The sequence below is a fragment of the Eumetopias jubatus genome, unplaced genomic scaffold (assembly GCF_037043125.1).
Source record: "Eumetopias jubatus isolate StellerSeaLion01/CBP00866 unplaced genomic scaffold, mEumJub1_p1.0 scaffold_10, whole genome shotgun sequence".
Taxonomy (NCBI): domain Eukaryota; kingdom Metazoa; phylum Chordata; class Mammalia; order Carnivora; family Otariidae; genus Eumetopias; species Eumetopias jubatus.
The window spans coordinates 91811823-91945394 of NW_028274816.1; the positions used below are offsets into that span (position 1 = coordinate 91811823).

At 37.5% G+C, this 133572-nt stretch overlaps 1 protein-coding gene across 1 annotated transcript; it reads left to right on the top strand.

Annotated features, from left to right (window-relative positions):
* The first annotated feature begins 36988 nt into the window (after positions 1–36988).
* ABCA5 (ATP binding cassette subfamily A member 5) lies at positions 36989–119536 on the top strand. The gene is made up of 39 exons (XM_028112866.2): positions 36989–37118; positions 57988–58104; positions 59898–60102; positions 62194–62355; positions 63452–63540; positions 65250–65479; positions 67096–67237; positions 68364–68552; positions 70000–70147; positions 73267–73435; positions 74536–74594; positions 81236–81346; positions 82784–82959; positions 83594–83713; positions 84607–84745; positions 85717–85807; positions 85992–86131; positions 87024–87143; positions 90751–90952; positions 93485–93654; positions 95952–96079; positions 96491–96628; positions 97945–98058; positions 101218–101388; positions 102378–102491; positions 102884–103018; positions 104771–104845; positions 105340–105431; positions 107510–107636; positions 107941–108058; positions 108155–108246; positions 113033–113208; positions 113577–113652; positions 113770–113864; positions 115012–115131; positions 116210–116359; positions 116741–116820; positions 117848–117903; positions 118617–119536. Exons 2-39 carry the CDS (start codon positions 58003–58005, stop codon positions 118722–118724), a joined length of 4929 nt encoding a protein of 1642 aa, XP_027968667.1. The 5' UTR covers positions 36989–37118; positions 57988–58002; the 3' UTR covers positions 118725–119536.
* Positions 119537–133572: the final 14036 nt, after the last annotated feature.

Genomic DNA, 133572 nt, shown 5'->3' on the forward strand with positions numbered 1-133572 from the left:
TGAAGTAGCCCTGTAGCTTTGCTCATCTGATTTTCCCTTCACTGTTGACACACAGGGTTTTGTTTGTTCTCTAAGTGTACCAAGGGTGCTTTGCCAGGGAACTATTTCCCTCACAGCATAGGTAGGAATAGCGTCCATGTGATTAAAATGTTCATAGCTCTCTGACAAAAAAATCCAAAGTGGAAATCCATGGATTGCAAGAAGCCCGGATACTTTATAGCTTTCCTCCCTGTTCATGAACCCTAACCTAAACGAACAGATGTGAAGATGGGTTGAAGACTCTCTCCCCACACTCCCCCTGAAGTTCCCCCATCTTTGGGGGCACAGTCCTGCTTAAACTTGTTTCTTCACATTCCACACAGAGGGCAGAGTTATGAATGTGTACACACTCTACCCTTACCCAGTTTCACGTTATGTAATAGCTGTGAATGCCTCTTGTGCCTGGGGAGAGTACAAAACTAAGTCTCGATAGAATGTCTACCAAAAGAAAACCTTTGGGCACCCTCTCAGTACTTAGGCACAGACAGAAAAGTAATTTTGGCCATTTTGTTAAAGCCTGGGACCCCATTATAAGATCATAGGAGAAAATCAAGACAGGAAAGGGTTTGAGTTCATAAACCTCTCTTAGACCTGAGTGTGAAAAATTAGGGCTGGTTCGAAAGTTTTAATTTGCTTTATTACCTTAAAAGTTGGAACATTCACTCTCAGAGTCTAGCTGCTCAGAAACCAACAGGCTCATTCAGATATATCCACCTAGAGGAGTCCTAGGACTCCTCCTCATTCAATGACTAAACTGTAAGAACCTTAATTGGGACTACAAAAATGCTTTTAGGTCAGCTAGTAGGAGGCTTAGTTATAACTTCACAAATGGCCCACACAGACAAAGGGGGAAAAGCATGAGCACAGAGATCTGGCAGTCGACCCCTTGCATTCTGAGTCCTTTTAATGGTGTTTTCATTCATTCATTCATTCACTCATTCTGCTTTGGAGAGAGGATGGAGTGGGGAGAAGAATGAGTTTCGGCATCTCACTTGATATTCTTGCTTTTCCTGAGAGGTTCTGTCTGTTTTGAATAGGAAGAACATTGCTGGTAAAATCACATAGAGCTATAACCGTATTTAGATGGGTGGCGATCACTTTCTTAAAATTACATCACTTTCTTAAAATTGCATTCGAACTTCCTTTTCTTATATATATTTTGGAAATCCGAGAAGCCATCAGCCCCGACGATGTTGTAACTGAACTGAGCCTTTGGTCAAAGGAATAGCTGAGGAGTGGATGGGTGAGGGTCCCAGTAAACCCCAGGTCATAAGGCTAATTAGGTCTGTAGGTTCTTTCAATTGTATAATTTCTTATTTTCCTTTGTGTTCAAGGGCATATGCTTTTTTGGGTAAGTGGCTGCATAGAAATGATAAACTAATGAAGAAGTAAGCATCCTCATGACGCACCTCTTTGACAGCATTGATCTTTATCTCTGTATGTCAGCAAACCTGGCCTTCTCATCCTGTTTCCTATCTCTAGGACAGGATTTCTCAATCTTAGCACTGTTGACATTTTGGACCAGATCATTCTTTCTCTAGAGGTGCTGTCATTTGCATCCCTGGCCTCTATCTACCTGGTACTCACGGTAGCCCCCTAGTTGTCACAACCAAAAATGTCTTCAGACATGGCCTTGGGGGCAAAATCACCCCTGATTGAGAGCCACGACTCTGGGGTCAACAGATTTTCCAAGACAGTCGCTACATTTTCCCAACTATAGGCCATGTCCTTTCACTCTCAAAAGCATCGTAATTTGGCCAGGGAGTTACGTGGTCCCCCCATTTACTGTGGTCTCAGGAAATCACAACTCCGCATTTCCAGTTGTTCATGCCAAAACTGAAGACGTTCTTAACCCCTCTCATTCCCTGATACCCCGACCAACCACTAGCAGGTCCAGCTGAAGAAAACCACCTTCGAACTGTGTGCCGTATCTTGCGCCTCTCTCCGTATCCACTGGTACCACACGGGTCCAGGCCACCTCTTCTCTTCTCTTGCCCAGCAGAACATGTGCGCCTCTTCGGACTGTTCTCAGCACAGCTGCCAAAGCTGTCATGTCTGATCACAAGTCGGATTGTGCCACTCCCGTTGTGCTCAGAATCCTTCAGTGGCGTCCCATTCCATGCGTAGTAAAAGCCCAAATCCAGCTGTGCTGGCCTCTGCTAGTCCTTGGACACCTGGCAGGTCCTGTTTCAGGGCTTTTCTCTGTCAGTTCCTTCTGCCTGCCCCACCCCCGCCCGATCCCCCCACTCCAGATATCCACGTAGCTGCTCCCTTGTTTTTCAAGGTTTTCTTTTAAAGATTGTATTTATTTATCTGAGAGAGACAGAGATAGCGAGAGAGAGCACGAGCAAGGAGGGAAGTGAGAAGCAAGCGCCCTGCTGAGCAGGGAGCCTGATGCGGGACTCGATCCCAGGACCCTAGGACCATGACCTGAGCCGAAGGCAGACGCTTACCTGACTGAGCCACCCAGGTGCCCCTGTTTTTCAAGTTTGTATTCTACTATCAGCTCCACCATGAAGCCTTCTCTGACCACTCTACTTACAATCGCCCCCTCAATTCCTCTCCCATGATTTATTTTTTTTCCATAACTCATCCATATCTGACATACTAAAATTTTACCCTTTTATTTATTTACTTACTCCCTTGTTTATTGTGTGGCTCTTGGGTTGAGGATGCAGACTCCATGAAGGCAGGGATTTTTCTGTTTTATTTGCTGTGCTGTGCTCAGTGCCTTTAGCAGTTTTCCTGGGAAACACGTAGTAGGCACTCATTAAATACCGAAGGAGTGTGATAATGAATGTATTGAATGCTTTCTTCTAGGTGTTGGGCTCAATACTTCATATCCAAAAGGGAGTGTGGTCCTGTGCCTGCCTTCAAGAAGCTTACAGTCTAGTAGAGGACGTGCACATGGGAACACGCAAGCATGGCTGAGCAAGATGCTTGCAATAAAGAGAAAAATGCAGGGAGGCAGGCTAGAGGAATAGAAGGGGTTGGTGGAGCACAAGGGGACTGCAGTGTATTAAGGAGGAAATGGTTGGGGGGGGTGGCAGGATAAGACTTAAGGTGCTCTTTCTCGCCGCCCTGTCTCAGTCCATCATCCACCTCACTGCTGCAGTGCCAATATAGTGGGAATGGCAACAGTAAGCCGCTGAGTGTGCCATTGGCTCCTCATTGTGGACACTACACCTGCAACGTGGAATTCTGACTCTTTAGCATGTTATGGGAGGCTCATCACAAGTTGGCTCCCTGCCCAGATTTATCTATTGCCACTCTCCTCCAAACTGCCTCCCTCACTAACTAGACTGGTGGGAACAGGATGTGTTCTCGCCCCGCGAAGGCTGCTCCTTGCTCCTGGGATGCCCTCCCCCACTGCCTGGTCTACCTGACAGGTTTCAAGATGTGGCTGACATGGAATAACCTCTACAAAGGCTTCCTTGATGTCACCTTCTATCTGGATGAATTATCACACAAAAGGCCAGAGACACCTGCATCAGACAGCTTGGGAGAGCACATTTCTAAACAGAAGGAACCTATTAAGAAGGTTCGAAGAACAGTGCAAAAATAAATGCCATCCATCAAGACTGTGTTAGGAACTTTGATGAATTACAATCTGAGATGAATGTTCCCAGAACAAGAAAAGACAAACCTGTCATAGATCTGTATAAACAAGGAGATGGCATAGGCCCAGGGCCCAGACAATGAGAGAAGGGGAAGATCAGGGATCTTTTCCAAGCATTTCCCTCATCTGCCTAAAGTTTAATCTGGGAAGGGTTAGAATTAAATTCTGGACCACACTAATGACTACATATAATTGTATTGAAATGTATATGAAAGTGAAATGGGTAATAAACTAGGTAAGTTTATCTTAGGTTTTGAGTTTTATGTTTTATAACTACTAATTCCTATCATCCTGATAAAGTTGTGAGTTGAAAGTACCGATTCGAGTATTTTTAAAAGCAAATGCCACAACCAGGTAGACCAGAGTGTGGTTACAATCAAAATTCAACCAGAGTCTGATCAATTGGGTCAGCAGCGTGCTTTGCAGAACAGTATCTCTGTAGGACCTGTTACTCTTTGAATATTTATTCAACAATTGAATAATTCAGTATTAAATTCAACATCCAATTGGACAATTCTATAGCCAAAGATCTAAGCATCAGGCATTATTTTGATCTTATGACATTCTCAAGAACCTAGGAATTAAGTGTATTTTCTCCATTTCTGGATAATGAAGCTGAAGCTTGAGGAGAGTTAAGACCTTTAACAGCCAGCAAGACAAGAACTCAAGATCCAAACCCAGTTCATTTCAGAGTCAAAGCTCATTCTTTTTTTTTTTAAGATTATTTATTTATTTATTCGAGAGAGAGAGAGAGAGAGCATGGAGAGGAGCAGAGGGAGAGAGACAAACAGACTCCGAGCTGAGCATGCAGCCCGACACAGGGCTCCATCCCAGGATCCTGAGATCATGACCTGAGCCGAAACAAAGAATTGGACGCTTAACCGACTGAGCCTCCCAGGCACCCCAAAGCTCATTCTTAACTACTATGCACGTCTGCCTCTGTGCTACATCAATGAATGATTTCATTTTGGGCATTTGTGTCTGAATTGAGGATAATCTTTTGCATCCAATTTATACAGATTTTGATGATAATCGGTGTATCATGAATCCTGGTTAGTCACAGAAATTATTTCTTCAGCTTGTAATTGTTATTCCGTCAACTCATTGAGATTAATGAAATAGCTGATAATAATGTTTGAGGCCTAATTGTTAGCTTGGGCAGGTATACTGCATGCTAGGTATCTAATCACATAATGGGTCTTTGTGAAAACAGAACAGTTATAAGACTTGTATCAGCAACTCCTAAAGGAAGATTAAAGCAGCTGACAGGGTCTTGAAAATTCCCATGGCTATTATGGATTTCATTTTAAGTGAAAAATGCAAAGCAATTAAATTTCTGGTAACAGAATTCCTTAATTACACACAATTTATACTGATCATTTTTATTTAAAAATTAGCAACCTTGGTAAATGTAAATATGTAAAAAATATTGGTGCATATGGAAAAAATGAAGAGGATATGCAAAAAAAAAATTTTTGACCCAAGGATAGTTGGAGAACTGGAAGATTTTTTTCCTTTAAAAATTTTTCAATATTATTGTTTTAGTGGTTTCTCACTTTTAAGAGAAACAAGTAAGTGAAACTCAGTTACTATTTAATGCATAGAAGACTGTAGTGGGTTGGATTCTATTTTACTATTTATGTGATGTGACACAAGTCACTTCATTCTACACATTTAGAATATATTTACTATAGGGGCGCCTGGGTGGCTCAGTCAGTTAAGCGTCTGCCTTCGGCTCAGGTCATGATCCCAGGGTCCTGGGATGGAGCCCTGCATCGGGCTCCCTGCTCAGTGGGGAGCCTGCTTCTCTCTCCCTCTGCCTGCCTCTCTGCCTACTTGTGCTCTCTCTGTATCTCTCTGCCAAATACATAAACAAAATCTTTAAAAATATATATATATAAAAAGCAAATTGGCATAATGGAAACTTAAAAAAAAGAATATGTTTACTATAAAAACAATTAGATTACAAATTATCCCCGTTTTCTACTTGCCCTATGATCCCTTGGGGGCAAATCACCTGTTGTAGGTTGGACTGTATTCCCCAGAAGATATGTTCCAGTCCTAACGCCTGTGAATTTGACCTTATTTGGAAATAGGTCTTTGCAGATGCAGTCAAATTAAGACTAAGTAATACTGGATTAATATGGGTCTTAATCCAATGACTGGTATCCTTATCAAGCAAGGGACATTTGGGCACATGGAAGACAAACAGGGAGAAGGCTATGGGGCAACAGAAGCAGTAACCGGAGTGATGCATCTACAAACCAAGCAACACTAAGGATTGTGGGCAATCACCAGAAGGAAGAAGCAAGGAAGCCTCAGAAGGAGCGTGGCCCTGCCAACATCTTGATTTCAGACTTCTGGCTGCCAGAACAGGGAGACGATGAATTTCTGTTGTTTGAAGCCACTCCGTTTATGATCATTTGTTACATCGGCCCTACTTCGTGTGTTGCATCCCCCAAACCTGCAAGGTCCACATGGAATCACCCTCTGCATGGGATGAAGCCAAGGAAGGAGTGTGGCATCTGAGGACCCCCAAATCATCCACAGGCACTTGCTGAGAGCAGCAACCCAAACTAGGATTCTAGGAAGGACTCTGCTGGATTCAATTCATAAATATATGCAAGAGGCTAGGATGGCATAAGGTCTAATCATTTCTACTGATACTTGAGAAATCCAATCTCCATAAGCTCAGGAAACTAGCACATCAAAGATCCTTTCCAGGGAAGTTCTGCTTTGAATGTGATGGAGTTACAGCCTATCCGGCCTGCCTTCAGGTAAACTCTGAGCCAAACACCAAAAACAACAATCAACAGCAGAAAGATTTTGGAAGGCTTAAGCTCGGATGGAAAGCTCCCCCTCTTTCTGGGCGGGCAAACCAGGAAAGGGGCTCGGGGCAATCAGAGCTTCCACAGACTGAGGAGGGAACCCCAGAAAGGGTCTCATCTCGTGAGAGATAGAGGACCCCAAAGTCAGTGTGAAAATCTGCCATGTTTCTGGTTCACCCTCAGAACACATGCGCAAAACAGAGTGAAGTCAGGCTGAACTGAGAGCCAAGACACCACGGAACACAGGTGTTGACAGTTTGAAGTTAACTGCCTACGAAAACGAAAATATCAACAATCTGGAGGAAAATAACAGAATCCACAATGTCCAGGTTACAATGCAAAATTACTCTAAGTACAAAGAGCCAGAAAAGATGTGATCCATTTTAAAGGGAGAAGACAATCAATTGATGTCAACTCCAGGATGACCAACGCATTAGAATTAATCAGACTAGATTTAAAAGCAACTATTGCCAAATGAGGCAAAAGGGAACATGTTCACAGGGAATCAAAATAGAGGAAATTTATAGAAATGTAAAAGAGAAACATAGATTTTTTTTAAACATAAATCCAATATAAAAATATATTCCTGGGGCACCTGGGTGGCTCAGTCGTTAAGCATCTGCCTTCGGCTCAGGTCATGGTCCCAGGGTCCTGGGATGGGGCCCCACATCGGGCTCCCTGCTCCGCGGGAAGCCTGCCTCTCCCTCTCCCACTCCCCCTGCTTGTGTTCCCTCTCTCGCTGTGTCTCTCTCTGTCAAATAAGTAAAATCTTTAAAAAAATTTTTTAAAAAATACAGTAAGTATTGTCAGTTTTGGGGCACCTGAGTGGTTCAGTCAGTTAAGTTGTCTGTCTTCGGCTCAGGTCACAATCTTGGGGTCCTGGGATTGAGCCCCACATGGGGTTCTCTGCTCAGCAGGGAGTCTGCTTCTTCCTCTCCCTCCGCCCCTCTCCCCTGCTCATGCTCTCTCTCCCAAATAAACAAAATCTTTTAAGAAAAAAAGGTATTGTCGGTTTTTTGTTTACTTTTCAGGTTGGTACTACAAAGTTTATTTTTTTTAAAGATTTATTTATTTATTTCGGAGAGAGCACGGCGGGGGAGGCGGGCAGGAGGAGAGAAAGAGAGAATCTCCAGCAGACTCCCCACTGAGGTTGCAGTCCGTTGTGGAGCTCTATCCCAGGACCCTGAGATCATTACCTGAGCCAAAATCAAGAGCCAGCCACTTAATCTACTGAGCCATCCAGGCACCCACAAGATTTAATAATAAAAACAGTTTTTTGGAAAAAAGTAATTATAAGTGAAAGAAAGTTAGAGTTCAGTTCCTCAATCACACTAGGCACATTCTAAGTGCTTAATAGCCATATGCAGGTAGTGGCTGCTATTTTGGACAAGGTAGATATTAAACATTTCCATCATTACAAAAACTTTTATTGGGCATTCTATTATAGATGATATATATAACTTGAAAACCCAAAATAAGCAATAGAAAAAATACTACAAACAATTAAAACATTAGGAAAGTACTGAGTTTTAAAATTAACACACCAATCAATAGCTTGCATTTATAGGCTATTTTTACAATAGCAATAAATATAAATAAATATAAATATTCATGTTCTTGGATAGGAATACTCAACATCATATAAATTTTAGTTTTCCCTTCATTCATCTACAAACATAATGCAATCCCCACAGAAATATTATGATGTTTTTTTCTGTAACTAGACACATGGGTTATAAAATGCTTGGGGAGAATTAAACAAGCAAGAAGACCCTGACTAAGGAGAGAATGTGGTGTGGGGGGGGGGACACACTGGCCCCCTACAGGGAGGGCCAGGAGAGACAGAGGCAGGCCACTCCAGAAGGACAGGTGGCGGTTTTAGGAAGGGGACTCACGGCTTGCCGTGAGTGCCACCAAGAGAGTAGATCTCTGAATGGGGGAAAATTTAAACATTTATACAGAGGCCTTGAAGGGGTTCTGTCATGTATACCATCCAGAGAGTCTCAATAACACATTGCTCTCTCAGGGCTACGTCCTTGAAAATGTCCCTGGCTGTCCGCATGGCAGGCAAAATATACCTTGTACATTCCAAGGACAAGGGAGGGGGTGAGGAGCCTCTGAGTACCTGGGTCCAGTGTGGGGGTCAACCGGCAGTCATAGCCTCTCCATGACCTCCTCCAATAGTAGTAGTGCCAGATGTTAAAATATACTCTAAAGCAGAGATTCTCAACTTGTGTTTCCCCTCCAGGGAACACTCAGCAATGTTTGGAGACATTTTTGATCATCACAGCTAGGGTTTGGGGTAGGAATCCGGGTTGCTATCCACTCCTAGAGAGTAGAAGTGAAGGATTATGCTACACATCCTACAATGCACAGAATAGCCCCCTACAAGAAAGAATGACCTGGTCCAAAATGACAGTACTGCAGAGGCTGAGAATCTTGGCTCTAAAGTTTCTTTAATTAAGCCATGCACTCCATATTGGTGCATGAATAGACAAGCTACTGGAAAAAAAATAGAAAATTCGGAAATAGATCCAGTTGCATGTTTAATTTAGTATACAATAAAGACACACGGCAAATTTGTGAGGGAGAGATTGATTTTTAAATAAGGAAGACTGTGATATCTGGATGGCCATATGAAAAAATCTAAAGTTGGATCCCATCCTTAGATATACTTTAGGATAAGTTAAAAGCAGATCATATATTCAAGCAGAAAAAATGGAACATAATATACATAGAGTAGCTCTTATTCAACTTTATATAGACACCTTGATAAATTCTTATAAATAAGATAACTACCATCCACATCAAGAAATAGAACATTACCGTCAGTACAGAAGGTATTTTCCTGATGACAGTCTTTCCTCCTTCCAGAATTAATCACTGTTCTGATATTATGACTTTTATGGAAATCAGTTCCTTGATTTTTCTTTATATCTCTAAGAGTCTAAATAGAGCTATTGCATTCTGCCCTTTATTATATTTTGTATAAATGGAAGCATACTATATCTCTTCTTACGTATCTTGCTTTTTTTTTCTCAAGATATTTATGTAACTTAACCACATTGGCCTCTCTGACTATATAGTTCATTTTGATTGTCTTATAATATTCCTTTTATGGGTTTACCCCCATTTATCCATTCTGTTGTTGATAGGTAGTTGGATGGTTTCCACATCTTGGCTCTTATGAATAATGCTGCTATAAACATTCTTTTTTTTATTTTTTTTTTTATTTTGCTATAAACATTCTTATATGTGTGTATGATGCACATATCCATGCATTGTTCCAGAATATATAGGAGTATCTGGGGGAAAGTGTATGTTATATTCTTGAAAAGAATATACAATCCATGGTTGTGACAAGCAATGCTCTATAAATGTCTATTCAAGTTTTGCTAATCATGGTTTTCAAATCTTTTATATCTATTTGTCGTGACTTTTTATTTATCGCATCAATTACTTAAAGGGTTTCTTTTTTCACAGTACGATTTATGGATATTTTTCTTTCTTCTATGGTTCTTTCTTCTTTATATACTTTTAGACTGTGTTATTGAGTGTACATAAAATGTAGAATGGTTTCCTTCCTTTTAAATTAAATGTTTTATCCCTATGAAGTGGTACACTTTATCCCTAGTTTCGCTTTGGATTTCCAAGTTTACTTTCTTTCATGTCTATTTGGCTACCCCAGCTACCCCGCTGGGCGTGGAGCCTGCTTAAGATTCTCTCTCCCCGCTCCCTCTGCCCCTCCCTCCTCCCTCGCACTCTGTCTCTTTCGAAAATAAATAAATAAAATACTACATTTTCTTGAATGTAGTGTAAGAAAAATAAAAGAAAGTGAAATTGGAATTGTTGAACTTCACGTCTCTTTACCACAGGAAAACTCGTTTCCTAAAATATGTCTCTAAGGTTAATAAAAAAAAAAAGTACAGGTATAAACATTAAAAACATGAAGCTATCGGAGTCATGCTTTTTTAAAACACTACGTGCTTCATATTTAGGAAGTATTTATAGACTGTCCGCTGTGAGCCACAGGGACACTCTTCCCCGCATCTTCCCTGTGGTGAGTTACATCACTCTTACACCATCGGGCTTACCTCGTTCGCATTCCCTTCACTGTAATCCTCGTGGTTGTTTTGCCCTCTGATCAAACGGATTCAAAGTTAACACTGTGCTTTCACTTCTTGCTTCTCTGTTCCTGAATTCTTTGAGACATCTGAATTATGTTATTAAGGCTTCAGAAAGGCTCATGGTGCGATTGCACTGAGTAAGTCATTTCATGTTTGAACATCTGACCTTATAAATAGAACGGCAAACTAATTGAAGGAGAATATGCCTGCCGACACCTTCTTTCCGTGAAAGCGTTGTAGATTCCTAACTCACACTTTCACATGTGTCGACATTACCTGGGGGACTTGTTAAAAATGCACATTCAGGAAGCCTGGCATCGGGTCTGAGATTCTGCGTTTCTAACACAGGTCCAGGTAGCGCCCACGCTACGGACCTGTGAATCCCACTCTGAGTAGCACTCTTAAGGACTTTGCTTCATTGTCTTTGGACCCTGAATGTGGCAACAGAGAGGCTGAATGCCAGTTTTATTTTTCCCCTCTGGAAATTGATTTGCATTTTCTGCCTGGACATCTAAAGAATTCTTCTGTCCTTGAGATTCAGTCATCACGTGGGATTTGAGCATTCTTTCTCAGACTTTCCTGGAAAAAAGAAAAAAGAGCGTGTCCTTTTTAATTTGGAAATGCAGCCTTTTTCTTTATTTATGGGATATTCTTCCTGAATTATGTTTTTGTGCACATCTGCACCGTCTGATAGGTCCCTATTTCGTGGAAAGAAATTTATGATTGAATTATCTTGGTCTGTGTTCTGGATCTCGTCGCTTCATTTATTGCTTTATTTTCTGTATTATCTTTATATGCATTTACTCTGATTATCCAAAGCTTCTCTATGCCAGTAATTCACTTCTCACTAGTGTCTATTCTATTAATTATTCTTTCTTTTTTTCTTTTCACTTTGTTCTGTAGTCACGTAGTTTTGGACTTTGTGATAATTTTCCTTAGGTCAGTATTACCCTTCCTTATTCCGTTCTTGAACTATGTTTTCCAGTAAGGTAGCCCTGTGCCTCTTGCATGCTATAGTCACTCTACCCTCCACAGGATACTTGAAGTTACCAAGCTATTGCCTTTTGCTAAGACTTGAGTGCCTCTCTCTCACTTGATATAATATGATGACTTCTTGATTCTTTTTCCACAGTGCATGACACCTGTTTATTCAACCTTTGGACCAGTTCCCTCAATTCAGAGGCTAGCCCATCGAGAGAGTGAAGCTCACTGTTCATCTCTCTATCTCCCTCGCCCCCAACAAGAGTGAGATATTGCGATTTATGGGAAATATATGTATTTGGTCATCTGGATGACCAAAATATATTTCTCATATACTTTTGTTTTTTATCCACTGTTCCTGACTCAGAGCTCACAAAACCCTTAGAATTTGATGAGTGATAAGAGCAAGGGAAGCCTCCTTTTTATAATATTTGGTCTCTTGCCCTTATCTCCTGCAAATGCTTCAAAGTCATCAAGGTGCAGTGGGTGTCTCCATATTCATAACCAGCCCCTTCCCACCACAATTGTGTTTATGTTAATGAGGTGACTTTTGGAAAGCACCTAAGAATGAGGACTGGTTGCCAGGGGAACTAACCAAGAATAGAGGGTGGAACTTTCAGTTCCACCTCTGATTTCCGGGGAGGAGGGAAGTGTTGAAGGAATCAGTCACCAATGACCAATGAGTTAATCAATCATGCCTGGGTAATGAAGCCTCCACTAAAAACCCAAAGGAGGGGGGCTTCAGAGAGGTTCCACGCTGGGGAACCAGAAGCTTCCATGTGCCAATATGTCAGGCCCCAAACTCCAGGAAGATAGAAGCTCTTTTGTTTGGGACCTCACCCTGTGTATCTCTTCATCTGGCTATTGATTTGTATCTTTTAATATCCTTTGTCAGAAACTGGTAATCTAGTGTGTAAATGGGTTTCCTGAGTTCTGTGAGCCACTCTAGCCAATTAATTGAACCCAAGGCGAAGGTGGAGGGAACCTCTGATTTATGACCAGTTGGTCAGAAGCACAAGTAACAATCTGGGCTTGCAAGTAGTGTGTGAAGAGCAGGGCAGTCTTGTGGCACCAAACACTTACCTGTGGAATCTGGTGCTGTCTCCAGATAGCGAGCATTCAAATTTGGTTGACTTATAGGACATCCAGCTAGTGTCCCAAGAAATGTGGCGGGGCGGGGGGGAATCTCCCCCTTCACATATGGGAATTGGGTGCAGAACCAAAAATAAACCGTGTTCCTCATCCTCGCTTCAAAGGGAAAAAAAAGTGAATAAACCAACTCAAGAGGAAAGATGAGAGCCAAGCACTTCCCATTGTTTCCTCTATAGATTCTTTTATTTCTTGTTGATTCTTTCATTATTTGATTACAGTCCTTGCTTTTTCCCTCTGGCAATTCTCTCTTTTTTTTTTAAGATTTTATTTATTTGTTAAAGAGAGAGAGAGAGAGGCAGAGGGAGAAGCGGGCTCCCCCCTGAGCAAGGCACCCGATGCAGGACTCGATCCCAGGACCCTGGGATCATGACCCTAGTCAAAGGCAGACGCTTAACCAGCTGAGCCACCCAGGCATCCCATCTGGCAATTCTTTTAAGATTTACATCAGGTCATACCACTCCATTATTTAAAATTCTCCAGTGGCTCCCCATCTCTGAGAGGAAAGCCAGAGCTTACACTGGTTCCCTGGGCCCATAAGGATCTGCCTCCATCCCCACCTGTTACCTCCCTGACCTCATCCAATTCTCTCCTCCTTGCTCATGCTGCTGAGGCCAGCTGGCCTCCCTGTTATTCCTCAGACACACCAGGCATTTACCTGTCTCAGGGACTTCTACCTGGAACATTCTCCCCTCATCCCATCCGACCCCATATCTTCAGGGCTGGCTGCTTCTCTTTAAGTCTTTGTTCAAATGTCCTCTCAAAGTGACCTTCTCTGACCAGGCTATTTAAAACTATAGCCCTCAGCCCTTCCCTTCACTGTTCACATTTTTCTCCATAGCGCCTATGACTCTAACATACCATATTATTTATTTCTTCATTTTTCCTACTGACTGTCTCTATCACAGTGCTCCCTACCCCCTGCCAAGGGAGCTTCACCAGGGTAGAGATTTTTCTGGCTAAAAAAGTACTTGGCACATAGGCAGTATTTAATAAATGTTTGTTGAATTTATTTATTTGTTTGGTGGTGGTAGTTGTGTATTTTGCTCATCATGGTATCGAGGGAAAGAAATTTGGGGGGGGGGATGTTTCTCCTTCCACGTCAACCCATCTCACTTAATCTTCTCAACAATCTACTTTATGTACCTTGATGAAAGCCAGTCCTGTTCCCAGAAAACCTGCTCTAGTGTGTAATAAGCTTGTAATCGGGATGCCTTCCTATTCAAACTGTATCTTTTAACTGTAGCCAGCTCAGATTTCTTTGTTCCCTGGGGTAACCGAGAAATACATACCTAAATAAAATGTCCTTCATTTCTCTGCAATGCAAGATTTATTTTGGTGGTAAGATAAGCTAAAATAGGGCAGTTGGAAGCTTATTTTGACTCCCTTATTTCGACTCTTTTATTTGCAAATCCTTCTTGTATCTTCCCCCTTGGTGACAAAAACCATATTATTAATGAATCTTCAGCAAGTGGATGCCTTTGATTAGTGGGAGAACTGTGAGCTGTGAGAGTTGGTTCCTTTCAAACTCTGTATGTTTTTTCAGGTGGTTTTCTTGAGCCCCTGTATCTATAGGCACTTCAGGTGGTAACTTAATCTCCACTAGTCCCTTCACAGATTTTGAAAGTATTTAATGTGAATCAAAACATGACTTTAAGTGAGATTGATATTTGAATACTTATAACCAAAATAGATGGAGTTTATGGATACATAAGTCCTGCTCTCAAGTAACCGTAGCTTTTATTATCTTCAAACCATCTGAGCCAAAGCCTTTGTTATTTTGAATTCTTACCAGCTCGCTGTGAGGAAGACACTTGTTAACTGGAACCAAAGCTCACTTGGTCGGTAGACTAAACATGAATAATCATCATCATTAGGTCTCGGGCACTGTGCCTAGTACTTAACACGCACGCATCATCTTACTTAATCCTTACAGTAATCTAATTATGTAGGATAATTTTTTAAAGGTGAAAATAAAAATAGGTAAATCATGACCCTAATACAAATATGAGATGAACACGTCCAAGATTTTATTTAACTTATTATTTAATGAGGAAACCAATACATGTTATAACTGATTCAAAGGAGAATTCAAAGAATTACAGAGCAATTAGGAATGCTGAAATGAATTTGCAAATGAACCTAAAACATGTTCATATCCAAAGGCAATGGTCAATTGCATTTCAGTGGACCCAATCTGCACATCTTTAGGCAAGAATCTGTTTGAATCACTACCAGTGTTTTGCATCTTACAAAGTTACAAAATAGCTCATAGACAATGAAAGGTAGCAATAACCCAGCCGGATATTCTGAAGAGGACACTTAGTACTCTCTCCATTTGCCAGTCTTTCACAGCCACCGTGTTTTCCTGACAGCATTATTCCAACTTTGAGATTTTAGAACTCAATACATGGGAATAAAAGATCAGCTTAATACATGTAAGATCTTCAATTTTTGGAAAACAAAAGGTGATGTTTAAATAAAGCAAATAATCGCTGAATAATAGATCTGGAATCCAACATTGAAGATCAAACTTGACATTTTATACATGAAAGAATCTGTAGTTAAATAATTTGCCAAAATCATAAAGCTGGTTGGGTTGACAGGCTAGGAGAACAGAGAAACTGGGACTTACCTAGAGTATTACTAAAATAAACAAAAACAAAAATGAAACACCTTGTGTGTTAAAAGTGCCTTTAAATATATTATGTTTAATGAATTACCCCTCTATGATAAAAATAAATTGAAGCAAACATCAGTCAGGAGAATTGCCTAAGATTATATCGTTGAGGATAAGATCAGAGTCTATGTTACATGTTTAAGAAAACCTATTTTCTCCCATCAGAGCAAATGTGATGGACTCACATTCCCTAATTACATAAATGGTATATTCATTTAAAAATTACAAATATGTTCTCTAACTGTAAGGTTTCACTGAGCTGATGATTATTTCTTTGATTCAATATATCTGCAAAGAGACATTCTCTAAAAAGACTCATCAACTGACATTCTCTTTTTAATTAAGTCAAAGTATTCCCTTGCCTTAAGGATACATTATCAAAGAGATTACTTCAATTACAGATTTGAACACTAATTTAGTAAATTAAGGATGTGCGTGACATTTAATCCAACAGATAGCTAAACTGAGCACTACAATATTTAAATTAAAAATCAAGTCCTGTTCAGATTTGATTCATGTATATAAAAACAAAACAATTTACCAGAATTTTTCTTAGGTCCTTAGGCTTCTGAAATGCAAATACAGGTTTTGACAGTTTAGCAAGTGGGAAAGTCCTGGAAACCCACTGATCTGTTTATTCTGATTGGCATGATCAATATAACAAAAAGTAAACAGATATCATAACTTACTGTTTTGGGAAATAAGCAAAGGCTCCTGAGGATGGACTGCATACACAAAGCTCTCTTCTTTGGACTTATCCAATCTATGTCTCTTCCTCTATTCTAAAACCATTCACTTTGACTTTGACAAAGCATTTCTTTTTTGTTCGAAGTAGCAACTGATCAGTCAACATTACTACTGGAGAGAGATTAACCATGAAATGATCTAAAGGCTGGACTACATCTGGTGAACAAGGAGGAGTATTGCCATCTCCCTTGGGAGCAGAGATTGTCATCCTGCACTAATACATGCTTGGCTTAAAACTCACTTGTACTGGCAAGGGCATAGGCTTTTTGAGGTACATCTTGCTTTTGAAAAAATAAAAAAAAAAATGTAGGAGGGACCACTATGAAATCTTTTCACCGTACTTGTAGTTTTGATTGACCTTCCTTCCATTGCCGTGTTGAATTTTAGATACTACAATTTGAAGATTTCATGGAAACTTTTGTGTCTGTAAAAAACTATCAGGGAGGAAGACTTTCCTCTGCCCTATGGTCCTTCTATCGACTTAGAATCAAACCGACATGAAGCCCACTAGCAGGAGAAAATCAAATGTAATGGGCGTATCTGTGGGGAATCCACACAGACTGGAAATTCCAAAGAATGAGGCAACATGAAGATTATCTAAGCTAAGGAGAGGGGTAGGGTCAAGGAAACAAAGGGGAGGTAGGCCATTAACAGGAAGGAGAAAGGCAACTGTAAAAAACAGAGTTGCCCTATTATGCCGATAAGTTTCTTAGGTAAAGGGGAGTCTCTGTTCTCTTCCTGGGACAGGCTCTCCTTTCCGACGCAAACTTGAGCAGAGAGCTTTTCCTGCATCTGCTGGGTTTTGATTACTTTTAACTCAAAATAATCTTTATACCAAAGTGACCCATCTTGGGGCAGCCTGCTCTTGGCCACTATCATTAAAATTGGAAACAGGGATTTGAGAATATAGAATGCCAAGGTTAAATGAAACTGGGATTTAATCTTGAGAAGAGAAAAATGACTTTTAAGTCTTGAGTTAGTGATTCTGTAAACACAGAGGCCTCCCGGTGTGTGGTTGCTAAGGATCACACAACTCCTGTTGTCCCAAAGCTTTTCTACATCATTGTTGCAGTAACCGAAGAGAAGGTGCCTCCTGGTAGATCCAAATTTGTCTTTTAATAGCTGTGAGAACGTGGACCAGCCACTAAACTGCCCTGTTTCCTAGTTTCCTCTTTTGTAAAATGGGGATAATAATGCTCACTACTTCCTGCAATGATTATAAAGTTTAAAGATGTTAATATTCGTAACATGTTTAGGACAGAGTCTAGAACTTACAGGCATCATATAAATATTTGTAAATTAAATACATAACACAAACAAACCCCATAATCCTAGATAAGGTTGGAATCCATCGGAGGCTAGCACCTAGTAAGGGAGTTGGGAAGAGCTGTGGGTCAGAAGTTATAAGTCATGCCCAGGTGACCTGAATCTTGTGTAAACTCCTGGCCCCTACTCGTGAATTCACAAGCTGGACACCCATCGTTGTGAAAAATCAGGCCTTCTAGGTCATGGCATTGAAAATTCAGGATCTCTACACTTTTCTATTTAAAAATTTTTTTTCGGCTTTATTAGTAAAGTGACAAGAGATAACAGGTGGAGAAAAGGAACCCTTGCGCACTATTGGTGAGAACGTAAGTTGGTGCAGCCACTGTGGAAAACAGTATGGAGGTTCCTCAAAAAGGTAAAAATAGAATTATGCTATGATTCAGCCATCCCACTTCTGGGACATCCATGTGAGAACACGGATGGACCTTTCCTCTTTTCTATTTACACTCTCCCTTGGTGATCCCATCCAGTCTTGTGGCTATCAGAATTTGCTAAGTTCTGAATTTATATCATGTCTGAATCTATGTCCTGAGTTCCAGATACCTACTTAACACCTGCAATGTGATTATTTAATAATAAACATTAGTAATGTGAGTGAAGATATTAACAGCTTATTATTTTGCTCATTATAATTTATATTATGCAATTTTATTTTATTCATAAAATTTGCATACTTAAGATATTTTTATTTTCTAAAGCACCTGATTACATATATAAGTATGCTTATTATATTATTTATATTATACATTTTTATTTATTTGTGTTAATGTTATTTTATTTATTATTAATAAAGGCAGGGAGTGGACAAATGAGAACTGTATCATACACAAGCCTTTTTTAACAGAGTAGCAACACTGTTGAATACATATGCCCTAACAGTGCAACTGCATTATGGACCAAAAGGCTGTGTCCCCTTCAATTCGTACATTGAAATCCTAACCTCCAATGTGGTGATATTAGGAGGTGGGGCCTTCAGGGGGTGATTAGGTCATGAAGGTGGAGGTCTCATGAATGGGATCAGTGCCCTTATAAAAGAGACAGCAGGGAGCTCCCTCACCTCATCAGCCAAGTGAGAAACAGAGAAAATGGCCCTCTGTGAACCAGGATGCAGGCTCTCACCAGACACTGAATCTGCTGGTGCTTTGATCTCAGACGTCCCAGACTCAGAAACTGTCAGAAATGTGTGTTGCTTGACCAACCTAGTCTATGGTATTTTTGTTATAGCAGCCTGAACAGGCTAAAACACACATACATCTCTTACGTGTTCCTAAAGTGACGAAAAAAATGAATATATTGATTAGTGCGACCTCAAACTATAGCCTTGCTGTAGAACAAAAAAATTAAAAAGCAAAAGTAATTAACTCAGTTTAGTATCGGTCCAAGGCTGGGTAGGAAATGTGAGCTGGAAGAGGATGGTGAGTAAGACACGAGACTCAAAGGTAGCTTTGAGGCTCCTCATGGGTGGGGATGCTGTGGAGATAAAGATCACAGAGTGGTAGGCACATTTCCCAGGAAGTGATGATTTCTGCTTGAGAGGTCAGAACAATCAGAGGAAGACAGCCAGCAAGCATCTGGCCATGCATTACTGTATTTGGAAGACGTGTCCCCCTTTATCCAAGGAGGACACGTTCCAAAACCCCCAGCAGGTGCCTGAAACGGTGGATAGGCATGAACCCTATATATACTATGTTGTTTGCTATACACACTTACCTATGATAAAGTTTAATTTATAATTTAGGCACAGTAAGAGATTAACAATAATAACTAATAACAAAACAGAACAATTATAACCCTCTACAGTAACAAAAGTTATGTGAATATGGTCTCTCTCTCAAAATATCTTTTTGTACTTTACTTACTCCTCTTGTGATGTTGTGAAATGATAAAATGCTAGCACTGTGATGGCATGAAGTGATCTGCATGACGTGGGTACGGACACGGTTAGGTTGCTATTGACCTGACAGTGTGTCAAAGCGAGGATCATCCGCTTCTGGACCATGGTTGACTGTGGGTAACTGAAACCACAGATAGGATGCCCCTATTTGGGCTGGGTCTTAAAGTTAAGAGATTTGTTGGGTGCCTGGGTGGCTCAATCAGTTGAGCGCCCACCTCTTGGTTTTGGCTCAGGTCATGATCTCATGGTCCTGGGATCGAGCCCCATGTCAGGCTCTGCCCTTAGTGGGGAGTCTGCTTGAGGATTCTCTCTCTCTCTCTCTCTCTCTCTCTGAATAAATAAAACTTTTTTTAAAAAAAAGGGAACAGATTTGTGATTTGTCTTTATTGAGGTGATACTAAGGCCATGCAAATAGATGAAATAGCCAAAGAGAATGTTAAGAAAAACAGTTTTTTTTCAGAATGTAATTGTTATTCTGTGCGTAGGTATAACTTCATTCATTTCTGAAATAGTGTTGCTTATAACTGTTTTTGAAAGCGCAAAAGCCAAGGGGTGCCTGGATATGGCTCTGTCGGTTGAGAGCCTGACTCTTAATTTCAGCTCAGGTCATGATCTCAGGGTCGTGAGATTGAGCCCTGTGTCGGGCTCCATGCTGGGTGCTTGAGATACTTTCTCCCTCTCCCTTTGTCCCTCCCCCTGCCCCGCCATCCCCTACTTGCACGCATGCTCTCTCTCTCAAAAAAAAAAAAAAAAAGTGCAAAAGCCAAAAAAGGTTATCACCATGGCATGTTCAGGCTTGAGGTCACCGACACAATTTAAAAACAGCAACAACAACAACAAAACACATTTTGGTGGATACTTTAACCAGGCTCTGACAATTATGCCAGTTTCACCTTCCTTCTCTCTACTTGGAGCTTCTTTTGCATTGGTTCCCCTTTAGTTTGTGACTTGCTTGATTTTTTAGCTCATGAATTTCTTCTTGTACCTGCCTTGGATTTCTAACACTGTTCTAGTTTACCTGGATGCCAACCTGGAAGTCAAGTGGGATTTTGCTTTTGTAACTCACTTCACGGTTTTACTTAGATGATGATATGCCCTCCTTGCTGGTGTGTGTTTTCCTAGCCTAAAATGGTAAATAATATAATGACTATTTTTAAGCATCCATTTAGAGCCACATTCCAGTTACCTCTCCCCACTCCAAACCCCTACCTCAATACCACAACAAAGGATGGGTTCCTGGATGTTGAATTTCTGGGTCAAGGGTTATATACATTGCTATGGACTGAGTTGTGTCCCCCTAAAATTCATAAACTGAAGCTCTTACCCCCCATGTCATGGTATCTGGAGATAAGACTTTTAGGAAGTAATTAAAGTTATATGATGTCATAAGAGTGGGGGTCTAATCTCATAGGACTATGGCCTTTTAAGAAAAGGAGGTGATAGCAATCCCTCTCTCATTATCTCTCTGTGGGGAGAGCACACAGAGGGATGACAGCCCTCTACAAGCCGGGAAGAGAGCTCTCCCCAGAAACTCAACCATGCTAACGCTTTGGCCTCGGACCACCAGCCTCCAGGACTGTGAGAAATAAATTTCCCTTCTTTAAGTCCCCCAGTCTGTGGTATTTTGTTATGGCAGCCTGAGCTAATATAAACATTTTAGAAGTTTTTGATACAGGGGCACCTGGGTGGCTCAGTCGTTAAGCATCTGCCTTCGGCTCAGGTCATCCCAGGGTCCTGGGATCGAGCCCCGCATCGGGCTCTCCGCTCGGCGGGAAGCCTGCTTCTCCTTCTCCCACTCCCCCAGCTTGTGTTCCCCTTCTCGCCGTGTCTCTCTCTGTCAAATAAATAAATAAAATTTTTTAAAAAAAGAAGTTATTGATACATACTGATAAATTACTTTTTAGAAAGGTGTTACCAAAATACCCCTTATTACCCTTGTACCCTCAGCAGTACATTCAAATTTTTTACACCTAACTTAATTCTTTTAATATAGAGAGATATCCTTTCAAAGTGTTTTGAAGCTCATTCTTTTAAAGGGTTATTTCATCCAAATAGACTTAGCTTCCATGGCATTGCCTCGTGGATATTTTGAAGTTCTCAGTGTTAGTAATATTTCACAGAGATAAAAACATCTGCTCAGGAATCCCAAAACAAAGCAAACAAACACATAAGAAAAAAATTTTAAATTTTCCATCATTTTATCATCTCCATTTTTATATTTATGGAAAGGAAAAGCTAAGAACTAAGAACTTGACATGGTTTCAAGGCCATGTATTAATAGAATTGACAAAGACCTATCATATAGGCTCTCTTCATTTTAAAGCCCTCACCTATTTTGCAAAAAAAAAAAAAATGCCATTTTTGTAAGAAAAGAATAATACAGAAAGATTGCTATAGAAACAGAAAAAATATACTCTCCTTCAGTAAATTTTTATCATGCTTTGAAATAAAGTGCTTACTAGCAGAACACCCTCTCTTCCCCATTTGGCACCCTAAACTGTTATGTTTCACGTACAATAATTTTCTCTCCTTCAGCTTGCAATAGAAATCGGTGATTTAAGAGGTAGAATGGAATTAAGAACTAAATTCCACTTTCCCATCTACTTTCATGCTGAGAACATTTTGCTGCACTGTCCACAGAATGCGAATATTTATAGCCCAAAATAATGTACCATTAAATAGTAGCCGACATTTGCCCAGGACTGCCACTAGTGATTCTCTTGAGGATAAATTCATGATGTTGTGACTTCATGTCTGACTCTGACTCACTTTTCCATTCTTACTCCATTCTTAACTCACCTGTTCCATTCAGGATTACTTTACAGCACACAGTGCACTCTTCTCCTAACTTTGTCCTGAGTTGGCACCAAGTGAGTGGAGATGAAAATATCTTTCACGTCAGTCTGTCTTGCCTCATAACATTCTCAAGCTGTTTTCCCCATTTTAGCATTTCAAGGGCAGTTCTGTCCTCCTGGGTCCTCTTGAGGTTGAATGGATTTCCACGGAAGAGGGGCCTGCAGAATTGATAATCAAAGCAGAGAGAAAATTAAATTCACCTATACTGACCAAGTGGCAAAAGAGGGCAATTCAATGTCAAATCAAGGATGTTTCCAAAGTCCATTTTCTCGGACTTTTGTTTTATGGAAAACCCGGCCAGAAATGCCCTCAACCCAGAAAGGTTTTCTTATGGGCTTTCAGTGTGCATCTTAATGTTATTTTTATAGCATCTGTGTTGGTTTTCCTCTACCATAAATAGAAAACAAAACCAAACCAAACCAACAAACCACTGAGTTGAGGAATTGGAAAGATAATTTGAGCAGAGTGATGAGTAGGTAGGGTATGGAATAAAAATGCCAGTTCTTCATATAGAAAAATGTTCTATTTCAGAAAAGAAAAAAAAAAACTGGTTCTAAAAAGAAGTCATTTCAGGGATTCTTGTTTTGTTCAATTCAGAAGTGCAGGTATAGCAATTCTAATTTCTTAAATGCCTAATGCTCTTTAAGTTGAATGGAAAAGATGTAATTTAGTGTGTATAATTTACTTCAAATGAAATCAGGTTCAAATTTAATTCTTCCTCTGTGCTCATTGTAGTGTGGAAAATGCCAGATTTTTAATAATCTTTCTAAAAAAATGATGTTTCCTTATATTAGGATCTAATACAATTGGAAAATAATATTCGTGCAGCTTCAGTGGAGACTTTAAGAAAAGGGTTGTGTCTAATTCCAAGAATATTTTGATTCCTATAGAAAATCAGGTGGTGTTTTCTCGTCTTTCTGTTGACACGTATACCTCTGATGGATGAGGTAGCCCAGAGGAGCTACCGTAATTCCATGTCACGACACTGCAGCCAGGATCTAGAGAATGAAGTTTATCAGTTTCCCCCACAGAAAAGTGAACTTGCTTTGGTCACATGCTAACATGCCATAAACTAGTAACTCGCAGCTTTATCAAGCCTGCCTAAAATGATAGCTCATACAAATTTCAGACCTATTAGATGGTAACAAGCCCTCAGCTAAAAGAAAAATAATAACCATATTGTGGGATTACTCTGTGCCAAGCTATATTTAGGTGGGTCATTGTTCACATCATTTAATTCTTATACCAGCCCTATGAAATCGTCACTATTAATATTTCCATTTAACAGATGAAGAAACTGAGACTGAGAGATGTTAATTTATTTCGCCAAGATCACACAGCCAGTATGTGTTGGATCTGTGATGTACATTGTGTGTGTGTGTGTGTGTGTGTGTGGGTAGGTGTGTGTGTGTTTGTGTGTGAGAGATCTACCTCTTGAAAGATACTTAACTCTTGCCTCTGGTCCTGCACAAAGTCCTCTAGGCAACACACAGTATTCTCATGATAGAGGAGTTGGAATATAAGGTTTCTGTGATTACCATATTACTAAGTGGTATAGTGTCTTATAAACAAACAGGACAGAAATAAATTTTTAGCATTCCCTATAAAGCCGCACAAGGTATAAATTTGGTATTTTGAAACCAGGACATTCTTTTTAAGATTTTATTTATTTATTTATTTGAGAGAGAGAATACGAGCAGGGTAGGGAGGGGCAGAAAGAGAGGGAGAAGCAGGCTCCATGCTGAGTGGGGAACCTCATTTGGGGCTCGATCCCAGGACCCTGGGGTCATGACCTGAGCCCAAGGCAGACATTTAACCAATTGAGCCACCTAGGTGCCCCCAAACCAGGACATTCTTAAGATTTCATCATGCTTGATTTTTTTTTTAAGATTTACTTTTTTTTTTTAGAGAGAGAGCATGAGCGGGAGGGTCAGAGGGAGAGGGAGAAGCAGACTCTGCACTGGGCGCAGAGCCTCATGTGGGCTTGAGATCAGGACCTGAGCCAAGAGTCAGATGCTTAACCAGACTGCACCATTCAGGTGCTCCTCATCATGCTTGATTTTTTAACTGGCACATGGTCTTGGTTTCCCTAATGTTGCTGTGAATATAGAGTCCTGGGCTTCTTACTGTCTTTGAACTGTTTTGCAGCTCTGTAAGTTGCAGAAATGTTAGAGTAATGCAGATGATTCTTGTCTCTAGAAGTGCAAATGAATTTTGTCTAGAGGAATGCAAATGATAATCACCCTGTGGATATAGACCAATTTTGCATCCATGAGTAAATTTATTTCAGCATTCCTGATTTTGCGCGCGCGCGCGTGTGTGTGTGTGTGTGTGTGTTTGCTTAATTCCCCTTTGAATCAGCCGGAGCATGTGACAGATTCCCCCATTATATAATGAGTTAAATAAAATCTTTGACATGTGCTCATTTTGTATTTGTATATGACTCATGATTTTACCATTAAAAAAATGTTTCCCCTTTAACTTTTCCTTTTTATTCTTTCCTTCCATTTTAGCATCTATTGCAGGGACCAAATCTAGCCCAGATCCTGTTTTTGTATGGCCCACTAGCTAAGAGTGATGTTTACATTTTTAGTGACTTCCTTAAAAAAAGAAAAAGAATATTTTGCGGCGTGTGAAAATTGTACAAAATTCAGACGTCAGTGCGATAAGTAAAGTTTGAGATGCAGTCATGCTCCTTAGTTTTCATCTTGTTTATGGCTTCTTTCCTGCTACGACAGCAGTGCTGAGTAGCTGCTACGGACACCAGGTCTGGTCTCTCTGCCCTTTACCTCCTTCCTTCTCTTCTACATATGTTAACTCCTTCCTAGATCCCCCCTCACTGGACTCCCACTGACTGAAAGCATTCTGAAATCCCTTTAGTTCTCTGAGTATAACGGAATGCCGGTGAACCCCCTTGGGACTGGAGGGGTCCTGGGGTTGCCACCAGCAAGTGCTCTCTTGTCCCCTTGTAGCTCTCTTCCAAAGAGCTACCTCTGCTTCACCAATCTTCTGTTGGCCAAACCCTTGCTGCCTACCCTCTGCCTCCCCACCCATCTAACCTGTATATTAACAAACACTGTGTTCAATTATCATTATTGTATTTTGAATTCTATCAATTAAAAATTGTGGAAATTGGTTTTCTCTCGTTATGCGTATATATTTATTTATATTTATATACATATGCACACATATGTACATATATATATGATCTTAAATTTTGCCTCTTGACCTGCAAAGCCTAAAATGCATATCTTTAGCCCTTTCTAGAAAAGTCTGTCTGCCTTGTTCTATAAATGACAGGTGCTATTCTAGCCCCTGCGATATAACAGGGACCAACAAAGAAGTAGTTCCTGTCCCAGTGGAGTGTGTATTCTTACAAGGAAGAGTGAAACTAAGCAAATTAATAATTATACAGTTGACCCTCGAACAATACAAGGGTTAGGGTGCTGAATCCCTGTGCAGTCAAAAATCCACATATAACTTTTGACTCACCCAACATTTAATAGCCTACTGTTGACCTAAAGCCTTACCGATAACATGAACAGTCAATTAACACATAGTTTGTATGTTGTATTTGTTACACACTGTATTGTTATATGAAGAAAGCTAGAGAAATAAATAATAAAGTAAGTTAGAGAAGAGAAAATATTATTAAGAAAGTCATAAGGAACAGAAACCACACTTATGGTACTGTGTTTTTTTTATCGAAAAAAACAGCGTATATGCAGACCTCTGCAGTTCAAACCCATGTTGTTCAACTGAGTATGCTTAGGAGAGTATTTTGTTCTTAGATAATAGACAGCATAGTGTTTAGGGGGAAAGGGCTATAATGTATGCTACTTACTCTCAAATGGTTCAGACAATAAAAACAATGTGTGTGTCCACAAAGTTTTGAGGGGAAAGGGTGTTAATGCAAGAATTCTGTGTCCAGCTAAATTATGATTCATGCATCAAGGCAACAATATTGGATTATAAACATCCAACTTGTTAAGAGACTAGATCTTAATTATTTCCACCACAAAAAATAAATGATCATTATGTGAAGAGATAAAGGTGCTCACTAACACTACAATGGCACCCATTCTGCGATGTTTCAGTGTATCAAATCAACATACTATACACCTTATTACTTATGCAATGTTCTATGCCAAATGTATTTCAATTTTTTTAAAAAGTTTCTCAGATGATCCTGATGCCCATCTAGATTTAGGATCTACTGACATCATACTCTGTTTTACAGTTGTATACATGGATTTCTCCTTCACTGCAGTTCAAGTTTCTTAAGCACAGGAACTATGTTTTTCAATATTGCTTCCTCTTGTAGAGTGCATTGCACATATCACAGTAAGAACTCAGTGGCCATTTGTAGAATTCAATTGCATAATGCCTGGAAGTTCTTGCCAATTAGAAGCATATCATTATACGTTCTTTTCTGTGTAGTAGTTAAACTTTATGATTTTGATGCAATTGTGGATATTGTAAATAGTCTTATTTGAGCTTATAGTATACAAATTAACTTTTCTCTTAGTAAAATGATTAAGCGTAAGAGCGCCCATTGGAGAAAAGCTCTAAAAGAAAATAAAATCAAGTTCTTGAAACCTCTGGGAATTGGTAGTGATTTTTAAAGCTTAGAAAACCTGGATCAAGGAAGGCAAATACATGCCTCATATTCTTTTTTCTCATTTCCAGTGCCTCTTAGGAGACCTTGCTATAAATGAGAGCACTCTTTTTTCACTTAAGTGAGGCTTGGCTTATAATTCTTCTTTTCTTTTTCTCTTTTTTTTTTAAATTTTTAAAAGTAATTTCTATGCCCAGCGTGGGGCTTGAACTCATGACCCCGAAATCATGTGCTGCATGGTCTACCAACTGAGCCAGCCAGATGCCCCTAGAACCCTTCTTAACCTGCATTCCACACAGCCACTAACAAATTATGTGGAGAGGCATGTGAATAAAAAATTGGCTAGCCATTCTTGAAATAAAGGAAAAGGTAGTCAATTTTTTTAAATGTAACTTCTTAAGTTATTTAGTACTTTCCTCCTTCCACTTGAGTGATTATTTTTCTTCCTCTTTCTCCCCCTTCTTTGCTTATGAGTTATATGTTTATCTCTACTTTTGAGTGGTATGTCAGCGGGAAATTACCCTGGTGCAATGGTAGCCTCCAAGTCCACTACCAAGGGGCTGACCAGAAAGGCTGACAAACCAAATTAAGATGCTGCAATCACACTGTTTGTTGAATCTGTTTAAAGCATCGGGCAAGAAGCAAGGGGGAGGAGATGCAGGAGATTAACAGTGTAGTTTGGAAAGGATGTGACTGAGAGGGAAGGACCAAATTACCTGAATCTTGTGTTATGAAATGTTCATATGTCCCACCTCCCATTTTTCCACATCAGCTTTCCCCATTAACGTTGTGGCTATGAGGACCAGAGTTGAGAGTGAGGTAAGAAGACTTGGCAAGCGAAGATACCTAGAGCCAATTCATATTTTCTCTACCAGACCCAAGGACTGGTATGCCGGGCTACTGTTGTAACTCAGCATCCATGACTTGCTGAGCTCTCATGGATTTTATCTGACTGTTATGAACAGAGGACACATGGGGCCAAAGGGGCTTCCTCATGAATATCTGGTGCCTCATGGGTCTCATGAATATTTAGTGCTTATGTGGCGGCATTGGTAATAACTGTAGCCTCCTCTCAAAAAAACTTCCAGAATTTAAAAACACAAAATGTTTCAAACCTGACTACTTCTTTCATGTGAGTGTTTTCATTTTCTTGGTTAGAATGTGTTATTATTATAGTCAATGCTTATCTAGTTTCCCCCAACCTTTGAGACATTTTCTTTATTCAGTCCTTCTTCTTGCCCATCGCTTTGTCCTTTTGGATTCAGGCTTTGTCCTTTTGTTTGTTTATGAGTTTATTTATTTATTTGACAGAGAGAGAGCACAAGTAGGGGCAGCAGGAGAGGGAGAAGCAGGCTCCCCGCTGAGCAGGGAGCCTGATGTGGGGCCTGAGCCAAAGGCAGCCGCTTAACTAACTGAGCCACCCAGGTGCCCCAACACTTCATCCTCTTGGATTCAACTTTTTTCTCACTGAAGTACATCTGTTAGTAGCCTACGTCTGTAAATGGTAAACTCTATTGATTTTTTTTCTGAAACTGTCTTTTCTCATCCTAACTTTGAATGACAGTTTAGCTGAGAATAGAATTTCCTAAGCACTTTAAAATTTTTATTTCAATCTTATTTTACAATGAGTTGTTGGATTTTTTTTTTTTTTGGTCATTCCAGACACTTTGTAGATGTTCTTTCTATGTTTGTTTCTTTTCTTTTCTTTCTTTCTTTTTTTTTTTTCCTGTTATGGTTTTCCTCTTGTTTTTGGTGATCTTCAATTTTAAATAGAAGTTTCTGGATACAGTATTGACTTCTTGAAAATTTATCCTGTTGAGGACTCACTGTATTATTCCATGGGTCATGCCTTCTTTCTTTCTGAGAAATTCTTTGCCATTTTCTCTTTGAATAGTGCCTCTTCTCCATTATCTCTTTTCTCTCTTTTTGGAACTTCTATTAGATGTGCATTGGACCTTCTTATTCTATTCTCCACCTCTCTCTCTCTCTCTCTCTCTGTCTTTCTCTCTCTCTCTTTTTTAAGATTTATTTATTTGAGAGAGAGAGAGAGCACAAGCTCTCTCTTTATTTTAGAGAGAAGGAGAGAGAATCTCAAGCCAACTCTACGCTGAGTGCAGAGCCCAACACCGGGCCCCATCTTATAATCACGAGACTAGAACCACGAGATCTTGACCTGAGCTGAAACCAAGAGTCAGATGCTCAAATGACTGAGCCACCCAGGCATCTCTATTCTCTATATCTCTTAACTTCACTTTCATATTCGCCATTTCCTTCTAATCCTCTGTGCTGTACTATAGGTAATTTCCTCAGGTTTATTTTCCAGTTGAATAATCATCTCTTCTGCTCTTTCTAGCCCATCTGTTAAACCCCTCTGTTGAGTGTTTTATTTTCAATAGAATATAAGCTCTATGATAGTAGGGAATTTGTATATCTCATTCACCATTTTATCAAAGAATGCTGGAACTTTGTGGATGTTCAGTAAATATTTATTGAAAGAGCTAATGAATTAATGAAGTCCAATTTTTTTCAAATTTTTTTTAAATATTTCTATTTTTTAAGTCTTATCTTGTTATTTCACTTTATTTTTATTTTACATTCTTTCTTTTATGTTTTTAATCATTTTATTCTTTTATAGTCATGTTAAGGTTGTTTTATTAACAGAAGATTTTTTGGGCACAGATTTTTTTTTATCAGCAGATACACCAAATTGAAAAAAGGGTAAAAGGGTACAAAGGATTGTTCCCTTTTGTACAAGATGTGCTCATTTTATTGAGAAGTCATCTTCAGTGAAGATAGTTTATTCTGTGGGATTCTTTTGTGTCCTGAGTTGTGCGAGTGTCCTTACTACACATTTTTATATTTGCTTCTCTAAGGGTTTGGCAGTTTCTCTGTTTCTAAGCTTGGGCTTCTACTTTCAAATACCAATGTGAAACTGGATTTCCATAGACTAGTACTTTCCATTTTCATGGGAACTGTGACTCCCCCTCCCACCCCTATCCAACCTAGGCTACTGGATAGAAGATAAGCTTCTTGGCAATTTCCTTAGGCTTCAAAAAGTGACAACCTCTTTAGGGTCCCAATTTATGCAGGAATTTTAGTTCCAGCCACATTAAGTGGCTCTAGGGCCTCACCTCTTGGTCCTGCAGGAGGTTAAAACCTTAACTCCTGGTTCTGATTACTATGACTTTGAATTTCTTCTTTATTTTTGGTATCCGAAGTTTTCACTCTCTCAGTTTTGAACTCAGCTTTATAGTTTAAAATCGTTATAATCTATCCATTATTTCTATAAATTTAGAGGTGGCGTGAGTCTCATGCCATGGCTGTGATTTCTAGTTGGAAAGATGATTTGGTTCCCCCGATCTTGCTATTGAATTTCATCCAAATTATCCAAGAGACTATCACTAAGACTCATCATCTCATTTTTGATTCTTAGAGATTTTGGCAACAATCTTATAGAGACTACCATTCAAATCAACTCAATAAATAATGTGGTGCTAAGTGCTGCGGGACATATAAAGATGACCAAGGTGGTTCTCTGCACTCAAAAGGCAAACATTATATAGCAGGGAGATCATGAAAGTTTCACAAATAGCCGTGAAGCAGAACGTCTTTAAGTGCCACAGAGATGCATATAGCTTTAGAATAATGCATGCTACATTTATTATTAAACAAAATACAAAGCTTGTTAAGAGAATGAAAAGAGAACTGGAAAAAGGCATTTTCTAGTGGTAGTAACAGAAAAAACGTCACGGTAGAAGGGGTCGTTGAAAGGTGTCTTGAAGAATGAGTGGGATTTCTAAAGGTAATAATAATGGAGGGGGAGATATTTGAAGAGAGAGAGCGGCCCTTCAAAATTGGGGGAAATCATAAGCGTGGATTAGGAGATGGGACAGTGGAAGGCATATATAGGGAATAAGTCATCCAATTTGACAAGTTAGGATGCTGGAATAACAGTATTATTAGAAAGTAAAAACTAAAAAAATATTTTAAAAATAAAAAAATTTTAAAAGAAACGCAAATAAAGCATGGGTGGGGATGGGGATGAATGTACAGGTAATTAAATTTTAAATTTCTTAGCGTCCCATTTATCCAAAAGGGAAGGAAGATGTTGGGTTTATTTTTTAAGGATACATTTAAGAACCAGGATCACTTAAAATTCAGTTTGGGCAGTTTCTTCGTCCCCACGTCCCAATCTTCTGATTGGTTGGTTTCTCGAGTTCCCAGGAGAGAAACTGAATCAGCATGATCGTTTCTCAGGCATGCGTGCGTCATCTAGTGGCCACAGTAGGTAGTTACAGGTAACCACAATTCTCTATATAAACACTTATTTTTCACTTGTTATTTATACTATGATTAGCTACTAAAAGTAGGCCAAGTTCTGATTGGATAAGGAAATAAAGTGGTCTAAAATAGTGTTGCTTGGCCATTGGATTAAGATAATATGGAATCAGATACAAATGGATTAGACACCGAGGGCTCATTCAGTACGAAATGTGAAAATTTCGCATCGGAGACTTGACATCCAATTGTATTTTGGAATGAAACTTAAAGCAGAATCTATCTGAGTTTGTAGAGAGAGCTGGGAATAAGAAAGTCAATGTACGTGAGAAAGGGGCAGGTTACAGTACTCTCCCAGAGTTTTCTGTCCTCCTTTGCCTAAACCCTATTCAGCCTTCGGAACCTAATATGACTTTCTGTGAACAATGTTCCTTCACCTCTCAGGTCTGTATTAGACGAATCACTTACCTCCTCCTACTGACGACTATGCCCAGGATGCTACTGACCATACTGTACTGTCACCCCCGTTTTTATCGATAGCCCTCCTTACGATTTAAACTCCTTAACAGCTTGTACTCTGTCCATTTCATTTTCTCTTCTCTCCCTGATGCTGAGGAGAGTACCTGACATATAATAGGCATTCCAACAGATATGACTTACAGAATCAATGGACAGATGAATGAAGAGAATAATTCTGGTGGGAATCCGTAAGGGACAAATATTGAGAGTTAATCTTGGTAAAATTTAATTGAAAAAAAATTTTTAGGACTATTACTAGTAAAAAAAAAAAAACACCTTTTTTTTTTCATTTTATGTCATTTCCCTCCATGATGTCCATTTATTTGTAATCTCTGGTGCTTTATAACTTTTGCTTCTCTCTGCCTTGGTGGGGGAAACCTAGTAGTCCATAGCTCACATTGTCATTACAGAGATTAAATAAAGGATAACAAATGAGGCAGATACAGCAGTGTGGAGCACATATTATGTGCTTAATCATTGGCTTTTATGATTTCACTCACCTTCTCTCAAAAACTCTTTGAAGCAACCCAGAGACTCAAAGATGGTAGATATTTTCTATCCTATTCTCCAAGTTGGAAAACTAGTGATCATACAGACTAACGATGCATCTCTGATTATGGAGTCACATGAGTTACTAAGTTTATGAATCCACAATATCTAAGTAATAATGCATTGCCCTTCCTATTGCAGTACGTTGCTTACTTAGACGGAGAGAAGAGAAGAAAGGACATTTGGATGCTACATAATACAAGGGCCATAAGGCAGAGAATGAAACCAAGTTAGTTATAAGAGGTGTATTATTTTTCTATTGCTGCTGTAACAAGTAACCACAACCTTAGTGACTTAAACAACACGCACTTATTATCTGACAGTTCTGTGGGTTAGAACACATGATTCGCTCTGCGATAAAAATCAAGGCGTTGGAAGGGCTGCATTTCTTTCTGAAGGTTCTCAGGAAGAGTGTTGCCTTGCTTTTTCTAGCTTCTAGAGGCCACCTGCATTCTTTCATCCAGCCTCAAAGCCAGTGGTGGTGGGTTGAGTCCTCACTTTGCATCACTCTGATCTATTCCTCTGTTCCCCTCTTCTACTTTTAAAGACCCTTGTGATTACACTGGGTCCACCTGGATAATCCAGGATAATCTTCCTATTTTTAAGTTCAGCTGATTAGCAAACCTAATCTTCTTTTTCCACGTAAAGTAACATATGCCCAGGTTCCAGGGATCAGGATGTGGACATCTTTGGGCGGATTGCAGGCCATATTCTGCCTATTCCAAAGGAATAGTTAATTCTAAGGGGAATAGTGAGAAAGGGATCGCCCAAGGACGAAAGGAAGGGGCGGGTGCTTGTGGGCACAGTGTTTTCAAATGGAAATGGTAGAGGTATCGCTGCAAGCTATCTGCATACATTATTAACTTACATTGATTTTGGCAGACAAGAAAACCTCTTGATGATTTTCACATGGCTAAACCAAGAGCCTCTTTCGTACTTCCTTTGTGCTTTTATTTTTCAATTTAAACCAATGTAGGGACTTTCATATATTCCTGTTAAATTTTATCTTTATATTTTAGTGCAGAGTTCAAGTTGTTAATATAACTTTGTTTCCTGGTCCTGTCTTCGGAATGCAACTTTGGCAACAATATCCAACTTACTTCTAGTTTACCTAATTATAATTATATCAAGCCATTATTTTGCAGTCTCATCCACAAGTATCATGAAAGACTGGATTAAATGCTTTGCTGAAATTAATTTCTGTCATGACTATACAATTCTCATTTTAACTCAAAGATCAAGTAAAAAAAGTACAGCATGACTTATCTTTAGTTAGTCTGGTTCTTAGTGACCATCCTCTTCTAAATGTTTGCAAAGAATATTTAAGTATGAATTCTGGAATTTTACTTTTCTGTTCTAAAGCTTTTAGTGTCTATCTTTAAACCAGTTTTCGAAAGCAGGGGATCTGTCGTCTTGTTTTCATTTTTTACAGTTTCTCTGCACTTACCAGTCATGGGTCTTGGGTTACCTGTAAATAGCTGTGGGATGTAATTTGTGCCTGGAAACATGAACTTATTTGAAACAGATAGGTGCCTGATCATTATCCCCTCACCTCTCTTGAGTTTCACTTCTTTCTGTACTTAGTTTCACCTTTACCCCCTTAAATTCCATTTTCCTTACTGAAGAAAAAACACACAGATTGAGTCAACTTTCCTTTTTAGCCTTTACGTTATTCTCTTCGGTAAATTGATAATTTTGTGTTTATAAAAACCTAGGCAGGCATAATTATTTCTCTGTGCCCTCGATCATACTCCATGCTGGTTAAGCCCATCTTCCCAGCTTTTCCTCTGGAAGGTACCAGGTAACTCCAGCCCTCAATGTTTTCTCTACGGCACTTTATACCACATCGTTTAACGGTGGAACAGGTATCACCTTCCATTTGATGCTCCTTAATTATTTATTTTGTTGTCTTTCAGAATAATTGTAGATTTCTTTGCAAAGTTGAGGTTCTTGCTAAGCAAGAATATCAGGTGCTCGATAGATACTGTGGGTTAGTTGGAGTTTTTTTAAATATTAAATTTGGCTAGATATTCTTCACATATTAATCTCCTTGACTAATTTTCCTGTAATAAAAGTCAAACAAACTAAAATTACCTTTAGAAGTCGTTCTCATCTCCAACCTTCCACCGATTATTAATTAATCATTTCTCTAAGCTATTCAATAATAATCTCAGCCACATTTGAGATGGCAGTTTGGAATTCTATTGCTGAAGATGCAAGATTCTCTTTCTACTTTGTCAGTCAAGTCTGTGTTTCTTTATTTGTCCGGCCTTATTCTAGAAAAAGATTCTAATTTGAAACTCTTCTAAATTATACCTAATTTAAACCCTGAATTTAGAAACCACATCCTTTCTCTTGGCACTTTTTTTAGCTTGGAGAAATGGTAAATGTTTAAAAACAAGGAATTATAAGGAGTGCTTAATAGTAATAATTTAAAAATGGTGTATGTAATTTTCAATGCATTGATAATCATGCAGAATAAGGTACTGATGTGACACCGGGAAAAGGGTAGCAAGCTTACCTCTCTTTTCTGCATTAAATACTGTCAAAATTCTGGTTCACCATTTATTTTGTTCAGCTAGGCAACTTGTTAAATCTCAGTCTATGACTTCTATGATCTATGTATTCCCATGTGATTTATTTGTCTAAAAATCTATTAATGAGATATGGGGATTTGGGTTGCCGTCATGACAACCACACAGTATTGCTTGATTGCTATTTCCTAGATACAGAAGCTCGGAAAGGAACATCTTTCCTGCAGATGCTTATTTAGTACTGGGACCTGGTAACTATGGAAATTTAGATCGAGATTATGTGGCTAAATTGTTTACAAGGTACACAAAAACTGATAACTAGCTGGCTCAAAGAGACAGTAAAATATGTTATGGTCAATATATTTTTTGTGAGGAGAGTTTCAGAGAGCTGGGTTTTGGTCTTGAAACGAGTAGAAGCACCAGCAGACAGAATGAATGACCGAGAACCTTATAAAAACAAGAAGCTCAGGAAACAAATGTCTCCTTTAGTGATAGAAAAGATGAGGCTTCTGAAGTTAGAGCAGGTTGAGACTACTAGTGAGAAGTACAATTGCAGAGTTGAGATGAATATGTGTTTCAGTAACACATTTTTACTAAGTTTATTTATCTTTGACCTCCATCCACATACTTGACCATTAGAAATTCATTCTTCCGAATTTGTAACTAACATGTCTTAGATATTTCAAAAGAGAAAAAATACATGGTTGAATAGTTTTTATTACCTGCCTTCTTCAGTTTTCCTGCATAGTTTCTAGGACATTCTATTTGCACTCCACTGCCAGATTTAAAAAAATTTTTTTTTAAGATTTTTATTTATTTATTTGACAGAGAGAGACACAGTGAGAGGAGGAACACAAGCGGGGGGAGTAGGAGAGGGAGAAGCAGGCTTCCAGCCGAGCAGGGAGCCCGATGCGGGGGCTCGATCCCAGCACCCTGGGATCATGACCTGAGCCGAAGGCAGACGCTTAACGACTGAGCCACCCAGGTGCCCCTCCACTGCCAGATTTTTAATCATCATGGACTCTGCTAAACCTCTTTGAATTTCTCATTTAATCCATATTGGGTAGGAGAAATAAAACCCGATTCCTTGATATATATATATGTATTTGTTGTTGTTGTTTTGTTTTGTTTTGTTTTTCCCTTGGTAGAATTTAGCTGTGATGGTTGGAGAGATTTGGTTTAAATCTGAAAAGCAGAAAAACAAAGATATGTAAAAATACATGGTGTACACAGGATTAACAGAATTTAAATAAAGTCTTTAAATAGTTAAATTCCCCAAAGTAAAGAACTGTGCAAGAAATACGACCGTACAGAAATCTGGAGAGGAAAATCTAACGCAAGCGTTGAGCTTTTCTTTCCTTTACAAATAACTTTTGACTACCATTTGGGTCACTTTGGGCAATAAAACTCAAAACATCGGTTTATATTTTTAGCAAAAATAAGTGCGGGTTTAGAATCTCCCACAGATGCCTGTGTGTCAGGCCGTTTGGAAAATTCAGGATCCGCCACATTCCCAGACTCTCCTGAGGACACTTTAGAAACTAAAAGCATCCTCAAGTGTCCAGATGTCCCAGGTCGGTGTCTGATGGGGGAACGAGGCAGCAGTTAGGAGGGAATGAGGACACTGCAACCCAGACACTGCAGCGGGGAGGACAAGGGGCAGCGGAGTGACTCGAAATGCAGTCCTGGGAGAGGGCCACTCAGAAGCCTGGAAACAGACAAGAAAGGGTTCCTAAAACTAGGCACCACCGGGAAGGCTGCAGGTCAAGGTCAAACGCTAGGAGGCGGCAGCGTTTGGACTCAAATGGGAGCCCCTGACTTCAGGCCCGTTATTTTGCCTGTGCCTTGAGGGAGAGCATGCCGAGGTCTCCGCAGACCGACCGTACAGATCCCAAGCTCCCTCCAGGGCCCGGGCCAGAGCCACTCATGCTCTGCGGCTGGGCGCGCGCGCGCATGCCCGGGCCTCAGTGCGCCCCCGCTCGCCCCGCCCCCTCGGAGCCCCGCCCCCAGGTGCGCGGACTTCGCGGGCGCGTCAACCCCACAGCCCGCGCCGGGATGCGCGGGGCCGAGCTCCGGGAGCGCGCGTGTCCGCAGATCCCGGTTCTTCGGGAGCCCCGCCCCCAGGTGCGTTCGGCAGGAGGCGGAAGGAGGCTTCCGGCGTTGCGCGCTCCCCTCGCAGGCGCGCTGCCGGCCCTGCAGCTCCGGGGCGCACGGGGCCGAGCGGCAGGGGTGCGGGCGCCGGGCCGCGCGCTCTCTCTCTCCCTCTCTCTCTCTCTCCTCTCTCACACACACACACTCCCGTTTCCGAGCTCCGTCACCCGCGCGGAGTGTCTCCGCGTGTCCCTGCCTGACCGCGCTGCGGCTCGGCCCTGAGGTGAGGGGGGCTCGGAGGGCAGCGGCGCTGGCGTCTCGCCCGGGGTTGGAGCCGGCGGGGAGGGACGCCGCCCCTTCGGGAGTGAGGGGCGGAGGAGAGGCGGGCGAGGGAGAGGGGTGGCGGGGAGGGGGCCGAGGGGCGGACCAGCCGGCGAGCGGAGGGGGGGCGGGAGGAGCCCCCAGGTGGGAGGAAGCGCGGTTTGCGGCAGCCCGCGTCGGGGTCGCGGTGGCCGCTGCCCGGGTGTCACGCGCGGGTGCGGGGCCCGCCGCGGGACGGCTGCTTGGCTGCATTGGGCACGACGGGGTCGGGTCCCTCGCAGGGCGGCGAGGGAGGGAAAATGTGCGAGTACGGTTCCCTCCAGACGCCTCCGGCGCTGAGCGCTGGTCACTCCCCGGGGGCTCTCGCGCCGCTCCTTACCCTGGGTGTTGGAAGGGGAGTTTGGGTGAGAGGAGGACGTGCAGGTCTCATGACATGATTTGGGGGGAAATGCCCTGATTCCTGAAACGCAAGGCAGAGCTCGGGCATGAAAAGATTTCCGCGTCCCGGAAAGCTGGTTAGGCAGGAGGTATCCATGTATGGGTTTGAGGCGCTAGCAGCTCGGAGGAGGGTTTCTCCAGTGCTCCGGGGGCGAACGTGCCCCTTTTTGAACAAATAACTCAGAAAGACCATAGATGATCACATGCTTCCTGTCGAGGACGTTCTGAAGGAACAGAAGGGGAGAAGAGATGTGTTTGGCTCTCAACTGTGAGCCAGGCTCCGTGTTAATCTCATTTTTCATCCTGACAGCAAGCCGTTGAGGTTGGGCACAGGTGGAAAATGGGTCACAAAAGAGGTTTAGTCACTTATGAAGGTCTCGGTTAGCAAAAAGGTAGAACGAAGATTCTAACCCAGGGATGCCTGACTCTAAATCCTGGTGCTTTCTTTGCCCACCATATTTTGTGTCTGCCCAAGAGAGCCACATATTGGGTATCTCCAGGGAAGACCCCATACAAGAGAGCACTATTAGGGCGGGTAAGGTTCTTGGGATGGTTGGGTTCGAATCAAACTAACAAGGCAATAAATAATCCTTGACTGTGTGCTGTTGGAGTCTGTTTCCCTTTAAACAGGGTTTGGTATAAGAAATCTTACAGTCTGGGTCAAAGCAAATTTATTAATACTATACGTGTTTATGTGAATGTCTTTCCTATTCCAGATACTCTGTGGGAAGAGTACCAAGATGAATACGGTTTTTATAATCTCTGCCCTTGGGTTAATTGAGAGGATGATCATGTAAAATAATTTTGCCATATTCTACTAAGTCATAATCTTTACTAGCATGCGAATTAATTGGATTAAAATAGTTGTGAGCTCAAGCTTTTAGGAACCTGTTATATGTTAGAAAAGGGATGGGATAACTGGTTATGTGGGCACCATTGCATTGTTGTTTTCCCGTTCAACAACAAAAACATACTGTCATAAAATTCAGGTTAAGTCATGTTGGCAGTATTTTGTTTTATTATATTACCTGCAGTAAATTTCAAAACATGAGAAGAAGGGAGTATTTATGATTTACCCCCTGTTAAGTTAAATTTCATGGTGCTTTTATTAGTTGAGAAACCAGTGATGTAATTTGGCAGGAATTTCTTTCAAGGCATCTGTCAAATATATTCTTAACCTCTTCCAAAAAATAAACCTTAAACATCAGATTCTGTTTAAGCTTTTATGGTTCAGATTTTTAACGAAAACCGTTACCAGGTTAGCCAGAAATGGAATATTGTTGAAATATTTAGCATTATCGTAGGCATAGTTGCAGGTGGAAGGAAAGGAAGGATAGTGGGACATTTGGAAATTTCTTCTGATTGCTTCAGTTTTTTCAGTGAAGTAGGAATCAAGGTTTTAATCTGAGTGTGATGCTGCTGGTAGGAGTGGAGGTTTGGGGATTGGGAGAGTGAAAGGACTAGTGAAATACATGATTGCTAGGCAATTAAACAATTATTCTTAGGTATGAAAAGCAAAGTAGAGGAAATATAGGGTGCTATATGTGGGTGCACAAAGTAAAGGTGTCTAATCTAATTTTGTGTACTGGGTGTTTCACAACCCATCTCCAGAGCCTGTCTTTTCAGTGTCATCTAGCGCAATACACCTGCCCCCTTTGCCCTAGTTCACTTTGCCCATGCTTCGGCCACGTCACAGGAATCCCTGGTCCTTATACAAGTCAAGCCCTTTCGGATTCTAGCTTTCCCGTTCTTTTTTCTTTGCCTGAAATTTCCATTCCATTCTTCCCCCAATTGGACTTAATACATTATATTAAATTTTATCTATGTGCAAAGTCATTGACAGTGTCTTTTTTTCCCATTATGTTTGATGCATAAATTTCTTAGTAAGTGTTAAATGAATGTGCCACTTTTCTTCTTTCTCCCTCCTTTAACCTGTAACAGGGGTCAGCAAACTTTCTGTATAGAGCTAGATAGTAAATATTTTAGGTTTTGTGGACTATATGGTCTCTGTATCAACTCTGCCATTGTAGCACAAAAGCAATCATAGAAAATACAGAAACGGGTGAGCATGGCAGTATTCGAATAACTATAGTCATGAAATATGAATTTCATGTAATTTTTACATGTCACAAGTATTACTCTTTGATTCCCCCTTCCCCCCCCCCCGGCCATTTAATAATGTGAAAAACACTCTTAACTCATGGGCTGTACAAAACAGGCTCTGCTCTGGATTTAGCTCCTACCTCCTTCATCGTAGTTGGCAGACCTTTGATCTATAAGGACTCTTAGCAAGCCCTTTAGTAAAGGAATTTGTAGTAAGAAGATGTTGGTTATAATATTACCATTGGTGGTGGAGAAGCAAAGATAAAGCAGTCTTTTTTGGTCAAGAATCTCATGGTCAAGTTCAAGATTAAGACATGTAAACAGTGATGAGGACACAGTATGGGAACTGCAATTAGTTTATTGATTGGATATGGAAGTGGAAGAAAGTAGTGATAATCATCTTTGCTTGGTGGACTAGGAGTAACCTCAGACAGTTATCTGTTGGAGATGGGGAACATTTTCAGCAAAGAGCCATTCCAGAAATCTTTGAAGCTTGCTAAAAAGGTGACTGACCACATCTCGTACCAGGACAACTCAACTTCTTTATTTTATAGGATATAATCTTGATTCATTTCTCTCAGAAATAAAACTAATACATTCCATATAATTTCTAACAATTATTTCTAACAGTCCTGCACTTTTTTTATTGCTTTGAGAAAGGTAAAATATATTTCACGGCAGGTGTAATGTAATAATCAATATTTCTTTAATAAATAAATGAATATTTGATGTTGAATACTGGATTATATCACTTCTAGTCTTAAGTCAGTTATCAATATATTAGAAAAGGAAGATGAGCTTTAGTGGGCTTTGAATTTTCCTGCAATTTATGTAGATTTGTATAGATTTAGTATGAATTGTTTTTATCTAGGAAAGTTAAATACTTGATTAAACCTTTAGTGATATTAGGTGTTTAAAACTTACCTAGTTATTATTTAAAAGCTCTACAGCAAACTTAATGCATTCCCCATGTGTGCTGTGGAGCAATGGAAAGTAACGTCCAATGTTTAAGAATAATTGTGTACTCTGTGTGTCTGTCATTGCTTTTAGCATTGTTTTAAGAATTGGCTTTGTTAGACAGTTTTAAAGATACTGGTCTGGTACGTCTTTGCCCTGGAACTATATCAGGTATTATAAGTTTTCCAAAAAGTATGATTTGTTAAAAATATGCCATTAGAAGTTTTATTGTATTTCAGTTCTTAGCCTGTGCTTTCAAGGATCCTCTTTTAGTATGTGCTGCAAAAGAGAAAGTCCTGTGTGTCATCTACTCAAAAATCTCCTTTGATGTTGTGTAGTCCTTTCCTCCATTCACAACTCTCCCGTGGCTTTCATGAACTCTATCACGAGTGAGTGAACTGGATGTGAGATCCTGTTCCCACTTACGGACAGTGTCAAATGTGGGGCTGGCTAAGCATCTTTTCTTGCCTTTTCCTTTTGTTCTTTTGAATGCCTTTATAAGGCTATAAAGCTTGAGATAACTAAAGTGCATAAAGAAGACATTTAGAGCCCTGTGCTAAATATGGCTTTTCTTATGGTTTAGGAGAAGGCACCTGACAAGTTAAATTCTTCACAGTTGTCCCGTCACTGGCCACACCTCATTTCTAACTTTGCAGCCTTGTTTCAGTTACATCTGTCAAAAGCACCACTTTCTTTTCTTTTAATTTTATTTATTTTTATTTATTTTTTGATTATTTTTATTTAAACTCAACATATAATGTATTATTGGTTTCAGAGGTAAAGGTCAGTGATTCATCAGTCTTATATAATACCCAGAGCTCATTACATCACAGGCCCTCCTTAATGGCCATCCCCCACTTACCCCATCCTGCGCGCACCCCCCGACCCCCAGCAACCCTCAGTTTGTTTCCTATGCTTGAGTCTTTCATGGTTTGTCTCCCTCTCTGATTTCATCTTGTTTTATTTCTTCCTCTCTTCCCCTATGATCCTTTGTTTTGTTTCTTAAATTCCACGTTATCAGCAAGATCATATGATAATTGTCTTTCTCTGATTGACTTATTTGGCTCAGCATAACAACCTCTAGTCGCATAAGCATTTTTCTCACAGATAAGATTTTCAAAGAAACTACTAGAAATCAGGTCGAGGGAACAAAATGGATTCTTTTTGGCATAAGGATACCCATACCCTACAAGACACAAATGTATACATATATGTTTTAATAGCAGAGTCATCTAGTTAAATTATTCTTGTCTGCCTTGGTGGTATTTGCTAAGCTTATTTAGAGAAACTGGTTTATCTGTAGATGTCATCCCTATCTCTTTGTCATTCCCTGAAATTGAGGAGAAATTATTTCTATTTTTACCTGGCCACACTCAGTTATGTTTGATGGGCCTCCTCTGATTTTTTTTTAAATTTTATTATGTTATGTTAGTCACCATACATTACATCATTAGTTTTTGATGTGGTGATCCACGATCCATTGTTTTCTTATAACACCCAGTGCTCCATGCAGTATGTGCCCTCCTTAATACCCATCACTGGGCTAACCCACCCCCCCCTCTGAAACCCTGTCTTTTTCTCAGAGTCCACAGTCTCTCATGGTTCATCTCTCCCTCCAATTCCCCCCCCTTTTTTCCCTTCCTTCTCCTAATGTCCCCCATGCTGTTCCTTATGTTCCACAAATAAGTGAAACCATCTGATAATTGACTCTCTGCTTGACTTATTTCACTTAGCATCATCTCCAGTCCTATCCAAGTTGATGCAAATGGTGGGTAGTCATCCTTTCTGATGGCTGAGTAATACTCCATTGTCTATATGGACCACATCTTCTTTATCCATTCGTCTGTTGAAGGGTATCTCGGCGCTTTCCACAGTTTGGCTGTTGTGGACATTGCTGCTATGAACACTGGGGAGGAGCACCACTTTCATGTCCCCTCTGCTGGATGGATCTCCTCCTCCTTTCTTTCAGGAAGCCTTATTCACCCACCCATAGGAATTGGTCTCATCTCAGATATCATCTCTTTCTCTTTGGCTTCAGTATAGAAAGCACTGCCTTCCCACATCTTTCCTTCACTCTAATTTCCCATTTGAAACCCTGCAGAAGAGTAAGGGGATGAGGCTGAGAAGAAGGGACTTCTGTGTTTACCCTACCAGTGTGAGTCTCAGGCACCCCCTTTTTATTCTTTTTCTGTCTTCCTTCCAAAGGGCAAACATTCTCAGAGCCAATATGGTCTCGACACTGGAAGAGGAAGCAAAATATTTTCCCAAACACCCATAATTTGCAAGGAATCTTTTACAGAAGAGTTAGTACTTCACATTATTATGCAGAGCAGATGTTGCCTTGTTTATCCCCATGGCCCTTTTCCTTTGGGCTTGCTTAAGACACTGTGGGTTGTGGGGGTGAGGACAAATAGATCCATTGTTGTGTCTGTTTACAAAACCCTGACTATAGCTTTGAAATTGCTGTTTAGATGAACATTAAACTAAAAAGTTTGTGAAAAATCAATGTTAGGAATGTTTCATTTTGGGGTGCCTGGGTGGCTCAGTCGTTAAGCATCTGCCTTCAGCTCAGGTCATGATCCCAGGGTCCTGGGTTCGAGCCCTACATTGGGCTCCCTGCTCGGCGGGAGGCCTGCTTCTCCCTCTCCCACTCCCCCTGCTTGTGTTCCCTTTCTGGCTTTGTCTCTGTCTGTCAAATAAATAAATAAAATCTTTAAAAAAAATTTTTTTTTAAAAAAGAATGTTTCATTTTTTTAAACAGCCAAACCAGGTGTTACATGTCACAAAGGAAACAAGCAGCCAGGTGGGTTTTCTTCTTTAAGATTTTTAGTAAGTTGAATAGATAGAAGTTCAAGGTTATTGAAATTTAACATTTTCACATGATTAGACTAGAGCTTGTAAGTATAAGAAACATTACTTTGTTTAGGCCAGTGTCATGAACACACTATGAAGGTGCACACACCAAGCTGTGTCTTTCCACAATGTCCTCTTTATTCAGTCATAAAGCAAGGTTAACGTTATTTTTTTTTTAAAGATTTTATTTATTTGAGAGAGAATGAGATAGAGAGAGCATGAGATGGGGGAGGGTCAGAGGGAGAAGCAGACTCCCTGCTGAGCAGGGAGCCCGATGCGGGACTCGATCCTGGGACTCCAGGATCATGACCTGAGCCAAAGGCAGTCGTTTAACCAACTGAGCCACCCAGGCGCCCTGCAAAGTTAACATTATTATAAAAGCGGTTACAGGATTCCAAACTCTGTGACATTTCACCATGTGATTTAACTTGGCTTCTTAGCACACAAAGCAGAACATAAGGCAAGTCACACAGCAAACAAGATAATATAGAGGGTAGAAGGTTAACGAACCAAAGGCGAAGTCAGTGTGTAGGCTCACAGTAGAGATAGGGCATCTGTCGCCCTGGTCAGCTCTTGGCACTTATTGCTAACTGTGTTTGAGCAGTGAAGAATCTCGGTTCCTTTTGGAGATCAGTTGGACAGAGCCTTCTGCGGCAGCTGTCTTTTTTAAGTGGTCAGACATGAAGGGGTCAGGTCTGAAGAGTCTGACAGTTTGCTGCAAAAATCCTCCCTTTTTAAAGGGATTTAATCAGTCTTGGGCCCCGCAGCCCTCCTCTGCTTCTGCTTGTTATCAATTCTGGAGTGTCATCAGCTGATGCTGATCATGGTGATATCTCGTAGCTGCAGTACCCCTAATTGTGTTCTTGTTTGACACAGGCCCCTGCCTGACATGGGTGACTCCTTCTTGGTCTCTACAGTCAGTCATACTGATCCATCTTTATAATTTTATAACACATTTCTTAATCGTTTTTGGCTTTTTGCGCTTTTACCATCCATTTTGGGAGATTTCCTTACTCAGCGTTCTTTCTAACTCACTGATTTACTTCAGATGCTCTTCACCCCGTCTACTGAGAATTTTATTTCTATTAGTCTGCTTCATTTCCAGGTTCCAGGTAGTATTTTTTTAATTGCCTTGTTTTTGTTTCATGGATATGATATTATCTGTTATCCTTTTGAGAATATTAGTTATACTGATTTTCAACATGTATAATTACTTGCCATGTACCAGGCACCATTTTCATGTTTTTATTTACATGTGTTAATTCTTTTAGTCATTCTAATAAGCCAAAGAAGTGGATACTATTATTATTTCACTTACAGATGAGAAAACTTAAAAATAGAAAAGTTAAATAACTTTCCCAAAGTCTCAAGGCTAGTAAGTGGCAGAGGCTGGATTCATATTTTAATTGGTTTGCTTCCAGAGGTCATACTCTTATACTGCATTATTAGTTGTTGGGATTGTAGACTTTGATGTCTCCTCTTGGTATTGTTTTTACGTAAAGGCTTACTGATTCCAGTTTCTTTTAGCATGTCTAAAGATGCTGCTTGGATTTACTATGGCCTATTGTTCTTTGATTGTGTGTGTGCTGGGGCAGGGGAGAATAGTGCCAGCCTGCTGAAAGTCATCAGCCACCTATGGGCTTGCACAGCCTCTCAATTTAAATACAGACTCCTACTCTTCCACAGGGAAGTAGATGAAGAAGTAAGGTTGGGATTTTACCTGATAAGTTAACCTCTTGTTAAAAAGGTACTATTTTAATTCAAAATAGAAATCTTTTTAAAGTATCAAAGTATCAAATATTAAAACAGCTGTTAGCTCCATTTATGTTTGCTTTGATTTAGAATCTTTTTTGGTGGAGAGGGATGACATGATAATGGATCAACTCAGCATCAGATTGATTAGATTATCTAGCCAATAAGTAGGAGAGAGACCTGGGAGACCTGGGTACAACTTAATGCAGCAGGATTTGACTACGGAAAAGGATGAGGCTAGAAAAATCTACCTAAGGAAAGAGAGCTCAGGAGCAGAAGGGAAACAGCATAAAAGCACCTTTTGCTTATAGGGATTTTGTGCTTTGGAGGAAAGGACATAAGACTGAGAATTGGAGGGGGCAGAGCAAGATGGTGGAGGAGTAGGAGACCTAGATTTCGTCTGGTCTCAGGAATTCAGCTGAATAGGGATCAAACCATTCAGAACACCTACGAACTCAACAGGAGATCGAAGAGGAGAGTAGCAACAACTCTCTGAACAGAGAAGCGACCACTTACTGGAAGGTAGGACGTGCAGAGAAGTGAATCCAAGGCGATATTCGGGAGGATAGACAGCGGAGGAGGGGGCCTCCGTTGGCGCTTCTGGCAAGTGATAGAGCCCTGGAGCACAAAATCGGAACTTTTAGAAGTTGGCTCCGCTGAGGGATGTCACTGCAGTGGCTAAGCCGGGGTGGTGGGGGGGGGGGGGTGGAATCCTCCCGGGACAGTGTGGTCTCAGGACCCTTGGGGTCACAGAAAGACCGGGGGTGCCTGAGTGAGGCAGAGCTCCCAGGTATCGGAGCAGGGAAGCTGGCTGCAGAGACGGAGCCAAGGCCTGGGCTCTCAGCTCGGGGTTGCCATAAACTGTGATCCACGGCCCAGTCGGGCCACTGCTCCTCCAGCAGGGACCCAACAAGCGGCAGAGCCGGGGAGACTCCCTTTCTCCCCTGGGAGGAGCAGCGCGGGAACGCACCGCAGGGATCTGCTGGGTTTGGAGACTCCACACGGGGTCGGGTGCTGGAGATAGAAACACTCGGTCACAGGCCGGGTGAGCACGGAGTGCGGCCAGAGACCAGGAAGACGGGAGTGACTGCTTTTCTCTGGGGGCGCACTGAGGAGCGGGGCCCCGAGTTCTCAGCTCCTCCGGGTGGAGATTGGGAGGCCACCATTTTTGCCCTGGTCCTCCAAAGCTGTACCGAGAGCTTGCAGGGAACAAAAGCTCCTGAGAGCAAACCCGAGCAGCTTGCTTAGCCCGGACCGACAAGGGTGGGGCAATTCAGCCTCCGGCAAAGACATTTGAAAACCACGGCAACAGGCCCCTCCCCCAGAAGATCAGCATGAACAGCCAGCAAGCCAAGACCAAGTTTACAGATCAAGGAGAACGGGAGAACTCCAGCGCTAGGGGAATACTGCACATACAATTCATGGCTTTTTTTTACCATGATTCATTAGTTCATCAAAGATAATTTTTTTAACTGTTTTTTTTTAATTTTTCTTTTTCCCTTTTTCAACCAACATCTTATCAATCCCTTTTTAAAAAAAACATTTTTTATTTTTCATTTTTAGAGTCATATTCTATCCCTTCATAGTAGTTATCCTTATTTTTGGCATATATATATAAGTTGTTCTCTCTTTAAAGTTTTGAGATACAGTTTCTTCTAACAGATCAAAATATACCCTAAATCACTAGTGTATGGCTTTGTTCTAGTCTCCTGCCTGATCACATTCTCTCCCTTTTTTCTTTTTTTTTAAATCTTCTTTCTTTTTTCAAACAACTTATCAATTCCTTTTATAAAATCTTTTATAATTTTCATCTTTACAGTCATCTTCCATCCCTTCATTGTATCAACCCTTATTTTGTACATATATGTCTTTCTTCCTTTAAAATTTTAGGAGGCACTTTTTTCTAACAGACCAAAATATGCCCAAAATCTAGTGTGTGGCACTGATCTATGCACTAGCCTGATCATATTTGATCATATTCTGCTTTTTTGTATTGTTCTGTTTTTGTTTTTATCTTTTTTTTCTCTTTTTTCTTTCCTTCCCTTTCTTGTCCCCTGGTTTCAGGTCTTTTCTGATTTGTATACAGTATTATTTGCTGGGGACGTTGTTAACCTGTTAGCATTTTGTTCTCTCATTCATCTATTCTCCTCTGGACAAAATGACAAGACGAAAAAAATCACCTCAGCAAAAAGAACAAGAGGTAGTACCATCAGCCAGGGACCTACTCAATACGGACATTAGTACGATGTCGGACCTAGAGTTCAGAATCATGACTTTAAAGATACTAGCTGGGCTTGAGAAAAGCGTGGAAGTTATTAGAGAAACCCTTTCTGGAAAAATAAAGAACTAAAATCTAACCAAGTCGAAATCAAAAAGGCTATTGATGAGGTGCAATCAAAAATGGGGGCACTAACTGCTAGGATAAATGAGGCAGAAGAGAGAATCAGTGATATAGAAGACCAAATGATGGAAAATAAAGAGGCTGAGAAAAAGAGAGAGAAACAACTTCAGGATCACGAGGACACAATTCGAGAGATAAGCGATACGATAAGATGAAACAACATTAGAATAATTGGGATCCCAGAAGAAGAAGAAAGAGAGAGAGGGGCAGAAGGTATGTTGGAGCAAATAATAGCAGAGAACTTCCCTAATGTGAGGAAGGAAACAGGCAACAAAATCCAGGAGGCACAGAGAACCCCTCTCAAAATCAATAATAATAGGTTAACACCCCAACATCTAATAGTAAAACTTACGAGTCTCAGAGACAAAGAGAAAATCCTGAAAGCAACTCGGGAGAAGAGATACGTAACCTACAATGGTAGCAATATTAGATTGGCAACAGACCTATCCACAGAGACCTGGCAGGCCAGAAAGGACTGGAAAGATATCTTCAGAGCACTAAACGAGAAAAATATGCAGCCAAGAATACTATATCCAGCTAGGCTGTCATTGAAAATAGAAGGAGAGGTAAAAAGCCTCCAGGACAAACAAAAACTAAAGGAATTTGCAAACACAAAACCAGCCCTCCAAGAAATCTTGAAAGGGGTCCTCTAAGCAAAGAGAGAGCCTAAAAGCAGCATAGATCAGAAAGGAACACAGACAATATACAGTAACAGTCACCTTACAGGCAATACAATGGCACTAAATTCATACCTTTCAATAGTTACCCTGAATATAAATGGGCTCAATGCCCCAATCAAAAGACACAGGCTATCAGATTGGATTAAAAAACAAGACCTATCCATATACTGTCTGCAAGAGACTCATTTTAGACCCAAAGACACCCCCAGATTGAAAGTGAGGGGGTGGAAAACCATTTACCATGCTAACGGACACCAAAAGAAAGCTGGGGTGGCAATCCTTATATCAGACAAATTAGATTTTAAATCAAAGACTAATAAGATGAGGAAGGACACTCTATCCTACTTAAAGGGTCTATCCAACAAGAAGATCTAACAATTGTAAATATCTATGCCCCTAACATGGGAGCAGCCAATTATATAAGGCAATTAATAACAAAAGCGAAGAAACACATTGACAGCAATACAATAGTAGTGGGGGACTTTAACACCCCCCCTGACTGAAATGGACAGATCATCTAAGCAAAAGATCAACAAGGAAATAAACACTTTAAATGACACATTGGACCAAATGGACTTCACAGACATATTCAGAACATTCCATCCCAAAGCAACGGAATACACATTCTTCTCTAGTGCCCATGGAACATTCTCCAGAATTGATCCCATCCTAGGTCACAAATCAGGTCTCAACTGGTACCAAAAGATTGGGATCATTCCCTGCATATTTTCAGACCACAATGCTTTGAAACTAGAATTCAATCACAAGAGGAAAGTCAGAAAGAACTCAAATACGTGGAGGCTAAAAGAGCATCCCTACTAAAGAATGAATGGGTCAACCAGGAAATTAAAGAAGAATTAAAAAAATTTATGGAAACCAATCAAAATGAAAACACAACTGTTTAAAATCTTTGGGATACAGCAAAGGCAGTCCTGAGAGGAAAGTATATAGCAATACAAGCCTTTCTCAAGAAACAAGAAAGGTCTCAAATACACAACCTAACCCTACACCTAAAGGAGCTGGAGAAAGAACAGCAAATAAAGCCTAAACCCAGCAGGAGAAGAGAAATAATCAAGATCAGAGCAGAAATCAATGAACTAGAAACCAAAAGAACAGTAGAACAGATCCACGAAACTAGGAGCTGGTTCTTTGAAAGTATTAACAAGATTGATAAACCCCTGGCCAGACTTATCAAAAAGAAAAGAGAAATGACCCAAATCAACAAAATCATGAATGAAAGAGGAGAGATCACAACCAACACCAAAAAAATACAAACAATTCTAAGAACATATTATGAGCAACTCTATGCCAGCAAATTAGATAACCTGGAAGAAATGGGTGCATTCCTAGAGATGTATCAACTACCAAAATTGAACCAGGAAGAAATAGAAAACCTGAACAGACCTATAGCCACTAAGGAAATTGAAGCAGTCATCAAAAATCTCCCAAGAAACGAAAGCCCAGGGCCAGATGGCTTCCCAGGGGAATTCTATCAGACATTTCAAGAAGAATTAATACCTATTCTCCTGAAACTGTTCCAAAAAATAGAAATGGAAGGAAAACTTCCAAACTCATTTTATGAGGCCAGCATTACCTTGATCCCAAAACCAGACAAAGACCCCATCAAAAAGCAGAATTACAGACCAATATCCTTGATGAACATGGATGCAAAAATTCTCACCAAAATACTAGCCAATAGGATCCAACAGTACATTAAAAGGATTATTCACCACGACCAAGTGGGATTTATCCCTGGGCTGCAAGGATGGTTCAACATCCACAAATCAATCAACGTGATACAATACATTAACAAAAGAAAGAACAAGAGTCATATGATCCTCTCAATAGATGCAGAAAAAGCATTTGACAAAGTACAGCATCCTTTCTCGATCAAAACTCTTCAGAGTATAGGGATAGAGGGTACATACCTCAATATCATAAAAGCCATCTATGAAAAACCTACAGCGAATATCATTCTCAATGGGGAAAAACTGAGAGCTTTTCCCCTAAGGTCAGGAACGCGGCAGGGATGTCCACTCTCACCACTGCTATTCAACATAGTATTAGAAGTCCTAGCCACAGCAATCAGACAACAAAAAGAAATCAAAGGCATCCAAATCGGCAAAGAGGAAGTCAAACTCTCACTCTTTGCAGATGATATGATACTGTACGTGGAAAACCCAAAAGACTCCACCCCAAAACGGCTAGAACTCATACAGGAATTCAGTCAAGTAGCAGGCTATAAAATCAATGCACAGAAATCAGTGGCATTCCTATACACCAACAACAAGACAGAAGAGAGACAAATCAAGGAGTCGATCCCATTTACAATTGCACCCAAAACCATAAGATACCTAGGAATAAATTTAACCCAGGAGGCAAAGGATCTGTACTCAGAAAACTATAAAACACTCATGAAAGAAATTGAGGAAGACACAAGAAATGGAAAAATGTTCCATGCTCATGGATTGGGAGAACCAACATTGTGAAGATGTCAATGCTACCTAGAGCAATCTACACATTCAATGCAATCCCCATCAAAATACCATCCACTTTTTTCAAAGAAATGGAACAAATCATCCTAAAATTTGTATGGAACCAGAAGAGACCCTGAATAGCCAGAGGAATATTGAAAAAGAAAAGCAAAGCTGGCGGCATCACAATTCCAGACTTCCAGCTCTGTTACAAAGCTGTCATCAAGACAGTATGGTACTGGCACAAAAACAGACACATAGATCAGTGGAACAGAATCGAGTGCCCAGAAATGGACCCTCAACTCTATGGTCAACTCATCTTGACAAAGCAGGAAAGAATATCCAATGGCAAAAAGACAGTCTCTTCAACAAATGGTGTTGGGAAAATTGGACAGCCACATGCAGAAGAATGAAACTGGACCATTTCCTTACACCACACACAAAAATAGACTCCAAATGGTTGAAAGACCTAAACGTGAGACAGGAGTCCATCCAAATCCTAAAGGAGAACACAGGTAGCAACCTCTTCGACCTCAGCCGCAGCAACTTCTTCCTAGAAACATCACCAAAGGCACAGGAAGCCAGGGCAAAAATGAACTATTGGGATTTCATCAAGATAAAAAGGTTTTGCACAGCAAAAGAAACAGTCCACAAAACCAAAAGACAACCGACAGAATGGGAGAAAATATTTGCAAATGATATATCAGATAAAGGGCTAGTATCCAGAATCTATAAAGAACTTATCAAACTCAACACCCAAAGAACAAATAATCCAATCAAGAAATGAGCAGAAGACATGAACAGACATTTTTCCAAAGAAGACATCCAAATGGCCAACAGGCACATGAAAAAGTGCTCAACATCGCTCGGCATCAGGGAAATCCAAATCAAAACCTCTATGAGATACCACCTCACACCAGTCAGAATGGCTAAAATTAACAAGTCAGGAAGCGACAGATGTTGGCGGGGATGTGGAGAAAGGGGAACCCTCCTACACTGTTGGTGGGAATGCAAGCTGGTGCATCCCCTCTGGAAAACAGTATGGAGGTTCCTCAAACAGTTGAAAATAGAGTTACCATACGATCCAGAAATTGCACTACTGGGTATTTACCACAAAGATACAAATGTAGGGATCCGAAGGGGTACGTGCACCCCAATGTTTATAGCAGCAATGTCCACAATAGCCAAACTGTGGAAAGAGCCAAGATGTCCATCGACAGATGAATGGCTAAAGAAGATGTGGTATATATACACAATGGAATATTATGCAGCCATCAAAAGGAATGAGATCTTGCCATTTGCAACGATGTGGATGGAACTGGAGGGTGTTAGGCTGAGTGAAATAAGTCAATCAGAGAAAGACATGTATCATATGACCTCACCGATATGAGGAATTCTTAATCTCAGGAAACAAACTGAGGGTTGCTGGAGTGGGGGGGGGGTGGGAGGGATGGGGTGGCTGGGTGATAGACATTGGGTAGGGTATGTGCTATGGTGAGCACTGTGAATTGTGCAAAACTGTTGAATCACAGATCTGTACTTCTGAAACAAATAATGCAACATATGGTTAAGACAAAAGAAAAAGAAGAAGATAGCAGGAGGGGAAGAATGAAGGGGAGTAAGTCAGAGGGGGAGACGAACTATGAGAGACGATGGACTCTGAAAAACAAACTGAGGGTTCTAGAGGGGAGGAGCATAGGGGGATGGGTTAGCCTGGTGATGGGTATTAAAGAGGGCACGTTCTGCATGGAGCACTGGGTGTTATGCACAAACAATAAATCATCGAACACTACATCAAAAACTAATGATGTAATATATGGTGATTAACATAACAATAAAAAATTAAAAAAAAAACAAAACTGAGAATTGGATAGACTCCGAAGTGACTTCTTGGATTAGTTACTGTGTGTTCTCTTCTATAGAAACATTACCCTGTTAATATTATTTTAAAGTAACTTGAAGAACTCTACATCATTTAGTCGTTCTCAACTTCTTATCTGCCCTTAGGCATTCCCAATAGTATCAGTGGAATTCTTCACTTAGTAGGGAGGGGAGGCAGACAGATTTTTAACATTCCCCTTATCATGCTCACTTCGAAAATCACTCTTGTCCTTATGAATAGTTTAACTATGGAGTTAAGAACACATTATAATGTTATATTAGTTAAGTGTTTTTGGTTGTGAAGAACAGAATCTGATTCTGGCTAGCTTATATGAAAATAAAATATATTGGGTGGATAATAGGGCATTTCACATACTCTAAGAAAGAAAAACCAAGTTTTGGGCACAGGAGGTATCATACTTTAGGGGAAAGCATAGTACCAAGAGTACATGAAGTGCATGAACTTTTTTTTTTTTAAGGTAAACTTTATGCCTAACATTAGGCTCAAACTCAGTGAGTTGTGTGCTCTTCCCTCTGAGCAACCAGGCGCCCCTGAATTTTCTTTCTTAAATGTTTCCATTAATGTAACTGTTTACATGACTCCCAGTCTCTGGATCTTAGTTAAAAATTCCATACTTCCAGCCGTAGAGGTGGTAGTGGTGGGGATGGCAATGGTTTGTGTGTCTCTTGGCATGGTGGGAGGGTGGAGGGTGATATGTTTTTGGAGTACTGTTCGGGTCCAGAGCTGATGGCCAAGAAAGAATTCCTGAGATGTCTTTGGTGCAAAAGGTGGTTTTCTTAAAGCATGGGGACAGGAGCCATGGGCAGGACCTGCTGATCTGTGATTGTGAGGGGCAACTGATTATATACTTGGGGTTGGGGGAAGTAAAGACAAATGGAAGTTTCAAAAGGATTTTCATATGCTAAAGAAGACTCTCAGGATAGTGGAGGCCTGGCTGCTAATCTGAGGTAGTTTTTCTCTCTACCAAGGCATTAATGCTAAACAGTTGGGAGCTTCCTGGAGGAACGTTATGCCCTGCCTGCCTCGAGTTATTTGTCATTGGGCTGCAGGTTATAAGGACATTTAATTTTATCTACATTTCCTTCTGCCTTTGTTTCCCACATCAGAGGGTAGAAGTAAGTTTTGCTGTAAAAAGCCCTAACTAGTGGTAGGGTAGGTGCAAGTGTTCATGAACTTCAGATAAACCTGTTAAAGACAAAACCCTGAGTTCAGGAAGCAGTTCTCAAGGAAGAAAAATATTTGTGAGTCCATCAGCAACTTTATGAGGAGCCTCTTTTCTAAAAATGAAGACTGACTTAAGCATGCAGCATTCAATTTGAATGAATAATTCATTGGTGCCCACTAAATCAATGTGTTTTGGCAGATAATGAGAATGTTCTTGCTGTACTGGTTAATGTTTCTGTTTGTGTTGTAGTAAATCATCCTTGAATGAGTGCAGTTTTTCTTTTTTTGTTTGTTTCTTTTTGGCCTAGAGATGATTATCAGTTCTTTACAGAATCTAATATAACATTAATGAGCCTGGGCGCCTGGGTGGCTCAGTCGTTAAGTATCTGCCTTCGGCTCAGGTCATGATCCCAGGGTCCTGGGATCGAGCCCCGCATCGGGCTCCCTGCTCAGCGGGAAGCCTGCTTCTCCCTCTCCCGCTCCCCCTGCTTGTGTTCCCTCTCTCGCTGTGTCTCTCTCTGTCAAATAAATAAAATCTTTAAAAAAAAAAAAAAAAAAAAATTAATGAGCCTGTTGGAAGAATTTATTTTTAACATATCCTCCATTCTTGACTGCTTTATTAGTTGTTTTTAATGTACTTATTTAATATTTTTTTACAGTATGTCTAATTGTGTAATTTTTTTAAAGATTTTTTATTCTTAAGTAATCTCTACACCCAGTGTGGGCCTTGAACTACCAACCGTGAGATCAAGAGTTGCATGTTTTTCTGACTGAGCCAGCCAGGCACCACTATAAATTTTTTAGTACATAAGTAACACATATTAATAGGAAAATTGAGAAAATGGAAAAAAAAGCACAAAGAAAGTAAAAGTTGTCCATAATTCCGTTGTTAAAAAAAATCTCTCTTGTCTTTGTGCACATAAAGAGGATACTTATTTAATCCAAACTTAATTTTATATTTACTTTTTTGAGTAAGATGAGCTGCCTCTAAAAAGTTGTCTGCTTTTTTTTATCTAGGTGGAGATAGTCAGCCAGCTTGAAATGGATTGTTCTTGTTTTGGAGGGAAGTCACACCAGTGGCCCCTATCAAATAGGTTTATATACAACAAGGCAACAATTAATGTTCTGGAAGATGGCCTAACAGGACTTTTTTCTTGTCTCTTTCAAGCTGCCCTCTCAATACCCTTTGGTGTGTAGAGATTCTCGGTTACTGGGGTAAGCAAATTGGAATAAAGACCACAGAGATAGCAGCTGAAACTCTGGCCACTTCTCTTAAGTTCAGCTTTACTATAACCTCTTTGAAAAATTGAGATAGCTCCAACAGAGGTCCACTGGCAGAAAGAGCTCCAGGGACCTTCAAAGGGTAAAGATAGGCTGGAAGAGGGATACTGGACCTGTGACAATGATTTAGGTCATACTGTTTTTGTTTTTAAAGATTTTATTTATTTGAGGGAGAGCTTGAGCTAGGGGAGGGGCAGAGAGACAAGCCGACTCCGCACTGAGCAAGGAGCCAGCCTTGGGGCTCAATCCTAGGACCCTGAGATCATGACCGGAGCTGAAGTCAGATGCTTAACCGACAGAGCCACCCAGATGCCCTTAGGTCATACTGTTTAAAAAAAAAAAATAAGGTGAAGTTTGTTTCCATCACTTCAAACTAAAACCCTTTACTCATTAAGCAGTTTCTCCCTATTCTCTCCCCAGCCTCTGGCAACCACTAATCTCCATTTCATTTCATTTCTATGGCTTTATATATTCTGGAAATTTCATATAAACAGAATCACATAATATTTGATCTTTGTGTCTGGCTTCTTTCACATAGCATAATGTTTTGGAGGTTCATCCTTGTAGCATATGTCAGTATTTCCTTTTTATGGCTGAATAATATTTAATTGTGTGTATATATCACAATTTGTTTATCCATTCATCTGTTTATGGACATTTGGGCTGTTTCTACCTTTGGCAATTATGAATAGGGCTGTTATGAACCTGTGTGAACATGTACTTGTTTGATTCCCTGTTTTCAGTATTTGGGGGTATATACCTAGAGGCGTTCCTTTGGGTATATATCTAGAAGGGGAATAGTGGGGTGATATGGTAATTCTATGTTTAACTTTCTGGGGAGCTGACAAACTGTTTTCCTCAGTAGTTGAACCAGCACTCCCACCAGCAGTGTATAAGTATTCCAGTTTTGCCATAGAGTTTCTTAGGAGAGATCTGCTCTCCTTCAAGTCATTATTCCTATATAGGTAATGCATGGTTCTGTGACTGCTTTCAAGATTTTTTACTATCTTTAATTTTTAATGGTTTGATTATGATCTGTATGGATATGGATTTCCTTTGATTTATACTGTTTGGGATTCACTCAGCCTCTTGGAACTTGTAGATTTTTATCTCTTGCCCAAAGTATTTTTCATCATTAACACTCTTTCTTCTCTCTTTTCTGGAACTCTGATAATTTGAATGTTAGACCTTTGTTATTGTCCATGGTTCTCTTAAGACACTGTAATTTTTTTAAAAACCTATTTTCTCTCTGTGATTCAGACTGGATAGCTTCTATTAGTCTGTGAAGTTCACTGACTTTTCTGTTATCTCCATTCTCCTGTTGAGCCCATTCCGTGGGTTTTATTTATTTGTTATTGTGTTTTTCTGTTCTAAAGTTCCTTTTTAAAAAATAAAAAAAGATTTTATTTATTTATTTGAGTGAGAGAGAGAGAGAATGAGCAGAGAGAGCAGCAGAGGGAAAGAGAGAAGCAGACTCCCCTCTGAGCAGGGAGCCCCACATGGGACTTGATCCCAGGACTCTGGGATCATGAACTGAGCTGAAGGCAGACGCTTAACGACTGAGCCACCCAGGTGCCCCTGTTCTAAAGTTTCTATTTAGTGCTACTTTATGTCTTGTTTCTTTGCTGAGATTTTTTTTATTTTTCATTGTTTTTAACAGTGCTTGCTGTTGTTTGCTGGAACACTTTTTAAATATCTAAAGTTTTTGTCTGAATATTCCAAAATTTGTCATCTTGGTATTGGCATCTGTTGATTTTTCTTTTCTTAATAGAGTTGATATTTTCCACCCACTTCTTTTGCTGAGTTGTATGAGACTGGGCTTTGTTTTGAGTATATGGAGAGTGTTGATAATTTCTTCTAGCATGCTAGTCAGCCTGGTTAGATTCAGGTCCACAGGTTTCATCTGCATTCTTTGAGCTATGGTTCTGATTTCAGTTTAGTTTTCAAAAGCCCTTGTAGTACAGTTTGGATCTGTCCTGTGTATGCCCCCTGATGATCAGTCTGGATCTGGGCAGTAGTCTTTTAGTTCAGTTCCTCAGGTCTTTGGTACACAGAATAGGATTAGGTCCATGTGTGCCCGGCTTGGGGGTTAGTCCAGGAGTTAATAAATAACTTTATATGTTGCTTTCCTGAGCTCTTCTTTTTATTTGCTCTCCCTACTACTTTTGGATTCCCTATGGCTTCTCATTTCCATCCTACAGCCAAAATGCTAGGTTTATTTGCCCCCTTGGGCCACATACTTGTGCATCTGCATCCGCCACATCCAGGGGAGTGGCAGGAGAATGCCTTGGGATTTGGCTCCACCCTTTTGGAGCTATAGCTCCACTTACCGGAGAGAAGCCTCAGAGTTGGGGCTGCATTAAGCTTTCATTACTGCGGTCTGACACTGCTCTCCTGTGATTTGCTTGGAGATGGGGCATAGGAGAATGTAGAAAAGAAAAAGAGTTGGGGTATTTTCCATTCTCCCTGAGCAAATTTTCCTTTCCGAGTTCTCAAGCCAGAACTAGAGAGCTTTTGGACCTTGGTTTCTCTGCCCCAGTGCCTACCTCCAGGGCATTCAGTTTGGGGGATACGGAAAGAGAAAAAGTGGTGAGCTCGCTGTTGGTTGTGGGGATTTTGAATTCTGGTTCCCTCTTGTTTCACATGCGATTTACTTTTCAGGGTCTTCAAATTGCTGTTCCATGTATTCTGTCCAGAGGGGAGAGACAGCTTGGAGTATGCTTAATTCCATCTAACCTGAGACTGAAACATCTCTTTGTTTTTGCTATTAAATGGCATGTGCTTGACTATGTGGTTCCAGTTTTTTTCATCTACTCTTTTAACAGACTGATCCATAAAACATGGCTACTGCAATTAGGGAGGTGGGAGTTTGGAGACAGACCAGAACACTCCTACTGAAGAATTACCTAATCAAATGCAGGACTAAAAAAAGTAGTGTTCAGGTAAATTAAATGACTTTCTTATGCCTTATTGCAGTTTTTGCACTGACATGTTCTGTCATCAAGAGAGGATTTATTTTTCTGGATACATTTTTTTTTAAAATATTTATTTATTTATTTGACAGAGAGAGACACAGCGAGAGAGGGAACACAAGCAGGGGGAGTGGGAGAGGGAGAAGCAGGCTTCCCGCGGAGCAGGGAGCCCGATGCGGGGCTCGATCCCAGGACCCTGAGATCAGGACCTGAGCCGAAAGCAGACGCTTAACCAACTGAGCCACCCAGGCGCCCCTTTCTGGATACATTTTTATTATAATTTTATGTCATTAGGTCTCTCTAATATGCTTGGGAAGTAAAACTTGTGTCAGTACAGAAAAGTACCTAAGTTACCTAAAACGTTCTGAATGTTAAAAATTTTAATAAAGATTCCTAAATTTAGTTAATTTCTGATATCAGTGCTTAAGTTTGAACTTTTAGACATGTATTTCCCAGGTTTCATAGAATTAAAATTCCACAGAAAACTTTGGGATATTTTTCCACAGTTTATTCCCCACGACTTCCCATGTTTTGGACTCTGGATTGAATTACCCAAGATTACTAAAATTATGTCACATATTTGTTCTGAACAAATGTACATTATTTTAAAAGATAAAAGAAAGTAATAACTGTGGCTAGCCAGTTAATAATTCTAAAGGCTGAAAATATATTGTTCCTTTTCTGAAGCCAGCATAACAGTTAAACAGCAGGGTGAAACAGTAAAGAGTTCATCCCTATTAAAACTGATTATTCAATTTAACAGAGTATAGTTTTAATAGTAGACATTTAGGTATAATTAAGGCATGAGTTTTAAATTAGATTTGAATAAAGACATTTTTATGGTGAACCCTAATAGGGCTGTTTGGTAAGTTAATTTAAATAATGTTATATATAAGTAAATTTATTATATTTTACATTTAGTAATCTGAGATCTTTAAATATTAGTGTTTATGTCATTTTAATTTATTATGTGACTTGAATTTTAAAGTATTTCAGTGAAACTGAATATAAAGGAAAATTTGTCTAATATTCCTGTTGAGTTAGGTGAGATGCTCAACACAATATTTCTTTCAGGATAGAATTGCTTTTACTTTTTGTGCTTAAGAAAGGATACCCAAGTTATGCTGAGTGAAATAAGTCAATCAGAGAAAGACATGTATCACATGACCTCACTGATACGAGGAATTCTTAATCTCAGGAAACAAACTGAGTGTTACTGGAGTGGTTGGGGGTGGGAGGGATGGGGTGGTTGGGTGATAGACATTGGGGAGGGTATGTGCTACGGTGAGCGCTGTGAATTGTGCAAGACTGTTGAATCACAGATCTGTACTTCTGAAACAAATAACACAACATATTTTAAGAAAAAAGAAAAAGAAGAAGATAACAGGAGAGGAAGAAAAGGGGAGTATGTCAGAGGGGGAGACGAACCATGAGAGATGATGGACTCTGAAAAACAAACTGAGGGTTCTAGAGGGGAGGGGGGTAGGGGGATGGGTTAGCCTGGTGATGGGTATTAAGGAGGGCACATTCTGCGTGGAGCACTGGGTGTTATGCACAAACAATGAATCATGGAACACTGCATCAAAAACTAATGATGTAATATATGGTGATTAACATAACAATAAAAATTAAAAAAAAAAAGAAAGGATACCCAAATTCCTCCTGTTTTTTCCTTAGTATTACATTATTTGCTTAGAGATCTTGATGATATTTGCTGCCATTGGTATATTTTGTAACCATTTTGTTTGTCTCCTTTATTATAGGAAATTCTTTTTCCACTATTTTTTTTATTTTGGTTAATATTAATTAGTATGATGCATCCAAATAAGAGATACGAAGAAGTGCCTGATATAGAACTTAACCCTATGGACAAATCTATGCTCTCTAACCTAATTCTGGGATATACTCCGGTGACTAATATTACAAGAAACATCATGCAGAAAGTTTCTACTGACCACCTTCCTGAGGGTATTGTGAGCTTATATATGGATTCTATCTATAACAGTATTTTTCTGCTTGCTTTATTGAGTAAATTACACTCTTAACACTTGAAGATATGTCCCCTTACCAAAATATAATTTAATAAAAATTATTAAAATCATTCAATCCTGCTGAAGCATGTTGCATAGGTCTTAATATTTTATATTTAATTATCAGACCATTTATAAAATAAGCACATTTGTACAGGATAAAAGATTTGGAGGCATATTTCATTTTGATTCTGACTCATAATAAGAAGCTAGAGGTATAAAGATTACAAAGCAGTAATCATTTCAGACTGCCATGCCTATTTATGGAGGTATAAGGTGTAAACAGAAGTTGTGCTTATCTTTGGAGACTAGGACTGTGGCTAAGTACCTAAGTCTATTTCGCTCAGTTTGTACTCTCATGAGTAATAGACTGGAAAACAGTGTAAGTGATTTGATACTAATGAGCCTGAGGTGGCTGTGAGAGAATCCAAGATAAGAACTAAAAAAAGTGACAATTTCTACTATGATGATTAATTTAATGAAATGCTGCTAAATTGTTGAAAATAACGAATTAACATGTTGTCCTATATAATCAGATAGTGTCAATTAACTTCTAGTATGTATCATCATAGTTTTGGATAATGCATCACTGAACAGATAATGCTTATACAATCAGGAGCCGGATAACTTTTCCCCTATTGGTTTCTTTCTGACTTATTACTACTTAATATCCTATTGGTCTATGTTTGTTGGTTTCCCTAAGCACAAGTAGCATGGATAGCCATAGCATTTAGCATGCTAGCTCAAAAAACTGACCAGAAATGTTGAGAAAAAAATTCTTTGGTAATTCTGAGTTAGAGGAAAACATATACACCAAAGAAACCCAAGTCAGTGTGTATTAACTTAGATGCTAAAATAGTAGAAATATATATAGATTTTTTTTTAAAGATTTTATTTATTTATTCATTGGAGAGATACACAGCGAGAGAGGGAACACAGAGAGAGTGGGAGAGGGAGAAGCAGGCTTCCCGCTGAACAGGAAGCCCGATGCGGGGCTTAATCCCAGGACCCTGGGATCATGACCTGAGCCAAAGGCAGACGCTTAACAACTGAGCCACCCAGGCGCCCCTATATATAGATTTTTTTAAAAAAAAGTTCTGTCTTTTTAACAACAGAACTGTCTGAAAGTGGGACATGCATCCATATATGGTAACATGGCTGGTAAGATGTTGAACTAACACCCTCTTTATTCAGATCAATATATGTCCACCTTAAAGGTCCAGAAAATCATGATAATTAACATTGAAGTCATACTTTATAATTTACGGAGCATTTTTATGTTTGTAATTGCATTTGATCTTCACAACCAGTGTGATCAGCCAGGTATTAAGGATGAGGATACTGAAGTTCGGAGAATTAAATTGCTTATCTCTGCTCACATAGCTAGTAAGTAACACAGTTAAGCACATAATCCTGTGTTCTTCTGTTTCACCACATGTCCTGAAACTTCTTTAGTGAAGACTAGTTGCTTGTAAATAAAACTCTGAGAAAATGTTAAAAAATTGGGATTATCTGATGTGAAAGGAATCTCAGAGATTATTTTCTCCATATATCTTCTAGGAAAGGAACAAGCAATCTGGGGTTGAAATGGCAATTTTTATTCAAGGGAGAGTGTCTTAGTTACCAGAGTACATATTTGGTTTCTGAGAAGGATAATGGAATTTTCTTCTTCAGAAGAAATATTTGAAAATAAAATATCCATTCACTTATCAAGAAGTTACTTTGAAATAGATAAATGAACTACATATACTGCATAATAAAGTTTATGCTAAACTTCATCATATTAATAACTTTTATGTGTTACACAGACACATAATTTATGTACTCAGATGTCAGCTGAGAAATAGTGTCTGAAATTGTACTATTATTCATTATTATTTAGTATATTCATGGCTCTATTTTCTTGAAAGAGAATAACACAGAAGTGCTTATAAAATACTATATTCATCAAATATCATGCTAAATTTGGTCTGTTGTTTGGTAGTAAACTTAATTTGTGAGTTAACTTTATTGTTACAATATTTTACAGTCATAATTACTGAAGAATATGCAAATGAAAAAGAATTGTTAGTATCCAGTCTTTCTAAGCCCAACAACTTTGTGGGTGTGGTTTTCAAAGACTTCATGTCCTACGAACTCCGTTTTTTTCCTGATATGATTCCAGTATCTTCTATTTATATGGATTCAAGAGGTAAATAGCCCTAAGTAATCTTGTAAATCAAATAAATGCATATCTTTGCTGCTTTTAGTTCATATACAGAATTTGATGGGGTCCAACATTGGCATTTTCAACTGTACTTACTTGTTAAGAGAAAAAAAAAGAGAAGAAAACTGCCAAGTATAGCATAAATGTATATGTATAGACAGATATCTGTCTACATCTGCATGTAATATGAAATATAATTTATGTAACATCCATTTTAATTTTAATACATTTATATATATTTTAATTACAGTAACAGCAAAATTTTTTCTTGAATTGTATGATTTCTGAATCGGCATTTTTTTCTCCATGTAATTGTTTTTCATATGTGGTATGCTACATATCTTTAAAATTTCAAGGTCTTGGACCAATGAACTTTATTAGTTTTATGTTTATATGATGGAAAACAGCCTTCAGTGCTTAAACCTCTGAAGAGATACTATCAACCACAAACATTTGTTGAGCAGTGTTAAAGTCCCTTATGCTGAGTACTGTATTTGTAACTTGATTCCAAAAGGCCCTTAGAAAATTTTATTTCTTCCTGTCCTCTTAACCTGGACTTGTCCTGGCATCTGGAAGAATCTGATTAAGTCACTGTAGGTGACTTACCTTGAAACAGAAAAGTGACTTATTTTAAATAACCATGTTTACAGTTAATTTCTTTCTATGTAACTCTTTTATTTCAAAAATTTCAAATAAATAATCGGGAACGTGCTATTCTTTGCCTTCAAAGGGCAATTGCTTATTCTTCGGTCCTATGGAGATTGATTAATTATGTTGTTTTAGTAACCCTCCATATGTTATCTTTATTTATTTATTTTCTTTTAGAGAATTTTTTTTAAAGATTTTTTACTTATTTATTCATGAGAGACAGAGAGAGAGAGAGAGAGAGGCAGAGGGAGAAGCAGGCTCCCAAGGAGCAGGGAGCCTGATGTGGGACTCGATTCCAGGACCCTGGGATCATGACCCGAGCCGAAGGCAGACGCTCAACCATCTGAGCCACCCAGGCGCCCCATATGTTATCTTTAAAAGAAAGCACTTATATGTTGTGCAAATACTTATGTCTCACATTTTGTCCCCATAGCTGGCTGTTCAACATCATGTGAGGCTGCTCAGTACTGGACCTCAGGGTTCACAGTTTTACAAGCATCCATAGATGCTGCCATTATACAGGTAACTATGATGAAGGAAATAAAATAAAGCCAAACCACATATATTTTTTAAAGATTTTATTTATTTGCGAGAGAGAGAAAACCAAACCACATTTTAACAATTATGCCCTAAGTCTTTACAGTTAGGATTTGGTTTGTCTACTGTCAAATGTACAAAATACATATTACATTTCCTTTAAGAAAAAAGATGAGGAAGAAATCATGTTTTCTGATTTAATATTTTTCAGACCCCACTTTTATTTGATGGTTTCTAAGCATGTGAACTTAGCATTCCATATATCTGTCTTGTTGTATCTGTGTTGACCATAGGTAATATTTATGAAAGATGTATATCTACAGACTTTCCCCTTGAATGAAAATAAGTTAAAGAAAGTGAGAATTTTTATTATGTTAATCATAGTAGTAGATTTCATTTTTATATAATAAATACTTAGAACTTATTTGCCAAGCATCATTTCTTTTCTTTTTTTAGTTTTTATTTATTTATTCATGAGAGACAGAGAGGGAGAAGCAGGCTCCCTGTGGAGCAGGGAGCCCAATGTGGGGCTCGATCTCAGGACCCTAGGATCATGACCTGAGCTGGAGGCAGACTCTTAACTGACTGAACCACCCAGGTGCCTGCCAAGCATTGCTTCTAAGTGATACACTAATATGAATCCATTTAATTTGTAGCAACCATATGAGATTTGTGCAATTACTGTCTCCATTTTAAAAATGAAACTGAAGCATGGGAAGATTAAGTGACTTTCCAAAATTCAGTTAATTAGTGGCAAAGTTAATTCAAACTATGGCTTTTTGGCTCCCAAGTTTGTGTTTTAAACTGTACTGCCACTAGGATTGTGTATAACTGTTACAGTTATAATCTAAAGACATGCTTAGACCTTACTGAGTGTCTCACATTTTAGTAGAAAAGAACAGGAGACCTTGAATAGGAGACCTATCTTGTTAGTTGTTAGACTACTATGTAATAAACTGACTACAATCATAATGCTTTACTTGACAGGGTTGTTGTAAGAACCAAATGATAGGTATAGGATTGTCTTATATACTCTTACAAGATGGTATAAATGTATTAATACTACCCAAATTCAATAATATAGAAGTTTAAGGTAAAGACAGTGAAATATAGGATCTATCACACTGAGAGTATTATACTGCTTATTTGTGTTTTGGCCAAAGACCTTAGCCATCCACAGCCCAGACCACACTGGATGGGTAGACAGAGCCAGATCTTATTTTAGACAAGATAGAAGTATCATATGGCATAAAGTTTTATTATTCTGTCTATACATGCTGCATATATAGATTTTAAAACAACAGGACATAGTATTTAAAAGATTTTTTTAAAAAGAGTCATGGTATTTATAATCATTCCTTAATTCCTCAATTTTATAAATGCATATTTTTGTTAAGATGTATATAATTGTCTGCTTAAGATATTTCTTCAATTTTATTTTCTTCGACAAGTTATTTCATCAAAATTTACAGACTTCCCAACTACAGACTTTATGGTATGTTTCCAGAATGAATAAAAGCAATAATGTATGCTATATCATGATATTGGGGTCAGTCACTTCATTTCAAGGGTGGTTTTTGAGGATTGTATTTGTAATGGGTTCGTACTAAATTTGGGGTTGTAATTGTCACATTTTATTGGGGGTCACTATCAGAATTAAATTCATTGATTGTATTTGTATTTTCCAATTCTAGCTAAAGACGAATGTTTCCTTTTGGAAGGAACTGGAGTCAACTAAAGCTGTCATTATGGGAGAAACTGCTGTGGTTGAGATAGATACCTTTCCCCGAGGAGTAATTTTAATATACCTAGTTATAGCATTTTCACCTTTTGGATACTTTTTGGCAATTCATATCGTAGCAGAGAAAGAGAAAAAGTTAAAGGAGTTTTTAAAGATAATGGGACTTCATGATACTGCCTTTTGGTATGTTATTAAAGGTTTATTATTTAGTGTGATTAGTAATTATATTAAGTATAAAGATCTTCAGTGTTGTAATTTTGTTATTTGTTCAACTTGAGGAGGTGCTGATCCTGTTTACTTACAATGATTACCTTTGTCTTGGAATATGAGACTAGGCAACAAGCTTTAGCAATATTTTGGCTTTTTTTTTCTTCTTTTACCATAAGGGAAGTGGGATTTGGAAAACTGATGTTGATATAATATGTTTAAGTTTTATTTCACATTTTGTCTTAATCGATGAAGTGTGTTCTATGTATTTCAGTGTATAGAACATTTGAGATCTTGGAAAGTTAGAAATTAATTGTGTGTTATAGTCTTCCTCCAATATCATAGCATATGCATGTTATTAAAAATTTAATTAAAATGATAGAAGTTCACATAGGTGGTATATGGGATTTTCCGCACTTGGGAAAAAAGTTATTTGTGTGAATTAAATTAAAATATACAAAATAATTTATAGAGAAACAAATTTGAAAAATGTTTTCACAAGTGAGCTTTCATGTGTCATCATTTTTACATAATGATGATTTTATAGAGGCATGCATTTTTATAAATAATTTTGAGTGAATTTTCCTTACTTTTCCCACTGTGTAGTAGGAAAATTTATTTTGACCTCCCTTTGTGGGAAAAGTTAATACTGTGCATGTGAGTTGCTATTGTCCATTTTACAAAATTTTATTCCATTTAGCCCAATGCCGCAGTTAATTATAACACTTTAATAATGGCACTTTACATAATGGGGTCATTGTGTATAATGTATTTTCTTTGCATGTTTTTTTTTTCCTGTCATTTGAGTAGTGATTTGTTTTTAAGATGCATTAAATTATTAAAGTGCTTTGTGAGGAAGTGGTAGTTGGAAGCATTTAGGCAAATCAATTTCTTAGTGCCTCAGTTTTGCCTCTGTAAAATGATGGAATCAGTTTTGGTAATGTAGGTATCTTTTAGTCCTATTTCAATGCTTTTATGGTAGCACATTAAATCATGATCTGCTTACATTAAACAAACAAACAAACCTAAGTACTGTAGCAATTCCATTGAACTCTGATTTGGGAAGAAATTTTGAGTAAATATAGTGAGTCCGTTGTTGCTCTTGATCTTACATTGTGTAAATGTAGTAAGTATGTTGTTGATTAGTGATTGTGTTAATTAGTTGATTAGTGTTGTTTTAAAGTACCAAAAGCTGTCAGAGGTTTAATTATAGCCCAGGCCATAAGAAAATTGTCATTAAACTCTTTTGTATTTTAAGAAAATCAGTAATGTTGTACACCATTAAACTTTTGAGACTATTAGATTTAAATTAGTCATGAATTGCTATTAATTTGTAAAGTTTTTTTTGACTCTTAAGAAGATAATCACTGTTTTATCTCATGTCAGATTACACTTTTACCTCTAACTTAACTAATGTATTTTTAATTAGTTATAAGAGCATTAATTTTCAGTCAATGAGCATACACAGGAAAGAATAAACTTAATTTTAAGAATAAAATTGCTAAAATAAAGCTGATGTTTTGTTTGAAATGATTTTTTAATTTTTAAAGCCTATGCATTTAACCAGAAATGTGTTTATATTCTCATTTTAGGCTTTCCTGGGTTCTTCTGTACACAAGCTTGATTTTTCTTATGTCACTTCTTATGGCAGTCATTGCAACAGCTTCTTCATTATTCCCTCAAAGTAGCTGCGTTGTGATATTTCTACTTTTTTTGCTGTATGGGTTATCGTCTGTGAGTATTTTAACTTGAATGGGAATAAAGAACTGTCAAAGTAGTTGGTTAATATAGCAAAGTATTATCTTTGGTTAACTTACAGTTGATTTGTTACTAGGTTACTGATAAATGAATTATATATGGCGTCATTGTACCTCAGGTAATCTGGATTGCTCTATGGCCTGGTTACATTGCTACTTTTGTAAATTTATCTTGGATGTGTACCTGGCAGAAAATTGTGTGTGGAGCAAAACAAATTTTCATGACTGTATTAGTGAAATAAGTAGACTCAGTGGATTTTATTGCTTTAGGGTTCATGGGATTGTCATTCAACGAAATCATGTATTGATTTTTAGAGTTATTTTCAGGAAAGGAACAAAATAATCTCAAATTTAACTTGTTTTCATATAATGTATTTCACATACAATTTCTGAGTCTTTTACTATCTTTATATAATCAAATTATGTGTATAATTAAGATGGTCTAGTACTAGGCTTTTTTCAAACCCTTTGTTTTCATGAAATCCTGACTATTTCAAGTTAATGTATATTATAGGGTGATGATTTATAAAGGTATGCCTTTGTAGATACAGCTCTTGGGCAGTGTTGCCATGCATTGGGTATATTGGCTGAATGCAGGCTTTGTTTCCAGGGGTTCTGGTTTTCATTTTGATTGGCTTATGTGCCCATGCTATACCAGTTAAATTTTTGATGATCACCCTTGCTCTTTAACATGATAATTTACAAACAACTCAGACTTCTGTATACAGTTACCTGATTTTGTATCTTATTAACACATTGAGTTTAAAAGATAGGTTCTCTGTTTAAAAGCTGGTTGGTTTATTTTGTTCACATATGTATACATTTAACTGCAGAAACATGTGGCTGCTTATGGTTTCTATAGTGTAGAGGTAATTATGTTTGCCTATATATAAATTGTAGTTTTTAATGTTTGTCATCTTAAATTCTGTTGTGTATTTATCATGACTTACATGAAAATAAAATACCATAGATAGCATTTAGAAAGTATTTCAATGAATGTATTTTCCAATGAAAATAACTTGTTTTTTCACAAGCAGAATTGATTTTATTTTCATACCAATGTATATGAACAATGCATTAACCTTAATGTTTATATTTTACAGATATTTTTTGCTTTAATGCTGACACCTCTTTTTAAAAAATCAAAACATGTGGGAATAGTTGAATTTTTAGTCACTGTGGCTTTTGGATTTGTTGGCCTTTTGATAGTCTTCATGGAAAGTTTTCCCAAATCATTAGTGTGGCTTTTCAGTCCTTTCTGTCAGTGTACTTTTTTGATTGGTATTGCACAGGTAGGTAATATATTTCTCTTGCTTTCACTAAATATTTTTTCTCTTCAGTTCCATGCGGCCTGTTATACTATAATGCATGCTACCTTGGATTTGCAAAGAAATTATTTTAAAATGTCCACATGAGAAAGGAATGCTATTTGAATACTGGAGTACATTTTATCTGGGTTTTATTTACATTTTCTCCATTTCTAGTTTTTCATTTATATGATCTGTTTATAAGTTTTCTACTCTGTGTGTTGGTATGTCTCAGTAATCTATTTCACTGCAATAACTCAGTTTGTTAGAAGTTGTTGTTTTAAGCATCAGTATCTGGATTGCTCTATGGCCTGGTTACATTGCTACTTTTGTAAATTTATCTTGGATGTGTACCTGGCAGAAAATTATGTGTGGAGCAAAACAAATTTTCATGACTGTATTAGTGAAATAAGTAGACTCAGTGGATTTTATTGCTTTAGGGTTCATGGGATTGTCATTCAACTAAATAATATATTTATTTATTTTTAAAGTTTTTATTTGATTTTTATTAGTCTTTACAGGGGCAGTCAGGTTCTAAGGGAAAAATTCTTAAAAAAACTACTTTATATAATAAAACATAAATTTGGTTAATGTTTAAAGAAAAAATGTAATTACTAATGTAAGAGATGATTCATGTTGACTAGATAGAATATTCTGATTTGTGAGATCTAAGACAGATTGTTTATGAGCATCGAGTTAGAGAAGTTTTAATTATGTTGGACCTAAGAACTGTTGTTTGTACATTTTAAGAGTCCACTGAGTTCTCCTTCACTTAGAGAGGTAGAATTATAGATTCATGTTTTGTTGGTTGTGAGAAGGACTTGCCGTGTTTATTTAACCCAACTTCATTTCATGGATAAGGAGACTGAGATCCAGAGTGGTGTGGTTAAAGTTTATTCACCTAATGGCAGATCTGGGATCTAAATAAGGGCTCAGCCTCTAGTATATTTCTTTCTGCTCTCTCACATATATCTACTATGAAAATGTAATGATAGTTGTGTTAATTATTCAGAATACCCTCTCCCTTTTCAGCATTGAAAGGATGCTGATCATAATTTTATCCTCTAATACTTAATTTGTTTGACTTCCATGTGGACCATTTGTTTGCACCAGTTAGTATTAACAGCATACTTTATTGTTATTTCATTTGATAGTCCTTGCCTTAGAATTAAAAGCCCCAGGAGTGGATATATACTAGTTTTAGAAACATAACATTAAAAAGATTGAAATGGATTGTTGTGATAAACTTATATTTTGGTAAAGTTTCTGTTGTTTTCCTTGTAAATTCATACTACTAATTCGGCAGATTGTTTAATCTGTTAAAAGGCCCAGTTTGGTTACCACCAATCTGGATATAATGAGAAACTCTAGTATTAACTTTTAGTTATTTTTATCATTTTTATATAATAAAGTTGGTGTTTCTGTTTTTCAGGTCATGCACTTAGAAGATTTTAATGAAGGTGCTTTATTTTCTAATTTGACTGAAGGCCCATATCCTCTAATTATTACTATTGTCATGCTAGCACTTAATAGTATATTCTATGTCCTCTTGGCTGTCTATCTTGATCAAGTCATTCCAGGTATGCAGGTAGTTATTGGATTTTACTTTAAAGATTTTTAGTTTTTTTGCTCACATAGAGTCAACTTAATTAAAATTTTTTTTTCTAGCCAGAGTACCCTAAGTCATATTTGTTGTCCAAGCTTTTAACTTCATTTTAAATAAGTATATTTTGTACCTGTGTCTTAACCACTATGAGCGTAAGGAGATTCTGTTAAAATGAGAGCAGTTTGCTTTGAAAACATTAGGTCTCTAACTGAATTTATCTCTGTCCTTCCCTGTGTCAGTCTGTCTTGGCTAAAATATTTCACTATTTTATCCTCTAAGGTACAGAACTATGAAGTCATCTTGTAACTCCTACCATTCTCCTTCACTGTCATGAATGTCTAGCCAACTCCTGTAGATTCAATATTAAAATATCTAACACTCCCTTGACTTTCCCCTTTGAGTTCTTCATTATACTTTTGTCTGTGTTCAGACCTGCACTTATATGGTAACTACTAGACACGAGTGGCTTTTAAAATTTAAATTAATTAGAATTAATTAAATTAACAGTCCATTTCCTTGGTAGCACAAGTCACCTTCCAACTGCTCAGTAGCCACATGTGGCCATTACCGTGTTGTACAATACAGAGAGAGGGCATAGCCATCACTGCAGTGGGGTAGGTCGGGCAGCACTAGTTTACACCACTGTAATAATTACGCTCATCTCATTACCTGCCTTCAGTCTATCTAAAACTTCACCATTCCCTTTAATCAAGTTTTTCACCCACTCAGAAATCACCTCACTGGGTATATCCTAGTGCATTAAATAGAAACTCCTTATGTATTAGTATCTTTCACAATACTTTTATTATATATTTAATCCTTTCTTTTCACTCTGTCCCTCCTTATTGTATTCTGTATTCATCCTATTTACCTATTTAAGCACAGCTCCAGTATATCAGTTAGATTGTTTTTAGTTATTCTTAACAGAAAACTGTTTTAATTGGCTTAAACAAGTAGGAAATTGATTGTTTTACTTAAAAGGAAGTCCAGAGATAAGATGGACTCTGAGTTGGTTGTCTTGCTCAACTGTGTCATCAGGGACCCACTTTCTCCATGCTTTGGCCACCTGTGTCTGAGTCTGGCAGGTTTGCTGTCTTCTTGGCAGCAGTGGTATGCTTCTTGGTTCATGTCCTGGGGAAGAGGAAGGGTGACTCTTTCCCCCACCTAAAATCTTTGCTTTTGTCTGATTGGTTACATGCTTACAGCTGGAGCAGTAACAGTCACCAAAGAGTGCCACATACTGATTAGATCAGTTAGGATCTTCTCTGTAGTTGGGATCAGATCAGATTTGGCCATCTAGAAGAGGAGTGGATATTTAAAAAAATGGGAAGTGTCGGTTTTTGGGGGTGAAAGAGGTGAAAATGGATATATACTGTGTGAGCAACCATCACTGTTTATCATGTCTAAGTCTTCAATGCCTGTCCTGTTGCTGTGTTACTCTCCGATTTTAAAAAGTCTTCTCCATGAACTATATCCACTTTTCTAAGTATTAAATACTAGCTGTTTTCAAAGACTAAGATGAGACCCATTTAAGCCTTCAGGATAGATTCCCTATCTAGGTATAAACTTTTCCTCTTTTGAACTGTTATTAGTACCATGCATGACATGCTTTGTGTTCTGCATTGTGTTCTGGCCGCTGTTATATATATCTGTGTAGCCATAAAGATGTAATTTCCTTTAGAATGGAAAATGCATTTCACTCACCTTTTTTTTATTTTTATTTTTTTAAATTTTATTATGTTAATCACCATACATTACATCATTAGTTTTTGATGTAGTGCTCCATGATTCATTGTTTGTGCATAACACCCAGTGCTTCACGCAGAACGTGCCCTCTTTAATACCCATCACCAGGCTAACCCATCCCCCCACCCCCCTCCCCTCTAGAACCCTCAGTTTGTTTCTCAGAGTCCATAGTCTCTCATGGTTCGTCTCCCCCTCCAATTTCCCCCCCTTCATTTTACCCTTCCTACTATCTTCTTCTTTTTTTTAACATATAATGTATTATTTGTTTCATAGGTACAGGTCTGTGATTCAACAGTCTTACACAATTCACAGCACAGCACTCACTATAGGACATACCCTCCCCAATGTGTATCACCCAGCCACCCCATCCCTCCCACCCCCCACCACTCCAGCAACCCTCAGTTTGTTTCCTGAGATTAAGAATTCCTCATATCAGTGAGATCATATGATACATGTCTTTCTCTGATTGACTTATTTCACTCAGCATAATACCCTCCAGTTCCATCCACATTGTTGCAAATGGCAAGATTTCATTCCTTTTGATGGATGCATAATATTCCATTGTGTATATGTACCACATCTTCTTTATCCATTCATCTGTCGATGGACATCTTGGCTCTTTCCATCGTTTGGCTATTGTGGAAATTGCTGCTATGAACATCAGGGTGCACGTACCCCTTCGGATCCGTACATTTGTATCTTTGTGGTAAATACCCAGTAGGACAATTGCTGGGTCGTAGGGTAGCTCTATTTTCAACTGTTTGAGGAACCTCCATACTGTTTTCCAGAGGGGTTGCGCCAGCTTGCATTCCCACCAACAGTGTAGGAGGGTTCCCCTTTCTCCACATCCCCGCCAACATCTGTCATTTCCTGACTTGTTAATTTTAGCCATTCTGACGGGTGTGAGGTGGTATCTCATGGAGGTTTTGATTTGGATTTCCCTGATGCCGAGCGATGTTGAGCACTTTTTCATGTGTCTGTTGGCCATTTGGATGTCTTCTTTGGAAAAATGTCTGTTCATGTCTTCTGCCCATTTCTTGATTGGATCATTTGTTCTTTGGGTGTGGAGTTTGATAAGTTCTTTATAGATTTTGGATACTAGCCCTTTATCTGATATGTCATTTGCAGCATTTCACTCACCTTTATATTCTCATGCACTCTGAGTATCTCAGACTGTTTATGGACTGGAATTATTTGTCAGTAAAACTTACTTTTCACCCAATGCTGATTTAATACTGTTTATGTAAACATTAGATCTAGGTCATAAGTTTCACATACTGCTTTTATGATTCAAAACCTAGTTTTTAGAAATAATTTTTATGATAATTAAGTTTTTTTGTTTTTCAGGGGAATTTGGCTTACGGAGATCATCTTTATATTTCCTAAAGCCATCGTATTGGTCAAAGAGCAAAAGAAATTATAAGGAGTTATCAGAGGGCAGTGTTAATGGGAATATCAGTTTTAGTGAAATTGTTGAGCCTGTTTCTTCAGAATTTATGGGAAAAGAAGCCATAAGGTATCATTTAATCTTTGGCAGTCTAGGTATAAGAAGTATTGATGGAACCTGCTACGTTTAAATCCTGTTTTTAAAAAATGTATATAAGTATTATATCTTAAGAGATTTGGTACACATCTCATGATTTTTAAAACACAATATTAATATGAGCTAGTTTCTTTTAAGTTCTTATTTTCTTTGTAACCATTTAGAATAAGGTGCTAAGTTTTAAATTTTGTGTTTCATTGGAAATTTTTTTAAAGTAATAAAACTTATTATTTTACAATTAAGCTGTTTTCAGATTTGCTCCATTATGTAGATTGAAACAGAATAAATATTAACTTTATGATTTTATTCAGGCTACATTGTCTATATTGTCCTTTGTTAATTTCATAGGCCTTTGGGTATTGTGAGGTAATTATTAAAGTATCAGTTTAATTTCTATGAACTAAAGAAATTCACTACTATGCCTTGCTAAATCAGTCAAAACCAAATTTAAAAAATAACAGGAAAAAGAAAAAAATAAAAGAAAAATGGAAGAAAAGTGTTTTTCAAATTTAAGAGAAATATATAAAAGCAAGAGAGAGCCAAATACTTAAGATGTAATAAGTGGGCTAATGGTCTGCCTTCTCAAGGGCAAATTTTAAACTGGTTAACGAAACCATTAATTCTTTAAAAAGTTATTTAAGACATTTAAAGTGGAATGAGAGAACCACTTCACATTTATAGATAGTTTGAAGTGTGTGCTGATGTGAAATTTAGCATTTGATTTTTAGTCTCCCTTAACTGATGTCACAAGTATTTGATAAATTATAAATAGAAAAGTATCAAAGATGAAAAGAAATCTATAAATTGCTTGGGCCAAATGCTTTGTTTTTAGAAGGTGGCTTGTTATGAAAAATGAGTAACACTTAAAATGGAGAGGAGTACTATATACTTCTGTGGTTTCTTTAAAATAATTTTATAATTATTGTCAGCTCTCTTAGGTTTATTGTTTTAGTAGAAAGGTACTTTATTATTATTCCTATTAAATATGACAGCTTTGATAAAAATATTATACATGGAAACACACATCCTTATAATTTACTTTAAATACTTAAGTAGAAAATGGTATTTTTCAGAATCAGTGGTATTCAGAAGACATACAGAAAGAAAGGTGAAAATGTGGAGGCTTTGAGAAGTAAGTAGCTTTCCTTGTATCAGTACATAATTGTAAAGTGCAAATTGGAAAAAATTTGCATAGTTTGTGGGAAATTTAAACTTCTTTACCACAATTTTCTCTTTCTTTTAGGGGTACTTTCATTTATTTATGTAATTAATACTCATAATAAAATTAACGACATCGAAATAGTAAAAGGAAAAAGTAGTATCTATTAAAGATGAAAAATATTCAACTATTGGGACGCCTGGGTGGCTCAGTTAAGCATCTGCCTTCGACTCAGGTTGTGATCCCAGGGTCCTAGGATCAAGTCCTGCATCGGGCTCTCTGCTCGGCGGGAGGCCTGCTTCTCCCTCTCCCTCTGCCCCTCCCTCTGCTTGTGCTCTCTCTCTCTCATGAATAAAATCTTAAAAAAAAAAAAAAAAAAAGAAGAGTATTCAACTATTTGAATAAGTCTATGTCCTTTTTTGATTTATTATTATGTATGTATATATGTGTTAATTTTTTTTTCCCTTTTGACCCAGCACAGGGTTTCTCGGTGTCAGTACAGTACGACTGACATTTTGAGTCTGGTAATTATTTGCCCTAGAAACTATTGTGCGATTTGTGGAGTGTTTAACAATGGGTCAGGATTCCTCCGAAGGAGTAGAATACATACACACTCAGACACAGGAACACACGCAGACAGCTGGTGACCTGGAGAGCTACGGGAAGGACTGAAAGAGGAGGTTCTTCTTAAGAAATTGGTTCACTTGATCGTGGGGCCCGCAAGTCTGAAGTCTGTAGGGCAGAGTGGCAGCTTGGAAACCGAGGCAAGGGTTGAAGTTGCAGTCTTGGGTCCAAAAGTCACAGGCTAGGCTGGCAGGCTGGAAGCTCAGGAGATCTGTGCTGCGGTATTGAGGCAGAGTCCTGTCTTCTCAGGGAAACCTGGTCTGGCTCTGGAGGCCCTCAGCTGGTAAGATACGTTCACCAGTACTCTGGAGGCATCCAGATTGGAGAGGAAGCAGTGAAACTTTATTTACAGTTCGTAAGTGTCCGTTTAAAAAATCTGATGAGATTTACAAAAAAGTTGGTGGAACTAAAAAGTGAATTTAGTTTAGCGAAGGGGACAGGATATAAGATAAATATGGAAAAATCAATTATATTCCTATATACTACTAAAAAGTTAACATTAAAAAATAGTATATCTCTTAGTATCTAAAAATACATTTATAGGTAAGTCTGACAAAAGTTGTAACAGGTTTGTACCCTGAAAAATAAAAAAACATTGCTGAAAGAAATTGAATATGTAAATAAGTAGAGATACTGAGTTCATGGGTAAGAAGACTCAATGCTAGATGTCAACTTTACTCAGATTTCAATAGATTCAGACACAATTAAAATTCCTATGAGACTCTTTTTTGTAGATTTTGACAAACTGACTCTAAAATTTATGTGAAAATGCACATGACCTAGGATACTCAAAACCCCTTTGAAAAAAAAACAAAGTTGGAGAACTAGTATTACCTTGTTTGAAGTCTTCATATAAATGTTCCATTTATCAAGGCAGTGTAATTTTGGTATAAAAACGACAGAAAAATAGATCAGTGAAACAGAACAGAGAGCACAGAAGTAGGCCCATATATATATGGCATAGCTGATTTTTGACAGAGGTGTAAAGATAACCTCCTAGAGAAAAGATGGACTTTTAAACAAATGCTGTTGAAACAATTAAGTAAAGTGAGTATTGGTCTATCTTGGGCACCATATACAAAAACTAACTGAAAAATGAGTCATACACCTAAATGTAAAACCTTAAACTGTAAAACTTCAAAAAGAGCAGAACATAGGAGAAAAGCTTTGAAACCTTGGGTTCGATGAAAATTTCTCAAGATATGGCACCGTAAAATAACTCATTGATAAATTGGACTATAAAAATTAAGAAGACTTCTGTTCTTTGTAAGACCCTGTTAAGGGGAATGAAAAGACAAACTACAGACCTGGGAGAAATAGTTGTAAATCATATATCTGATCAAGGACTTTGATCCAGAATATATAAAGATTTCTCAAAACTCAATAATAAGAAACAACCCAATTAATGGGTAGAGTATTTGAATAGACTCTTTGCCAAAGAAGATACGAGGATAGCAAATAAGCACATGAAAAGATGTCCAACATTATCACTTATTAGGGAAATGCAGATTAAAACCTTAAACATATTTAGTAGAATGATTAAAATTATTATTTTTTATACGTTATGCTATGCTTATCACAAATGGAGCTACCATCTGTCCCCACACAGCACTGTAGAACAATTAAAATTGGAAAAGGCTGATCATGCCAAGTATTGGTGAAGATGTGCAGCTAGAACTCATGCACTGCTGGAGGAAATGTGAGGTGGCACAACTATTTTGGAAAATAGTTTGACAGCTTTTGAAAAAGTTAAATATACACCTGTAATGTGATCTAGCCATTTTACTTCTAGGTATTTGGCCAAGAGCATAATTTTATAGTAGGACTTATATATGAATATTCATTGTAACCTTATTTGTTAGACAAAAACTGAGAACAACCTAAATGTCTTATCAGTAGGTAAATACACAAACCCAACTGTGATACACCCATACAGTGCAATGCTATTCAGCAAAAAAAAGGGAATGAATTCTTGATACATGCTACAACATGGATGAATCTCAAAATAATTCTGTTAAGTGAAAGAAGTCAGAAATAAAATAGTAATAGCATATGATTAAATTGGTATAAAATTATAGAAGAGGCAGAACTAGTCTTTAGTGAAAAAACACAGATCAGTGATTATCTGGAGATGGGTAAATGTGGGTAGAACAGGCAGAAGGGGGAGACATTTTATTTTTACTATTATTTTTTTAAAGATTTTATTTGTCAGAGGGAGAGAGAGAGAGAGCACAAGCATGGGCAGCGGCAGGCAGAGGGAGAAGCAGGCTCCCCAGTGAGCAAGGAGCCTGATGATCCTGGGATCATGACCTGAGCCGAAGGCAGATTCTTAACCGACTGAGCCACCCAGGTGCCCGGGAGAGATATTTTAAAGCAGCACTTTTTGTGGAGATGGATATGTTCATTATCTTGATAGTGGTGATGGTTTTATGGTTATATACACATGTCAAACTTAGCAGATTGTTTGACATATGTACAGTTTATTGTTTGTCAACCATATCTCAGTAGTGTTATTTTAATAATTAAATCAAGTGACTCTGGGTTGTGAGATTGAGCTCTGCATTGGACTTCTGCTCTGGGCGTGGAGCCTGCTTAAGATTCTCTCTCTCCCTCTGCCCACCACCCCCCTCTAAAAAAAAAAAATTAAACCAAGTGATTATAAATTTGTGGTTTAACTTCTGAACTCTTGTTCCACTGGTCTGTTTATCTGTCCTTGCTTCTAACTATTTTAACTATCATAGCTGTATAGTTCGTCTTGATAACTTTAAATATTGTGTTTTGGGCACTTTGCATTCTCATGTAAAGAATTACATGGAAGTGCATTAGAATCAGATTTATAAGTTTTCAGCACTGTGTCTGTTTTGGTGAGTTATTTTCAAGGGATTTGTTCATTTAAATCGCCAAATTGAGGGCGCCTGGGTGGCTCAGATGGTTGAGCGTCTGCCTTCGGCTCAGGTCATGATCCCGGAGTCCTGGGATCGAGTCCCACATTGGGCTCCCTGCTGCTTGGGAGCCTGCTTCTCCCTCTGCCTCTCTCTGTCTCTCATGAATAAATAAATAAAATATTAAAAAAAAACAAAAAAATTGCCAAATTGATTGTTACAGGTTGTTCATAATAATCTCTTCTTATCTTTTTAATGTCTGTAGAGGCTGTAATGATGTTCCCTCTCTTCATTTAGTAATTTGTGATTATTTTTTTTCATTTGCTTTACAGTGGGTTTGTCAATTTTATTAATCTTTCAAGGAATCAACTTTTGACTTTGATGGTTTTCTTTTTTTTTTAAAGAGTTTATTTATTTGAGACAGAGACAGTGAGGAGCGAGAGGGAGAACATGAGTCGGGGAGGGGCCTGGGTAGAGCGAGAGGGGAGAATCCAGGCAGACTCTGCACTGAGCACAGAGCCTATCACGGGGCTTGATCTCACAATCCTGGGATCATGACCTGAACAAAAACCAGGAGTCAGACGATTAAATGACTGAGCCACCCAGGTGCCCCTGACTTTGTTAGTTTTCTTTATCATATATTTGCTTTGTAGTTTATTGAGCTGTGTTATTCTCTTTGTTATTTCTTTATTACTACTTTCTTTGGGTTTAATTTATTCTCCTTTTCCTAGCTTCTCGGTATGGAATCATTTATCTATTTCTGCTCTAACCATTAAGCTTAGGCACCCTAATGCTCAGTGGCTGAAGGCATCCCTTATTTTACAATGGCTAAGGAATCTCCAGTTTGCCTGGGCAGCTCTTCAGTCAGTTCATGGATTATCTGGGATTGGATGGTGGTCTGGGCGCATACATAATTGGCTAATAGGCTAGCTGGTCTAGTGGACTGTAGGTGGGATAATTTGCCTTTTTTTGTATGGTCTCTCATCCTTCAATAAGCTAGTTGAACTGGAAGCAGTTATTTTTTATTGTGCCATTTCTCATGTTTCCCCTGTTGTCTTCTTAGCTGTATATGCCTTTTTTAGAAATTACTCTTGATATTATGACATATATTCTTGACTTCTATAAATTAGTGCTTTAGTAATTAATAGTATTTGTAGAATAGTAAAGGAAGAAAAAGAAGTCCGGGACCTTACTTTTATCCTTACTTATCCCTTTTAGCCGTCTTCCAACTTATATGCTGTTGTTTTCATGTATTTTAATTCTACGTACATTTTAAACCAGAGATAATGTTATTAGCGTTGTTTTTATATTTACCTATATATTTACCACATCATTTATCTTTGTTACTTCCTGCATTTCTGATCTTCTATCTAGGATAATTTTCCTTGTGCATGAAAAAGATGTTTTTGCTGTTTTCTTTAATGCAGGTCTAACAATGATACATTTTCTCAGTTTTTGTTTGCAAATATCTTTCTTTCACCTTTAGTTTTGAAGGATATTTCTCTGAATATATAATTTTAGTTTGATGGTTATTCTTTTTCAGCACTTGAAAATGTAACCTGTTGTCTTCTTGTTTCCATTGTTTGAGCTGCAGAGACAGCTGTTAGTTTTATTCTTTCCCTGTTGTTGGTATATACGTTTACCCTGGCTGTTTTGAAAGATCTTTTTTTGGTTTTCCACAGTTTTACTACCACCTGCCTTGGTGGTGTTTGTTTGTTTTACATTTATTCTACTTTGGGTATATAAGTGCTTCTTGAATCTCTCGCTTGATGTCTGTCTTCTTTTTAAAAATATTCTCCACCATTTCTTTTCCAGTTTGCCTTTGTCCTATCTTTTCTCTCCCTTTAGGTTTATTATTACAGGTTTATGACTTTTCATTTTATCCCAGTTGTCTTTCATTCTCTCTACTGAATTTTTTATTGTTTTGTCTCTCTGCTTTAGTCTAGGTATTTGCTTATGATGTTTCTTGTCATTTACTAATTTTCTGTGGTTCAGCCTAATCTGATTAGACTATGTATGGAAATATTTTTCACTTATCCTTTCCAGTTTTTGTCTTGCCACTTGGTTCTTTTATGTGGTTTTTAGTGCTTTGTCAACATTCTCTTGAGAGCATGATAGAATGGTTGTTTTAGAATATTATGGTGTCAATATCTAAATCTCTTCTAGGTCTGTTTCTGTCACCTGTCTTTTCTCTTGGGTTTTGATCTTCTCTTGCTGTTTCCTGCCCGCTTGGCTTTGACTGAGTGTGTATTGCATATGAAAACTGTAGAGATTATTTGATGCTCTGGATGATGCAATCTTCCTCTAGAGAGGATTTAGTTTTGCTTCTGGCCTAAAGCTCTAGGGATAACTCAGAATCCCAGGTCACCTTCATCAAATCAGGATCTACAGTGATTCAAAACTGGGTTTTCAGGTCCCTGTCTTTTGTCCTTTAGTCATTGACACGTCCATCTAGTGATACTTCTTCATTTTATGTTTTATTTATTTATTTAATTTATTTTTTTTAGAGGAGAGAGAGAGTGGGAGGGGCGGTGCAGAAGGAGAGAGAGAATCTCAAGCAGGCTCCCCTCTGAGCATAGAGCCCGACTCGGGGCTATATCTCACGACCCTGAGATCATGACCTGAGCTGAAATCAAGAGTCAGATGCCCAACCAACTGAGCCACCCAGGTTCCCCATGTTTCTTTCATTTAAATTGAATTTCTAAGGCATTTACTCTTCCATTCCCATGCTATTGATTAATTTCTAGATTTTTACCAGTGTTTAACCTTGTTAATACCCTTGGAAACAAATTTTTGTTTGTTTTAATTATCTTAGAAAGTCCCAAAACTGGGTTCACAGAACCCCTCCCCAATGTTTTGTATATCCTTGAAATCTGTTAATATAACAAAAAATAAGTTTATCTTTACTACTTTTCTTGTTGCCCATAGCATTGACTGTAACAAGGAATTTTTATCCTATAATATTAAATATTATGGTATTAAATACGCTAATAACTTTAAATCTGTCATTGAACTTACTGATTTATTTAAAGATTATTCAAGTATTCGTTATTATTTTGCGTAGCTCAACAAATAAAAATCACATTTGAGTCTTCTTTTCTGAATTAGATTTGTCATTTGACATATATGAGGGTCAGATTACTGCGTTACTTGGCCACAGTGGAACAGGAAAGAGTACATTGATGAATATTCTTTGTGGACTATGCCCGCCTTCTGATGGTGAGAGTTTTCTGACTTAAAAAATCTCTTACTTCGGTTTATTAGTGTTATTAACCAAGGTACCATAATATAATTATTTATCCTTGATTTATATTTATATAAATTATATCATTTATTATTTATCCTTGATTCATCCAAACATGTACAGATTGATTTTTTCCAATGATTTGAGACCAACCTCAGTGTCTGTAAATGTGTTTTATTATTTTTTTATTATACACGTTTGTTTTTCAATAGAAAATATAAATGAGTCAATCATGTTTAATAAAGTAAAAAGGATCTGATTTTGTTACTTATTTTATCAGATATTTGTGTGTATTTTCATTTTCAAGAAAGGAGAAATCAGTAATTAATTGGAAATTAAATGAGACCTATAAATATTTTAGATTGTAGGTACAGATTTTTAAATATGCAACAACAGTTCAAAAGGAAAGAATGATAAATATCAATACCATCTCCTAAAATAGAATTATAAGAGTAATACCTTAAACATATAATTGTTGTATGTGATTGCCCTGTAGGTGAGAATTTAATATGGCAGCTCCATATTTCCACAATAACCTAATAGATTGGCAGTACAATAAATATTTTAAGAAAGGCTGAATTTCCCCTGATGATGGGTATTAAAGAGGGCACATTCTGCTTGGAGCACATTCTGTTATGCACAAACAATGAATCATGGAACACTACATCAAAAACTAATGATATAATGTATGGTGATTAACATAACAATAAAAAATTTTTTAAAAAAGATAAAAAAAGAAATTCCAAGAATTTCCATGTATTGAATCTGCAGTTCTTAAAATATAGTTTAACTTCTGAAATTAGTTTTGTTGCTTATCCCTAATTGTGTCACTTTTTAATGTGATAGTGGTAATATCTTATATTTAATAGGAATTTATGATTTTTATTATAATTCTTACATTATCACATTGATTTAATAGTTCTTAAATTTAAGTAGGATATTTTGTATTTAGTTTATAGAAGAGAAAAGCTGGAATTCAGACTGATTTTCTCAAGACCACATATCTAGTTAGGGGAAATTTTTTAGTTTCTTTCTTCTTTCCACTATTGAATAATGCCTGGAAATGAAGGAAAATTGCTACTGAAATATAAGTGTAAATAATGTACCAGGACAGAATTATTTTTAGTGTTAAGCACCAGGACAATTATTTTTAGTGTTAAGCTCCGATTCCTTGCTCTTTCCACTGTGTAATATCACCTGAAAATGAAGGAAAATGAGATTGGAAATGAGGTGGAAGCAGATCACCAATAGTATGGAAATGAGGGTTTGTTGTATCTTCCAAGGTTATATTAACTCATACTTTATATATTTACTACATACAGGTAACTAAATTTTTAGTGTACATTAAGGCATATAGACTTTTTAATATTTAATATAGTTAATATAAATTTAAATATATATTTTGCTTTTAGGATTTGCATCTATATATGGACACAGAGTCTCAGAAATAGACGAAATGTTTGAAGCAAGAAAAATGATTGGCATTTGTCCACAGTTAGATATATACTTTGATGTTTTGACAGTAGAAGAAAACTTATCCATTTTGGCTTCAATCAAAGGAATACCAGCCAATAATGTAATACAAGAAGTATGTCATTCATATAGAAATTTTTACTTTATTCCCTATAAATTACTAACCTTTCATAATAACTGTTGTAAAAAAATGCATGAAAATCTAAATAAAAACCTGTTCTGAGTCAGTAAACAAATTTATTACAAAGAATTGGATGGAATTTGGAGTAAATATTTTAGCACATATAAAATAGTCCTTGTTTCATCTGGAGGAAACTAGCCTCTCAGTAAATATTTTAGCACATATAAAATAGTCCTTGTTTCATCTGGAGGAAACTAGCCTCTCAGTATAGGTTTTTCTTTTCTTCCTTCCTTTCCTTTCCTTTCACATCTGCCTCCTTTCCTCTACCACACACACACACACACACACACACACACACACACACACACACACACACACACACACACACACACACACAGCTTTCTAACTGATCCCTTCACCAGTACCCAGGAAGTCACAAAAGTAAAACAGACCTATCAATCAGGAATCTTTTTATCTGTTATTTCAAAATTATATAAATACATGTCAAAATTAAAGTCTGTACTAAAAGAACATTTTTAAGTTGATATTAAAATCGAGACACTTAAAAATTAATATTGATAATTATTAATCGTATAATTTAAAAAATAACATTGTTCTCACTTTACAGGTGCAGAAGGTTTTACTGGATTTAGACATGCAGGCTATCAAAGGTAATCAAGCTAAAAAGTTAAGTGGTGGTCAAAAAAGAAAACTGTCTTTAGGAATTGCTGTTCTTGGGAATCCAAAGGTAAATAAATATTAATGTATTATATACAAATATAATCTAGTGTATGTTTACATACAATAATATGTTATGTAAAGTTTCAGTATACATAAAATGCTATTCATTATTATGGATGTGATTATAGTAAAAAGGTTTGAAACTCGAGTCGTAAAGATAAAACATTTACGGTGGTGGTTACTTCTGGGAAGGGGAATGGAAAGGATGGATTTTAGTTATATTTGCAATGTTTTATTTCTTTAAAAAAAAGATCTGCAGGAAATATGGCCTAAAAAATGGCATTTGTTGCATTTCATTGGTGGCTTTAACAGTATTGCCCTAATTCTCTTTAGTTTTCTATATGTTTGTAATAGTTCAGAATAAAATTTAAAAACAGAACAAAACCAAAGGAATAGTTCCGTTTTTCACTGTTCTCCTGATTTTATTTCGTATGTGTCTGTTCCGGGCTCTTGTTTGTCCTGTAAAACAGAACCATCTGGTGACAGGGCTCTGCATAGGGCTAGAAAGCTGCAGCCCGAGCCCTCGGGGTCCCCGCCATCCTGCTGCTTTCTCCTTGCTGCTGTAGCTTGGGGTGACTCTGGGTTCTGGCTTTATGTTGTCTTTCTCTCAACCCCCATCGATGTTTTATTTTTTAATTTACGTATCTGATTGTTATTACACTTACGTCATATATGTTACTGATAATAGTCTTTTAAAATTGAAACAAGGAAAATATTCACTTGCCAAATTGATAGTTTAAAAAATTTCTGCTAGTTCATATATGAGTGAAAAACTCAGATCTAATATATACTTCTTGTTGGAATAATAATTTGAAGTGGGAAAGTTTCCCATGTCCATAAATTTTATGTATTTTAGTTTTTCTGAGGATTCTCTGCCATTCCCTGCTCTTTTTCACACAGATACTATTGCTAGATGAACCAACAGCTGGAATGGACCCCTGTTCTCGTCATATTGTTTGGAATCTTCTGAAATACGGAAAATCTAACCGAGTAACAGTGTTTAGTACTCATTTCATGGATGAAGCTGACATTCTTGCTGGTGAGATTTTTAGTTTATTTTTGAAAGATAAGGTCATGGGGCCAAACAGGAGATGGGTAGAGATAACTAAATCCCAAGGAATAAGGAAGGTGTGTGAACCTCACACAGGTGGGTGTTTTAAACTTTTTTAAAAATTACATATTTATGTGTTTGGGAGTCCTGCAGATCATCTCAGATTGAGTAATTTGCCAGGAGAACTAACAGGACTCAGCATATAGTTATACTTACGAGTTCTTACCACAGACTGACAGGATACAAAGCAAAATCAGCAAAATGAAGAGGCATATGAGACATGGAGGAAACCAGTCATGAGCTTCCAAAACTCCTCTCCCAGTGGAGTCACACAGAATATCCTTAATTTCTCTAGCAAGGAGTTGTTAACATATGTGAAATGTTGTCTACCAGGAAAGCCTATTAGAGACTCTGCGCCCAAGGTTTCTAATGGGTGCTGGTCGTAGAAGCACCTGCTGACAGCCATGTACCAAAATTCCACTCTCCCAGAAGGAAGCCAGTGTTCAGCACAATCTACATTGTAGATTCATTTTTTCAGTGGTATCTTTGTTTAAAAAAAAAAGTATTTAGAAAACCCAACAAACTGCTTTTTTTGTTGTTGCTTTTTGTTTTTACATTTGATTATAAAGGAAATTGTGAGCCTTTTAGGAAGAGTCTGAGATATTCGGAACAGTATTAGGAAAGTAGACTCTAGAATCGGAACTGTGTGGGTACAATGTCTGGCTTTGTCACTTAAAGCTGTGTAAAACTTGGGCAAACAATATGTTTTCTCATTGCCTCGGTGTTCTCATTTAAAAACCAGGAAGTGATAATCTGGTTTCTTTCTAATAAGGTTGTGAATATTTAATGATGATATTGGTGTCTTATATGGGAGAAATATAAATGCCAACTGACTTAAAAAATTGAAATGCAAATGCTGTTACTAACTTAAAAATTGAAATGCAAATTTCTGTTTGCAGATAGGAAAGCTGTCATATCACAAGGAATGTTGAAATGTGTTGGTTCTTCAATTTTTCTCAAAAGTAAATGGGGGATTGGCTACCGCCTAAGGTATCATTCATTCTTGGTTGACTTTATTCTTTATAGTATTCTTGAACTGCTGTTACTATATTTCAGAATTGCCATAATGTAGTTTGGCCAATTTTTATGGCACTAACTTTACTTCAGGCATTCAGAATTTACTTTTGGTTGTTTATTAATTATTAAAAGAATTATGACTTTTGTTTTTCTCTAGCATGTACATAGACAGATATTGTGCCACTGAATCTCTTTCTTCCCTGGTTAAACAACATATACCTGGAGCTACCTTATTACAACAGAATGACCAACAACTTGTGTATAGCTTGCCTTTAAAGGACATGGACAAATTTGCAGGTATTACTTTCAGTTTCCTGATTGTTGAACCAGGATCTTGCACTGGGAGTAGGTTTTCTTGATTTACTTCATTATATATTTTTCTGTGTAATATTTACATGTTCCCAGGTGGCTTTACTTAATTTTACGTTTCTTCTTTACATTTGAAAATCAGAAACTACAAGCTAACGTGGGTTTTTTTTCTTTCTGTTTTTTACAAACACTATGCAGGAAACTGTAACTAATATGTTAAGTAAATGTATTTGCTTTGTTGTCAAGAAAGATTGCTCCATTTGCTCGGCGGCCTCCTGGGAATATGTAATTATACAAACACAGTTGTTTGTGTTCTCAAGTTCTTTTCCAATTTCATGATTCCATAATGAAGGACATAATAATATGGTAAACCCTTGAATTATTTTAATTGTGACATTATTCTTCTGCTTTATAATGAGGAACTCATACTCAGTCTCCGTATCTGTTAGGGATCTCTTAATAACCAAAAGGATATTATTGATGCAGATATGTTGTGCAGAATTCCTGTAACCTTTATGTCATTTAACAGATTTTCTATATTAATTTAATTGATTTTTTCCTAAGGAAAAAAAGTTCTTAATTAACTGGAATGAACTACATAAGCCAACTTTAATGTGCCCTGCCTATCATTCTGTCTGTAAAATATTTCTTAGGTTTAATTTATAATATGATAAATATCCACTAGCTATATCTCTATAAGCAAACATTCCTTGGGGTCCTTAGCAATTTTTAGGAATGTTAATGGGGTTCTGAGACCAAAATGTTTGAGAACTGTGTTAGCAGAGTAAATTTAGTCCTATCCCATTTAAAAGTGTATTTTAGAATAATTCATGATGATATGCTTAACTACACAACATTCTTTATTTTTTTTTTCCTTTAGGTTTATTTTCTGCTCTAGACACGCATTCAAATTTGGGTGTAATTTCTTACGGTGTTTCAATGACGACTTTGGAAGATGTGTTCTTAAAGCTAGAAGTTGAAGCAGAAATTGACCAAGCAGGTAAAAACAAAACTAATAAAAAATTTTAGGCAATGAACCAGAGAGATGGTAAAAGAGATGAATAATTAAATAAACATGTGAAATATGTTTTTAGAGGAAGAAAGGGTAGATAGAAACAGGTAAATAAGTAACTGAGATATTTACTGATAGCAGTAGGATTATGAAGGAAATAATGGGGTGGTCTTGGGAGGCAGGTAACTTAGAATGTATCTTTAGGAAGGACTGTGTTGAGATGATAAACTAAGAGTTGGATGGCAAGAAAAATCTAAATATGTGAGGATTTTATTGCAAAGCTTTTTAGATAAAGGGAACTGCTTCTGCAAACTTTTTTTTTTAAAGATTTTATTTATTTATTTGACAGAGCGCATGCACAAACAGGGGGAGCGGCAGGAGGAGGGGGAGGGAGAAGCAGGCTCCCCATTGAGCAGGGAGCCCGATGTGGGGCTCAATCCCAGGACCCTGGGATCATGACCTGAGCCAAAGGCAGACGCTTAACCGACTGAGCCACCCAGGTGCCCCCGCAAACTGTTAATTAAGGAATGAGTTGGATGTGTTTGATGATAAAGAAAAGGCCACTGTGGATAGAGTTTAGAGAGCCAAAGAGAGATTAGAGGGGAGGGCCAGGGGCCAGATCATGTTTAGTCTTTGAATATCTGGAAAAGAATTTGGTTTGTTTTCTTAGTGTAGTGTGAAGCTATTGAGAGTTCTAAAGCAAAGGAGTAACACGATCTGATTTGCATGTTTAAAAAAATGCATTCTGGGGGTGCCTGGGTGGCTCAGTTGGTTAAGCGTCCAACTCTTGATTGCAGCTCAGGTCATGATCTCAGTGTTGTGAGATTGAGCCCCACAGCTGGCTTTGCACCGTATATGGAGCCTGCTTAAGATTCTCTCTCTCCCTCTTCCTTTGCCCTTCTCCCCTCCCTAAAAATGTAAATAAATTAATTAATAATAAAAAAATTAAAAATGCATTCTGATTGTTAAATGATGAGTAGATTGTAAAGGAAGTGTGGAAGCAGGAGGACCGTTAGGAAACTATTACACTTAATATTGTCTTGAGCTAGGGTGGTTGAGAAAATAGGGAAACAGAATAGACGGGTTATCTTCATGGTATTGGTGATGTTTTCCTGAGGGATTGTCAGCTGAGTGAAGATGTTAGGGCTAAAGATTTAAATTCTGGAGTTACCCACAGGTAGATGGTGCCATGGGTTTGGATGAAATAACTCGGAAAGAGTACAGATAAAGAGTGGACAGGCAAACCCTGAGGTTGACTAGTGAAGGGCCAGAAAGGGCTGACTGAGAAGGACCCATCATTGTATTTTCTCTCTTCACAAAAGGAGATGTAAAAGCCCAGACAAAATAGTGTTTTAGGAAAGAGGAAGTGATCACTTATTTGCTGATTGCTGTGAAGAATAAGATAAGAACAGAAAAGATGGTTTTGGTAAACAGGGAAAGACAGTGAGGGCTTTGGTAATGTGGAAGTCAGTGGTGACCTTGACAGTAGCCTGGTAAAGGTCAAAGCTGGTTCTATGAAGTTTAAGGTGAGAATGTGAGTTGAGGAAACTTTTCTTACGATTGAAAGTTAACAAGATGGTGGTGGTGGTGGTGGTGGTGGTGGTGGTGGGTCAGGAGGGTGAAGGAAACACGATGTTTCTCTCAAACATGGAGAAAGGACAAAGTCAGGTTTATTTTGAGGATGTGCTATCAGACTGTATCAGAGAAAGTTCACATAAAAGTTTTAGATCTTACATAACTGGAGAGAGAACAAGATACCAAATTTGGACATGTGTCCAGTTTGATGCCATTGAGTAGAGATAAAGGTGTGGAAATAGAAGTAGAGGAAGTTAGAGGTGAGGATGTAGAACACATTATTGGTGAGTATATTTGTAATACTTTGGGTGATGGAAGAGAATTAGGTGGAGAAGATGCTTGTTATCTGTTATGCTAAATATTTTGAGGTATAGGAAGTAGTCTGTAGAGTTGGGTAGGGGGATAAAGATGAGAAGGCTATGTGCAGTGTAGGTGTTACTGGTTTTATTTTGTATACCTTTAAGTCCACCATGCAAAATAAATGTACCTCTAACATCGGCTTGCTTTCAGTTTGGCTGATTTTAACTGTTTTATTTTTCAAAGGTTAAAAATACCAAATTCTGTAGAAGGTAAATTGGTGCTCACTGAATACCATGATTGTGATATATAATATTTTAGCCCCCATTTTTAGTTTGATTGACGAGAGGGTTTGGATTGGTTCATCTTACTAAGTCATTCATCTAAACTCTTGAGTTGCAAAAGTCCCAAGATAACCAGGTTGTGGTTCATTATTATTTTATGCATTATTCCATTCCACTCTTAAAGTTTTTAAGGTTTACTCATTTTTTAAATTTAACGTAAGTCAAGGAAGTCCTTCTTTGTGGCTCTCCTCATACTGAAACCAATTTTCATCTCTTCATTATTTTTCATTTTTTAAAAATTGAATCACTGGGGCGCCTGGGTGGCTCAGTCATTAAGTGTCTGCCTTCAGCTCAGGTCATGATCCCAGGGTCCTGGGATCGAGCCCTGCATCAGGCTCCCTGCTCAAGCGGGAAGTCTGCTTCTCCCTCTCCCACTCCCCCTGCTGTGTTCCCTCTCTCGCTGTCTCTATCAAATAAATAAGTAAAAATCTTTATAAAAAAATAAAAATTGAATCACTTATAAAAATATCCTTTTTCCTATCCTCATTGATTAATTTTATCTGTGTTTGGTCTCATGGTATAAATCATACAGTGTGGGGGCACCTGGGTGGCTCAGTCAACTACTCGTCATCGAGCCCCACATTGGGCTCCCTGCTCAGCTCCCTGCTCAGCAGGGAGTTTGCTTCTCTCTCTCTCTCCCTCCTCCCCACTCGTGCTCTCTCCCTGTCAAATAAATAAATAAAATCTTTTAAAAAAATCATATAGTATGTCTCTTTTGTGTCTGATTTTTTTTAACCTAATATGTTTGTAAGGTTTAAACTACTGTAGTTGTGTAGTAGTTTATTGAGTTTCATTGTTTTAGACTATTTTATTACAAGAGTATTTCACAACTTATTCATTCACCTGTTGGTAGACATTTGCATTCTTCCAGTTTATAGCTATTCTTGACAGGTAGCTAGCTAACAATATTCTTGTATATGTGTTTTGGTGGACCTATGTGTGTATCTTTGTTGCGTTTCTACCTAGTGGAGAATTTCTGGGTCATAAGATATGCATGTGCTCAGTTTTGTTTTTTTTAAAGATTTTATTTATTCATTTGAGACACAGAGAGAGAGAGAGAGAGAGCATGAACAGGGGGAGAGGCAGGCAGAGGGAGAGGGAGAAGCAGGCTCCCCGCTGGGCAGGGAGCCCAATGCGGGGCTCAATCCCAGGACCCTGGGATCATGACCCAAGCCGAAGGCAGGTGCTTAACTGACTGAGCCACCCAGGTGCCTGCATGTGTTCAGTTTTAATAATATTGCCAAAGTATATGAGAGTTCCGTTTGTCCTACATCACCACCAGATGTGTGCTTCTTTAAAATTTACATGCCTCAGAAAGATTTTCATTCTTTTAAGGAATATCCCATAATTTTCTGTCTTTGTTTTGTTTTGGCAAATAGATTATAGTGTATTTACTCAGCAGCCACCAGAAGAAGAAATGGATTCAAAATCCTTTGATGAAATGGAGCAGAGCTTACTTATTCTTTCTGAAACCAAGGCTTCCCTTGTGAGCACTATGAGCCTTTGGAAACAGCAGGTGTATACAATAGCAAAGTTTCATTTGCTTACCTTGAAACGGGAAAGTAAATCAGTAAGATCAGTGTAAGTATGATCACTTTCCTGCCTGATGAGTTGTTTTTTTAAGGCTACAAATTCAGTTTGTCATCTAAATGTAGACATATGTAAGTCTATGTAGTTTTGAAAGATTAAGACTATAACTTCACGTCAGAGAAAAGAACTATGCATTTAGCGATTTCTTTGAATACCACTAGAACTTTCACTCTTTTTTTATTTTTTTTATTTATTTTTTTAAAGGATTTTCACGTGTTTTTTTGTTTTGTTTTGTTTTAAAGATTTATTTATTTATTTTGAGAGACTGAGAATGAGAGAGAGAGTGCGCACATGAGAGGGGGGAGGGTCAGAGGGAGAAGCAGACTCCCCGCCAAGCAGGGAGCCCGATGCGGGACTCTTTCCCAGGACTCCAGGATCATGATCTGAGCTGAAGGCAGTCGCTTAACCGACTGAGCCACCCAGGCGCCGTCACTCTTTTTTTAAACTAGCATTTTTTTGTCTCGTCTAACTGAGGGACTGTCATTATATTCTTTAATTGTGTAATTTTTGAATTATTACTGTTTAAATTTTATTTTGCTATTTTACATGATGTATTGTGTATGTATTACTATTATGTATAACTGCTTTTTGTAAACAGCAGGAAGAGTAAGTTTTATCTCTGTATCAGATAAAGAGACAAATATAAAGAAGGCTTTATAGCTTCAAGAACTGGGATCAAAATGATATCTTTTCAACTTTGCTTTACCTCTCTCAGGTTCCCAATGTGTGCTAGACTTTCAGTTATTGGGACATAACATTAAATATTTTCCTGTAACACACACTGATCTTCTTAGATCCAAAATGGCAGTAGAAATAAAATTTAATAAGCAAGAATATTGTTATATGCTTGATATATGCTGAATTCATTTGCTTTTTTGCCCTAGTTTATTCAGTATCAAAGAAATGTCAGCCAAGTGTCTCATATATTCCAGTCTCAGCATTACTAAAAGAAAAATATTTATTTAAATCAGCATGTTTCACTTTTTTTAATTGAACACTATTCTCCTAAAATACTCCCTGAAAAACAATAAAAGTCTTAGTTCAGACTGCCATAACAAAGTAACATAAACTTGGGTTGCTTAAACAACAGAAATTTATTTTATCATGGTTTTAGAGAGTGGAAATCAGATTAGGGTACAAAATTGGTCCTGAGGGCACCCTTCCTGGCTTGCAGAGATGGGCCATTATCTTGCTGTGTGCTCATATGACTTTCTTTGTTGACACACAGGGGACAGAGAGCAAGCTCTCTAATCTCTTAGAAGGGCACTAATCCTATCTCAAGGGCCCTATGCCCATGACCTCATCTAATCCTGATTACCTCCCAAAGGCCTTCTTCCTACTACCATCACACTAGGGGTTAGGGCTTCAATATATGAATTTAGGGGGAGGGTGACACAAATATTCAAGTCCTAACACAAAGTATTCCAAATATGCATTTGACCATCTGTGCATTTAGTTAATACTGTATCTTATATTTCCTGTCTTAAAGAGTTGTTTATTAGCATATGAAAACACATGAGAGGTTCTATGGTAAAGAAATTGCTTCAGTTTTGTTAAATCTAGAGTTTCCAAATACTGTTTAATCATGAATTTTTGAACGTAAAACACCTATTAACTGATTATGAAACTAGGATTTAATGCAGTATGTTTTTGGAAATGCTGATTCAGGTATACTTACAACAATTTATAAGAATGATTTTTTTTTTTAAATTGGAGGGTTTCTGAAAATTATAAAATGCTAAACTGTAATAATCTAAACTCTCTCTACCCACTTGCTATGAAACCTATCACATAAAATATAGCAAATATTTTATAGGATAAGACAGAAGGATATCTACCTTCCAGATAGAAGGGCATTTTGAATAGGTAATAGAATTATGTACTTGACCAACAGCAAATAATGATCCTTATAACTGGCTGTAGTATATCTTGCTTTGCCTCTCTCTAGAGGAACAATGGAGTGTAGAGGAACAATGGAAATTAATATGGTGTGGATGACATTTCAAAGATAACAGTCATTCAAAGTTTCACTGTGTGTTTAAAAACAAAACAAAGGTTTCCTGTATTTTTGTTTCCTTCTCTATATCTAAAATATTTTTGTATTATATCTTTTCTAAAACATAGGAGAGTAAATAGTTAAGACGTAGGGCAGGAAATATAGTAGTTCCCTCAGGACAATAGACATGTAAATGTGGCATAATGTCTGGTTCTTAAAAAACTATAAGCACAAGTTTATATACCCCATAAAAGTTTCTGGATGACTCTGATCTTAGTTTCATAATTTTTAATTTTGTCATTGAATACTGGCTTTCTGTCCAGTATTGTCATGAGATCATTTTGGAGAGTAGAAATTCTATTCCCAAGCACTGTTTCCTTCAGGTCTTTCTTTTCTTTTCTCTCTCTCTCTCTATGTCTCTCTCTCTTTTTTTTCATGTGTACTTTTAACTGTTATTTGAAGGAGAATTTTTAAAAATAGATTTACATATTAATATGTCCTATGCTGTTTTATTTTTTTCCTTTCAGGTTGCTTCTGCTTTTAATTTTTTTCGCAGTTCAGATTTTTATGTTTTTGGTGCATCGCTCTTTTAAAAATGCTGTGGTTCCCATCAAACTTGTTCCAGACTTATATTTGCTAAAACCTGGAGATAAACCTCATAAATACAAAACAAGTCTGCTTCTTCAAAATTCTACTGGTGAGAGTGTGTGAAGGTCTGTGAATGTGTGTTGGTTGGGGCATGGGGTGTGGAATATAGGTCAGAGGTTGGGATTTTAGAAATAGATGTAAGGTAAAGGCATGGTCTGTCCGTACAAATCTAAGTTTTAAAAAACTCCTCATTGATGCTGAGTAATATATTACAGATACGAAATTTTGGTTAAGTGTAGATTACAGTTTTTAAAACTAACCTTGTCCTGTTAATATTAAGATTTCCTTTTTTAATGGTGGCAACATATTCTCAGAGTAGTGTGTTTCATATTAAAGTTTATGGCAAGGAAAATAAACTTCAGAAGTTGAAACACCTTTAGAAAGAGTTACAGTATGTAATATTTATGTAGTTAGATATCTAAATAGAAATGTTTAAATAATTTTTCAAGGACTGAAAAATTAGAATTAAGAAAAATTGCATTAGATATAATCAAATACATTAAATTGGTAATGAATATTTTTGAATTTGCTGTTGATTATTCTTAATTACATAGTTGTCAGATATGAAAAAAAATTAAGAACCGTGGTCTTGAGCTAGGCTAGAACAAGTTTAAAAAAAAAAACAGCAAAAAAACCTGACATTGGATTCTGCTTTTCAAAATAATTAAACCTAGTACAAAATTTCATTCATATATGAACAGTTGTTCCTACAAAATCTCTCATCTGCATGGATACAGTCCCAAGGTTCTTCAAGAGTAAATCAAGGTTAGCTAACTCTGGCAAATTTACAGCAAAACAGAGGCAGCTTTATCTGCTTAGAGGCAACTTTATTTGCTTATCTTGCTGAAATAGGTTAGAAAATTTCATTTAATATAATCACTATATACCTCACAAACTCTTTGGGGTTTATTATTTTCCAACACTTACCTATATTCTAGTATATTTCCTTTTTGATTCACTATTAATCTGAAGAGCTTTGACCAGTGTTAGATAATCATAGTTAGGGATGATTATAAATTACTCTTAAAAATCATCACTTTTAAAATGTGACTCCCAGTTTATTATATAATCTTTATTCTTTTGGAGAAAGACTGTATTTCGTGATAGAAAACTACTCTTGAATAGAAAATGTGATGTTTTATAATTGATTTCTTTCATTAGAATTTTTGTTTTGATTTTAATACACATTTCATGTTGGTAAAATATAGTGCTGCATAGAGCCTTATACTCACATAGTGGCATTTTTTGTGTGTTTGGGAAATTGTATATGTATCTCAAATCATTTTGTTTTGAGCTCACTCTCAGTGATCTGCAGAAACACTAGTATTTTCAAAGTTTTGTCCCTTTTGTTATTTTTTTAGTATTTCTAGAATTTGCTCACATATGTACCCTACATCTTCCTAGGCCTTTTTGGTCCTAAATAAAGCCATGTTTCCTTTGGAAACTACTGGCCTCTGTGTATCTGTATTAGATTGTTATCTGATCCTCCTTGCACAGCTTTTTGTGTCACAGGTGATATAGTTCCTTCAGTTATAATGTAGCACTCTTCTCAAGAGTACAGAGCCCCTGTGGCAAACTAGAGAAGAGAGATCATTTGAGATACTAGGTAAGAAAGCACCAGTGAGAGCTCTAAAAGCACCATTCTCTCTGACACTCAAGTTTGGTGCTGGATCTGATCCACAGGCCATACTATTTTTAATTAACCTTTGCTTGGTTTTGATTTCTCTCCAAGTCACATTTGTCCTTTCTGGCTTTTGTGAAGATGGAGGGAGAGCAGTTTCCATTCATCAGACTTGTTGGTATAGATTTAAACCTCAGACAGGATTCATAATCTTTCCCATGGCTTCAGGCAATTTAAAGAATGTAGATGGAGACCTGATTATGTGTTTTAATATTTTAAGGCAATTGATATTTATAAAATTTGTCTGTTCAGAGCACACAGAAATCCTCTAAGGAGTGATGTTACCTGACTCCACACCCTGCCTGGTTCTACCTTTCTGAGCCTAGCAGGTTCTCTTATTACATAAAACTGCCAGATTTTTATTCTCACAATTTAACCAGATTTCATGTGAGTATTTTAGGTAAACTTTCAATGTAATAATAGTAGCAGCAGCGGGAGCTGAAATCTGTACAATTACTGTGCCCGGTTCTGTTTTTAAAGCCTGTGTATGTATTGACTTGGATTTGAATCCAGGCTGACGGCCTCCAGAGCCAGTGTTCTTAATCATGTCTTATCTAACGAAGATAACCTGTTTTTTAAAAAAAGCTCTTTCAATGTTATGAAAAGTCTGTGTCTGTTTCTTATTTAAACTGATTCTTTATTATTTGCTTATTTTCTCATACTAGACTCCGATATCAGCGATCTTACTAGCTTTTTCACAAACTGGAGCATAATGGTGACCGTGTTTAATGACAGTGACTATGTGTCTGCTGCCCCCCACAGTGCGGCTTTAAATGTGATGTATTCGGAAAAGGTAAGAGTAAAATATGTGAGTGAAGACCTATTCGAAGGTTATAGGACATTAAGGTATTTTCTCTAAAATCAGTCGTTTGCTGACCTGACGTCATTAGTTGGAAATGAGAATTTACTTTTGGACATAGCTAGCTGTGTTTATAATGTGTTTTATGACCTGGTGGATGAACAATATACAAAACTATAAAAAATTTAATCTTTGTTATATTTTTGCTTAGAATACCAAAAATTTATAGACTCCAAACCAGATTTTCTTTATCCATCTATCTTTATCTATTGAATATTATTTCGATAATTTGTTGAATCAACTTTTAGTTAGTGAGGATTCTCTTGGTCTGTGAGAAGGCTTAGTACCCAGTAGCAATGTATTTACATATGGTATGTAATAGCACTCTCTTTTTTTAAATTGTAGGACTATGTTTTTACAGCTGTTTTCAACAGTACTATGGTTTGTTCTTTACCTGTATTGATGAATATTATCAGTAATTACTATCTTTATCATTTAAATGTGACCGAAAGCATCCAGGTCTGGAATACCCCATTCTTTCAAGTAAGCAAACTTTAAAAGTGTGTGTGTGTGTGTGTGTGTGTGTGTGTGTAATAAAAGCCAAGTACCACTACAAAGGAAATCTGTAGATGTTTATCATGTGACAGTTCTTAGTCTAAGGCTTGACTTGGGGATGCTTTACATCTGGGTTTAGGAGTGCCCAGTATTAGTTTGCTTCAGGGTCAAGGAAGTTCTGTCTTGGTACTTGATACTTTTATAAAGCATAAGTATTTTTTGTATTAATCAGACAAGAAAAATTAAGATGACTTAAAAATGAATATTGTTCATCTAAAATCTCTTACTGGGTTAGCGAAATAAACTTGAGAAGTTGCTCATACAGTCATTTTTCCTCTAGGTAGGACTATTGGGTTATAAATGTGAAAATTAACTCTTCAGAAAAATAGTCAACATTTTTCTCTCACCCTTATGTTTTATTTTTCGCATGTTGAAAAATAAATGGACAATTATCTTTCTGTAATAGCATTTTTAACTTTCTATTGCTATACTTTTTTTAACAGTTTATTGAGATACACTTCATACACTATTAACTCATTTCAGTCCAGTGATTTTTATTGTGTTCATAGAGTTCTGCATCCATCACTACATCAGTTCTAGATTTCATCAGTTCTAGATTTCATTATCTCTCCCACCCTCCAGAAGACCCTTGAACCTGTTGAGGGCAGGGGTAATACGGTGCACTTGGTTCTGGGTAGTTTGTATTTGAGGCACCAGCTGTTTATTTCAGTTGTCTGGAAAAGTTTCCTTCTCTACTTGGATCTTTGGGGCAGCAAGGGACCATTGAGGCCTGTGGGAGTTATAGCCCCCCATGCTGGGGAGAAGAAACTCTTGTTTCCATAGGAGGCTGAGCTTGTTCCCAAGTACAGCTTTTTCAAAAGGAAGAGGGGCCCCGAGGTCCCACATGGCTCATAGTCCCAGCAACCAATGAGTGCATCAGAAATCATTCTGCCTGTTCATTGCATAGGACTACTGGTGGACATGTTAACTGCTTTTTCATGTACATTATTATTTTTAGTTAAATGGTAAAGCTTAATTTAAATGCCCTATTATTCTGTGTTGTAGATAAGAAAATGGAAATACGATGACTTGCTCAGGATTATATAGCTACTTACTAAGTGGCAGAGTTGGTCCTGTAACTCACAGCCTGTTAACTCTGCCACCTGTTTTTTCATATAGACTATGCCTAGGATAGACATCCTAATGTGTTTCTTCAGAGATTTTGATAGTCTTTTATTTAGAAAGTAGTAAGATGGTATAAAGTGATTCTCAGTTTCATTTCTTACTCTGTGATTGTCTTTCAGGAAATTACAGACATCGTTTTCAAAATTGAGCTGTATTTTCAAGCAGCTTTACTGGGAATCATTGTTACTGCAATGCCACCTTACTTTGCCATGGAAAATGCAGAGAATCATAAGGTAATGATTGAGTTAAAATTACAGGTAAAGTTCGTTAATAAGAAGTCTCATACAGAACAATAACCTGCTCTGCATGAGTGCAAGACTTGTATTTTAGGAGTAAGTAAACGGAGAATAAGCATTTTTAATACAGTAATAGTAATAACTGTCATTTCTTAGTTGAGTCCCTGTCATGCTTCAAAAGTTACATCCTTTAATCCTTACAAGATTGCGATGTAAGTTTTATGTTACCGACTTTATTTATGGGTCAGGAAGTGGGGATGGGAGTGGTCATATCATGTGCCCATGTTGTCTCATCTCATTTGAGATGTTCTTATGTTCTTAACAGGTACACTAACCTGCTCTGCCCCTTAACCTTTAATGGAGTGTGTTGAATGTACAAGGTACTTAATTTTTGCTAAATGAAAAAAATAGGTAGATAATGATTGTGGTCACCAGAGCCTAGGAAAAATTGCTTTGTGTACCGAGTTGTTCGGTATCTTTTTACTTTCTTTTCTGCTCCTTTCTCTTCTGTCCTCAGGCACATGGTGCTCTTGTACAGTCTCTTGGCTATTCAAAGCCTTCCACCCTTCTACGCTGCTGACATTGTCCCTCTCTTACTCCTGTAATCAAAATTCTCATTTTCCACATGTCTTCTTAGTTCAGTGGAAGCAGAATTGTCTAAATTAATTTACCCAGTGTGACAAATAATGAAGTCTCAGAGCAGACAATTACATATTTTAGTAATTTTTTTCAGTGGAAAAGTAATGCATGAGTCTCAGGAAATATTTTAAAAATATATTCTTTTTTTTCTGTTATAAATATATATATTCATTTTTCTAATTTAGAAAATGTGGGAAAGGAACACCTGGGTGGCTCAGTCGTTAAGCGTCTGCCTTCAACTCAGGTCATGATCCCAGGGTCCTGGGATCAAGCCCCGAGTGGCGCTCCCTGCTCAGCGAGGAGTTTGCTTCTCCCTCTCCCTCAGCCCCTCCCCACCCCCGCTTGTGCGCTTGCTCTCTCTCTCTCAAATAAATACAATCTTAAAAAAAAAAAAAGTAGGAAAGTTGGGGCACCTGGGTGGCTCAGTCATTAAGCGTCTGCCTTAGGCTCAGGTCATGGTCCCAGGGTCCTGGGATCGAGCCCTGCATCGGACTACCTGCTCGGCGGGAAGCCTGCTTCTCCCTCTCCCACTCCCCCTGCTTGTGTTCCCTCTCTCGCTGTGTCTCTCTCTGTCAAATAAATAAAATCTTTAAAAAAAAAAAAATGTAGGAAAGCATAAGAAAATTAAAAAAATCCGTAACACCACCACTGACATATAACACTTCCTAGACAATTGCATTTTTCTCTCTTTTGTTTCAACTTATATGTTTTTTAACTCAAATTTTTATTTAGAGATAATTGTAGATTCGTGTTAGGTGTTAAGAAATAATACAGTGAGATCCTCTGTATCCTGCTCACTTCACCTCAGTAATATCTTGTAAAACTGTGGTATAATAGTAAAATCCCAGGATATTGACATTGATACGGTCAAGATAGAGAACAGTGGCTTCACCACAGAGATCCCTCCTATTGCCCTTTTCAAGCCCACACACCCACCCCTTCCCTGACCTCTGGCAACCACTAATCTATTCTCTATTTCTGTAATTTTGATATTTCAAGAATGTATATATGGAATCATAACGTATTTTTGGGAGGGATTAGATTTTTTCACTTAGGATAATTCCCTGGAGATTCATTCAGTTGGTTTATATGTATCAGTAGTCCATTCTTTTTATTGCTGGGTAGTATTCCATGGTGTGGATCTGGATTGTTTCCAGTTCTTGACTATTATGAATAAAGCTGCTATGAACATTTGTGTACAGGTTTTTTTTAAATTTTTTATTATGTTAATCACCATACATTACATCATTAGTTTTTGATGTAGTGTTCCATGAGTCATTGTTTGTGCATAACACCCAGTGTTCCACGCAGAATGTGCCCTCTTTAATACCCATCACCAGGCTAACCCATCCCCCTCCCCCCTCCCCTCTAGAACCCTCAGTTTGTTTCTCAGAGTCCATCACCTCTCATGGTTCACCTCCCCCTCAGATTTACTCCCCTTCATTCTTCCCCTTCTGCTATCTTTTTTTTTCCAGGCTAACCCATCCCCCCACCCCCCTCCCCTCTAGAACCCTGTTTGTTTTTCAGAGTCCATCATCTCTCATGGTTCATCTCCCCCCCCTTTTTTTTTCTTAACATATGTTGCATTATTTGTTTCAGAGGTACAGATCTGTGATTCAACAGTCTTGCACAATTCACAGCACTCACCGTAGCACATTCCCTCCCCAATGTCTATCACCCAGCCACCCAACCCTCCCCAGAGAAAGACATGTATCATATGACCTCACTGATATGAGGAATTCTTAACCTCAGGAAACAAACTGAGGGTTGCTGGAGTGGCTAGCTCTTTCTTATAATATATTTAATTATTAGGAGTATATGTTTTTATAGATGCCAAAAATCAGCTGAGTAAAATTGTTAGGTATTTGGATTTATAAAAGATTTTTAAAATTTCAAATTATAATGAGAGGATGAGAGAGGAAAACTCAGATCATTTAGGTTTACTGTTTGTATACATGAAAATGCTAATTACTTATAGTAATAACAACTTAAGTTTTCGTACTACACAGGAGGATATAAAAGGCTAAAAATGAGTTATCAGTACAGAGTTTCACACTTCAGCTGAAAGCCTTATGTAAATCCTGAAGACACTTGGCAGTTTATTAGTGTTTTCCTGAAAGGTTAATTTTTAAAAATGAGAATCTCTTTTCTGTTTAAACATATCTTTCATCTACTTCCAGAGTTGTAAAAGCAACACCGTTTTGGCTGCATATTGTTTGCACAGCTATAACTCCCATGACACCTTTTGCTTTATTTTAGTTTTGTGTTTCTTAATTCTACTGTATTCTGATTCTGAAAAATTTTGTCAAAATTGTTACATCTCAGAACTGAGCCAAATTAAAGACTATATGGAATTTAGATTGTAGGAGGGCTTTTATTACCTAGTGATCTAGAATGTGACCTGTATTGTTTTGTTGATGTAAAATGAAGAGTTCCACAATAATTTGCTAGAGTTTTTTGTGTGTAAAATGTTTACAATTATAATCAGTTTCCCTCCTCCCTCTTTTTGTTTTGTAGATCAAAGCTTATACCCAACTTAAACTTTCAGGGCTTTTGCCATCTGCATATTGGATTGGACAAGCTATTGTTGATATCCCCTTATTTTTTCTTGTTCTTATTTTGATGCTAGGAAGTTTATTTGCATTTCATTATGGATTATATTTTTATGCTATAAAGTTCCTTTCTGTGGTAAGTTAACATTACTTGCACTCATGCTATTTATAAATGAAATGTTATTTTAAAAAACTAAGTATTTATAAACATGACAAGTGGTTCATCAAGTAATGTGAATATAAATTTTTTTATAAAAAGTAGAACCAGTATCTATTTTAATTATTGTATATGATACTGATAATGCAATTTATGTTACTGTAAGTGGTTTTTTAAAAAACAACAACTAGCTATCATTATGAAATAATTCCTTGAGACTGAGGTGGTCTTTTCTGTAGACTGCATACTTGTGTGTAATCAGGAATAATTAAACAGTCCTTCCTTAAAATGTCTTCCTTGTCTCTATGTCTGAAAATAATTTCACAAAGAAGCGCTTTTATTCCATACTTTAAAATGTCCCTTAAAATACTAAGGAAGAGTATGACTTACATTCGTGTTCACATGTATATGACTGGTACTAGACCCTTCATGTGAATGATTTATATTAGGAAAAAGGGAAAATAGAACTAGGTGAGGTTGGGGTTACTGAAAGTAATTTTATCGTTTTGCCAGAGATAATACTGACTTTACATATAAATTTCTGCTTTATAAATTAATAAGTTTTTCTTAAATATTTACCAAATGCGTTGAGTGCTGTATATTGAAATGGTTGCTAATAGTTGATTGAGAAGGATAAAGTTGTAACCAGCTAGTATACTTGTTTTTATAACATGATTAGAGACAGCATTTCAACTGACATAAAAAAGAACTACATATAGTGTTCAGTGTAAATTACTTACTCAGGATTGTGTTAACAGGTAGTTAAAAGTGTGAGTTTTACTGATTTAGGAAGAATGTGCATGGTAATTCCTCAAGTAACTACAATTTCAGTTTTTGGAGCGATTGGTTGAGCAATAAAATTTGAAGAATAATCATTCCTTAATATTTTGATACAACTGGTGTTTTATATCATATGTACTGCTAGCTATTCATATTTTTACATAAAAATACACATTTCTGTTTTATAGGTTTTTTGCCTTATTGGTTATGTTCCATCAGTCATTCTGTTTACCTATGTTACCTCCTTCACTTTTAAAAAAATTTTGAATACCAAAGAGTTTTGGTCATTTATCTATTCTGTGGTAAGTCATGTTTTGTATTATTTCACCCCAACTTTTAACAGTAGCTTACTTGAAAGTCATGAACTCTTTCAAGATTATGTTCAAAATGTTATGGTGTCTTTTCTAAGTACAGAACTTAGGTTGATGGCAGGCAGCATTTTTTGCGTGTGTATTTGTCTTCTGCATCATCCATTCCACAAAGGGCTGGTGGTACTGAAGGCATTTAAGAATTACATGGCAAGGATGCCGGCGGCAAAACAGCGAGCCTGGTGCTTCCCGGCTGAGTATCATCTGTGGTTCCATGTTTCATTAGAGGATTGAAAACATAATAAATGCCGAGGCAAAACTTACAAGTGAGATTGTATGAAATTGCTAAATACTTTTTTACTTGTTTTCTCATTTTTTTCCTTTAGACAGCATTGGCTTGCATTGCAATCACTGAAATAACGTTCTTTATGGGATACACAGTTACGGCTGTTCTTCATTATACCTTTTCCATAGTCATTCCAATCTATCCACTTCTAGGTTGTCTGATTTGTTTCATAAAGGTAGGTCTTTTATATGTTTTAATATTTGTAAAGCATAAATACTGTCAATCTTTGAGATCTTAGTTCTTTTTTTTTTTTTAAAGATTTTATTTATTTGAGAGAGAGAGAGAGAGAGAGAAAGAGCGCGAGCAGGGGGTAGAGGGTGAAGCAGGCTCCCCGCCGAGCAGGAAGCCCAATGTGGGGCTCGATCCCAGGACCCTGAGATCATGACCTGAGCTGAAGGCAGACGCTTAACTGACTGAGCCACACAGGCGCCCCGAGATCTTAGTTCTTATACTGAATATAGTTTAAAAAAATATTAGCTTAGCTCCTATTTACTTGATTTGAATTATTAAGCAGTAGTTTAAGATTACTGTGAAATCTTTTCATGCATGTCTTTAAGCTGTAAAATCTCAAAGGAGGAGTATATCTGTTACCTGTTCTTTGATTCCCAAAAGGATGTACAGAAATTCCAAGTATGATCTGACTTCAGTCAGTATCTGTTTTGGGGGAGTTTTTCAGGGATTAAATAATGTATTGTGCTATAAAGGGATAAGAGAAAATAAAGTGTAAGAGACTTTTTTTCAAAGAAAAAATAAAATGTTAGTTTAATTAAGCCTGGATAATTGAAAATATTTGCATGTGATTAGAAAAAAATTAAATGATGAATTACTGATTTAGAATGATTACTGACTTAATTCTACACACTGACCCTCCCTTCTCCCCCCCACTTTCTTTTTTGCTTCGGTTTAATATGTTTAATTTATACATCTCCAGATGGAAATATTTTGGTGTGGGGAAGACCTTAATCTAAGTAGAAATCAAGCTATTAATATTAATAGCTATCTTTTGTATAGAGAATACATGTTTGCTGAACAAAATGCATTTTAATCTAAATATTGCTACACATTGCAGCTATGAGAAAACTACTCAAAAAAAGAAAACTACTACTTACAACACTTCTGACATCAAATGTGTGGGTTTTTCCCTCACATAAAGCAATTCTGACATTTAACTACCTGGAGTTAATGCAGACTCAGGGCTACCTTCAGGGTTATCAGGGGTAAGCTCTCAGTCCCACAAGATCACCCCCTCCCTCCATTTCAGATGCCAGATCCAAGTAGTGGATCCGCAGGCAACCCCTGCTTGTGTCTGATGTGGCTGCAAATCCAGGGTTCCTATGACCCCTTGACAGGTTCAATAATTTGTTATAATGGCTTATGGAATTTAGGGAAACACTTTATGTACTTTTACCAGTTTATTATATTGGATATGCAAATAAGTAGATTAAGAGATAGGAAAGGCAAAGTCCAGAATGGTCCGAAGTACTGGAGCTTTTGTCCCCATGGAGTTTTGAGCGTGCCACTCTCCCAGCATGTGTATGCGGTCACCATCCTGGAAACTCTCCAAACCCTGTGTTTATGGAGGATTTTATGGAGGTTCCATTACGGAGGCACAATGAGATAATTAGTCTTCAAGGCCCTCTCCCTTTTGGATGATGCTGGAAGTTCCCATCTTCTAATTAATCACTTGGTTTGTCCCTGTCCTCTGTCTGTCCGTCCCTCCACCCGTCAGTTCCATCTCCTCTGTAGCATAAATTGTTTTGGTTGATTGGGCCTATTTTAAATAACAAAAGATGCTCCTGTCACCTCTGTCGCTCTCCAAGGGTGTTTAGAAGCTAGGAGCTATGTCCTGGGAACTGTATCAAAGACCAAATACCATTGTGTCATCTTACCACAGCAGCATATCAATTTTCAAAAATTTTTGTCTTAGATTACTTGGAAGAATATTCGAAAAAATGAGGACACCTATAATCCATGGGATAGGCTTTTGGTGGCTGTTATATCGGTAAGAAATAACAAAGACGTTGGCATTAGCATGCTATCTTAAGAGCAGTTTGGTTGTATGATTTTAACTCTCTTTTTAGTTTTTACCATGTTGCATAAGAATGAAGGTGCCTCAAAAAGCCAAGTGTGTTAGTGCCATCCAATATGCATTTTGGTGGTAATACATTTATTGAATATGTCCATTTTAATGTACTTGACTCTCTTATGTTATTCTATTTAATTCTGGGTTCCTTAAAAACAAAAACAACTTTATTTCCCTTTGATTATATTTTATGAAGCTGACAACAATGAACTTTACAGAGGTAGAAAAATATGTGAAGGATTATTTTACTAAAATTCTATGTTGGTTTCCATTAAAATTCTTAACTCATATGACATGTGAAGAAAATAATGATTATTTTGGTGATGGTAAGGAACCTGGTGTATGTGGTCTTTGTTCTGTTGATATAGGGGAAAAAAGTCTGAGTCATGAGCTCTTATGTGTTCTTCTTATAGCCTTACCTGCAGTGTGTCCTCTGGATTTTCCTCTTACAGTACTATGAGAAAAAATATGGAGGCAGGTCAATAAGAAAGGATCCTTTTTTCAGGTCAGTTAATTTTTTAAAAAGTTTTAATGTTTTTTTAGTAAATTTACATAGTATATAATCTAGTTTTAGGTAATTTCCTTCACTCTCAAAAAAACCTTGCAGTCATCCATGGGCCTCTCATGCATATCCCCAGCCCTGTATAACTGCTAAGCTACTAATGTAGTTGCTGTAGATCTGCCAATTCTGAACATTTATATAAATGGAACTTTACAATATATAGTCTTTTTGTGTCTGGCTTCTTTTACTTACCATAATGTTTTGAAGGTTCATGATATAGCAATACTTCATTACTTTTTTCTTTTCTTAGTAATATTACATTGCATGGAAATACCACACTTGACTTATCTTTTCATCAGTTGATGGACATTTGAGTTGTTTCTGTTCTTTGGCCATTCATTATCAATAATACTGCTGTGAACATATTTATTAACCATTGGATTCTCCCCATAGCCACTGAGGACTTAGCATCTGGCTCTCCTTCTTTCTCCTGCTGTCATCTTGGGGGAGAATCAGCATCCACTGAGATAACCTTTCTAACACCTACTCCTCAGTTTCTGATTTTCTCCGCACTCACGACTTCTCTGTCCTTTGTGTCTCATGTGTTGATTTGGGTCAGAGCCCTGCCATCACTGCTCTTCACTTCATGTGTGTCCTGTACTACCAGTAACACTTCATCTTTCCAGCTTTCTTATTTTATTAGTCTTTTTGGACTTTTCTGCTGTAGTTTCTACCCCTGAGTTTTTTCTATTCTTCATAGTATCCACTAATCACTGTTTTCACCTTTTCTCTATTCAGCTTCACTCACGTGATTCATCACTTTCACCCTCTTTCAGCACCCTCTATTCAACTTCTGTATTTCTTTGACCTGTCTGCTAAAAATCATAATTTTTGGTAAGTCTAATTACAGGCTGGAGAAAATTAACATAGAGGTGCAGTTTGTTAATACCATGTATTTATCCTGTATAAACTCAGCTTTGTTTTAACACGTTACCCCATTTTCTTCCTGTCTCTTTTCAATAGTTATCCCAAGCCTTCTTTGTATTCCTCAAATTCTCCAGTTCACCTCACCTCATTTTCTACTTCTCAGTAGATGATCTTGCCATCTCTGAAAACAAAAGGACTTAATTAGAAATTTTTACACATTTATTCACCTCTTTCATCATTTTGCCTTTTCCTAGTCCCAGAGGGAGTTATCCATGTCTTCATTTATTCTTTTATCCATGTCTTCATTTATTCTATCTATTTAAGGATGTTGCTCTGTCAATTTTATTTTCTCTTTCTGTACCTTTCCCTTTTGAATCTAAATAGGGTATTTTTCTCTGGGGAGGGAGTTTGTGTAAAACAAACTAATAGACATCAGAACTCCTAAATCTCATTTAAACTTGAATCTCTCTAGCTCTTGTCCCGTATATCTTTTATCTCATAACCAAGCAGCTTCCACTCCCAGTTCCTCACCTCCCAGTCACTCCTTACGTCCCTGCAGTTTGGTCTCTGCACTTGCGTCTCTGCTGATGCTATTTTCATTAAGGTGACTAATGATTTCCTCTGTGTCTCATGAAATAGGCTTTGCTTATTCACCTCATCTGCTACTTTAGTATGATTGACGTCTTCCTTCTTATTTATACTTTTCTCTTGTTCCTTTGTTGTCCATAATGTCAACTCCTACTTTACCTCTACCTCTCTTACCCTTCAAAATTTCCTTTCAAAGCACTTTTTTCTCTGCTTACTTTTCTAGTGTTCCTGTGAATTCTGAGTTCAGCCCTCTATATCCACTCTGCCTGGGACATGTCATTTATACCCAGACTGTAAATTCTTCGAGGGATGGATACGTGCTTTTTAAAATCTTTTTGTGAAATAGTGCATGACACATACCAGTCATATAAGATGTTGAAAAATGAATGAATTCTGATAACATCATCAAATGGATCCATGAGTGAAAAATAGCTCTGTAATTCCACCTTTTAGAAATAAGATCACAGATCTCAGATTGGTGTATTTTTTTGGTCTTTTCTCCACGGAGTGCTTGAATTTCTTAACTCTGTTAGTTACTTGAAAATCTATTATCTTTATATATTTAGGACTCTTTCAACAAAGTCCAAAAATAGGAAGTATCCAGAACCACCAAACAATGAGGATGAAGATGAAGATGTCAAAGCTGAAAGACTAAAGGTCAAAGAGCTAATGAGTTGCCAGTGTTGTGAGGAGGTAATTTAGTCTTTATCGTAAATCTTATTAAATGTGAAGTGATCAATTCCTCATACATAGGAATTAATCTGAAAAGTACTTTTCTTTTCATATGAATCAATATGAAAAAAAGTCTTTGAAAAATATTTGTCTACTTCTGAATAAGCCATTATTTCAGTCATAAATGGATATTTATTTACATAATACCTCTTATTAGTGAATATAGTTCTTATGATATATGGACATGAATTATGGGCAACCTGTCATTTCATGATAGGTATATCTGATTTATTATTCTCTTTTTAAATCCTATTTCCCTTATTAGAAGCCAGCCATTATGGTCAGCAATTTGCATAAAGAATATGATGACAAGAAAGATTTTCTTCTTACAAGAAAAGTAAAGAAAGTGGCAACTAAATATGTCTCTTTCTGTGTGAAAAAAGGCTGGTATTTGTTTTTTCTTAAATAATTTTTCCAGAAGAGTAATTTCCATTTTTAGTTTGATTTACATATGATAATTTTTCTTTCAATTTCTTTAGGAGAGATCTTGGGGCTACTGGGTCCAAATGGTGCAGGCAAAAGCACAATTATCAATATTCTGGTTGGTGATATTGAACCAACTTCAGGCCAGGTATGATATATAAGGGTGTGGGAGATGCTATGATTTACATTTTTAGTTAAAATAAATTTCTTAATGGTAGATTAGGATTTTATGTTTTTAGTATTAATTTTTTAGTATAGCTTAATCAAGTTATTATCTTTTTGGTTATCTTTGAAAATAATGTACACAATAAAATTTTCACACATGCAGATGCACACATAGACAGTATTTCTGCTTTTATAATTACTATATGCATGGGTGATTTGCCTCCTACTTAATGGAAGACAATCTTTTTTTTTTTCTTTTATTTAAATGTTGTTAGTTAACATATAGTGCAGTATTGGTTTCTGGAGTAGAATTCGGTGATTCATCACATACATACACTACCCCATGCTCCTCACCAGTGCCCTCTTTAATACCCATCACCCATCTAGCCCATCCCCCACCCACCTCCTTCCATCAACCCACAGTTTGTTCTCTGTCATTAAGAGTCGCTTATAGCTTGTTTCCTTCTCTCTTTTTTTTCTTTTCCCCCTTCCCATATGTTCGTTTGCTTTCTTCCCTGAATCCCACATATGAATGAGATCATACAGTAAATACTTTCTTTGACAGACTTATTTCACTTAGAACACTCTAGCTCCATCCACTCATTGCTAATGACAAGATTTCATTCTTTTTGGTCGTTAAGTAATATACCTCTGTGTGTGTGTGTGTGTGTGTGTGTGTGTGTGTGTGTGTAGACACCACATCTTTATCCATTCATCAGTTGATGGACATTTGGACTCTCTCCATAGTTTGGCTGTTGTTAATGCTGCTGTAAACATCAGGGTGCATGTACCCCTTCTGATCTATTTTTGTATCCTTTGGCTAAATACTTAGTAGTACAATTGCTGGATTACAGTGTAGTTCTGTTTTTTACTTTTTGGGGAACCTCCAAACTGTTCTCCAGAGTGGCTGCACCAGTTTGCATTCCCACCAACAGCGCAAGAGGGTTCCTCTTTCTTGGCATCCTTGCCAACACCTGTTGTTTCTTGTGTTGTTAATTTTAGCTGTTCTGACAGGTGAGAGGTGGCATCTTGTTGTGGTTTTGATTTGTATTTCCCTGATGGTGAGTGATGAGTGATGTTGAGCAGCTCCCATGATTTTCAGAGTACAGGTCTTTTACCTCTTTAGTTAGGTGTATTCCTATGTATCTTACTGTTTTTGGTGCAGTTGCAAATGGGATTGATTCCTTGATTTCCTTTTCTGCTGCTTTGTTACTGGTATATAGAAATGCAACAGATTTCTGCACATTGATTTTAGATCCTGCAACTTTGCTGAATTCATGTATGAGTTCTAGTAGCAATGTTTTGGTGGAGTCTTTCAGATTTTCTACATAGAGTGTCATGTCATCTGTAAATAGTGAAAGTTTGAATTCTTCCTTGCCAATTTGGATGCCTTTGATTTCTCTTTGTTGTCTGATTGCTGAGGTAAGACTTCTGTTAAATAGTAATGGTGAGAGTGGACATCCTTGTCTTGTTCCTGCCTGTAGGGAAAGGCTCTCAGTTTTCCCATCGAGGATGACCTGTGGGTCTTTTGTATGTGGCCTTTATATGAAGGCCTTATTGAGGTATGTTCCATCTATCCCTTATTTTTGAGGGTTTTTATCAAGAAAAGATCTGTATTTTGTCAAATGCTTTTTCTGCATTTGTCAGGATCATATGGTTCTTATAATGTGGTGTATCATGTTGATTGATTTGCGAATGTTCAACCACCCCTGTGGCCCAGGAATAAATCCCACTTGATCATGGTGAATAATTCTTTTAATGTACTGTTGAATTCGATTCACTAGTTTTATTGAGAATTTTTGCATCCATGTTCATGAGGGATATTGGCCTGCAGTTCTTCTTTTTAGTGGGGTCTTTGGTTTTGGAATCAAGGTAATGCTGGTTTCATAGAATGAGTTTGGAAGTTTTCCTTCCATTTCTATTTTTTGGAAAGTTTGAGGAGAATAGATATTAACTCTTCTTAAAATGTCTGGGAATCCATCCAGAGATTTTGCATTACTGATTCAGTTTCTTTGCTGGTTTTGGGTCTGTTCAAAATTTTTATTTCTTACTGTTTCAGTTTTGGCTTTGTTAGTTTGTAGGTATCTAGGAATTTGTCCATTTCTTCCAGGTTGCCCAGTTTGTTGGCATATAATTTTTCATAGCATTGTCTTATAATTGTCTGTATTTCTGTGGTGTTGGTTGTGATCTCTCCTCTTTCATTCATGATTTTATCTATTTGGGTCCTTTCTCTTTTTGATAAGTCTGGCTAGAGGTTTATCAATTTTATTAATTCTTTTGAAAAACCAGCTCTTCGTTTTGTTAACCTATTCTACTGGTTTTTTTGTTTGTTTGTTTCTATACTGTTTATTTATGTTCTAATCTTTATTATTTACCTTCTGCTGGCTTTAGGCTTTATTTGCTGTTCCTTTTTTAACTCCTTTAGGCGTAAAGTTAGGTTGTATATTTAAGACTTTTCTTGCTTCTTGAGGTGGACCTGTATTGCAATATACTTCTCTCCTGGAACTGCCTTTGCTGCATCCCAAAGGTTTTGGACTGTCCTTTTTCATTTTCATTTGCTTCCATGTATTTTTTTTTTCTTCTTTAATTTCCTGGTTAACCCATTCATTCTTTAGTAGGATGTTCTTCAACCTCCATGTATTTGTGATCTTTCCAAATTTTTTCTTGTGGTTGACTTCAAGTTTCATAGCATCGTGGTCTAAAAATATGCATGGTATGATCTCAGTCTTTTTGCACTTGTTGAGGGTTGATTTGTGACCCAGTATGTGATCTGTTCTGGAGAATGTTCCATGTGTACTCGAAAAGAATGTGTATTCTTCTGCTTTAGGATGGATGAAATGCTCTGAATATATCTGTTAAGTCCATCTGGTCCAGTGTGTCACTGAAAGCCATTGTTTCCTTATTGATTTTCTGCTTACGTGATCTGTCTATTGCTATAAGTGGGGTGTTAAAGTGCCCTGCTCTTATTGTATTATTATCAATGAGTTTCTTTATATTTATTATTAATTGAATTGTGTATTTGGTTGCTCCCAAGTTGGGGGCATAAATATTTACAATTGTTAGATCTTCTTGATGGATAGACCCCTTAATTATGATATAATGCCCTTCTTCATCTCTTTTTATAGTCTTTGTTTTAAAATCTAGTTTGTCTGCGGTGCCTGGGTGGCTCAGTTGTTAAGTGTCTGCCTTCGGCTCAGGTCATGATCCCAGGGTCCTGGGATCGAGCCCCACATCGGGCTCCCTGCTCAGCAGGAAGCCTGATTCTCCCTCTCCCATGCCCCCTGCTTATATTCCTGCTCTCGCTATCTGTCTCTGTCAAATAAATAAATAAAATCTTTAAAAAAAATAAAATAAAATCCAGTTTGTCTCACGGAAGTGTGACTACTCCGGCTTTAGGTCTAAAATGAGTCTCTTGTAGGCAGCATATAGATGGATCTTGTTTTGTGTGTGTGTGTGTGAACCTACAGCTTTATTGACACCTTTCAGTAAGCTCTTAATACTCATATTTTCATGGGTTCACTCCTTGTAATGAATTTGAGTTGTAGATAATCAACTTCCACAGAGAAATGTGTAGCCAAACCAAATTAAGAATAATCCATTCTGATACCCTTTGTCTTACAATTGAAGCATTTAGTCTGTTTACCTTCATAGTGATTTCTGAAAGATAAGAATTTAGTGCTATTGTGTTACCTGTAAAATTGGTGTTTCTGGTGATGTTCTGTGGTCCTTTCTAGTCTTTGTTGCTTTTGCTCTTTTTTTTTTTTTCCCTCCGCTCAAAGAGTCCAACTTAAAATTTCTTGCAGGGCTAGTTTAGTGGTCATGAACTAATAAAAGTAGTTTTTGTTTGTCTGGGAAATTCCTTTGTAAAAAAAAAGATTTATTTATTGAGAGAGAATGGGGGAGGGGTAAAGGGAGAGAACCACCAAGCATACTTCCCACCGCACGTGGAGCCCGATTCAGGGCTTGATTCCATGACCCATGAGATCATTACCTGAGCCAAAAGGAAGGGTCAGGCGCTCAACCAACTGAGCCATTCTGGTGCCCCTGTCTGGGAGACTCTTTATCTGTCCTTCTATTCTGAATAACAACCTGGATAAACAATTCTTGGCTGTATATTTTTCCCATTCAGCACATTGAATATTTCCTTCCACTCCTTTCTGGCTGGCCTCCCAGGTTTCAGTGGACAGATCTGCTGCCAACCTGATCTGTAGAAGACAATCTTATTAACTTCAGGAGATGTAGGAGCTAATATTGACCCTGCCATTAATTAGCCTTTGATTGTAAGCATATCACCACTTTGTGGAAACTTCACAAAACTGCTCTGATCCTGTCTTCTGCTGCTCTCCCCCTTTCTTACTTTACACCAACCACACTGATCCATTGATTTCCTGGAAAATTCCAGGCACACTCTTCTCTGGGTTTTTGCCTTAACTGTTCCTTTTATAGGGTATTCCTTACCCTGTAGAAATCCAAATGATTAAATTTGCTTTACGTCCATGGCACCAATATCCCCTTCCAGTGAGGTCCTTTGATCATCCTAGTTAAAATTGGAGTTTGCCTTTTCAGTCAACTTGCATTCCTGATCGCCCTTTTGGGCCATGTCACTGAACTCTGACTTAGCTATGTATGTCCTTTCTTCATCAAAAGGAATAAAAATTTGACTTACTATTACCCTGGTTCTAGGAAAGAGTTTGAATTAATTCACTTACCACTTCTTCACAATGTAAATTAAGCCAAAAGTTATTTAAAATTGGTTTTTATTTCTGTAGGTATTTCTTGGAGATTATTCTTCAGAACCAACTGAAGATGATGATTCCATTAAGTATCTGGGGTACTGTCCTCAGATAAACCCACTGTGGCCAGATATTACATTGCGGGAACATTTTGAAATTTATGGAGCTGTGAAAGGAATGAGCTCAAGTGACATGAAAGAAGTCATAAATCGGTAAAGTTAAAAGCTTTTTATTACCCAGAGAATGTTGACATTTCACATTTTAAAAGTTTAATTTTTAAAAGCATTTTTTGTGATCATACTTTTAATAGAAAATGGTCATTACTTTTTCATATATTCTTTACAGAATAATGATAGTTATAAAAATAAAAAGGTAATTTTTCTATTTTTAACTACAGGATGAACATACCTATAAATGTCAAACTTAAAGTGACTCTTTTTATTAAGATAGTGATTTGTTTAAGATGATGTAAATTGGAGGTCTAATTATATAGTAAGTTCCAGCTGAGTGTTCTAGAAAAAAAACTGTGAATGATCACAGTGAGTGATAATACAGTCATTTTGTATTACCTATTTTGCAGGATAACAAATGCACTTGATTTAAAAGAACATCTGCAGAAAACTATAAAGAAACTACCTGCAGGAATCAAGCGAAAGGTACTTTTATTAACAGATATGTGTATGTCTTATTCATAGTTTAGAGCCTGATACTGTCTTCATAAAATTTCTTATGCAAAGCCTTATTAGTCCCCTCCACATTTTCTTTCTAACTAGTTGTGTTTTGCCCTGAGTATGCTGGGGAATCCTCACATTACCCTGCTAGATGAACCATCTACAGGTATGGATCCTAAAGCCAAACAGCACATGTGGTGAGTATGACATTAAAGATACTTGAGACACGTTATACTATTTCATACTTTAGAATAAAAGAATAGTTTGTTTTATTATCACTAATGGATTTATATTAGTTATATATATTGATTTAAAATCTTACACAAATGACAAAATAGTAATTAAAAATTAATTACTGTTAATTGATATCTAGAGAATCTCACAAAATTTTATTTTGTTTATTTTTAAGATTTTATTTATTTGAGAGAGAGAGAGAGACAGCAAGAGAGGGAACAGAAGCAGGGGGAGTGGGAGAAGGAGAAGCAGGCTTCCTGCTGAGCAGATAGCCTGACGAGGGGCTTGGTCCCAGGACCCTGGGATCATACCTGAGCAGAAGGCAGATGCTTAACGACTGAGCCACCCAGGCACCCCTGCCATAAACTTTTAAACTTTATCATACTTTATACTTTCATGAAATATTAATAATATTTTATTTATTCCAGAATAAAAATAAATATGAGTAATTATTAAGATAAAGAGTACTGCTCTCTGAATAGCTTTTTTTTTTTTTAAGATTTTATTTATTTATTTATTAGAGAGCAAGCAAGAGAGAAACAGCATGAGAGGGGAGCGGGTCAGAGGGAGAAGCAGGCTGGAACTCGATCTCAGGACTCCGGGATCATGACCTGAGCCGAAGGCAGTCGCTTAACCAACTGAGCCACCCAGGCGCCCTGAATAGCTTTTAAAATATTTTTTTCCTAGTCATTTAACATAAATTCTAATTCTCATAACACTGGCTTGAGTTTATGTTGGAACGCCTAGGAATTCATGGTGCTAGTTAATTGACCAACTCTTTGAGCCTACATTTCCATGTCTATAAAATGTGAGGTGTGGGGTAGAAGCCTATTAAGTCTTCTCTATGATTTTATGGCTATTTTAGTTACAACATGAAAAAGCGTCAAATTTTATAATTTATTTTTTAATGCATAGAAACATTTGAAGTCATGGAATTTCTGTTTATTTGACAAACTTTCAAAAATAGAGGAAAAGAAGTTAGAAGAATCATAGTTGGGCAGTATGTAATAACTATAGCAATAGATATTGATTAATTTTAATTAACCAAATAGTTAGATTTTCATTAATATTCGGATGTTTTACTCTGTTTATTTTACATATGTATTATAGGCGAGCAATTCGAACTGCATTTAAAAACAAAAAGCGGGCTGCTATTCTGACCACTCATTATATGGAGGAAGCAGAAGCTGTTTGTGACCGGGTAGCCATCATGGTATCTGGGCAGTTAAGGTAAATGTCTGAAAGGCATGCCATTGGGGGGAGAGGTTGAATAATCTTTTCAGAAACTTACAATAATAAATTAAAATACCAAAAAAAGTATCCTTACTTGAGTTTTTGACTATTAGCTTTCTGTAGAATTACTTGGAAATATGTTAGTTTATTTCTAAGAAATGACTAGCTAATTTGCATTTGTAATTAGCTTAATGATTCAACAACTTGGAATGTTGTTTTTCATGCATGATATTTGTTATTTTAAAAAATTGCTAGGCATTGTATTGGGTTGTAATCCAAAGTACAAAATAAATATATTTGTAATTCAAGTTCATACTCTTATAAATAAATGGTGGAATAAATAAAATAAAGGTGGGAGGAGAGCAAATTTTCCTTATGGTAAGATTCCAAACAGTATATGTAGATACTGCTCCCTCTGGGAGGGTTGGGTAATTCTCCATCTCCTAAGTGTAGTCTGAATTTAGCCAGTCCCTTCTAATGTATGGAAAGAGGGCAATAGTAACTTCACTGAAGAGCAGCGTTATGTGGCTCTCACGTACCCCTGATAGGATGTCATAGGAAAGGTATTTCAGCTCCGTGGCATTTCCTCCAAAACCCCTAACCCCAGTCTAATGAGAAAACTGTCAAGACTACTCCAAATTGAGAGACATTCTGCCAAAACACTTGACCAATTCCTAAAATTGTCAGAGGTAAAAAAGGAAGGAAAGAGTAAGAAACTATCAGAGACCCATGGGGACTAAGTGCAGTGTGTATCCTGGATAGATCCTGGAACAGAAAAAGGACATTAGTGAAAAACCGGTGAAATCCAAATAAAGTCAGATATGAAGTTAATAGTAATATACCAGTGTTGGTTTCTTAATTTTGACAAATGTGCCATGGTTATATAAGATCATAATATTAGGGAAACTCAAACCGGGTGAGGGGTATATGGAGTCTCTCTGTATTATATTTGCAACTTCTCTGTACATTTAAAAGTATCCCATCAAACATTTAATTTAAATCATCCTTTGAGAAATCATTCTTTGAAGCTGTCAAGTCATTTTATGTCTGAGCTTTCTTTTAAAAATCATTACAGATGTATTGGGACTGTCCAGCACCTGAAGAGTAAATTTGGAAAAGGCTACTTTTTGGAAATAAAGTTAAAGGAGTGGATAGAAAACCTAGAAGTAGACCGCCTTCAAAGAGAAATTCAGTATATTTTCCCAAATGCAAGCCGTCAGGAGAGGTAAAGATTTTAATAATTGTTATATTTTTTTGTAGAGCAATAATCGTAAAAATTGTTTACTGCATTAAGGATTAGAAAAAAAAGGTCTGTTAATATCACCAGTATTGGACTAATAACATAGTCTGATAACTGGAGTTTTATATCTAATTTAGTGTTAGATCTTGCAATATTCAATAGTATTTAAACTTTTAAAAGTTCTCATATCAGTAGTAATGAGAGTTATTTTGCATGGAAATATTTTAAGATTTAAAACAATTTTTTTCTAAATATGTATCAAAATAAGTTGTTGGAGTTTAATTTTGAACTTTAAATAAAGTTTGAATTTTAGCTTTAGAACAAATTAGTCATTCTTAAATTTTTCTATATTTTATCTGTTTCCAGTTTTTCTTCTATTTTGGCTTATAAGATTCCTAAGGAAGATGTCCCATCCCTTTCACAATCTTTTTCTAAGCTGGAAGAAGGTAAGATTTGAAAAACATTGTAAGGTAGCTTTCAATTTATAAAAGAATTTTATTTTAAAGTTTAGAAATTGGGACTGTTTATTGTGGAAGCTATTGTAAATAAAAAGATAACCTTTTATTAATTTAAGACAGGTTAAATACTAACACTGTAGAGGTTTAGTAGGTCAGCTATATTATAGTGTAAATCTTTTACTATTTTAGTTGACATCACCGTGGTTTTTCACATTGCATCTGTAAGAAAGTTCAGTTTAATTAGCACTCAGTGGTTCATTTCAGAAGTGAGAGCATTGAGTTTCCAGAACCCTCACTTGGTTTCAGGCCCTAGAAGTAACAATGGTAGCAAGACTTCAGTGGCAGCAGAAGAGAGGAGAGGTAAATCCATAGTGTAGGGATGTGGACATTCCTAAAAGCTTAAAGAAGCTTATTGAAACTTGACATTTTTTAAAATAAATGGTTGGTAGGATAAAGATACTCTGGTGGTAAGTCATGAGAGGTGAGCTCCTGGATGGAACAGGTATTCATACACAAGTTGTTTTATGGAATTTATAAACTATGAAACAACCTAATAAAGCTTGGGGAGAATTTCACTACAGGAATGAATAGGAAGCCAGAAAATTTGATGTGAGATTAGATTGCAAAAGGATCTGAAATAAACATAAAAAAAGTATATGGCCATAAGAACTATATCCAGAATCTAGTTCAAGAAATTCAAAACAGGCTGTAATGGAAATTGGGGAAGGGAAGATAGGGAGCAGGGAGCCAAAGAAGTCATGAGAAAAGGCATAGTAAGGAAGACGGAGGGTAAACAGGAGATGCTTGGAAAGGGCAGGGTGAGGCAAGTAAGGCTGCAGATAGGGTGCCTCAGGGCACAAAGATAGAGGAAAGTAACATGTTTTGGCAGCTTCAGATTTAAATGAGTTGATTACAGAATTTTTTTTTAAACAGGTTGTTAGCCATTTAGTAGTTACTGCCATTTTTATTCTTTAGAAATATTAATAAGTAAAATATTGTTTTCATATTTTAATAGCTAAACATACTTTTGCCATTGAAGAATATAGCTTTTCTCAAGCAACATTGGAACAGGTATATAAAGTTAAATTTTTAAAAGTTTTTTTATGGAAGAAAGTGATATCTAATTGTTTAGATTTATTTATTTATTTTTAAAGATTTATTTGAGAGAGAGAAAATGTGTGCAAGTGAGGGGAGGTGAAGAGGGGGAGGGGAAGGAGACTCCCCACTGAGAGCGGAGCCACACGGGGCTTGACTGATCTCACCACACTGAGATCAAGACCTGAGCTGAAACCAGGAGCTGGAAACTTAACCGACTGAGCCACCCAGGTGCCCCTAATTATTTAGATTTATACTGGAGAGAGAGGGTGTTTATGAACCAGAGACAAATTGTTGTACAATATGCCTAAACTTTGTATAATTTTAAACAACTTTAGGCTCTCCATCTGCTTATTTTGAAAAACTCAATATTGTTTCTTTAGTAAAGAAAATGGGTGTTTTTGATGTTATTTCATATATCTGAAGTTCCATTGCTAAATATTTATAAATTATTTTTATGACTGCTACTTAATATATTTATCAAAAAACAATCTATTAATCCTTATAGCATTCAACTTTGTATGTGATTAAAGGAGGTTATTCTGTTTAATATTAATGCCAACATATCTCTTGATAGTTGAATGGTTAATGTATGTAGATGTAGCCTTACAGTGTTTTTTACTTAATTAAAAATTATTTGAGATAATTACAATACAGAATACTGTATTCATTTATTTACTTTCATTTAGGTTTTTGTAGAGCTCACTAAAGAACAAGAGGAAGAAGATAGCAGTTGTGGAACTTTAAACAGCACACTTTGGTGGGAAAGAACACAGGAAGACAGAGTAGTGTTTTGAAGCAGTTCAGTCTGCTTACTGAATTTCTTTCTTTATTTTAACTCTGGCTTAAAAGGTATATTATTTGAGTGGTAACTGAAGAACCATGAAAGCACTTGGGATTTTCCTAAGTTCCTTGATTGAAATGCTGTGGTTTTGTGTTTTGCTTTTCTTTAAATAAAACTTGTATATAAATAATTGAAACTGCATGTTTGTACGTGAAGTATATTGAACTGTAGTCTGTATGTGAAGTCGAATATTTGCATTTTTACCTTTCAAAAACAGTGCTTTTAAATTTATGATTTAAAGAAAGTGATAGAATAATTTTATCTTTAACGGTTATCTTTATTTTTAAATTTATACCATCTTGTTACATAAGTATGTGATATCCCAGTCTAAACAGAAAGAACTAATACATAAATAATACATAGAAAAGAAATATAAAGCAAAAGTTTCTTGCTTCTCCTTTTTAATTTCTAAAGAAACTCTGAGTAGAGGTTGGCATCCCAGAAAGCAATAAATACCAGGTAGTCTCCATGTAGGTATAGTTTGCAGGAGGTGACATCTGCTAATAATAAATGAAATGAGACCCTGTTCTATTAGGTGATATTAGACATAGGTGATTTAGGTCTTTGAAGAAACATTTCTTTTGCTTACAATAAAATTCACGTGTTTTTAAATTATAATTAAAGGAAGACTTTGTCTAGAGTCTTATTATGTAATAGCCTGATTGCAGTTAGAATGACATCATTTACACAGTTGGAAGAATCGGCCATACCTTTTCCTGTACCCCTCATGAAATATATAAATTTTTTTGTCATCTTTCTCCCAAAGGGCACATTATATTTTATTATAGAATAAAATAATTTTTGGGTAATCATTTTTGTTGGTAAACTTTATTTGAATCTCTCCTTTATAATTTAAAGTTTATCTGTGTAGATTTACTTAGTAACTCACCTCAGATTCACTTTGGAACATAGTGGGAGATAAATAAACCTTTGGGGGTTAAGTTAAGGATTAGAAGTAAACTACATAATTCACTTTAATGAGAAACCAGAATTTACTGTCAGAGTTGAAGCAAGGTTATGGTTAATGTAATCTTGGAAATACTTCCTTGTAGAACCCATGTGTGGACTATAGGTAAAATGTAATATAAATAATGCCAGCTGACATTCTGTTTGAACCAGATGAATGAAAGTTATTAACTCAGAAAGACAAATACGTTGGGAGTGCGATTTTTGCATTATAAAGAGTCAAAAAAAACAACAGCAACAACAGAAGAATTTGATACTTACTTTAAATAGCCAAATCCTTTACTGAACTACTGTTAATTCTTTAACTTAGGTAAACTTAATGAACTTTTAACACTACTGTGTAATAAAACATCTGTGGTTTTAGGCTCTAGCAGCTGATTTAAAATAGCATTCCTTTCTGAGCCCAGGGTCCATGACTGATACTTTCCCCCCATTGTTTTGGCAACTGCTGTACACATTCCTAAAGATACCTACTTTTCCAGCTATCTCTGATAGCTTGTCAGTCAGAGATAATCTGATCTAATCTGTCACTCATCTAAATGAGCTGTTTTACAGTCTGCTTGGATTTTACAACCCCCACAGCTAAGTTATTTCTCCTTGTAAGATTTAGTTGGCACTAGTTTTTAAAGTTCTATTGGCAGCTAACAGCCACTTGCTTCAATACCAAGCTTTTGGATTCTTCACCTGAGAATCTCACTTTTACATCTTTAGTAATAAAGTTGTAACTTTTACTAAACTTTAGTACTGCATAATGAATACAACTCAAGATGCATTTGAAAGAAAATCTTTACCTTTGTAGATAATTAAATAGCACATTGCATCTTCTAAAGCAAGTCACGGCTAAATGGTGCCAATAATTTAAAGAGATACCTTTCAGTATCTAGTATTCTAGTATATAAATACCCAGGGGCTTCTTTTTTGTGGTGTTTGAATAGCTGTGTATTGCCTGGAGTACTTAAACTCAGTGTAAGAAACAAAGCGATCTCTAGTTTGCTTGAACAGTCACTGCAAAGGTAGTTTCTTAGGACCTGACTATACTGAGGAAAATGTGTTATTTTAAATAGAGTGTGGCTAACCGAGAACATTACCCGCTTCTGCACAATGATTCACTGTACATCTGTGAATGAACGTGTGACCAACGTAAAGGGAAGTGAAAGTTGAGGTTGTGCTGAGTAGTTGTAATCATGTTCTTATCCATTATGTTTGTTCAGTTACTGGACTATTGTGCTCCTGGAAGCAATTTTTTTAAAGACGCTTGAATTATTTTTTTAGTTTTTACATAGAGTGAATATATTTTGATCATGAATTAAATTATATGTAGGAATATTCCATTTTTACAGTAGTAAAATCTTTCCTAATTAGAAGTTTAAGTTTTTAGAGTTCTTATTTAAATTCCAGAAGTATAATTTAACTAATACTTAGGAAAGCAAGGGTAATTGGGGTGAAGAGAAGGAGAAAAAAGTCAAATAGGAAGTTTATCTTTATTTACAGTGGACAGTTCATGTTTTTGAACACACTTTATTTCAAAGTGTCTTAAATTACTGATCTTAAAATTTTTTCTATACCAATAATAAATATAAATACATACATTAGGCAAAAGTTGGAAAAAACAGCACCACCTAGTTTATACTTTACGTCTACAATCAAATTTTAAAAGTAAAGCCTGGATTTTACTGAGTGACTCTGGTTACTGACTGATAAGGCGAACCTCTGTTTGCAGCTATTAGGAACCAAGCAGGTGGTAACAATGAAAACACTATGTGAGTGTACTTTACATTTCATTTTGTGGGCTCTTAATTTTTTTTCGAGTTCATTTTCAGTTGAGAACAACAAAAGGCTGTAGATTTTCTTTAAAAACATTTTTCTTTTAAATTGCACAAGCTGCCTTAAATCAATATTTTGATTTTAATCATTAAAATATTTTTAGAGTAATTTAATTCAGCAGACCGTTTTAGTGACGATCTTTCAAGCAGTGGGTTCTTTGGATAGAAAGATGACTATCCATTTTGGCCCTGTAAGATCTTACAATCTAGTAGGACGAAGATCAATACTTAATTAACTATAATAGCACAAATGCTTTGCTAGTGTTACTAACACTTTTATTGGAGCACAGTTAATTTTACTTAGGGTAGGTATGTCCTTGTTTTTATTGTTCTACTGGTCATACATTTCATTCTGATCGTACTATGAGTTTCATGAAATACCATTCTGTATTTTCATAAATAGGCATTGTTTTTTGAAAAATAGGAATGCTTATCATAACTTAATGTATTTTTAATATTGCTAACATCCATTTTTCATTTTCTCTCCTGAAAGAACATATTACATACAATGAAAGAATGATTTCTCAGGTGAATAATTTTTATACCAGCTATTCTTCTAAGGTAAAAGTTTACGTTTTTTTATTCATAATGTGTTATATGTGAGTAATTCTCAGTGCTACTCTTCAAGAAAAATAAATATTATATTAGTAATAAACTTTAAGAACTGAACATTTAAGATAACCTTTCATTTTGTATACTAAAATGGATTTTTTTAAATTTTTTTATTGTTATGTTAATCATCATATATTACATAATTTGTTTTGGTGTACTGTTCCATGATTCATTGTTTGTTCATAACACCCAGTGCGCCATGCAGAACGTGCCCTCCTCAATACCCATCACCAGGCTAACCCATCCCCCCACCCTCCTCCCCTCCAGAAACCTCAGTTTGTTTTTCAGAGTCCATCATCTCTCCTGGTTCGTCTCCCCCTCTGACTTACTCCCCTTCATTCTTCCTCTCCTGCTATCTTCTTCTTTTTCTTTTTTCTTAACATGTGTTGCGTTATTTGTTTCAGAAGTACAGATCTGTGATTCAACAGTCTTACACAATTCACAGCGCTCACCGTAGCACATATCTTCCCCAATGTCCATCACCCAGCCACCCCATCCCTCCCACCCCCGACCACTCCAGCAACCCTCAGTTTGTTCCTGAGATTAAGAATTCCTCATATCAGTGAGGTCATATGATACATGTCTTTCTCTGATTGACTTATTTCACTCAGCATAACACCCTCCAGTTCCATCCACGTCGTTGCAAATGGCAAGATCTCATTCCTTTTGATGGCTGCATAATATTCCATTGTGTATATATACCACATCTTCTTTATCCATTCATCTGTCGATGGACATCTTGGCTCTTTCCACAGTTTGGCTATTGTGGACATTGCTGCTATAAACATTGGGGTGCACGTACCCCTTCGGGTCCCTACATTTGTATCTTTGGGGTAAATACCCAGTAGTGCAATTGCTGGATCAAATGGTAGCTCTAATTTCAACTGTTTGAGGAACCTCCATACTGTTTTCCAGAGGGGTTGCACCAGCTTGCATTCCCACCAACAGTGTAGGAGGGTTCCCCTTTCTCCACATCCCCGCCAACATCTGTCGTTCCCTGACTTGTTAATTTTAGCCATTCTGACGGGTGTGAGGTGGTATCTCATTGAGGTTTTGATTTAGATTTCCCTGATGCCGAGCGATGTTGAGCACTTTTTCATGTGCCTGTTGGCCATGTGGATGTCTTCTTTGGAAAAATGTCTGTTCATGTCTTCTGCCCATTTCTTGATTGGATTATTTGTTCTTTGGGTGTGGAGTTTGATAAGTTCTTTATAGATTTTGGATACTAGCCCTTTATCTGATATATCATTTGCAAATATTTTCTCCCATTCTGTCGGTTGTCTTTTGGTTTTGTGGACTGTTTCTTTTGCTATGCAAAAGCTTTTTATCTTGATGAAATCCCAATAGTTCATTTTTGCCCTGGCTTCCTGTGCCTTTGGTGATGTTTCTAGGAAGAAGTTGCTGCGGCTGAGGTCGAAGAGGTTGCTACCTGTGTTCTCCTTTAGGATTTGGATGGACTCCTGTCTCACGTTTAGGTCTTTCAACCATTTGGAGTCTATTTTTGTGTGTGGTGTAAGGAAATGGTCCAGTTTCATTCTTCTGCATGTGGCTGTCCAATTTTCCCAACACCATTTGTTGAAGAGACTGTCTTTTTTCCACTGGACATTCTTTCCTGCTTTGTCAAAGATGAGTTGACCATAGAGTTGAGGGTCCATTTCTGGGCTCTCAATTCTGTTCCATTGATCTATGTGTCTGTTTTTGTGCCAGTACCATACTGTCTTCATGATGACAGCTTTGTAATAGAGCTGGAAGTCCGGAATTGTGAATCCGCCAGCTTTGCTTTTCTTTTTCAATATTCCTCTGGCTATTTGGGGTCTCTTCTGGTTCCATACAAATTTTAGGATGATTTGTTCCATTTCTTTGAAAAAAGTGGATGGTATTTTGATGGGGATTACATTGAATGTGTAGATTGCTCTAGGTAGCATTGACATCTTCACAATGTTGGTTCTTCCAATCCATGAGCATGGAATGTTTTTCCATTTCTTTGTGTCTTCTTCAATTTCTTTCATGAGTATTTGATAGTTTTCTGAGTACAGATCCTTTGCCTCTTTGGTTAAATTTATTCCTAGGTATCTTATGGTTTTGGGTGCAATTGTGAATGGGATCGACTCCTTGATTTGTCTCTCTTCTGTCTTGTTGTTGGTGTATAGGAATGCCACTGATTTCTGTGCATTGATTTTATAGCCTGCTACTTGACTGAATTCCTGTATGAGTTCTAGCCGTTTTGGGGTGGAGTCTTTTGGGTTTTCCACGTAAAGTATCATATCATCTGCAAAGAGTGAGAGTTTGACTTCCTCTTTGCCGATTTGGATGCCTTTGATTTCTTTTTGTTGTCTGATTGCTGTGGCTAGGACTTCTAATACTATGTTGAATAGCAGTGGTGAGAGTGGACATCCCTGCCGCGTTCCTGACCTTAGGGGAAAAGCTCTCAGTTTTTCCCCATTGAGAATGATATTCGCTGTAGGTTTTTCATAGATGGCTTTTATGATATTGAGGTATGTACCCTCTATCCCTATACTTTGAAGAGTTTTGATCAAGAAAGGATGCTGTACTTTGTCAAATGCTTTTTCTGCATCTATTGAGAGGATCATATGATTCTTGTTCTTTCTTTTGTTAATGTATTGTATCACGTTGATTGATTTGCGGATGTTGAACCAGCCTTGCAGCCCAGGGATAAATCCCACTTGGCCCTGGTGAATAATCCTTTTAATGTACTGTTGGATCCTATTGGCTAGTATTTTGGTGAGAATTTTTGCATCCATGTTCATTAAGGATATTGGTCTGTAATTCTCCTTTTTGATGGGATCTTTGTCTGGTTTTGGGATCAAGGTAATGGTGGCCTCATAAAATGAATTTGGAAGTTTTCCTTCCATTTCTATTTTTCGGAACAGTTTCAGGAGAATAGGTATTAATTCTTCTTGAAATGTCTGATAGAATTCCCCTGGGAAGCCATCTGGCCCTGGGCTTTTGTTTCTTGGGAGATTTTTGATGACTGCTTCAATTTCCTTAGTGGTTATAGGTCTGTTCAGGTTTTCTATTTCTTCCTGGTTCAGTTTTGGTAGTTGATACATCTCTAGGAATGCACCCATTTCTTCCAGGTTATCTAATTTGCTGGCATAGAGTTGGTCATAATATGTTCTTATAATTGTTTGTATTTCTTTGGTGTTGGTTGTGATCTCTCCTCTTTCATTCATGATTTTGTTGATTTGGGTCATTTCTCTTTTCTTTTTGATCAGTCTGGCCAGGGGTTTATCAATCTTGTTAATTCTTTCAAAGAACCAGCTCCTAGTTTCGTTGATCTGTTCTACTGTTCTTTTGGTTTCTAGTTCATTGATTTCTGCTCTGATCTTTATGATTTCTCTTCTCCTGCTGGGTTTAGGCTTTCTTTGCTGTTCTTTCTCCAGCTCCTTTAGGTGTAGGGTTAGATTGTGTATTTGAGACCTTTCTTGTTTCTTGAGAAAGGTTTGTATTGCTATATACTTTGCTCTCAGGACTGCCTTTGCTGTATCCCAAAGATTTTGAACAGTTGTGTTTTCATTTTCATTGGTTTCCATGAATTTTTTTAATTCTTCTTTAATTTCCTGGTTGACCCATTCATTCTTTAGTAGGATGCTCTTTAGCCTCCATGTATTTGAGTTCTTTCCGACTTTCCTCTTGTGATTGAGTTCTAGTTTCAAAGCATTGTGGTCTGAAAATATGCAGGGAATGATCCCAATCTTTTGGTACCGGTTGAGACCTGATTTGTGACCTAGGATGGGATCAATTCTGGAGAATGTTCCATGGGCACTAGAGAAGAATGTGTATTCCGTTGCTTTGGGATGGAATGTTCTGAATATGTCTGTGAAGTCCATTTGGTCCAGTGTGTCATTTAAAGTCTTTATTTCCTTGTTGATCTTTTGCTTAGAGGATCTGTCCATTTCAGTCAGGGGGGTGTTAAAGTCCCCCACTATTATTGTATTGTTGTCAATGTGTTTCTTTGCTTTTGTTATTAATTGCCTTATATAATTGGCTGCTCCCATGTTCGGGGCATAGATATTTACAATTGTTAGATCTTCTTGTTGGATAGACCCTTTAAGTAGGATATAGTGTCCTTCCTCATCTCTTTTTACAGTCTTTGTTTTAAAATCTAGTTTGTCTGATATAAGGATGGCCACCCCAGCTTTCTTTTGGTGTCCATTAGCATGGTAAATGGTTTTCCACCCCCTCACTTTCAATCTGGGGGTGTCTTTGGGTCTAAAATGAGTCTCTTGCAGACAGCATATGGATGGGTCTTGTTTTTAATCCAATCTGATAGCCTGTGTCTTTTGATTGGGGCATTGAGCCCATTTACATTCAGGGTAACTATTGAAAGGTATGAATTTAGTGCCATTGTATTGCCTGTAAGGTGACTGTTACTGTATGTTGTCTGTGTTCCTTTCTGATCTTTGCTGCTTTTAGGCTCTCTCTTTGCTTAGAGGACCCCTTTCAATATTTCTTGGAGGGCTGATTTCATGTTTGCAAATTCCTTTAGTTTTTGTTTCTTCTGGAAGCTTTTTATCTCTCCTTCTATTTTCAATGACAGCCTAGCTGGATATAGTATTCTTGGCTGCATATTTTTCTCGTTTAGTGCTCTGAAGATATCTTGCCAGTCCTTTCTGGCCTGCCAGGTCTCTGTGGATAGGTCTGTTGCCAATCTAATATTTTTACCCTTGTAGGTTACATATCTCTTCTCCCGAGCTGCTTTCAGGATTTTCTCTTTGTCTCTGAGACTCGTAAGTTTTACTATCAGATGTCGGGGTGTTGACCTATTTTTATTGATTTTGAGAGGGGTTCTCTGTGCCTCCTCGATTTTGTTGCCTGTTTCCTTCCTCACATTAGGGAAGTTCTCTGCTATTCTAAAATGGATTTTTTTTAATTTAGTCTTGATAAATGAATAATGAGTGACTCATTAAAAATGAAGAAAAAACCTGGCACTAAGATTATTAGTAATTATTGTGTTAGTATCTGTTGGGAGTTTCCAAGTACAGTGGGAACATTGATAGTACTTGTGTTTTAATTCACATTTATAATTTAAGCTTAAACAGAATATTCCCCCCTTTTATTTTAAAGATGTTATTTATTTATTTGTGAGAGAGAGCGAGCAGGGGCAGCAGCAGAGGGAGAGGGAGAAGCAGGCTCCCCGCCGAGCAAGGAACCCGATGTGGGACTTGATCCCAGAACCCTGGGATCATGACCTGAGCCGAAGGCAGATGCCCAACTGACTGAGCCACACAGGCACCCCAAACAGGGTATTCTTGTAGATCTTTTTATCTCAATTCTATTTTGTGAAAATATAAAGCAACCACTTTCATTTACATTTTATTACATTTAACAGATTAAATTATTCCCAAATACTTAACACAACTTATATACTTATTAATTTCCTTAGAATTTTTTGAATAACTTTGATTCTCCCAAACACTTGGACAAGATTTTAACTTTAACAGACAGATTCTTCCCAAGAACCTAAGATATGCTTGCAAATCTAATCACCTTTTGTAATTAAGAAAATATACTTAATTTCACACATCTTAAAAATGGACAACATACACAAAACTACATGATTAAAAGGTTTGCTCCACACATGCATAAATGCAGGATTCAAAAAAAGCGTCAATATAATAATTTGAAGTTATTTTTTTTGCACCATCTCTACGCATATATCTGCCCAGGGTTACACATTTACTAATAAAAGGGCCATCTCAGGTCACCAAAGTTTTCCTCTTGATGACTGGAAATTAAGACATGGATGGTGGTTAGGTTGCTCAGTGAATGATTGGAACGGATCAGGGACTATCAATGAAGTAAACTAAATGCTAATATGAGCATAAAATCTGGATTATGAGTTCACCGGCCGCTGTCCAGGTGGCCCTTCTTTTATGTTCAAGCTTTGAGCTTTCAGCTGTGCCTTAACTAAGTTTCAGGTTTTTGTGACCCAATATTTTTCTCTAAGACAAGGTATCACTTAAGTTTTATTGTTAGTTTTCATTGAAATTTATAATAGGGTTTTTCAAGTTCTGTGTTGTGACTATAGCATACCTTTTTCAGTTGATGAAATTGAATAATTTTTCATTCAATAAATGAATCCCTCACTTGGTTGCAATTTTACTTTCCTTTTTGTTTTGTAGTTCTTACATGTGCCTTAACCATAATACTGTGGTCATTTTCCTAACAGAATGATATCATTGCTTTGGATCAGTTTATCTAATTCTTACCTATTAATATAAAGTCTGTCACATAGTTGTAGGAGAAGATACTTTGAAAGCTGATTTTCTTGTTTATGTTTTGGCTAGTAGTTTTTTTCACCACATGATTCTTGTGTAATTATTATTTAGTTGATACATGTTTTTTGTTCACTCATCCAACAAGGGTTAAGTCATAAAATAACTTGACCAAATTTATGCAGGGTTTGCTGAAGGAAGAAAGGGACTGTCCCATGCAGGAGCTGCAGGACCTCACCATACCCACAGGAGCTAGGACAGTATACGCAGGATTGGATTCTGAGGGTACTTCATGTAGTGGCGCCAAACATAAAGTTAGATAAGAAAGAATATTTCTTTGGGAGCACTTTTGGGCATGCAGGATTTTTAACACCCTGCCAAGAACCCCAGGGGGTGTGAACATGCTGCTAAAATAGCTCCTAGAAGCATAAAAAAAGCAGTGGCCCATCCGATGTCACAAATGCCAAAAAGCCATGGTACGTGATGAAAAAGGAGTGAAAAGTTTCAGAAAATTGGGCATGCGTGAGGTTTACTATGAGACTGGAGAACACAGTAGAGGGTTAAGTTAAAAGCAACAAGGAATGTGCTAGTGAGGGGCACGCCAGCATCACTCTAAAGTTAGTGGAAGCTGTCCTCTGAACTGATGGTCTGCAGTCATTACATCACTAGGCACACAAATAGCAATATCAGGGCAGGTGTACATGGTATCTATCCCTGTAGACCTCCTCCAAAGGGATCTCTGGCCATTAACCCAAGTAATTATACAGTGGGAAAAGGGAATACCCAAACATTTTAAGGTGCATTGGACATAGGAAAGAAGTTGATACAGAGACCCAAAGCATCATCATGGCCCCTGTGTCACAGTTGGGGCATTTGAGGGCCAGGTAATAAAATCTTGGCCTAGATCCAGTTCATAGTGAGTCTACTAGTTTATAGATCCATCTGGTGTTCATGTCTAGTTTCAGAATATGTAATTGGAATAGACATGAGAGTTGGCATAACTTGCACATGTTTCCTTGGCTTGGATAAGAACTATTACAGTAGGTGTATTTGTTTCCTAAGGCTGCCATAACAAAGTGCCACAAATTGAGTGACTTAAGGTAACAAATTTTATTCTCAGAGTTCTGGAGGCCGGAAGTCCACATTCCAGGTGTTGGCAGGGTTGGATCCTTCTTGCGGGATCAGAGAGAGTCAGTTCCATGCTTCTTTTCTAGCTTACGGTGGTTGCCTGAAGTCCTTAGAGTTCCCTAGCTAGCAGTTGTGTAACTCCAATCTTGTCACATGGCCATCTTCCTTGTGAATCTGTCTTGGTTTGTGTTCCTTCCCTTCTAAGGGCACCAGTCATTTCAGATTGAGGGCTCAACCTACTCCAATATGACCTCATCTTAATTAGTTATATCTGCAAAGACCCTATTTAGAAATGGGTCTCAGGAAAGAGGAATTTTGAGAAGGCGACACTATTCAACCTAGTACAGCGGGGAAGACCAAACAGAAACCTCTAAAACTGCCCTCTTCTCAGCCAGTATAGGAAATAAAAACAATATTTCATTTTGGGAGTGGGGAATGGAGAGAGAATGGAAGAAATTAAAGATGCGGGTAGAAGTGGCCTTTATTACATCTGCATTTTAATATACTAATCTTGCCCCTGCAAAAACCAGATTCTGGAAGATGACTATCTACTGAAAACTCAACCAAAGAGTAGCTCTTATTTAGCATCCTAGCCAGATAATGCTGTTTTGCAAGAGCAGATTAAGAACAGCTTCTGTCATATGGGATTCAACCAGTGATTTATTTGACCAATGCTTTTTCTATTCCAATCAGAAAGAGAATCAGGAAGATTTTGCATTAACATGGAATGGTTGAAAGTGTACATTTCAATCTTGCCCTAAGGTTAGTCTAGATTTCTCCCACCCTCAACATATTCCAAAGAGATTTGGATCAGCTGGATATCCCAAAGAACATGGCACTGTCTACTCTTGACATCAGACTAGATGAACAAGAAGTGGTTAGTATTATTGGAGGCCTTGGTGAGATGTTTTGCTGCAGAGGGGATATAGCAAAATGCAACACAAATAATGCTCTACTGGAGAATAATTTCTCATTTTCCCTTTACTGTCCAAAGTATACTGGATCTTTATCAATTTTGCACAAAGATGATTTATTATTGTTTAATTCCAAGTATCTTAACCTTGGCCCTGTTGATAGTTGGACTGGATCCTTCTTTGTTGTATGTGTCGGGGAGTGGAGTGGTAGGCTGCCCTGTGCTTTGTAGGATATTTAGCAGCATCCCTGGCTCTTCCTGTTAAATGCCAGTAGCACAATTAAAGAAAAAAATGCTTCGATTTTGTCAAATGTCCCTTTGAGGGCAAAATCTCCCTCTTTGAGAACATTGATTTAATGCATTTGGGTTAAAAGTAGATTCAATTCATTTATCCAAAATTTTCATTGGAAAAGTTGTCTTTAATACTATTCTGTCGTTTTTCCATATGCAGGTAATGCTTCATGCTCTGCTCAAGGGAGGTGGGTTCCTGGTTCTGGTTCACTCGGATCGAGTTAATAGACACATCTTTTCAATTCTAATTTTTTTCTTTTCTTCTAAAAACTTATTATTACCGTATAGTTGACATACAATGTTATATTAGTTTCAGGTGTTAAAATCTCATTTTTAAAATAAACATTCAGGGTTTGATAGACTATCTGCAAACTTATTCTGAGGGTCTTTGTGTGCATAATGAAGTTTTCAGTGCTATTTTGAGTTACTCTTAGATTTTGATTATTTTGTGATTTTTCTTATTACATGTTAGGTTGTTTATCTGCTATTCTTAACCCATTTCTTAATGAGGTTCCCAATCTAGGACTGTTTCTTTTGGGGGAGGTGGCATCCCTATTTTCAAGCCTACATTATGAATATTTGAAGTGAGTTCACGAGGTGAACATAAATACCTATGAAGACAGTATGGCAGATCCACATGTGTAAGAACCTTTAAAGAAATTCTGCAAATACTATCTTACTTATGGCCCTTACAGTCATATATGTTGTTATTATAAGATGCACACCCAGGGTCTTGTGTTGGCCCTCATGGATGTTCCCATGCAATTGAAGATACAAAGCCTATCCAACAGATCACTGAGGAAAAAAAGATGAGAACTGAGTTGCATAAAAAAGCCACTGAAAGTTTCTTGGTCATTTTAGTCTAATTGAAAGTCAAAAGAATTTCGAGTAATAATTTACAACTTAAGTGCACATTCTCTGTGCTGGGGGAGAATGAATCTCACGTTGGAAATGTGGCAGATTTTTTATTCAAAAACATTTTATCTTAAACTTTACAATTAAGGTTCAGGCTCCTAACCCCCCTCCCCCCCCCCCCCCCCAAGTTCCCTGCCTTACTCCAGAGATCATGACAATCCTGCCAGGTGAAAAGCAGCATGGTAACTAACATGCTGCAGATGCCTAGGAGAGACCCAGCTAAATGTGAACCCCTCTGACCACCAGATGGCAGCAGAGGACTGTTTAAAGGGCATTTTCCTAGGACCAGAAATGGGTGGAATAGGGCCTCCTGAGCAATGACCAAAGAAGAGCCCAAGTTGGAGCCAGCAAGACAGTCTGGGAAGCCTGAGGCTGAACTCTACTGAGTCAAATGGTTGTCCTTGTGCTAGTTCATTTGGGAAGTAGTGAGGAGACAGCGGGGTTCACGATGTATGAACAAAGAACAAGAAATGAGGGATGAGCCAGAAGACAATCCTAGCCATTCAACAAATGGAAGAAGGCAGAACAGCCAGAGGTTTGAAAGGACAGAAAGTGTGTGGTAGAGAGAGATTCAGGGTGGATTTTTAAATCCCTCCTTCTGTTCATTTTAAGGAGCCACAAAATCCAAAACTTTTCAGGTACTCTCCAAAAGGTGGACAGGGAATACTATGTTATCTCTTATCTGGGTAGTCAATTTTATTGATAACTGGGATAATTGGGAGGGAGATGGGCAGAGATGGTAAAAAGAAACTGCCAGAAAAGGTGTTTTGGGGTAACAAGGTTAATAAAGATAACTACAGTCTCTAATCTGATTTTTAATTCTTACTTTGTTTCAAATAGTAAAACCAGTGATACATATTTGAGAAAATTCAGGTTTTTTTCCCATGTAAAGAATTACTTAAGAATTTCAATGATGATTCTCAGGTGGGCAAAAGTATCAAGATGAGTCAAAACAAAAGTGCCATTGGAGTATTTTAAAGGTAAGTCAATTCCTGCTGTTAGAAGAGTCTTGATATGTTAAGAACTAAGCTTTAGAAATAGTAATTGCTAACACTGAGGGCTTACTCTGTGCAGGGCACCATTCCATTGTTCTGTGCACTTTTGTAGACAGACTAGCGGTCCTCCGACCAGCCATATCAGAATCTGCTGGGGATTGTTACAAGTATAAATTCTCAGGTCACCCCAGAGCTACCGAATCAGAAACTCCAGGAGTGGGGTCCAGCCACCTGTGTAATTAATTACAGCAAACTCTCCAGGTGATCTTGATACTTGCTAACGTTGGAGCATGTATTCGCCAGTGTTGAATATTGTATTTAATCCTTACAACAACCCTAAAAAATAAGGATCTTTATTTTCACCCTCTACTTTATAGCTGGAAAATCTGAGGCCAGAGAAGTTGTGATTTACCCAGTGACACTGAGTCCCTAAGTAGCACAGATGCAATTTGACTTCAGAGCTTATATTCTTGATGTCTTCCTTTTAGAGAGAGTGCCACTAAGCCTTTCGTGGGATCTGGCTTCTGTCCTATGGCACTTATATTGAATTCACTCATTAAAAGCAATGTGTGTGATAGGTAGATCTCTCTGGGTGTGCACACACCTCCAAACACATATGAGAGTGTGTGTTGCCAAAGGTAGTCGGTAGTGACTGAAATTTTATTTGTCTTGTCTTCCTGCAAGGTCAATTGAGGATAATCAGTCAAAAGTGGTCAGTTGTGAAAAGCATAGAGAAATGAGAATTTGCATTAGCTGAACAGTGATTTTCAAACTGAAGTGGGCATCTGAATTGCCTGCTTTGAGAAATCCTGAATGCAGTGAAGCCTGAGGGGTCTGGACAAAAGTTGTGAATGGTCTAAGGAAGGAGACAGTTCAGGAACAGACTTTGGAGGGTTTAGAGCCTTTCCTTGAGGGTCTT

Excerpts from the sequence above, each read along its gene's own strand:
- ABCA5 (XM_028112866.2), top strand. The coding sequence starts at position 58,003 with ATGGCTACTGCAATTAGGGAGGTGGGAGTTTGGAGACAGACCAGAACA. Across the intron at positions 87,144-90,750 it reads AGCAGAAATTGACCAAGCAG|ATTATAGTGTATTTACTCAG; the intron begins GTAAAAACAAAA and ends TTTGGCAAATAG. Across the intron at positions 101,389-102,377 it reads CTATAAAGTTCCTTTCTGTG|GTTTTTTGCCTTATTGGTTA; the intron begins GTAAGTTAACAT and ends TCTGTTTTATAG.